The 138,095-nt window shown below is 41.5% G+C and overlaps 4 protein-coding genes and 1 pseudogene across 6 annotated transcripts; 3 read left to right on the forward strand and 2 right to left on the reverse strand.

Annotated features, from left to right (window-relative positions):
• Positions 1–12,090: 12,090 nt before the first annotated feature.
• Positions 12,091–13,044, reverse strand: LOC100480206 (olfactory receptor 5B21). The gene has a single exon (XM_034645094.1). The coding sequence runs from the start codon at positions 13,039–13,041 to the stop codon at positions 12,091–12,093; it is 951 nt and encodes a 316-aa protein (XP_034500985.1). The 5' UTR covers positions 13,042–13,044.
• An 11,315-nt stretch (positions 13,045–24,359) lies between these two features.
• On the forward strand, positions 24,360–25,019 carry LOC105241595 (annotated as a pseudogene).
• A 5,674-nt stretch (positions 25,020–30,693) lies between these two features.
• LPXN (leupaxin) lies at positions 30,694–63,405 on the reverse strand. Of its 2 annotated transcripts, XM_002928224.4 has the most exons (9): positions 63,260–63,405; positions 58,658–58,815; positions 53,697–53,743; positions 45,275–45,374; positions 42,250–42,417; positions 41,218–41,391; positions 41,045–41,126; positions 31,782–31,930; positions 30,698–31,484 (listed from the first exon to the last, which is right to left on the reverse strand). In XM_002928224.4, exons 1-9 carry the CDS (start codon positions 63,270–63,272, stop codon positions 31,215–31,217), a joined length of 1,161 nt encoding a protein of 386 aa, XP_002928270.1. In that variant the 5' UTR covers positions 63,273–63,405; the 3' UTR covers positions 30,698–31,214. The 2 variants fall into 2 exon arrangements, with proteins under 2 accessions (XP_034501605.1, XP_002928270.1); XM_034645714.1 differs by lacking the exons at positions 53,697–53,743; positions 63,260–63,405 and having other exon boundaries at positions 30,694–31,484.
• Positions 63,406–66,459: 3,054 nt separating this feature from the next.
• On the forward strand, positions 66,460–113,376 carry ZFP91 (ZFP91 zinc finger protein, atypical E3 ubiquitin ligase). 2 transcript variants are annotated; one of them, XM_034645712.1, is made up of 11 exons: positions 66,460–66,946; positions 72,187–72,215; positions 102,195–102,407; positions 102,555–102,591; positions 103,659–103,763; positions 104,272–104,406; positions 105,181–105,231; positions 105,651–105,729; positions 106,883–106,997; positions 109,802–109,901; positions 110,342–113,376. In XM_034645712.1, exons 1-11 carry the CDS (start codon positions 66,600–66,602, stop codon positions 110,850–110,852), a joined length of 1,722 nt encoding a protein of 573 aa, XP_034501603.1. In that variant the 5' UTR covers positions 66,460–66,599; the 3' UTR covers positions 110,853–113,376. The 2 variants fall into 2 exon arrangements, with proteins under 2 accessions (XP_034501603.1, XP_034501604.1); XM_034645713.1 differs by having other exon boundaries at positions 103,662–103,763.
• Positions 113,377–114,546: 1,170 nt separating this feature from the next.
• CNTF (ciliary neurotrophic factor) lies at positions 114,547–121,589 on the forward strand. Its single transcript, XM_002928223.4, has 2 exons — positions 114,547–116,014; positions 117,269–121,589. Exons 1-2 carry the CDS (start codon positions 115,901–115,903, stop codon positions 117,755–117,757), a joined length of 603 nt encoding a protein of 200 aa, XP_002928269.1. The 5' UTR covers positions 114,547–115,900; the 3' UTR covers positions 117,758–121,589.
• Positions 121,590–138,095: the final 16,506 nt, after the last annotated feature.

A 138,095-nucleotide genomic window follows, 5' to 3' on the forward strand; every position in this document is an offset into this window, starting at 1 on the left:
CGAGGGCATTTATTGCCAAACGGAAAGACAGAAAAAAAAATCTCCACCTGACTTATGGGAGTAACATTGTCAGAAGTCTCTGTGACTGGTTGAAACGCCCCCAGCCTGTGTTTCTTTTTCTGCTCTCATGTCCACATCGTTTGCTGCCAAGAATGTTGGTAACCTCTTTTTCTTTATTTTTGAGAACAGACGGGTAGACTAGAGAAGGAATAACAGCTCACACACCCATGACTTTCCTTAGCAAGTTGGTCCCTACAGGCAAGATTTTAATTAAAATAGTCGGTCCATGAGGCATGGAGCTGTGGATATTCTCACAGGAGAACCTGTTCCCTAAGGGCTCCACGACAGTGTCGTCCCCTCCAAGACATCAGTTGCTAGACCCGTAAGTCTCAATCTGGCTTTATTCAAGCTCGCTAGAGTTGGGAACCACCTGGCGCCCAGAGCAACCTTATTTATTTTATTTCATTTTAAGAAGGTCTCTGGGTCTCGCTGCTAGAGCCCTTTTCCATCACGGCGATACTATGAGATGTTAGAACGACCTGGGATAGGACTCTCTGATAACAAGGGTCAGTTTTTATACAGGTGGAGTGATTATAAACATTTCACATCCTCTGTCATGTTTCATCCCCAAACCACTCTGAAAACCATCAAGGGTGGGTATTACTAATTCCATTAAAAGGATATAGAAAGTGAGCCTGAGTGAGGTGAAGGAATTCATTTTTTTCCTATCTGAAGCATGAAATCTGGAATTTAGGATTTTTGTGGCTTCACATGTAGTGCCAAGTAATCCACTCATGGCCAGAAAGGTGTCTTCAAAGAGTTGACATGAGATAATTCAGAAGGTATGAACTTCCAGGTATCAAGCACGTAAGTACTGAGGATGTAACGTACAGCCTGGTGACTGTAGCTAATACCACTCTCCCGCCTAGTTGGAAGTCGCTGAGAGAGTAGATTCCAAGAGTCTTCTTCACAAGAAAAAAATTTTTGTAACTACGTATAGGGACAGATATTTACTAGACTTCTGGTGGTGATCATTGCAATACATACAAATATTGAATCATTTTAGCGTTCGCCTGAAACATATAATGTTATATGTCAATTATACCTAAATAATAATAATAATAATAATAGTTCTGGACTCAGCACAAAGAGGGAGTCATAATCTGTATCTCCTGCTAAATCATTATCCAATCTCACCTCATAAGGATGTTGATGATTTTGATGCTCTGACGGGAGGAGAGAAAATCTGTAGAAAGGGATTGGGACTGCGTCCTCTTAAGGCAGCCTTAGGGAAGGTTGAAGCTTCATTAGCATAATTTAAGGTATAGCAGAAGCCGTGTAGTCGGGTTTTTTTAAAATTAGAAAATGAGTGTTTTATACAATCAAATAGATAATACCTAAAAAGGAATATACATAATGTATATTAATTTATGAAGCATAAAAAAATAACACTCATGAGTCAAGCTGAAGAACTAGAACATTACCAATGATACTATGGACAAGGCAGAGAAAAAAAAGAGCCAGCGGTCATAAAAGCCTCTGGATTTGTGGAAAACTGTATGAAGTTAGATTTGGGGCTCAAAAGAGGCCATTTCTAGGAAGTTTGTATGTGGAATAGTGAATGCGCTCTCTCCCCACCCCCCTAGTGTATGTGCAAAATCCTGGGAACATTCTTTCTGTCCCCAAACTGTAAACACAGATTCTGCTTAAGTGGATATTTGGCATAGTTTTTCTAGGCCACAAAAATGAGTAGCAATTGACGGCTCTGAGGTATGATCAGGAAGCCTGTTTCTAGCGCCTTCTCTTCTTTAGAACCAGGGTGATACGTCTCATCCCTTTACTCATAGGTAGTCTGATGCCTCAGTGGGCCAAAAGAGGGGATATTTCCTCACTTTATCATTGGACTTCCAGAACTTTGATTGATTGGTTGATTTTAGAGAGAAATTGAGAGAGAGAGAGAAAGAGAGCATGCTATGGGGGAAGGGTAGAGGGGTAATCTCAAGCAGACTCCCCACTCAGCAGGGAGCCTGACTCGGGGCTGGGTCCCAGGACCCTGGGATCATGACCTGAGCCAAAGGCAGATGCTTAACCAACTGAGCCACCCAGGTGCCCCAGAACTTTGACTTTTAAAAAATCCTTTCCTAAAACATTATTTCAGATATTATTAATGTTTCATTTTAATTTTAATTTATTTATTTTTATTATGTTCAGTTAGCCCCTGTATAGTTCATCATTAGTTTTTGATGTAGTGTCCAGTGATTCGTTCGCTACGTATAACACTCAGTGCTCATCACAGCACATGCCCTCCTTAATACCCATCACCCAGCTACCCCCTTTCCTCACTCCCCTCCCCTCTGAGAGTAACCAAGCATCCCAACCTGCCCAGGACTACGAAGTCTCTGGCACATGGGACTCTCAGAGCTAAATGCAGAAAGTCCCAGGCAAACTGGGACATACTGGTCATGCCAGGCGGTGGTGATTTTTTGTTTTGTGGGTTTTTGTTTCTAGGTATCTTATTCGCACACTCTCTGTGTGTGTTGGAAATGGAGTCAAACACTGGCCATGAATTAATTTGTTTAATCCTCAAAACGATCCTAGGAAATAGGTATTATTTTGTCTTCATTTCACTGAAGAGGAAACTAAGGCAAAGTTTGCACACCTTGCCAAGAATGTATGGCCTTCACCCCCACCGGGCTCTAGAGCCCGTGCCCTTCACCATCTTGCTCTTCCGCCTTCAGAAGTGACTTCTGCACATACATCAAGGAGAATAAGGCCATGAAATTCATCTTTGAAAATAAATGCTTAGTAATTCATGTGGAAAATAACATGGACAAGCGTAAGCCACTCCCTGCTGGATGAGATAGAGGCAGGGAGAGAGAGAAACCTGGAAAGCCATAATCTTGACATTAATCCAGGAGGCGAGTGAATTTGAATATGAGCTTTTAATATCTTATAAACAGGCCAAGCAAGCCAAGAGCTATTTTTAGCTCTGAGTTATGAGATACAATCACATGGGCAGGTGGCCTACATTTTCAGTTTTATATTTGGTGAGGAGTTTTGCTGTCTAAGTGACAATGACATCCTACCAACCATGTTTGGGAAAGGCAGCCACAGTCCTACAGATTCCGAGCCTGTTGAGCAAGAGAGCTGGTTGGTAGAGTGCAGGCGGGGACAGGAAATCTGGGTCAAGTGTTGACCCAGCCACTCCAGCAACATGACTTAGGTAAAGTTACTCAAGGCTTCTGTACCTGTTTCCTTATCTGAGAAATAGGAGACAGAGCAGAGGTCCAGGTACAGTAGAAGGCACATAGAATCCCCCCCAAATAGACTGGATGAAATCCTGGTTCTACCACTTAGCACCTATGTAGCTGAGCCTTGGTTTTGCCATCTGACAAATGGGAAATTTAATTCACCGCTCACATATTTGTTGTGAATTTTAAGGAGATACTGTATATTGAATTATAGAACACAAATCTAGTGTGATAAAGGTGCTCGATAACATTTTAATTGCCTTTCCTCGAAGGTCCAATCATCCATCCTTTCAGTAAGAATCATCGAACACCTGCTATGTGCCAGGTACTGAGCTAGGTACTGGGGACACAAAGGTGAAGATGACAGAGTGCCTGTCCTCCAGTGGCTTATCATTTAGCAGAACATGCTCTTCCCTGCTGGATGACCTTTAGGAAGTCACCTCACATCTCCGAGGCTTGGTTTTACCAACCGTAAAATTAGGATAATGTACTCAATGCTAACAGAGTAAGTGTGAGGAACAAAGGTGAGCATGCCCAGCAGAGCTCCTAGCACACAGGAAGCCATCAGGGGATACTTGGTGGAGGGAGGTGATGGCCCCCAAGGCTCTTTACATGTCCAGGAAATGTGAAAGTTCTGTGCACTCAACTCATGGCTATTATTTTCTGCTTGTTCAGAAAACAAGTGTGCCTCACACCAGTCAGAAGGGCTAAAATTAACCACTCAGGAAATGGCAGATGTTCCGAGGACATGGAGAAAGGGGAACCATCTTACGCTGTTGGTGGGAATGCAAGCTGGTGCAGCCACTCTGGAAAACAGCATGGAGGTTCCTCAAAGTTGAAAATAGAGCTACCCTATGACCCAGCAATTGCACTACTGGGTATTTACCCCAAAGATATGAATATAGTGATCCGAAGAGACACCTTCACCCCAATGTTTACAGCAGCAATGTCCATAATAGCCAAACTATGGAAAGAGCCCAGATGTCCATCAACAGATGGATGGATAAAGAAGATGTGGTTCATATATACAATGGAGTACTACTCAGCCATCAGAAAGGATGAAATCTTGCCATTTGTAATGACATGGATGGAACTAGAGGGTATTACACTAAGCGAAGTAAGTTGATTAGAGAAAGACAATTATCACATGATCTCACTCATATGTGGAATTTAAGAAACAAAACAGAGGATCATAGGGGAAGAGAGGAAAAAATAAAACGATGGAATCAGAGAGGGAGGTAAACCTTCAGAGACTCTTAACTCTAGGGAACAAACGGAGGGTTGCTGGAGGGGAGGGGGATGAGGGGATGGAGTAACTGGGTGATGGACTTTAGGGAGGGCATGTGATGTGATGAGCACTGGATGTTATATAAGATTGATGAATCACAGACCTGTACCTCTGAAACCAATAATACATTATATGTTAATTAAGTGAATTTTAGAAATAAAATAAAATAAAGTTCACTGAGAAATAAAAAGAAAACAAGTCTGGAGATTGAGGATTTTATCTCTGAAATTGTGAGCAACACAAAACATGATCCCAAAGAAGGTAAAACAATATTATCTGGCCATCAGAAGTTTGCAGAATTAAGAACAGGTGAGGGGACCTCTTAGATCATACTTCCTGGGAAGCAGGCTCTGAGACAGATTCGCGTGCAGGTGGCTCACCAAGGGGTTGCTCTGGGGAACGGCACACCTGTGAGAAAGAGAGGGGGGCAGGACCAGACGTGAGGGCTTCAGCCTATCCTTTGGAAACTCGAGCTGGGAGAGATCTCAGGAACCATCTCGAAGAGACAAGACAGGCGGCCAGGGCTTTGTATCCTTCACTGGCCAGTCTTGATTACAGGTCACCTTGGGAGAGGGGGCTCCCTGAGGACCGTGTGCAGGGTCCACGTGTCACTCAGGTATAAAGCGACCATGATCGGAAGAGAGAACCAGTAACGTGTTCACAAGGACAATGATCCTCTCCACCCCAGGAAGAAGCCGAAGCGGTGTTGGCAAGCGCTGTGGGTACCGGCCAGCGGCCAGGGCGGCTGCGGTGTGCGTGAGGGTGTGCAGCGTGGTCATGGCTCAGGATCCGGCTCAGCCACTTCTTGGACACAAGACCCCTTCCCCTCCCCGGGCCTCCACTTCCTCGTCTGAAACATGTGATAATGGAACAAAAATAGCCCGGAGGTCCCTTTCATCTCTAATATCAATAATTCAGTCAGTTAAACATCGGACTTGGGCTCAGGGCAGGGTGTCTGCTAACAGATTTTCTCTCCCTCTCTCTCTCCCTCTGTTCCTCCCCTGCGCAACCTCTCTGTCTCTCTAAATAATAAATAAATAAATCTTTTTTAAAAAGAAGGAAAATGTGTTCTGGGTATTTCAAAAATGACCAATGTCTGCTACAACAAGAGCTAAAATAACGTTTTAGGGGCGCCTGGGTGGCACAGCGGTTAGGCGTCTGCCTTCGGCTCAGGGAGTGATCCCGGCAATCTGGGATCGAGCCCCACATCAGGCTCCTCCGCTATGAGCCTGCTTCTTCCTCTCCCACTCCCCCGCTTGTGTTCCCTCTCTCGCTGGCTGTCTCTATCTCTGTCAAATAAATAAATAAAATCTTTAAAAATAAAATAAAATAACGTTTCAGGCGGATGTGTCCTTACACATAAAATGTTGAACAATTTGCGTGAAGTAGACACACGCTTGTCTCGACATAGGTGCGCGAGGAAGACCAGCCTCCCCGAGCTGGGACTCCGCCTCTGCTGTTATTCGCACGATAGCTAGACTTTCCACGGTTGAGTTTGAATCTAGTTTACATTGGGAAATCTCAACTTGAAAGAGAATGTTCTCCACAGTTCGGCTCCTGCCTACAGCATTCCAAACTTATTTTCCATTACTTCTCTTCATGAATATTACATTCCAGACAAGCAGAACACTTTGCTGCATACATCTGCATAGCTTCATTCTCATTTCACTGCAAGTGTCTTGTCCAGGACAAATGTCCTCATCTTTAGTGCCCTTCCACCCGCCCCACCCCCCACCCCGACCAGAGGTCTCTTCTTTCCGCAATCTACCATAACAGTTTATCTCCATCTCTTATTGGTTTTCATAATTTGCTACATAGAGTTAGAGTCATTCATATGTAGGTGCTGTCCCCACTTTAGTTTATGCTATAAAGTTCTTAAATATAGGAGTTCTGTTGGATGTATCTTTTTTAACATTTGCATTATGAAATACATCTTATACAGAATAGTAACATAACAGGACACATAATGGAAAAGTACATAAAGTTCTGTGATGAAATATAGGGATGAATATAGGAACTATGTTTCATTTTCCTTTTTTAACATTTTTACGATGATTACATACATATGTGTCTATACATATAGATATATATATATATATACTCAAGTGCATAAAACATCTAGGTGGAGTTTAATAATAGTTATAAAGCAAATGTCCATATAGACACCATCCAAGTCAGGAATAAAGCAGAAGTATTCATTCCATAATTCTGTTTGGATCTGTTTGTGATTCGCTTTATTTTTCCATAGCAATAGAAAAATGGCTGAAAGGATTGGAAAAAAAAAAAAACCACAAAAGTGTGTTTGACTTCATCAGTAGTCAAGAAATACAATTAAAACAACAATGAAAAATATCAACCTCTCTTCAGATTGGCATAATTGAAAAGCCCACTGATACCAAGTGTTGGCAGTGGGACCTCACACAGTGTTGGTGGGAGTACAAATCGGTACAACTACTTTACAGACTAGTACCACGTTATTTACCTGTGCTTCAGCAGTTCACATGCAGATGCATATACCCCAGAGAACTGAATGCCTCTGTGCACCGGGACACGAGACAAAAGGTCCACATCAGCATTGTTCATCATTACCCCAAACTGGAGATAAGTCAAATCAACATGAACAATAGACTGAGTGATTCAATTTTGTGTTTTTCTATTGGGCTGTCTTTTTCCCACTGATTTGTAGGAAGTTTAACATATAATATATATAAATCTGTATATATATTTAATATTTAATATATATATACACACATACATACACACACATGTGTAGCCACTTTTGGCTCTTTAAATATACTACAAAACTAACTCCCCTCTCCCCACCCCATCCCCCACCACACACATACACATACCTTATGAAATAATCACAGACCAACGACAGAAAAATCTCATGTGATAAATAGGAGGTGAAGTTCTTGGACTTGGATCTGAGTAGTTGAGTGGTGGGATCCTACAGAAGTTTTGCAAGGAAAGTGATTTGTCTACAGGGACACGGTTGCTCTCATAGGCCCAGGCCCTTCATCCAGCTGGACGGGAACAAGTCCCAACTGCCTGCAGAAGTAATGGACTGAGGTGTAGGTGGTCCATTGACTTGATGTCTGAGTGGTTTACTTTTCCTACAAGCCTCTGCCAACAGAAGCTCCTGACAGGTGCAATCCCATCTTCATTCCTGGGTGCAGGTGGGTCCCTGTTGGTCAGAAACTCCCCGTTCAGCTCTGCTAATAATTTCACTGTCAGTAGCAATACTATCACCAGCGAGAGGGTAGCAACTTTGAAAGTGTTTTCCTGTCCATTATCTCCTTTGACCCTATAGCATCCTTGAGGAAGGTGATGAGGAGGAAGTTGGCTCAGAGATAAGTGACTTCTGCCAGTCTCACAGTGAGTAAGTGGTAGGGTTTTGACTAGAAGCTAAGTCTCCTCTGTTGGAAGTCTGGGCTCTTTCTACAGCATCCCTTCACAGTTTGGCTCAGTTTTCACTTCTTCCAAGGAGGCTTCCCTGCTCACAGGATTCTATCTCATCTCTGAAGAGTTCTAATTATTATTTTCCATACTGCTCACTTGACCATGACTACAAATGCCTCAAATTGCCATCCATCTGGAAGCACGTGCCTTGTTTTACTGCCGTGTTTGCAAGCTGTTTCTGAAGCAAGACTGGCGTTGACTATGGCCTGGCTCCTTCACAGACCTCACGCCATGCCGTCCTTGCAGCTTGTGCTCAGTGCCCAGTAAACATTGGCTGAGGTTTGCTCTCTCTGTGGGCTGCAGACCCAACTCCCACTCTCAAGGCTGAACACAAATGGGCTCTGATCCGTTCATGTTCCGTAGCATCCAGGAAGAATTCCTGCTGACAAAGTCATTGAATACCGAGTCATTAATCTCAAAGTTGCATTGCATCGGTCACCATATATGCGGGAGGATTTGCTCTGTTGGAGCAGGAATTATATCTTGTAGTCTTATATTTGTATTCTCCACAGTGCCTTTCCACACTGCAGGGACTTACCATGAAAGACTGTCTGTAAATGATTTATACATGAAATAAGTCCTGTGTCGAAACTTCCTAAAATATAAGGCTACTTGTTCTTTCTCAGAGAATTGGGCCGGGGAGGCAAGACTAACGTTCAAATCCCGGCTCCTCTTGTTAATAGTAGGCAGGTAAGGGGCGCCTGGGTGACACAGCGGTTAAGTATCTGCCTTTGGCTCAGGGCGTGATCCTGGCATTGTGGGATTGAGCCCCACATCAGGCTCCTCCGCTATGAACCTGCTTCTTCTTCTCCCACCCGCCCCCCGCTTGTGTTCCCTCTCTCACTGGCTGTCTCTATCTCTGTCGAATAAATAAATAAAATCTTTAAAAAAAAAATAGTAGGCAGGTAAGCTGACGTCTCAAAGCTCTGGTTTCCTTGCTTGCAAAACTGAAGCACAAAAATCTTCCTCGTGGTGAACAATGAAAGTAAAAACGTCAAAATGTCTTGACACATCGAGAGCTTTAGACAATGTAAAGGATGAATAAGATTCTAACAAGACTTGGTTCTCTGTGTTGAAACAAGTTACACTGTGGGAATCAGGGCTGTCGACTGTAAAATGAGAGGGTTGGTCGAGATTATTTTGAAAGGCTCTTTGAAGGCTAAAGAGTTAGGACTCTGTAATGTTAGCTTCAATTGTCAAAGACTCCTAATATTTTCGTTTTCCTTTCCTCACGCATAAAGCTAAACCAATCATCTAATGCACAAAGGGAGCCTCGTATTTAGAATAATTCAATCATGAATCCTTTTTTCAAAGGGGTAATCTATCCCGATATAAATAATTGTCCTGATGGATGCGTTTTCATTCTCTTTTTGGCCATTTCAGGAAGGAAGTCTTCCCGTGCCGTCACTCTCCCGAGCCACGAGCCTTACTCACTGCCTCCCATTCATCAGGCCATCCCCGCAGGGAGAGGGTGGGTATTGTTAATAACCAAATGGGCATTTAGTCTCCATTTGACAGATTCCCCATGTGGAAGTGAAAAGCTCCCCACAGGAATGTGGATTCTGAAAATTAATGTCTTGCTGGCGACCAGCCGTCTCCTTCTGAACAGCTTCTGTAAATGAATACTCATGTAATATCAGCTTGAAATGTGTCTGATGCAGAACCCGGAGCTTGGAAGAAAGGAAGTTAAGCAATGGTTAGAAATAAAAATTTGGACGGGGATGGGGTGGAGAGAGGGAGGGCATTCAGAAGCCAAAAGTGGGGAGCACAAGGACAGCCAAGTGAGAGCCAGCACAAGTGTCTTTGCTGTATTGGATACGCATTCGTTATGCCGGGCACATTCAAATACTTTATTTTGTCGTCTTCACAGTTCAACCTTGATGTTGAGGTCAAAGAGATTAAATGGCTTTCTTGAGGTCATACACCTGATAAGAAGAGAAAGGATTTTCATCCCACTCTTGACACCAGAACTAATACTCTCTTATACCCATTGGCAGTCAACTGTCACACTAGTTGGGGAGGGCTTCAACAGGAAGGGGAAATATATAGGCATCAGGCCTTTAACTCTTAGAAGAGCCGCACTTCTGCCGAGCTGGGGTGTGGAGGCACAAAGAGACACACCCAGAAACACACCGTACTAAGTACAGTAACAGCTATGACACACAAACTGTAAAATCTGATTTTTCATAGGGACCTAATGGCTTAGTTAAGGTGAGGAAAGTTCTCACTTGGGCTGAAGATAGAAAGGAATTGAGAAGAAAAGAAAGGGGAAGAAGAGGAGAAGGGAAAGGGGCAAGTGGAAAAGGAGGAACAGAAAAGAAAGAAGTCAATTACATGGATTGAGTAGGGAAAGAAGTCAATTACATGGATTGAGTAGGAAAAGAAGCTGAGCTCAGACCAAAATGTCCTCCCTGCTGGGATAGCTGCTCCCAGACACGCTTCCAAGTGTGGGCGCCCACGAGCTCTGTGACTTCTGTAACTCCCTGAAAGGGCTCCCATGTGAAGTGGATGCTGGCCTCTAATGACTATTCTTCTATGTGTGTGACTCAGGAGGCCAGGCTGCTAAGGGTGGTGGCAGGAGGTCCAGGTAGTCAAGGCCTCAGATCCAGGAGAAGCTCCCCATCTCGCTACGTGGCAGTGGCCATGTACCAGAGGAAGCTTCTCCTGTAGGTCAGCCTCCCTTCCCAAACTCCCTCTTTGCTCTTCTCTCCGCAAGCCCCATGATCCACTCTCCTCAGACAGAGGCTGCCCTGTGCCTAACGAGTTTGGTAATCTCAAAACCAATTTGACTTTCTGAGCTCCCTGATTTAGCCCGCCAAGATTTTTGGGTTTCGCATTTAAAATATAAATTCTTGTTTTGTTGTCTTTGAGCTTGATATCATGAAATATGTAGTGACTTAGACTAATTGTGGCTACAAACACCACCAACCCATTGATGTGTGAGAAGTAAAATTAATCAACACCACCCGCCCCGCCACACACACACACACACACACATTCACAGATACCATCCAGTACACGAAACGAGACCGGAAGGTGGACATGGGCTGTGCATCATTGTGCCGTTCCTGTTCAGGAAGTCAGTTTCTATAGACTTTCTTATTCTTGCAGCATCTATTTACAGAACATCGCAATGCGACAGGGATCCAGAGGTGAACTGAATTATTGAAAAAACAGAAGCCAAGAGGGCACAGAAAGCTATTATGTGAACTCATAATAGATTCACCAAACTCAAGGGTGATAAGAAATGCAAGCATTTAATTCAGAAGACAAATATCCCCTTTCATAGCCCATGGAAAAAATGCTTTTCCCCCCAAACCTTCCGCAAGCTTTGGTAATTATGTTAGACAAAGGCCAAAAGCATGGAACAGAGTGCAAGCTCTCTAAAGAAAGATATGTTTATTTGGGTTAAAGTTTAAACAATTTATCCACTGAAACTGTCCCATACAAAGGTGGCTTATTGTTTTCTACCAAAGTTGTCCCAACACATTAACAGAAGGAGCTGGAAAATACAAAGGTATTCAACCAATGGGTGAGCAGGAATGTGGGTGGGGGTTTGGAAGCATTGAAGGCTGGGTCATCTGACTCTGGGTCCAGTGTCCTGTCCTTTGAGGTAAAACCTTCTAGAGGCATTATTAAAAATATTAAAACATCTTTTGTCTGCGTTAGAAATTTTAACTTTCAAACACATGGACTAAAGATGGGAAGCATAATGCTGTGTTGTGCATTTTAACTGATAAGTATTATACAATGAAGATGTGATCCTTACACAAATTTTAATAGTGAGTGGAAATTTCTTAAAGTTAAAAATAGGGAGGGGAAATTCAGTGGATTCAGTTTATGCTTTGATCTTCTGCTTTGAATCATATCAAGAAACTAGTGCGAGAAGGGTTTAAAGGTCCAATGTTGTTATTCACTAAATATAAGATCATCTCCCTGAGCGAGACATTTCCAAGTGCTTCTTTCATAATTTCTCCAAGTAGCAGAGGTAACCACTGTTCTTGGAGAAGAAAGCTCTGAAATTTGCCAAACCTCAGAAGTCGCGATGGCATCGAGATCTGGGGGAAGGTTTATCCCTCAGTTACCTGCCTACTTCCTACTCACACTTACAGACTGGGGATAAAGTTTGTTGAGGACTTTCCAGAGAGCATTTTTTACTTCTTTGTTTCTAAGACTATAGATCAAGGGGTTCAGCATGGGACTCACCACCGAGTAAAACACAGAAGCAATTTTGTCGATGTCCATGGACTGGCTGGAGCTGGGCTGTAGGTACATGAAGATGATAGTCCCATAGAAGATGGTTACGGCAGTGAGGTGGGAGGCACAGGTGGAGAAGGCTTTCTTCCGTCCTTCAGCAGAACGCATCCTTTGAATGGCGATGCATATGGAGAGGTAAGAGATGAGGACGACCAGGAGGGTGAAGAAGACGTTGAAGCCTACGACATAGAAGACAGCCAAGTTGCTGATGCGTGTGTCGGAACATGAGAGAGCCAAGAGTGGAGGACTGTCGCAGAAAAAATGATTAATCTCATGAGAAGCACAGAACGAGAGTCTAAAGGTGTTCGCTGTGTGAATGGAAGCATTGAGGAAGCCACAGACGTAGGAGCCAACAGTCAGGAGGGCACACACACCTGCTGTCATGGTGGTGGTGTAATGAAGAGGCCGGCATATGGCTGCATGGCGGTCATAGGCCATGGAGGCCAGGAAGTAGCACTCGACAGTGGCAAAACCCACAAAGAAGAAGAACTGGGCAGCACAGCCGTTGTAGGAGATGACTTTGTTCCCTGACTGCAGGGTGGCCACTGTCTTGGGGGCTACCGCTGATGAGTAACCCAGGTCTACGAAGGAGAGGTTACCAAGGAAGAAATACATTGGAGTGTGGAGATGGGGGTCTGAGCAAATGATCACCATCATCCCCCCATTCCCAACCAGAGTGATGAGGTAGATGAACAAAAATACCAGGAGGAGGGGGACCTGAAGATCGGGGTCATCTGTTAATCCCAGGAGGATGAACTCTGTGGCTTCTGTGCTATTCTCCATTGAGGTCAACTTGAATTTCGTCTGGTGATTAAAGAAGAGTCAGTGAAAGAAAGTGTAGGAGGGATTACGGGATGGTATGAAAATAGTAAACCAGTATGTGTCAACAATGCATAAGGCACATGCAAGACCCTTCCGTTATATCAGAGCATTGAATCCCACGAGGGAGGTGCTATGGTACCCATTTTACAGATGAGAAAGTTTAGGCTCAAGGAGCTTAACATTGGCTAAAATAACCTAGTCAGTAGGGGTCAGAATCAAAGTTCACACCTTTATATTCCTGAATCCAAAGTCCCATACATTCAGAGTTTGAATTATCCTGCCTGTTTACATCATATAAAATAAATTATGAAAATTCTAGTAGCATAGTTTTTAAAATTTTATTTATGCCATTTTTAAAAATCAAAAACAGAAGGGTGCCTCAGTGGCTCAGTCAGATAAGCGTCTGACTCTTGGTTTTGGCTCAGGTCATGATCTCAGGGTCCTGGGACTGAGTCAAATCCTGTGGTTGGGCTTCCCAGCTCAGAGGGGAGTCTGTCTTCCCTCTTCCTCTCCCTTTGCCCCTACCCCCTCTTGCACACACACTCTCTCTCTAAAATAAATCAATAAAAATCTTTTTTTAAAAAAATCAAAAAGAGAATAGTAAGAAGTAAAAAGTATAAATCCCTTATTTCTTGTCTTCTTATTCCATTTCCAAGAATATAGCCTCCAAGGAGATTTCCTAACATTTTCCATGCACATATAACTAAATGGTAGTAATCACAGAAGTCATAACAACAGCTCACTATATGCTAGGCTTTACTCATAGTTAACTCATTTAACTCTTTGGGTTTGACCCTGTTATTTTCCTCCCTTCACACAAGGAGAAACTGCATAATGATACCCCACTCCCTCAATTCCAGTTTTTCACCTTTACGAACAGTGCTCCATGATAGAGCATTTTGCTCTCTTCCTTAGATTATTTCCAGTTGACAGTATATTTTATGCTTGCTCTCCCTTTTCTGGCTACTATCTGTTCTTGATATCTAGTAGCTTTTAGATGACTGGAAAGCTGTAATAATAATGATAATGATAATAATAATAACGATAGTAACTATTGTCCAAAGTCCCATAACTAAGAAGTCCTGGAAGTGGAATGAAAACCTTGGTCTGTCTGATGTTAAGTCCAGAGGTATTAATCACAACCCTTAATGTCTTTGTTAGTTTATTCTTCAACAGCAATTCAATCAACTTTTATGTATTTATGTGCAGATATAGATGTCCTCACCTCCTATCAGAAATCAGAAATCTTTATTATTAACTCAGGAAACAACAGATGTTAGTGAGGATGTGGAGAAAGGGGAACCCTCTTACACTACTAGTGGGAATGCAAACTGGTAGAGTCACTCTGGAAAACAGTACGGAGGTTCCTCAAAAAGTTAAAAATAGAGCTACCCTCTGACCCAGCGATTGCACTACTAGGTATTTATCCAAAAGATACAAAAATAATAATTCAAAGGGACACACACACCCCACCCCAATGTTTACAGCAGCAATGCCCACAAGAACCAAACTATGGAAAAAGTCTCGATGTCCACTGACAGATGAATGGATAAAGAAGATGTGGTGTATATACACAATGGAATATTATGCAACCATCGAAAGGAATGAAATCTTGCCATTTGCAATGATGTGGATGGAACTAGAGGGTAATATGTTAAAGTAAAATAAGTCAGAGAAAGACTAATACCATATGATTTCATTCATATGTGGAAAGAAACAAAACAGATGAACATAGGGGACGAGAAGGAAAAATAAAATAAGATAAAAACAGAAAGGGAGGCAAAGCATTAGGGACTTTTAACTCTAGGGAACAAACTGAGGGTGGCTGGAGGGGAGATGGGTGGGGGATGGGCTAAATGGGGAATGGGCACTAAGCAGGGCACTTGCGATGAGCACTGGGTGTCATATGGAAGTGACAAATCACTAGATGTTAACTGTCTTTGTGATCGATGCTGGTTACTATTAAGTCCTCCCTTCTCTGCTCTCTCGAAGCACTTTAGTCCAGCTTGATTACCACACAATTAGCTGGGCAACCACCCAGCTCCGTAACTAGCTCTGAGCCTCTTGGGACCTTTGTCTTCACCGGCTCTGGCCCACCCAGCCTACTGTGGCCCCTTGGCACTCATAGATAAATACTTGATGAATGGAACAGAACATCAACAGCAATGTGTTTAAACATTTTTCATGCTACCTAACTCCACAACAAATGGCTTATTGTTCTCTCGTCTAGCTCACCCATGCCTCCTGCCAAAATATTAGCTTAGATTTGTGGTATGAAAAATATTCAGAAACAACAGTGAGAATGGAGCCAGCAGACCTGGAGAAGGGCTTGTGTCCCGATTGGAGTGCTTGGTCTCTCTTGCTGTTGTTTTCCCTCAGCCTGAGGCAATTTGGGCTTTTCCTGTCCCTGGAAGCAGAGCAGGAGGAGGGCACAGACAAGGGAGACTGAGAAAGTGTGGAGGAAGGACAGGAAGGGACAAACAGGGATAAGAAGGGGAAAATGCCTCAGCTTTGCTTGACCTTGGCTTACCTTGGAAAGCAGCTGCGATCTCCAGATTAAGGAGCCTTTTTTTTGTTTTGTTTTGTTTTTGAGTATAGTTAATACACCACGTAACATTAGTTTCAGGTAGCCGCCATAGTGATTCAACAATTCTATACAATACGCTATGCTCACCACTAGGAGCCTTTCTTACAGCACCAAACAAGGAGATTGCCAAACCTGTCCTGTCTGGGTGAGGGCGACACACCCCAGTGCTGTGCTCGGGTCACAAAGACAGGCTCAGCCAGCCTGTGAAACGCTACTGGACTGGAACCAGCATCACCACCCCACTCCTTGTTTTCCAGTGTTTCCCCTTTACAATGTTCCAGTGAATACTCCTGCACACGACTCCTCCTTCTTTTCTTTTTCCTTAGGATAAATCCTACGATTGTATATTTTTCATCCGCTCTTGCTTATTGATAGATTCCCATCCCATAATGTCCCAACTAACTTTCCAAACTGTAGCACTTTCCATTACGTTGATCCAGATCTCTGATTTTTTTTTTCCTTTTGACTTTTGGCATGTGCTTGTTCTCTATAACTTCGCCATTACAATTTCTCATCATCTGGGATAGGCAATGTCCTGATCTTACATATTAAACACTGAGGTATGTGGTACCCCTTGAGATCACACAATTACTAAGTTGCAATATCTATGCAAGGTCCCAAAGCAGGATTTCCCAACCTGCCTGTTACTGACCTTATGGGCTGAACAGTTCTTTGGTTGCAGGTGAGAGAAGGGGGTGGGGGTGGGGGTGGGGGGCTGTCCTGTGAAGTGCAGGATGTTGAGCAACATCTCTGGCCTCCACCCACCGGTTGTGACAACCAACAATGCCTCCAGACACTCCCAAGTGCTTCAAATGTTCCCGGGGGCGGGGCCATTGTCCCCAGTTGAGGACACACTTCTAGAGCTTATAAAACTCTGTGTTCAGTTGTTCTATATTTAATCACAGTTCCATGAGTCACATATATTATACATCTTACAGCGCATGCACATACACATAAAAAACACCTATATTCATGTGTAAATATATACATGAAGAAACTAAGACTTAACGAGATATAGCGGTTAGGTCAAGGTTTGGAGCTCCACCCAAATATCACCGTTCATTGGTGGAGGGAGACCAGGAAGGGAAAACCACTTATTACGCACTGTGATCCTTTGACGAACAAGAACTTCACCCTCCTAGCTCACAAACCAACCTCTTTCACAACCCAAGAGAGGATAAACAACCTGGAAAAACTCCAAGAATGAAAGGCCGGTGACAGCATGGATTCTGAATTCTATTCCAAAGCACCTTCTCAAAACATGTGCTTGATCAATTTCCTTGGTCAGAACTGACCACTCGATTACATTCACCTAAGCTGTAGTTATCACACACTCCCTCTACTGAACTGCCCCAGACAGACATCTTCATATGTTAGCAATTAATATGCAAGGCATTTTCTATGTTCTCATGATGGACAACCCTTTCCATTATGCATTGCAGTCACTGTTGATTAATGTGTCTGGACCCAGAGCAGCAAAGAAAAATCTGGAGGCTTCTTTTCCCCAGCGCCATCCCTGAAGGTTTTCAAGGCCAGAACCCAAACCTCATGGTGCTCCTGCCACTGTATTTCTCTCACCCAAGTCCTCAAAAGGCCTAAAATAAATGTCAGAAGGAACCTTGAAAGATTAAAAATGTTTTTAAATATTTGAAGATAATATGGGATAGACCACTTTCTTTAAGAAATAAGAAAGTGTGTTGAAACCTGAAAAACATTCAAACTTGAGGAATTTTAGAAGCTTAAACCACCAAGATAGAGAGTCTGGAAATAAAAGTTTCATCACAGTTGTTTCTAAAGGGGTTTGAAGACTCAGCCCTGGGCATCACATCCATTTTGGGGAGTTCCAAAGAAAGCTCTTGATGGAAAAGGACTGGACTGAATTTCACGAAGAAAGAGACAAGGTCTGTCACTGTTTTGCACATCATTATTCACCATCTACACTGGTGCCAGGCACATGCTACACTCGTCTATATTTGTTGAATGAATGAATGAATGAATGGACTAGAAGCTCAACAGTTGAGTTAGAATAATAGTTTTAACATTTACTAGCTGGGCAACTGTGGGCAAGTCAATTTCCCTCTACCAATAGAGGATTCAGTAAGATAAAATATGGAAAAATCCAGCCACTCTGTGGTCTGTGGTAGGTGTTCAGTACAAACCAATTTCTTTCTTTTTCTGTTAAACTGTTGATCAATCGACAAACATGGCTTCTGGGTTTTATTAACACCTACTGGTATCAGTATTCTATCTGGCCATGACTATGTCAGTTTCTGTTTAAGACAAGGTGTGCCAAATAACTAAATTGTGGAAGGAGCCGAGATGCCCTTCAACAGATGACTGGATTAAGAAGATGTGGTCCATATATACAATGGCATATTACTCAGCCATCAGAAAGAACGATTACCCAACATTTGCAGCAACATGGACGGGACTGGTGGAGATTATGTTAAGTGAAATAAGTCAAGCAGAGAAAGACAATTATTGTATGGTTTCACTCTTTTATGGAACATAAGAAATAGCAGGGAGATCGGTAGGAGAAAGAAGGGAAGAATGAAGGGGGGGCGGTAAACAGAAGGGAGAATGAACCATGAGAGACTGTGGACTCTGGGAAACAAACTGAGGGCTTCAAAGTGGGGGGTGGTGGTGAATGGGATAGGCCGGTGATGGGTATTAAGGACGGCACGTATTGCATGGTGCACTGGGTGTTATACGCAAGTAATGAATCATGGAACTTAACGTCAAAAACTAAGGATGTACTGTATGGTGACTAACATAACATAATAAAAAAATATTATTAAAAAAAAAAAAAGACAAGGTGAGCCAAAATCACCTATGGGAGGCTCACTCCGTCTCCATGTTTTATGAGCTGTGGCAGAGGAGAATGAAGAAAATAGAATTGAGTCATTTTTTATACCTACTCCTGAGCCCCTTTCTCCTAGACAAACCCGTTATTTTCACCGGCCTGTGAAGAATGCTGCTTTAGAAAAGGTCAGGGAAAACATACCTGGTTCCTGGGGAATTATGAGATCTCAATTCAGAACTAACTGCCTTCAAGCACCAGACTTTCTGAATCTGAAAAAGCAAAGCAAAGCTGTTTAGTCTCTGAGAACCTCAGATTTCAAATCGTGGAAGATTTCCTCAGGCTATGTAGCAAAAGTGTGAAGGCAGTCGGGCTGGGTTTACAGTTTATTTCAGAGCCCAAGTGAACCACAGCAAACTGTGGGGGGGCTGGGGCCAACCAGGAGCTGGCAGCCAGGCAGATGTGGAATCCTCTGGAGAGACATTCCCCCAACGTCCCAACCCCAACCCAGGGCTCAGGCAAACAAGCCATCAAAACTCCACTTTCCTGAGGGAATGAAACAGTAGTGTGATATGGAAGAGGCTTCAGGCCCCGGGGGAGCCCCAGTTCTTCAAGCACAGGCAAAAATTCTTGATCTCAAGTTCCGTCAAAAATATCTTCAAAGGGGGGCGCCTGGGTGGCTCAGTCGTTGAGCGTCTGCCTTCGGCTCAGGGCATGATCCCGGCGTTATGGGATCGAGCCCCACATCAGGCTCCTCCGCTAGGAGCCTGCTTCTTCCTCTCCCACTCCCCGCTTGTGTTCCCTCTCTCGCTGGCTGTCTCTATCTCTGTCAAATAAATAAATAAATAAATAAATAAATAAATCTTTAAAAAAATATATCTTCAAAGGAGATGGACGGTCCAACTGTCCTTCCTCCGCCCACAGATTTCTTGTGGGTACTGGGATTTGGCTCTTTCTCTAAGACTAAATGGGGAGAACTTTTTAAATGCCAAATATATGATAAACACCAGAATCTCCACGTTACCTCAACTCAGCTCGGACTGAAGAGCTCCAAGGTCCGAGGAGCTCTGTGGATCAAAACACTTGCAGGGAGTTTTTCTTCCCCAATCAATCTGGTTTTCAATGAGCGCTAACATGGAGCTTACAGGAAGCGGATTCTATTTCAGCCCCTCCTGAATTGTCAGATAGTAGGTGCTTCCTCTGGGTCAGGCCCTCGTTACGTAAGTGTGTTAGTCCACTTAAAGTTCACACAACTCTACAAGAAATGCATTTCCTTTCCAATTTCACAGATATGAAAACTTCAGTATATACCTGCAGCCCAGGTCTTGTTTTCTAATAATGTTTTCCAAGAGAAGGAACAAGGGCTCCTTGGAGAAATGACTGGTTTTAGAACCAGAATATACCAGACAAACCTGGGGCACCTTGTGGTTCCAGCGAGGACAAGTTCAAGTCTGTCTGACTCAGGGTCCATGTACTTTTACACCATGCTGTACGGCTCCTGTGGGAGCCACTGTGGAAGAGCAGGGATGCTCTCAGAATCTAGAAAAGCGTCCTATTTCTCATAGGGTCTCACAAATGCCTGTTCCTGTCAAGTTGGCTACACCAGCGAAGCTTATTTACTTTTTTTTTCATGAAAAATTTTTAATGGAAAAATTTCCTGTTAGAACAAATTAAAAAAATTTTTTTTTGATAAAAAAAAAAAGAAAGAAAGAAGAAATGGCCAAATAGGTGACAAGTTAGGTCAAATGATACCAAGGAGTTTTTGCACCGCTCTTGGAATTTTGTAGCATCTAATCCCCTGACCCACACATCCAACTCTGAAGACTAGATTCCTCCTTATTATTTTATTTGATCAACACAGCAACCAAGGGGAAAATAGAGAGAGAAAGAGGGAGAGATGAAGAAAGTAAAGAGAGAAGAAGAGCAAGAAGGAGGAAGAGGAGGAGAAGGAGGACGAGAAGGGGGAGGAGGGGGAGAAAGAGAGGAAGAGGAGGAAGAGGGGAAAGAGGGGGAAGAAGGGAAAGAGGGGGAAGGAGAGGAAGAAGAGGAAAGAGGAGAAGGGAAAAAAAAGGAGGGGAAGGAAGGGGAAAGGGAGGAGGAGGAGAAGAAGAAGAGGAGAAAGAAGAGAAAGAGGAGGAGGAAAGGAGGGAGAAGAAGAAAAGGAAGAGAAGGGGAGAGAAGACAGAAGGGTGGAGGAGGAAAGCAGAGAAAACTTCACTTCTGGACCAATATTAACAACTAAGATAATCTAGCCAAAACACCTGGCTCTATAAAATATTTTAATACTCTCCTTTATCAGTGTTTAATATTTTAAAAATTACACAGCTGAAAATGAAGACTATTATCATGATGGAGTGGAATGGTCCTGGGTAGTGGTGAGTGAGAGACCTGCTTACCGAATGGATACCTCAGGTACATGGTCACTTCAAGCCTCATCAGTTTCCCACGGCACTGAACGTGTCTTCTTCATTTTCCCTCTGGAACACCCTTGAGTCCCCCAGGGAATATGTCTGCTTTGACTTCTCTGCCTCCTTCAGCAGTTATTCCCCTCACAAGATTAAAGAGTGGCTTCACATCCAAATAGTTAGACCTTGGGATTTCAGAAAAATGAAGGGCAAGGAAGGGGCCAGTCTGACTTGGGGCTAGCTAGTTCAAGCCCAGCCAGCCTTGTCTCCCATCCATCTCTGAGTTAATGCCGCCACCTTGCGGCCATCTCATTTCTTCCGTGTGATGAGCCGTTCCCAGGGGTGCTGGCTGGGAAGGAGGGCTGGTCTCCGTTAAGTTAGGATCAGGAAGCTGCTAGCCTGTCTAAAAAGTTAATTTCATGGACACAGCGTATGTCAGCACCTTTTATGAACTAAGAGATCACTGGGTGTATGGCACACAAAACACCAAAGCCCAGAGGGGACAAGCGCAGCCCCCCCAGGCACCTGCGTGAGTTCAAATCCCAGCTCTCCCCACTAATGCCTGGAAGGCTCATAGAGTCCGTTAGCCTCTCCATTCCTAGATTTCTCATTACAGGGTCGTTGTGAGAATTAATTAAGTTAATGGATGCAAAGTACTCGGAATACTAAGCACTGTATAAATGTGTGTTATTTTATAAATATCTAATTTTCTCCAGGAGTAAACAGACTCATAGAGGTGACGTGATCTGCCTAAAGCCAGGCCACTGATCAGCAGCGTAATGGAAACCCAGGGCTCTAAGACTCCCAGCTTGTGTCTATCCACTGACTCCCCAGAATTTTCTGAGCTTCTGTCGACTCCTGAGCCCCACTCAGGTACCTGCATGCTCTGAGGGTGATATCTCTCCCCTCCTCTGTTGAGAGGAGGCCATCTGATGTTAGCTTCTCCTCAGCCATGCCTTGAATCCATCCTGCCTCCTTCCACCTTCCTATCTTAGAGCGTCTTTCCTCTTTTCTGGGGTGGTCCCCTCCATTCACATACTGTTGATCCTGCCTCAACTTACTTTTATGAGATCTCACTACAACAATTACTGCCCATTCTCTATGCCCTCGCTTCCTCACTCCTACCCCATTTGTCCACAAACATGCCTAAGCCAGCCATCCCTTCCCCCAAAACTCTGAAAAGGCTTTCTCCCACCCTAACAGACCCTCGTGCTACCCCAGGGCCTCTACCATCAGAATTTGTGGAGGGTGGTTTCCCTCATCTGCCATTCTATCCTCCTTCCATTGTAGTTTCAACTACCCCTCTGCTTCCACAGAAACAATATTCTTATAGGTCACTCCAGAGCTGGCTTCACAGACACACATCCAGTGTAGTCATGCGGGGCTCTGTGTTAAGAAGGCCCCATTCTTGGGGTTTAATGCTCTGCAGTTCACATCGTCAAATTATTAATAATCTTATCTTCGATTCTGTGCTTTGTAACTAAAATCCAGTGGGACGATGGAGCTGAGCTTGGAACCTCCGCTCGGGCATGGCCCTCCCCCACTGCCTCCCACTCTCTTCAGTCCACCATGTTCAAAATCATGATGGTGCTTGCTGCCAACAGGATAATGTGCAGCCTCAGCCATCTGATGTTCAAAGCAAACTAGTCCCCACCAACCTTTTCAGCTTGACTTCTCTTCGTAACCACGGTGCATTCTACCTTTTATCCTCACAAACCCCAAAATGGCTACCACAAGCGTGTGGCCCAAAGGAGATCAACAGACAAGCTCCTTTCTCCACCTCCCACACCATGCACACTTCCCCCTTCGCCTTACTTCATGCTTTCCCCTCTGGTTGGAATGCTCAGTTTTATCTCTTTCAGTTACAGGTTCAAATGAAAGCCGTCTCCACCCTGAAGTTTTTCTCTGGGGTTATGGAAAACCAGTGTGGCCTTCTATGTACAACACGTTCCCAAAGTGCCTTATAATATTTAGTTCTGAATATTTTCTGTCTCCTTTTGTTTCCTTTCTCAGAAGTTAATGCAGGTAGTCCCCAACTTACGATGGCTCAATTCATGACTTTTCGACTTTATGATGGTGTGAAAGTGATATGCGTTCAGCTGAAAGCATACTTCGAATTTTCAATGGTAATCTTTTCCCGGGCCAGTGACATGTGGTACAATCCTCTCTCGGGATGCGGGGCTGGGGCAGGGATCCGCAGCCCCCGTTAGCCCCGCCATCACAAGTGTCAACCACTGATACACCCACAACCATTCTCTACCCACACAACTATCTGGTCACTCTCAGTACAGAATTTAATAAATTGCATGAGACAGGCAACACTTGATTATAATGTAGGACTTGTGTGAGATGCTTTTGCCCAACTGGGGCTAATGTCATTGAGCACAGTTAAGGTAGGCTAGGCTAAGCGGTGATCTTCGGTAGGTTACATGTACTACTTACATCTACAATATTTTCCACTTAAGTTGGGTTTATCCAGACGTAGCCCCATTGGAAGTCAAGAAAGATTTCTACTTTCTCTTCTGCCACCCCACATCCCTATATCTTTCAAGACCGTGTTGTCAGGGAAGAAATCATCCTGCGTGGACAAGTTCATATTAGGACTGAACGTGTGACCATTCCTACACTGTATGCCCCTTGAGGAGAGAGACTGTGTCTTACTCCTCTTAGGCTACCTCCTGGAACCTGGAACAGTGCCTGTAGACGGTGGGGGCCTACTGAATTATATAAACCCTGCTGGATTCTCTATTTAGTAAATTGGATGAGGCACAGAGATCTAGGCATAGAAATGTCACCTGAGGAGCTCACTTATGAAAAATGTATTTGTCCTTAACTCACCAGACATGGTAGTTTTAAAAAAGCACTGTGTGATTCTCATTAAGAATAAAAATGGAAGTGGGCACCTGGCTGGCTCAGTAGGTAGAGAATACTTGACTCTTTATCTCAGTCACAAGTTCAAGCCCATGTTAAGCATGGAGCCTACTTAAAAAGGGGGCGGGGGAATAAAAATGGCAAATTATCTCTTTGTAAGTTGGTAAACCTTGAAGGTTTATTTGTTGGTGAAAAATAAAAAGGAACTGTTTAAACTGGTGCCTTGAAATACATCTCCCACCGTTGAAAAGGAAACCAACATCCATCCTATCACAACACATTTCCATATATAAACACATAGAAGATGAACTTTCCTCATTCCTAAGGCTAACACTCTCATCTGGGCTCTTGCCCCCACCTCATCTGTCTCCTGCAGAATGTGGTTTAATCAAATTTTCATCTTAAATCTTCATATTCATCTTAATCTTTACCTCAACCTCCAGCATCCCCATTGCTGTGACCCTCGTCCTCTCAGCACAGAAACATCCAGAAAATACTTCTCCACTCGGCTTACTCTTAAAGCAACCTCTCTCACTCACCTTTCCTTTCCACAAAACATCTCAAAAGAGATGTTTGTGTTCATGGAATGAATGAATAAATGATCAAAATTCAAGGGATGTTACACAAAATAACAGAACAAGCGACCAGCAGAGTTGGATGGAAACCCACACCCGAAGGCAAGACCCCCATCCCAAAGTTGTCTCAAGTGAACCATGACTTCTTGTGTTACCTCAAAGAAAATGGGATTTCCACACAACAAGTGGAACTATATATACATTCGTCAAGACCATGGAGGCCATCAGGAATATCACTTCAAAGGTTGGTTACCAACATGAAGCCGAGATCACTCTTCAGCAAATAATGTCTCGGGGTGCTAATGTGGAAAAGGGAGTAGTTGTTTTGGGGAAGAATGAACTTTCATCTTCAGAGCGGAAAGTGAGAAAATAAAATGGGAACTGCATCTGTTAAAAGAATTAGTGGATGAAGTAATAAAAATCTGAACAGAGAGTAAGTTTGATTTCAACTTAGAAAGAAGCAGAGTAAAAGAATTGTGTTCATTGAATGAAAGGAAGCTTCTGGAAGTGAAGACAGACATGGTGGTATTTCATGCCAAGCAAGATCCCACCCTCATCCAGACAGACAGGAAGATAGACTCTGTGGTTGCCAGCCTCAAAACCACACTCCAGTCACACAAGCCTGGTAATATTAAATATTTAGCGGGTCTGTATTTACCTGCATATTGGTGGCTCTGGGATTTTATCGCCTGTGGATATAATAAGGTGTCTATTTTTAAAAAAAGATCAAAAGTTGCCCATTGGTGAGTTTGGGATTAGCTAACAGAGTGGCATCACCGATCTGGTCATCAGAAAGCATGTAGAATTGTATCTTTGCCACTGTATTCTTTGAAGTAATGTTTTGGACTGAGTTATGTCCCCATAAAATTCCTATGTCAAAGCCCTAATCTCCAATGTGTCTGTGTTTGGAGAAGGAGCCTTTAAAGAGGTAATTAAGGTTAAATAAAGTCAGAGAGTGGGGACCCAATGCAATAGGACTGGTGTCCTCACAAGAAGAGGAAGAGATACCAGGGAGGCACGTGGCAAAAGGGCCATGTGAGGACACAGTGAGAAGGTGACCATCTGAAAGCCAGAGAGAGAGGCCTCGGGAGAAACCAAAGCTACTGACCCCTTGAGCTTGGACTTCCCACATCCAGAACTGTGAGAAAACACGTTTCTATTGTTTAAGTCACCTCGTCTGATGTTTTGTCATGGTAGCCCCAGCAGACTGATCGAAGTAATGATGATAAGGATTTTCCTGGGTATTTCCCTTGAATTATGATTAGGCCACAGACAGGCAGTGAAAATCATAACACTGGATGGTTCCTGAACTTCCTCCCTGTGGCTCTGCTTCCTTAACCCAGGTTCGCTGTTTTCTATCTGTGGCGAGCAGCTAACTGGATGGATTTCCTGTGCCGTGGAAATCACTCACTTGCGAGCATTGCTGTGTCAATATGTTGCTGCAGAGGAAGATTATGGGCTCAAATTCAAGCTCTTCTAATCTCCCAGCATTTTCAATTCCATCAGCTTTCATCCTGAGCCTTAAAAAAGATTTCTAAAATCATACAGAAACAACGAAAAGCCTGCCATGGTTTCACAGTCTCCATGGCAATGCCAGAGATGGAAGTGATGTTGACTTCACATCGTTCTTGGGCTCTTTTGTCAAAGCCTTTTATGTATGGTTTTGGGTGGTTTACAAAGCCCTTTTTCCACTCATTATCTTGCTTAATCCTCATGGCAGACCCGTGTGGGAGGTATTATTCCCTACATTTAGCCTATTATGAAACAGGTTTGGAGAAGAAAAGTGGCTTCACCAAGGTTTACATAGTTTGCTAAGTGGAAGAATCAACATTTGAACTTTGATTTGTCTGGTGCCAAAGCTACCGTTCTTGATACTATAACCAAAAACAGCCCAGGCTATGGCAGTGGATCACTTTCCTGCCCTGGTGCCCTCACTTGTCTCCTGAAAATGTACCGCCCCGGCCATGTTTCTGAGATGGGCTTTCCATCGTTCATGTAGATCCTCAGTCTAAGAGCCAGTGTCCCAAGCAAAGACGAGGCAAACTTTGGTCTGGTTCTAGTGTTACCATAAAAATGGAGTGATCTCAGCCTATTCATGTAATTGATCATTTTTTCCATAGGTAAACTGGAAATAATAATCCTTGCCCCCTCTCCTCCTGAATCCCCTCTACCATTTACTACACTAGATGAAATTCATTAAGCTTCCCAGACCTGGCAATATTTTAGAGCTTTGCAAACAAAGGTGTTCTTTCAAAGTATTATGATGATCAGTGATTGGAAGAACTTTCTAATGAGTTTACATGCTGACACCTTCGTAACTTCCTCAACGGACACTGTGAGTTCCCCACCCATATCTGTTGGCACTGGCTGCTAGGTGCGCACTGATGCTCTTTGAAAGCTTTCAAGCACCTGTGACTTAGATGAAGGGCTTTCTTTGGCCACAGAAACAAGTCCAGCTTGCAAAGTGGGGCAGCCTAGAGGATTCAGAGGTGAGGTAGTGGCATTGGTTGACATCCCATGGGTCCTACAATAGATTCTAGAGATCCTCGAGAACACTGAGCTCCACCTTCCTGCTCATAGCTCTCACCTGTTCATCAGTGCACACTGAACTGGCCTGCTTCCCTTTGCTGTCTCATTTTCCCTTCTATCCTACCTATATACCCAGAGATCCCCTCCTCAACAGATCATTGCACACAAGTCCCAGCCTTAGGGTCCACTTCTAGGAAAACCCAAACTCAGAGACACTCCAAATTAAGTAATAGATACCCCTCGCAGTTTGTATAAGGGGATTAAGTGAGTGACAGACAACCCACTCCCCCCATCCCCACTGCCTTTCTTTACCTCACAGAGAGTGTGTTGTATGTCACCTTCTTCTTACCCATGTTTCTTCCCTTGCTGGGAGCTCTGGAAATTTCACCTTGCCTAACTCACAAGTTCCCTTACATATCCTATAATTTTCTCCCCTCCCACTTTCCCTGCCTTTCAAATTTTTCAGATTATTTTAGGAAGATGTCTCTCCTTCCAAGCTCCTCACTTTATTTTTGAGCCTCTAATATTTCTTAACTCATGTCTGAAAATGCAAGAGCACCTGGAGAGGGAAAAGCATATTTTCCAAGTGTCATTGAACATAATGAAAATCACCAGCCTCAACCTCCAAAGCACTGAAAAGTGTCCTAAGATCCTCTCTCAGAACCACCATAAATGTCTTCTTTCTCTTCCTCAACCTCTTGTAAACCCAATTTTTGTCAAGTACCAAACTTTCAGGATAAAGGGAAATCCAATTCTCTAAAAATTTTCTAAATTTTCTTCCTTTTTTTTTTGTTTGCAAGTAAAACAAGATTTTTCTAAAACTATTTTCCTTATGAATACACAGCATTACAGTAACATTAAAGCTGTAATCGCTTTCTCTGGGTGAGCACTAGATAAAGCAGCACATTTAACATGAGTTCCAACACGTTTTTGCATAGAGAATGACAGCACCCTCTCCTCCCTTCTTCCTCTTAGAGATACTGATACACATTACTCAGCTTTACTAACAACTTGGACGGGAATAAGAAGTTTGTATGTTAAGTATACAGCTATCCACAGGATGCCTCAGACCTAAAATACGAAGTGTTTCCTTGTGCTCTCACGTAAGAAGCATTGGGGAGATCAGATATTTGTCTGCAAGGTTTGCATGTGACGTGCATTGTACATACAGTGCCACTGTGGGGTTTGTCCATTTATCCATTCTTTCACAAGTCTTCGGTCTATAAAGGAGAGAATATGTCTGTTCTGCTTACACAATTCTTTGACGACAGTATTCCAACTCAAATCAGTTTAGCAAAAAAGAGGATTTATTTGATCATATAACTTCCCAGTCTGGGGTTAAGGGGTCGATATGGTAGGATTGAGTGGCTCCAGAAAAGAAGGCATGGCTTATTTATTTATTTATTTTTAGAATTTACTTATTTATTTAAGAGAGAGAATGGGGCGGGGAGAGGGAGAGAGAATCCCAAGCAGACTCCCTGACTAAGCGTGGAGCCTGACTCGGGGCTCGATTTTACAGCACTCAGATCATGACCTGAGCCCAAATCCAGAGTCCGACGCTCAACCAACTGAGCTACTCACGTGCTCCAAGACATGGCCTCTTCATGACTCAGCAATTCTTTCCTCTATGTTGGCTTCTCTCTCTTAGGTAGACTCCCCATAAGTGACCATAAAGATATATCTCAGCAGCAATGGGTTTTTATTATGGTCACAGCTAGAATCTCAACCAAATGCGAATACCTCTTTCCCAATAAACCCAGCAAAGGTCCTGGGGGAAATCTGCTTGGCTTTGTTTGGGCCAGGTGACTATTCTTGATCCAATCACCTTGCAGAAGAACAAAACACACACTGGTCAGGCCTGAGATGTGTGTCTGTCCCGGGAGCTAAGGGATGGACAGCCCCACCTAACCATCTGGGCCAAAGATGGGAGCAATATGGTACTCCCATTCAATTTCACATCCCCAATTACGTCCATTCATAGGACATAACTTAGGTTTAATTAAGTTGACATACTTTAAGTCAAGTTCAAAGGAAGTAAAGTCCTCTTTGAGTTCTTGGTCTGTTCGTGCTGAGCTATAGGAGTTCTTCCATCAGCACCTGTGACCTGAGACATCTTCTCAGTGGAACTGGAGAAGTTATCCCAGGCCAAAGGGTTCCTGCTAGAATACAGTCTTTGTTGAGATGTGGTGATATTCAAAATAGGAGGGAAGAAGAATCGCTCAGCAGGATGCCAGCAGGTCTGTTCAACTGTCCAGAATCCACGATCCATGAACCTAAATGCAGTTAGGACATATCTTCCCACAGAAAATTAATTTAGCTACCATGCGTTTGCCATACCCAGGAAGGAGAAATCTCTTACATAAACTGTCTCATTTCTTACAGAATAAATTCGAGACGTTGCTGCCTCCTGGCAAAGTTATAAATTTGCAACAAGCACAACTAAGCCCCAGCTCTCATCTGAGATTTCTTTCTTTCTCATCCAGTGGATCCCAGCATATTTCCATCTCTCCTTTGAGCTCTGGGTTCTCAGCACCTAGGTGCTGCCCTAATAGTGAGTTCCACCTGGTAACACAGCCTCCACAGTATTTAGGGGGTAGGTGGTCACTTTTTCAGCCCCGTGTGTGAGTGGCTGCCACCACTGCCCTTCGTAGGCACCTGCTCACGCCCAAGACACTTGCCCCTAAAGAAAGTTGTCACTCCTAGTCTTTATTTCAGCTGGAAGAGCTCCCTCTTCAGATTCCTAGACTGAAGCTGCTTTTGATGCTTCTTAATGCTGTATCTCTAGGCCAGTATCTCTGGCCCTGGTCTTCATGACACCATCATTCCTGGCTCTTTTCTGCTTCGGACTTCTGTTAAGTTCTCAGACATGTTCCCTTGCGGCACTAGGAATATCTGCTTGCTTACCTTCTGTATTACCTTGAAACTCAGAAATGCTTTAATATTTTTGTTTTTGAATATACAGTCCTACAAATTTGAGATTCATGACCCCCTCCTTACCAGTACCCAGATTTTTAAAGTAGGCACATCTCCTCCGTACAGCCCTTGTGTTTTCAGGAACTTAGCCCTGCCCCTAACTCTAGGAATGGTCTGGTTTGTCTTAAGCCAAGCTGCATAACCCATTCTCCCAGTAAAGATTACTGGTGACTAATGACCTAAGCTGCTCCAAGTGAGGATGAATCTCAGGACTTTCACTTGCAAAGCTGGGGAAGAGGGCTCTTCCTCCCTCTACTGGTCGTGAAAGTGACAGCATGTGGCTGGTAGCCATCCTTCCACCGCAGAAGTACCTGCTGGAACTTGTATGGAAAAGTAATTGTTGTCCTCCACCTTGGAGGACTCTATACTTATTCCAAAGAATAACCGGCCAAACGAATTGGGAAATTTCTCTTTGAGAAACAGATATAGAGATACAGATATAGGTATAATGCTCACTGGTGGGAAAGCCCCATTCCTTCAAGGTGGATTTTATTTCTTCAAAGCTAGAAGTTACTCGGAACCAAGAGTAAACAAGTAGATAATCAGATTGAGCAAGAGTATTTCTCGTGTGTGTGTGTGTGTTTTAAGGAAACTTCTTGTGAATGGTTTCCTTGCTGCTAAAATGCCCTGAATGCAGCCCCCCCTTCTTGAGCAAATATTACCACTTACATTCGTTGTAAGGAGAAAAAGTCTTCACTTCTTAGTTGCACCTGGTCAACACTGCCTTTTCTCTGACTTTTTAAATATATAGATTCTATCGATATCTCAAAATAGCCAATCCTCAAAAAAAAAAAAAGATTTTATATGGATTTAACTGCACACAGTGCCTAGTATATAACATAGGAAGCAGTTTCTCTCCAAACACGACAGTAAGACATGAAAACTGAAAGCCGTTTTATTTATCAGTGATGTCAGTACTCAAAGTATTCCAGTTAAAATCTACTTCCTCTTGAAAAAGAGAAGTACACCAAAGAGAGATGCAGAGAGCCTCAGGATTCCTGACAGTGAGGGTAATGCATTGGTCATGTGAAAGTGAGTCACAGGGAAACAAGGGAGGCGTGAAAAGGCCCAGGGACGAGGGCCATCACAGGAGTGAAAATGGGAGAAATCTGAGAAAACCAGCGGTGGAATGAATGTGCGCATGTGGTAGATGCATCTGCGGAGGCATGAGTGGCAGGACCCAGACCTAAATCCAAGAACCTGATCAAGAAAAACAGTAAGACTAGAAATCTAAAACCTAAGACTACGAGCCTAGCCATGCAGCAACTAGGAGTTCATCACCTTTACTTTCTCTATACGCCCACTGAGCTGAAGTGCAGTAACGACAAAATACTCCTTCCCCTCCTGGTTGAAGTTCTGTAGGGCATCTGCGGACACTGTGGGTTCAGCTGAGATTACAGCGGGAAGAGTTTCACGAAGCAGGGTTGACAATAGGTCTTGCCATCCTGCTCCCTGAAGATGCCCTTTGACAACTGTGTCAGGCAGAAAGCGCAGACGAAGTGCTCGGGATGGAACTTGTGGCCCATGGCACTGATGCAGCGGCCGGTGATGGGCTGCTCGCACCCGTGGCACAGTGTTCCCCGGCGCTGGTGGTAATGGAGCTCACAGTACGGACGTCCGTCCAGCTCAAAGAAGGAGCCGGAGGAAAAACTGCTGAAGCAGTCCTGGGGGATAGAGCAAAGGGAAAGGAAAGGATGTCAAGAAGTAGAACATCAGCAAAGTAAAACTTGCAGCCTTGAAATTCCAGCCAGTTACCTGACCAGTGGCGGCGAGAATATCACCCACTTGCAAAAGAGATGAGCAAATGCCCACACTGGGTGCTGTGTTTTGGGCCTCCTTTATTGGGCCCACATCAGTCCCTCACCCCAAGCTGTGAACCCTCTTCCCAGCTGCTGTGCTGCCCCTCAGAAAGGAAGACCCTGGACTTTCCCTACGTCCAAAAGAGAAGCGAGTGTACAGACCCCACACACAAAGCATTCCGGGTGCCAGACGGTGTCCATAGCTGAAAGGTAGTTTTCCAACACCGGGCGGTTGCAGCCGCCACACTTGGGCGAGAACATGGCTAAGAAATCCTTCCGGCAGTACGGCTTCTTGTCCTTCTCGTGAAAGCCTGCAGAGGTAAAAGCAATAGTTCACGGTGCAGGGTGACACCTTCCAGCCCGTTGCAGGCTGAGAAGAGGCCAATGATTTCAACTCTCCCAAACTCAGTGCCTTCATATTCAGTACCGACCTCAGCAGCTCAGCATAGGAAATACGTGAGAAATAAACAAACAAATACAGGAGTTAATGGGGGGCAGGTGTGTTAGTGCTGGGCCTGGCTCGTACCCAGCATTTAGTATCAGGGTCTCTTCCTGTTCGACACCTCTGTGCTAAGTACTGCGCTGGCCTGCACAGCTTTGCCCCAGGCTTCGGCGTGGCTAATCCTACCTTATGATTCAGAAATCGGTTCAAATATCACCTTATCAGAGGCGCCTCTTAGAGCCCGTATCTATCATCTCGTCTTTTTTTAAATCATCTTTCTAGCATTTACCATGATCTGAAACCATCTTTGTGGTCTGTCTTCCCACACAGGAGCAACAGCCTTGAAACTAGATATTGTTGGCCTTGTCACGTTGTAACTCTTGTACCTAAAACAGCACCTGGAGAAGAGCGCTTAATCTTTAAAAAGAACGTGCTATGAAATAATTCCCAAATGGATACAAGACTCTAAATGTAACAATTCAAACCATACAGAGACTTGAATCAAAAATGAATGGGCTCCTCTTGAATGAGAAAACCGTGATAAACATGGCTCAAATTTCAAAATCAAGCTAAAAATCAATAAATTCAGCTCCATTAAAAATATAGATGGATGACTTATGCATGACCGAAAGCACCATAAGCAAAGCCAAGACAAGGGACAAACCGAAGAAAATATTTGCCACTTTTATCTCAGAAAAATAGGGGGTGGGCTGATAAAGCAAATAAGTTAAACATCGTGAGGAAGGAGCCAGTCAAATCAAGAATATGGACCATTTTACAGGACATAGGTACCAGTTTCTTAACAAATTAATGATGTAAAAAAAATTGGAAAGAGAGAATTGTTACAGGATTTTTAAATTTTGAGAGGTAAAACAGTCAAATGCAAGGCATACACTTTGCCTGGATCCAACTGATTCAAACAAACCAAGCAAATGATGTGTTTTAGAAATTTGAGAAGTTTAGATGTGGGTTTTATATGATAATGAGGAATTAATAATTTTATTAGGTGTGAAGGTAGTCATGTTAAAAAAAAAGTCCCGATTAATCAGTTAAAGATGATGCATGTTGAAGTATTTAATTGTGACATAAGATTTGTATGATTTGCTTTTAAATATTCCAGCAAGAAAAAGGGGTAGAAAAAAGTGGGTGGAAGTTAGAGGAAATTAGTTTGGTAAAACACAGATACTTGGTGAAGCCAGGCAGGAAGCAATTTCCATAAGAAAAAAAATTTATCAATTTGTTACTGTGTAAGGGCTTTCTCTTAAATACTGTAATACTGGATATTTTCACAGTAGGACTAATGTTAGAAAAGCCCCTGGCTTGAGTCTTACACATCCTATGCCCGGTTAAGAAGGATGAGAAACCCAAGGTGATTATTTTTTTAAACCCCCTAAAATAAGTCGTCCTGGGGCACCTGGGTGGCTCAGTTGGTTAAAAGTCTGCCTTCCTGGATCAGGTCATGATTCCAGGGTCCTGGGATGGAGCCCTGCGTGGGGCTCTCTGATCAGCAGGGAGTCTGCTTCTCCCTCTGCCTCTCCCCCTGGCTAGTGCTCTCTCTTGCTCACTCTCTCAAATAAATAAATAAAATCTTTAAAAATAAATAAATATATAAATAAAATAAGTCGTCCTCACAAAAAGACAAATAACACAAGATGAAATACTTTTAGTCATAATATGTTCAACATGAGTAAATCATGAAACTCAAAAGAAAAAAGTAAAGTTCTAATTTTTGCTAATTAGAAGGTTTAATTTTAATTTTATCTAAGTAGTAAAAACAGTGTTAAATCAGTCTACATATTACTGGATTTTATATTACTTATTTATTATTCCCGGTGATAAAGTTAAATGTTACTATTCTTTTGGAAAATCATTTGGTAATGTGTATCAAGAATTAAAAAAAAAAAAAGATGTAGATATCTTTCTCCTGGGAATTAATCCATACAAATAATTGAAAGAAAATCTTATGTTTAAAGATTTTCACTGCAGTGCTACTAACACACAAGAAGTAATCTAAATATACTCTTACAAACACAGTTGCTTACAATATTTGGAACTGTAAATAAAGCTTCAATGAACATCTTTGAGCACATATTTTTTTATAATTTGTTTACAAAAAGCCCTAATGGAATCATTGACATTATTAAAATTATTATTATAAAATTATGAAGCCACATGAGGAAATGCTTAAGTGATAAAAAGGAATTTTAGGTACGCTTAACTAAGATACGCGTAAATATTAACAAATGTAGAAAAATATTATTAGGGAAATTTTTTTTGTTCCATTAGGTTAACAAGGGTAACAGGTTATAAGTGAAAATTTCTGCAAGGTTTTTTTTTTATCATCTTTACATTTTAAAAAAGAAACACATAATAAATCAATTCATCTTTAAGCACCTATTTAAGTAATATGTGCCCTCTGCTTTGAAAATCACTTCTCCAAGATTCCCAGACAGTCTGGTCCTTCACATCACTGAGGGGTCTGCTTAAGAGAACAGACCCAACCACCCTATCTCAAAGAGCACCTTATCCATCACCCCATCTCCTAACATGTAGAGTAACTTGTAAGTGAGTTATAAGCATAGAGTAAGTTAGTTAATGAGTTGGCTAGTTTTGATTTTATCTGTCTCTCTCACTAGAACATATGCACCATAAGGGCGGGAACTTTATTTTTTGTCACTGTATCCCTAGTACCTAGAACAGTACCTGACACATAGATAGTAGTTGCTCAATAAACATTTATTGAATGAGCAGACATGTGAACAATACTACAGTTGCACGATTGAGACCATCGTCTCCAGAAGTACACTGTAGTTTAGAGTATCTCCAGAACTAACTAGAATATGTGTAAACAGGTGAACTCTTCCGTAAGGAACTCTCCTTAGCATTTATCAGGAGAGGCTGTCTAACATGAAGATGACTATTAGTAATACCATTTATGCAGCACTGGCTTTAACCAGTTCCAACTGAGGGCTCTACCTGCGGTACTAAATTGAAATTAAATTCTGCGCGCCAACGTTCCCATCTTACAAATGAGGAAAGGGAGGCTGACAGAAATTACAAATAACGAACTAGTCAGCAAGGGACCTGACGTTCAACTCTAGGCCTAACCTCAAAGCCTAACGTCAATGTCATGCTTCTAATTTAAATGCATCCTGGTAGTGACCTCTCTGTGGGGACTGATAGCATCAGCTGAGCCCAAATATCACAGCCCAAAAGCTCTGTAAATATGAGAGCTCTATCCGTACCCCCACTAAAGGAGCATGTAAGCAAAGGGTGCACAGTGGACTGAAAAGCAGCCCACCTACAAAACATTACTTCTAGGAACCCATTTTGACAGTAGCAGCCAGATCCAAAAAGGCAACAGGAGCAGCCAGGATTGGGACCCAAATCATATAACTACAGGTTTTCTGTTCTCTCCGGGCATTTTTTTTTTTTTTTGATAATTCCCTTGCTTTGCTCAACTATGCTGTCTTTGAAGACCAGACAACTGAATAGACTTCTGAGGCCTATAGATGCAAGAATCTAAACTAATAATTTTATAAGCTGTCCTGTGTTCTTCTAAAGCCCCTAGACACAGAAGAACTCACTTTACTTTTTCTACTTTATCAAACTATGTCTAGAGTCTGATCGAGGACAAAAGAATGCAGGAAGGCCTACCATTTAAGAAAAACAAACCAGCACCCACAACCATCCTCCTTGCTTTTGTGTGGCACTGTTTCTCAAACTGAACATGCATCCAGCACCTGGAGAGCCTGTCAATATGCAGATTGCTTGGCCCTACCCCCAGAGTTTCTGATTCAGTTGGTCTGGGGTGGGGCCCAAGACTTTACATGTATGCTCCATAAAGCAAGTGACGTAAAACTGAACTTGCCCGTAAGTAGGTGTTACTTGAGAAAATTGTAAGACATGCCCACTGACCTAGGAATGACCCTCATCTAGGCATTTGCAGGGTAGCTGGTCTCCAGAATGACAAAGTAAGGAAGGAACAGCCTCTGTTTCAGCTAGGGTGAGTCTCGGGAGAGGAATCAAAAGCAATCAGCCGAACTTGCTGTGATGACCCTGCACTTAGTGATCCAATAAACTGAGAAAGTTTCAGCAGTTACGTTCCTGGAGGCTCTCTCTGGGGCCAATTACCTCTGGAGAACAGATGAGAAACACTAACAATTAAAAGTGCCACAGAGAGGGGGGGGGTGTTTATACTCTGGTGAGGCTTCTAGCCACCAGGGAAATTAGGGAGCACCTGCACGGCCTGGATAATGAACAACTGCAAAAGAAAGACACAGGCACCGAGGACCTGGTCCCTATGGGAGGATGCTAAGGCCTGAAATGCTTAGAAACTTGAGCCTTAAAGAGGAATTCTCTGAACTGAAACAAAAATGCAGATGAATTTAATTTCCCAGAAGGCTCAGTGGTTAAGCTGTCATTATAGAAACTCTGTGTGTGACTATGTGACTTGGGGTGAAGCCAGATGCCACCCAATTAACGGACCAATGATATGGCAGGAGACCCACTTACAGAAAGCAAAGGACAAAAACAAAAAAATAATCTAGGAGGAGCTTTCTGATTAACAAATGGCCTTCTTTTGTCAGGTGTCTCAATAAATGTTTTAAGTGTGGCCTGATGAGGATGTAAAGTCATAAAAGACTTGTCTGTTTAGAGGAGGTCGAAGTCAAGAACGATGATATTAGCTACCTTCATGGTACTTCCTGGTCATCTTATTGATAGGATACTTTTCTTTTGTACCTAACTTATGTCTCTTCTTGAAATATGCCCGTATTCTATTGCTCTGCTCTCCCACAACTTCCTCATCACAATCGTCTGTGGGCAGTATTCACCCGCTGACTGTTCGACTCAACTGACTCTCACACTTCTATGGCAACCAGTATAATATAAATTTACCATGACACCCTTCAATATGATTTAGATTAAATCTCAATAAAAAATCCTGCTTAACTAAAGCACAATCTAGAAATGAAATACCTAATGATTTGTGAAAAGCATTGAACAAACTTCAGTGAACAAGGAAATTACTACAAAGCACTTTGCTAGCGGATTATGTCAGTGCTACTGTATCTGGATCTATTGTCAAATAAAGTGGACCATGGTGGTGCCAAGAAAGTAAAAGGATCCAACAGCAGAAGAAGAACTGAGTCTCTGTCAGGGAGCAGTTGTGATGATGTAGAAACAAGACGGAACTTGCAGAAAGGGGACCTGAGTTTCAGTTCTAACTCTTAGACTTTCTGTCTGTATAACTTTAAGAAAAATATGTTATCTCCCTGAGGCTCAGTGTTTCCAGCTATAACTAGGTAAAATGTGGGACAAAAATACCCTCACAAGACTGTGGTGGGGATTAAATGAATAATCGTTAGGAATATACATAATAACATGCCTGACATTTAGGTGAGTCTCTGTGCTGATGAAGGGCAGGATATATGGAATTATTTTCACTCCCTCTTGAAATACCACCAACACGATAGTTAAAGAATTATTTAAAATAGAAACACCCAGGAGGAATAAGAGAAAAGGAGAGGAGATGCCACAGATGAGATATCAATAAAATTTTCTGAAATTTTAAGTAGGTATAAGAGTGGCAACTAGCTTGGCAAACAAGAAAACTGAAGCCTGCATTTCTTTAGAGGGGAGGGGCCAAGACAATTCAAGTTGGGGTTTTCCATAGCATCAGAGGGGCTCAGAGAGGGAATGTACAACATAGTCTTCAAGGCTGGAAACAGATTGGCTGAAAGTCTGAAGAGCAGTGATTAATTCTGGAAATATCAAACCAGAGAGTCTCAGGCACTAAAAGACCTAACAAATTAATAGTCAGGTGTCTCCCAGCGAAATGGCCAGAACATGCTACTTGAGTACCACACAGTTGAGTCTACCAGTCGACAAGTTCTTATACCCACAGAGCTTCCAATTCACATTTTAGTGTCCCATTCTTACACAGGAAATGGGCAACCAAAGATCAGTAGGAAATGGGCAACCAAAGATCAGCAGCATTTGGCCAAGACCAGCGTAACAAGGTGTAAGACACAAGATGTAACAGACGTCAAATTTCAAATTGAGCTTTAAGACATCCCTCAAGGTAGGGAGCCAAGGACTGTTTACATGATTCTTGAACTCTTCACTCACTGCGAGGATATAAAACGGGGAGAGAGCAAGGGAAATCGAGAAGGGGGTTCTTTGAAGAAACCCATGGGTACTCTACCACCATCGCACAACCAAGAGGGACGAGGCATGGAATGGTTCCAGCTAACCTCAAGTCCAGAGAGGGACTTCGAAAGGGCCACTCAGAGAGCTGCATACCTGTCCTGAGCCACCAGTGGGATACAGCTGATGGTATTTGACTCACTCCTGGAAAAAGTCCACTAGTGAGTCTGACTGAATAGGAAGACCCAGTTGTTAACTGACTACAATCCCACTGAGCGTAAGAAAAAGGTGCCAGTTTTCTCATATAGAAAAGTGTGAAAGAGATATCTGGGACCACAGTAATCATTTCTAAGAGATCATCAGGAGGGAACAATGAAAACCCTGCAAAACTAATCTGTGTGGAATGGGTCCTTAAATGGGCCAAGCAGAAAACAGCCAGCTAAGACAAATGAAGGGTAAGCAAGAGTTTGAAGTTGGACCGGTATGAAATCCACAAAAGCATCTGAGAAAAAAAAAAAAAAAAGTTAGTTAAATATCTGCCAGGTCCAGACAGCATGAAGCAAATTTATGACAGTGCTAGGCAAGTTAGGACTTTCCTGACTTCCAGGCTCATCTTCCTCCCTCCGACACCCCGTTTCAACCCTGAAGGGGTCAGATATCAAGATTAGCAACAGGGGTGAGGGTGGTGGATGGTAAAGGCCTCAAAGGACAGATGAAGGGCCATAACACCCTTTCCTGGCCTCCAGAAGCTTAAAGGCCTGACCAGGGGAAAGTAGTGGTCACTTTATTATTTAATTTATTTATTTATTTATTTATTTATTTATTTATTTATTTATTTATTTATTTAGTGGCGGTGACTTTAAGTAAGTTGGATCCTTTAGCTATTACACAGATGGAATTACCCAAGGACTTAGTTTTGTGTTTTGTGTCTGAAACTGATTTTCTATTTAGAACTGTTTATTAAGAGTCATTAGAAAAGACGTGGGACTGCCCAAGTTTTTATTTAGGAAAGAGGTGAATAGTTTCCCCACTGAGTTAATTCAAAAAGGACAGGAAAAAAAACAAACGAAATAAAGAAGCTTTCTGATTCCAAGCATGAGTCATACTTGTTCCAAACAAACACAAAAAGAAGTCAGAAAAAAAAAATCAAGGTAATTCAAAAGAAAGAAGGAAAAAGAAACTTGCAAAGAGAGAAAAACCGATCACACAGAAAGGATCAGGAATAAGAACAAAATCTAAGGGGCGCCTGGGTGGCTCGGTCGATTAAGCGTCCACCTTCGGTTCAGGTCACGATCCCAGGGTCCTGGGATTGAGCCCCGCATCAAGCCCCACATCAGGCTCCTTGGTCAGCCGGGAGCCTGCTTCTCCCTCTGCCTGCCGTTCCCCTTGCTTGTGCTCTCTCTCTCCCTCTCTCTCTCTCTCTGTGTCAAATAAATAAATAAAATCTAAAAAAATAAAGAACAAAATCTTAACTTCTCACCCATAGAAGCTGGAAGACAGTGAGACAATGTCTTCAGAATTACAGAGGAAAACAGTTTTGCCTAGAATTCTAAGCCCAGGCAATGTAAGGTAGACAAGAGAATTATAGTATTTTCAGATATTTCAAGGTCTCAAAAGTTTTACCTCCTATTCATTCTTTCCTAGGAGCTGCTCCACCGAAATAAAGGTAGTAACATGTATTAAAAGGGAACCCAGGAAACAGAGGATCCAAAGAAAAAAGCAGTCAAGCAGTAAAAGGAATTCCCAAGAGAATGGCCGGAATATTTGCTTCACGGCAGGGCCTGAGGAGAAACCATGTCAGGCAGGGGCGGGAGGATGGAAGTCTCCTGGACGGACATCTCCAAGACAAAACACATGGAACTGACCTACTACCAGATCTGGCTGACCATTCTGAGAATGCTTTCCCAGTTCTGTCACATAAATTACAGCTAGGTACAATGAAAATTAAGCTTGTGAAAAAAGAAACCTAAATTCTAACTTCAGGAAAAAATTTATATGAAAAGGATGCCATGATAGTCATACCGATTTTTTCTGCCTCCATGTGCTGGGCACTGTTCTAAACACTATCCTGCCACCATCTCTTAAAATGCTCATAGTTACCCTGTAAGGTAAGATTACGGGGTAGGAATTACAAGTAGGCCCATTTCACCAATGAGGAAAGGAAGGTATGGAGGCGTTAAATGACTTGAATGATATCATACAGCTAATAAATACCGCAGCACAGATTGGAACCATGTAGTCTAAACTCCTAAAATCTGTGTTCTGTTGTAACCATGGTTTGCTACAAGGCTCGACAGTGAACAATATTTTCACGGTTGTCAATCTGTGCACATCGAATACTGGTCTGACCTACAATTATGACCTGATTATATACATTGAGAGAATGGGGGGAGAGGAAGTATGTTGGGGTAAGGTGGGGTAGGAAATCCTCATCTTCCCTGGTAGAAAGTTAATACATAATGGTTAAAATTAGAAGGAAAAAAAATCAACCTATAGTAATAGAAGTATACTCCTTAAAATACACAAGTAAATAACAGAAGAAAAAGCTGAAAAAATTTGGAGAGGATAACTGGATTTGGGGGTAGAGAAAGGAAAAGCCAGGGACTGATCCTTTTCACTATTACCGTTAACATAATATTTCAGCTTTTAAACTACGCATTCGCATTTCTTTAAGAAACCAAGTTAAACAAAATTTGTAAATATTGGGAAAAGGTAAGGAGGGCTGGCATCTAGTACTCAAATGGGCCCTTGGACGCTAGCGGCAGGAACCAGGACTACCGCGGCAGACCACGGAAAAGCTCGGGCTGGTCTTCTTGTAACTATCCGGGCGTACCTTCTGCACCAAACACCTCTCCACAGTGAAAGCAGAAGAAATGCTCTGGGTGCCAGGTTTGGTTCATTGCCGTCAGCACTTTCTGGAAAAGGAACACATGCAGCGATATTAGAAAGCCACAGAGCTATAAACCAGGACCGCGGTGCGGAAGCAGGAGAAAGGGGCTGACTTACGTCCAGGATGGGAGCCGCACAGTAAGCACAGCGTGGAGAAAAGAGGTGGTGGTAGTCCTTGGGGCAGTAGGCCAGGCCACTCCGCTCAAAGAAGGGACGGGAGCCAATCTCCTCTTTGCAGTGAGTGCAGACAAAGTGCTCCGGGTGCCACGCTTGCCCGAGAGCATGGATCACCTGGGGAGGAAATAAAGCATGGCAGGCGACGGCAGCTGGAGGCTGGAGTGCCTACAGGTCGCACAATTCTGGACAGCACTTTTCACACAGTATTCCACACAAACGGCGCCCCCTGGGGTTACACAACACGGAGGCCTAGACCCAGGTTCCACCTCTGTGGTCTGTTTTCCATGCTTTATGGAGAGTAAAAGGGTGCCCAGTTTCCTGACTAATCATGCTGATAAAAGTCTGTAAATGTTCGTTACCGCGACACGCTCTGGAGGGTGGGGGAATCCAAACCAAGCACAGTAGCAATAGACAGGGATAACTACAGTCTGGCCTGGAAGGGATCCCTGGAAGAGGAAGAGGCCAAATGAGAGTCTTTCTTCCTCTGGTCCGAACACCTCATCTCCTGCCCCACGCTGAGTCAGGTCTCAGCCCTTTGTTGTGATTTTGGTGACGGATGATGCACAGCCCGAGTCTGTGGCCATGATGTGGAGCTGAGTCAGCTGAAAGTGACCAGGACCGGAAGTATAGAAAAGCAGTTAAGAGTCACACTCAGGAATCAGGCTCTCCCAGCTCAAATCTTCCCTCTACCTCTTTCTAGATTGGACGTGTCAGTTAACATCCCAGAGCCCTTGGTTCCCTCCTCTTTACGAAGGAACAATAAGAGAGTCTCCCTTGAAGGGCTGATGTGACCGTTAAATGAGAGTACTTGCAAAGTGCTTTGCTCAGTGCCTGGAGCACTGTAAGGGATGAGTGATTATTAACTATTATGAAAATGTCAGGATAGAAGGCGATAGAGCAATCCTTGGTGGGACAGAGATAGATATACATGCAGACAGCTGGCTACAGGACCAACATCTTGGCCCATCGCACCTTCCCAGCAATCGGTTTCTGACAGGAAGCACAGTGGCCCTTGGGCACTGTGGCAACTCCCAGGTCCTGCAGATCCTGCTCCAACCCCCCCAGCATTGAGTCCAGGGAGGCCTTGGGATCCTGCTTATTTGCTGTGGGTTTCTTGCTGGCATCTGCTTTCACTGCGACCTGGCACAAGGGAAAGAACCATGAAAAAAAATCAGTCTCATGTATACTTCCCCTCATGGGCATCCTCTACATGACCCCATAAGCTCACCTCTACTGACTGATGCTTTCTTCTGTACCTACCCTCCGTCCAAGGCAGTGGAAGAGTCCAACATTGTAACACCAATAAAAATGCTTCCACCTCCCTTTTATCCTAAATTCCTCAGGCCAGATGAAATAGGAGTAATCTTCTCCATTTGTAAATCTTTTCTGACCATGGGAAATTGAGTGTATGAAGATGATACCTTTCCTCACTCTTACAATGACCACAGGTCAACAATTAATCAGATCTTCTTTTTACCCATTTATTCTGCAATGTTTATTGAGTACCTGTTTTGTGCTGGTCATAGCTCCAGGCTCTTGGTATAGTGCAATGTACATGGAGACAGAGGGTGTGCCCTCATGGAGTTTACTTTCTCTGGGTGACAGACAATAAACGATTAAATAAATGTATGATGCAATGTCAGGTAGAGATAAGACTTAAGTTATAAATGAAGACAGAAGTCCCAGAGGGTGGGACAGTGAGAGAGAATTGATTTAGAAGAGGGTGCTCAGAGAAGGCCCTCTAAGGAGATGGCATTTGCACAGATATCCCATGATGTATTCAGGGGCCCAGAAATATTGATATTGGTGGGAAAACATTCCAGAGGGAAGGAAGGCCCAGAGGAAGGGAACAGTTTGGTATGTTAGGAGAAGAGTCAGAAAGGTCGGGGCAGAGGGGTGCTGGAGCAGAAAGAGTGAAAGTGTGGCAGGAGAAGACAATGGAGAGAGAGAGGCAAAGATCATGTGGGGCCCTCATGGTAAACTCAGGTTTTATTCCAAGGGTGATGGAGCCTCTGGGGGAGTTCAAGCATGAGAGCAAATGAATCGGATCCATGAGATCCCTGTGGTAGCTGAGTGAGGAATCAGTGTAGGCAAGCAAGAGTAGAATCAGAGACACTAGTCTGGAAGGAGATTATTGTTAACAGTTCAAACCAGAAATAATGACTTGGTCCAGTGTTAGGGGAGAAGGTGATGAGAAGCTGTCAGATAAGACTAACTGATGGATTGGGTTGATTTAAGCAGGCCCCCCAAAATAGTTATTATAATCCATTCAAAGGCAAAGCCTCAAATTACAAAAAAAAAATGTGATGCCCAGCTTGTCCTTCATCACTTGATGTCTTGATTCTCTCTCTCAACTCCTTTCCGACTGGGCTACTACTGCCACCGACCTAATACTTCCTGATCAGGAAACAGGTGCTCTCTGCGGCCTCCACAGCATCAGATTTGCACGCACTGGACAGACTTCAGAGTCTCCCATCTGCTGCCCTCACTTTACCCTTCCAATCTCATCTTTCATTACTCACTAAAAGCCTCCATTGTTTGAGGCCAGCCAGGCTCCCTGCAGTCTCCTGAATGTGATTTGTTACTGTCTGCCGTCAGGCCTCTACGTATCCTATTTTTACTGCCAGGAATAACCTCCCATTATCTCACTAATCCAAAATGCTCATTTCCCTTCAAGAAACTTATCAACTGACAGATTTCCTTCCTCCTCTATTATATAATGTTACTTAATGTTGAAGAGATTAGTGTTCCAAAGGTTACTGTCTGGAAAGCCCAAAAGGGTCATCAATACAAAGTAGGTAAAAACACAATTTTGCACATATATATACATATACACACACTTATATCTATCCATATCTCCATCTGCTTGCTTACATATTTCAGAATACTTCTGAACGAATATGTAAGAAACGGGCAGAACTGGATGGCTGGGGACAGGGCTGATAGGGAAACAGCTCACTGCCAACTTTTATACTTTTGATTTTTGTACACCATGAATGTATGGCTCATTCAAAAAATAAATGGATATTTTAAAAATGTAAATAAACCATGACACACGCTAAATCAATTAGGAAACACAATTAAAACTCCTAATGTAGATTTTTTTCCCAGTATTTTCAGATATACAATACAATGAGGAAATGTACCCAGCTCTATTGTAGGCACTGAAGAAAATTCTTCTGATGTTCATTCATTTGTTCCTCTAATATGTCAGGAATCGTGCAGGCATTGGGAGTCCAAAGGTGAGTCACAAAGATCAGGTTCCTGACCTCCCCAGTCATGCAACTTTATATATACTGCACCTTGCAATTATTTCATAGCCACTCGTGTGTGCATATCCAATCCTCCAATCAATTTAGCGTGGTTGAATTCTCCACCTTAAGAATTCTAGATGATTTCCCTTAATAAATTATTAAGCCCACTTCTCTGATTTCCATCCCCTGCCAGGCCACGTGAGCTCACCACTCATGCTCTAGAGACTAGAACGAGGAGGCAGATTTATCTCAGTACGGGGCTCAGGACTCCTCATCCTCCCTACTTTCAGAGCCACTGTCTGATCTCCCTGGCTCTGCCTCAGTTTGCCCTCCTCTGCCCCACTCAGGCAGGTCTCTCACGGTCCTGCCTGTGCCCTCGGGGCTCATGCCAACTGGAAGGGCCTCTTCTCTCATCTCTGTGTCCAAACCCTTTCCACTCGTCAGAGTCCATCCCACATCCCACCCCCGCCTCTGATAAAGTCTCCACATTCCTAATGTTAGCTGCACATATTCTCATAAACCATCTGTGTTTTAGTCTACAAGTGTTACATGGGCTTCTGCTGCATTTTACCAAGTACATTCCACACTCCTTGAGATCAGAGCCTGCATCATATTATCTTTTGTGTCCAGATAACACATAACACAAAGTTGAGTTCATCCGCTGAATTAAATTTAGTCTGGGAAAACTAATGACAACCAAGTGTTCTGAGCTCCGCAGAGACACACCCTGCAAATGTGCTCACCTGGGTCTGCATGTCACACAGGTGGGCCATGAGCTCATCCAGCTGAGCAGCCGCGGACGTTTTCGGGGGATGTGGTGCTCCCTTTGGCTCTTGGATCTTACTACAGGAGAGAAAAAAATCCTAACACCTCAAAACTCAGATAAATGTTAAGCCACACATAAAATACCAGAAAATGAAGTTTTAACTATTAACCCCTTCGATGTGAGTATTTAAAAACAGGTAGTGGACTAAAAATCTGGACAAGGTCTCCCTGCCTTTTGTCTCTATATATCCATTCTGGTCATCTCACAAACTGACCATTGTTCTCAAGTACATGAAGAAAAGCACTGGAGGGGTAGCTGACAGGCCATTTTCCCCCAATGGCCAGGTACAAAGCAGCCTCTAAAAGGACCTTTAAGGAGACAATGGCCTGATATACATTTTTTTTTATTTTCAAAGCGTTCTTTTTGAAATTATAAAGTATTACACTTTCTCTCACTGTCAGGCGAAAGATAAAAACTAAGTAAGAAAAAAGAGCAAGCATCAGCAAACTAAGGTCCATGGGCCAAATTTGGCCATGCCCATTCATTTACATACTGCTGCTTTCTTACAGAGTTGGATGGTTCCAACAGAGCCCTTGTGGTCCAAGGTCTAAATATTTACTGTTTGCCCTTTAACAGAAAAAGACCACTGATATAGTTTAGACAATGTACATAATGTTGGTTTCACATCCATATAATTGTGAATAAATTGATTAAAATTTGGACCCAAGAAACAGAATACAGAGTCTATTCAAATACAGTGTCAGTAAATTTTTTTTAAAGATTTGTCCGAGAGAGAAAGAAAGAGAGAGAGAGCACACAAGCAGGGGGAGCAGCAGGCAGAGGGAGAAGCAGACTCCCCACCGAACGGGGAGCCAGACTCGAGGCTCAATCCCAGGACCCGGAGATCATGACCTGAGCTGAAGGCAGATGCTTAACCAACTGAGCCACCCAGGTGTCCCACCAATATGTTATTAACAGGAAAAAATACAAGTGGACTCAGGTGCAATATTGAAAAATAAGAGACTAGAAGCAAATAAACAAAACATTCAACTCAAGCATCTCAAAAAAACACAAAACCCTAAAATAATTAAACAGAAGACTAAAAGCATAAATTATTGAAACAGAAAACAAACAGAAACTGAGGTTTTGGGGAGCATTGTATAAATTTCAAGTACACAGAAAAATATGGAAAATCACCAAATAAGTTCTATAAATATCACAGAAACTCAATACTAAAACCAGACAAAAAGAGCACAGTGTATGTGTGTACGTGCGTGTGCGCGCGTGTGGTGGGGGGATGTGGGGGGAAGGGAGGGAAGTTTAATAAAAACAGCAGAAATGAGTTTTAAAAACATCCTGGCTAGATAGTGTTATGACAGTCTTTCAAGCGTGGTTCAACATTAGAAAAAAACTATAATTCCTTATACTCAAGAACAGAGAAAAGCTTTATAAACGTATTGATAGGTGCTGAAGAGCACTAGAAAACAAATTCCACCACCATTCGTACTGTTGGAAGACCGAGGAAAAGAAGTTTCATAACCTGATAAAATAAAATCTATAATGAACCTCATATTTAATGGTCACATTTCTAATTACGAGCTTGGTGCTCAGCAGGGAATCTGCTTAAGATTCTCTCCCTCTCCCTCTGCCCCTCCCCCACCTCTCTAAAATAAAACAAATAAGGGGCGCCTGGGTGGCACAGCGGTTAAGCGTCTGCCTTCGGCTCAGGGCGTGATCCCGACGTTATGGGATCAAGCCCCACATCAAGATCTTCTGCTATGAGCCTGCTTCTTCCTCTCCCACTTCCCCTGCTTGTGTTCCCTCTCTCGCTGGCTGTCTGTATCTCTGTCGAATGAATAAATAAATAAAATCTTTAAAAAAATAAAATAAAATAAAATAAAATAAAACAAAACAAATAAATAAAATCTTAAAAAAAGAGAGAGAGAAGAGAAGGACAAGGATCCTACTATCATTGCTGGTGTGCAATTTTATTGCAGACTGCATTACCGGATGCATTTAAGAATACAAATAAGAGATTGATACATTGGAAAGAAAAAGGCAAAGTAATTCTCATTTCTCTTTTCTCTTTTAAATAGATGGTATGATCACTTACCTGGAAAATATAAGATAAATGACTGGATAATTATTAGAATGTAGAGAAAATACCAGGATGGTTACTAGATACAAGAATAAAATGAGGAGGCACCTGGCTGGCTCAGTGGGTAGAGCACGTGACTCTTTTTTTTTTTTTAAAGAAAGAGTACGTGTGTGGGAACGTGAGCTGGGGGGTTGGGGGGAGCAGGGAGGGGCAGAAGGACAGAGAGAATCTTAAGCAGACTCCATGCTCAGCCTGCAGCCCTGTGGTCATGACCCTGAGATCATAACCTGAGCAAAATCAAGAGCCAGACGCTTACTCTACTGAGCCACATAGGGGCCCCAGGGCATGTGACTCTTGATCCTGGGGTTGTGAGTTCAAGTTCCACACTGGGCATGGAGCCTACTTAAAATAAAAAAAATTTAAAAATAAAATTAAAAATAAAAAAAGAATAAAATGAAATAATTAGTATCTTTCCTATAGGTCAGTAGTAGCTGATTTGAAAATCCATTGGGAAAAAAGAACATGTTCACAATACCAACAAAAAAAATTATAGAACATTAAAGAATCACTCTAACAAGAAATGCGTAAGACTTCAATGAAGAAAAACCCGCTGGCTGACATACAAGACACACATAAATGATGATACGTAACATGATGTCAGTTTCTCTCATTAAACTATAAATTCAATGTAACTCATACAGAAATCGTAATAGAATTATTCAAGTTTATTAATAAGCTGATGCTAAAATTCATGGGTTAGAACACTCAAGATAATCTTGGGGAAAAAAGAGATGAAGAGGGAAGACCTATCCAATAGTGTGCTCTCCTATAAAGTGACAACAAAATTTGTGTGATGTTGGTTAAGAAACAGACAAATAGATCAAAGGAATGGAACAGAGAGAGAGCCCAGAAATAGACTCCTGAACCATGAGAATTTTGCATATGCTAAATGTGGCATTTCAAGTCAACAGAAACAGATTATTAGACACAAAATGCATGACAACCTATTTGAAACATAATAAATTTAGATCTTTAACAAACTCTACAAATGGGTAAGTTTTAAATGAATTAAAGACTGAAATACGCTTAAATATAAAAGTACTAAAAGAAAATGAAGAACATTTTTTATAATTTGGGGTGATGAAGACTTTCTTAAGAAAGGCATAAAACTCTGAAGTGAAGGCGAAAAACAAAAAATATCAATAGGGCTAATCTCAAAAAAATTAAAACATACATAAATATTTAAAACATAAGTAATAGCCAAATAATAAAAAGTCTACAAATCAAAAAGGCAAGCTAATCAAAACATGGGCTAAGGATTAAAACGAAAAAAGCAAGTTTCAGAAAAAGAAATTTGAATGTTTATTACTATATGAAAATATGCTCAATCTCAATCTTTAATATGCAAATTAAACAGTGAGACACCACTTTTTACCCATTAGTCAAAAATCTGAAAGACTGATAACATGCAGTGGTGGCAAAAGTCAGGATTATTTTACTCATATGCATTTACATATATCCTAGGTAGCAAGGTAAATTTATTAAATGCTTTGCAACGCAGTATCTACCAACATTTCATATGCATATATCCTCGGATTCAGCAATTTCACTTCCAAGATTCCATCCAAAAAAAAAAAAAATAGAGATATACAAAGGCATATGTATAAGTATGTTCCTTAAAACATAAAAAGTACAATCTTTATGAATAAATTAAAAAAATAAATGGATATATGGTTAAATAAATTTTAGATACATGCTACAGAATACCATGCAGCTGCTAAAAGGAATGCAGGCGCAGATTTCTTTGAACTAAGGAAGACTTTTTCTTTTTAAGATTTTATTTATTTATAACACAGAGAAAGAGAGAGAGCACAAGTAGAGGTAGTGGCAGGCAGAGGGAGAGGGAGAAGCAGGCTCCTCACTGAACAAGGAGCCCAATGTGGAACTCGATCCCAGGACCCTGGGATCATCACCGGAGCCGAACGCAGACACTTACCCAACTGAGCTACCTAGCTGCCCAAACTAAGGAAGACTTCTAAGACACACTGTTAACTTAAAAAAGCAAAGCCCACAACAATATGAAATCTATTCTTCCATTCATGTAAATGGATGGAATAGATTTATAAGCACATATACATAAGTGTGACTTTGTATACGCAAAGGTCTGCAAGGAGACATATCTGACAGCAGTTACCTATAGGGATAGCAATTAGGAGGTAGGAGGATACGTTCGAAGGGAGGTGGTCTAACTTTTTACTCTGTATATTTCTGAATCATTAAAGTTATTTTTACTATTAAAAGGTTAAATATAAAGTTAATGCAAGTATACAAATTTTAAAACTTCAGAGAAATATAAAGAAAAATTAAAATCACACATAACCCTCCTTTTGAGAGGCAATTAATTACTCTGGACATGTTGGCTTACACCATTATGCCCTTCTATGATTGTGCCTAATTTTGGAAAATTAGAATGACCTTTTTTTCATGTTTTAAAGTGAACATTTTTCCTTATCTTTATGCATTTTCTTATCCAACTTTATGTTCATAGCTAGCACTTACTGTCCACCCTATGCCAGGCCCTCCATAAAGGGTTTTACACATATTCTCCTTAAATCCTTATTAACAACCTTAAAAGCTAGGTATTCTCACCCCCAGAAGAAAAAACTGGGGCGTAGAGAAGCAAAAAGCTTTGCTCTATATAATACAGCTGGTAAATAACAGTTTGGGACCACAGACTGCAAAACTTATGTTCTCCAGCACCATGCTAAACTATCCTCCAAAATGAGGTTTAAAGTCTATCCAGCTTTCGGGGCGCCTGGGTGGCACAGCGGTTAAGCGTCTGCCTTCGGCTCAGGGCGTGATCCCGGCATTCTGGGATCGAACCCCACATCAGGCTCTTCCGCTATGAGCCTGCTTCTTCCTCTCCCACTCCCCCTGCTTGTGTTCCCTCTCTCGCTGGCTGTCTCTATCTCTGTCGAATAAATAAATAAAATCTTTAAAAATAAATAAATAAATAAAAAATAAAGTCTATCCAGCTTTCAAATGCAGAATGTACCATAACTTATTAAACCAATCATTTATCATTAGACACTTAGATTGTTTCTGATTTTCACTGTTATAATACAGTAAGTAAATATTTGCACCCACATTTGATTATTTCTATAGAGTAAATTTTGAGAAGTGGAATCACTGAATCATATAGGTAACTGACTCTGGAGTAATGTTGTAATCAACATAAACTAAGCTTAGCTAACAACCCACCAAACTGACTCTGACATTCTCTCTCTCTCTCTCACACACACACACACAAAGCCATAAATAAAACCAAATATTGTAAGTCTTCTACTAAATACATTATCAAAAATGAAAACAAAGCTGTACTACTTTACTTATTTTTGTGTATTTACCAACCACCAAAAAGGCAGAAGGAAAATATCTTCCTCTCTTAAGGAAAAAAGACTGTCTTTTGGGTACCACATGTCTCACTACTGACTTACTTATGTTTAAATATTTAACTATAAGAAAAAAGTAGGAGGAAGTGGATATTTCCCCTCTGAAGATAAAAGATTTTGTCTTTAAGGTACAACATGGCCTCCTGCCAAGCATATTTTTTTTTGTTTGATCTAGGAACAAAAATGGTCAGGTATGCAAGTGCTTGATTTAGTTCTTGGAGGCTTCCAAGAAAGTGCAGGGGAGCTCCTCACAACACTTTTGGATCATAATACCTTAGTCATTGCTGCCACAGGCACGTGTCTTGAAAGTACAAAAGGAAGCAGGACTGTCCGCACATTCTCTGCTCTGTTTCCCAGTATAGAATAAATGTAGCTTCTTATATGGATGGGTCTGTATTATCCTAAAAACCGGTTCATCTCACAGTTGGGGCATCCTTGTGCTTATTCAAAAAAAATTCTTACTGGTTTTTAGCAAGACTCCTAGAGCAGTATGGAAAGAGAAATAGATCACTTTTGTGACACCCAAATACTAACTCAGTCAACAATATAATATTCTAAATAAGAATGGAAAGGCCTTTAAGAGTTGGTGATTACATCACTACAGGAAGTGTTCCTAAAAAGAGAGGAACCTCAAAATCAGAGCTCCTTTGATTTGTCCCCTCACGTCTTGAAGATGGTAGAAGTGCTTTGCTATGTCATGAACAACAGTGTAATTCACGAGTCAGAGATTTTAATAATATCCAAACGCAAGAGATGTGTTTAAAACAACACAGGTGCCTCACGTCAGGGGCGTCACCATGCTGGAGTTTCCCCTTATTTACTCCTCTGCAATGTTTTCATGAATTTTTTCTCCTTATTCTTACCAAAATTATTTTTGTTCATGTGTACATTTCTAAATTATTGTTCATATTGCTACTGATATACAACTACATTAGAAATATTATCACATCTCTATACTCGCAACTAGTACTGAACACAGTTTCAAGGTTGAGAGCAACATTCAGTTCATTTAAGCAAGCCAGAGGAAATGGTGGAAGCGAAATGACGGAATCTCACTTCTGGGTCTCAAGCTCTATCTACACTGCAAGCCTTATCCTCCCTGAGCTACGCCAGCCCAGGGATTTGTATTAGTCTATAACGTATTGACGAGGCCACCTGGATTTCCTATCAATCTCTCCCACAGGTCTTCAGGGCAAGTATCACTCTGTACTTGGCGGAGGTTTATCACTCAAGGCCCACTCAGGAAAATGCAAACATACTGGGAGTAAGCAGAAGGAATTTAATCCAGAAATTTGATTACACAGGTGATGGCAGAACTAAAGAAGCAAACAGAAGATATTGAGGGAACTCAGAGGTTAGCCACAGCAGGTAGCCATTAGGCCAAAGGGACAAAAAAAGAAAGGCAAAGTTACTAAAAGCCAGGGGCCAAAGTGGATAGGCACAAGCTGGAACCACAGCAGATCTATCTTGCTCCAGCTAAAGCCATAAAGAAGGTGGAGCTGCTGACCCGGATGACGACCTGTGGAGAGACTGGGGGAGGAAATGTCCTGACTTGCCCTGCCTTTCGCCCTCCAGCTGCCTGCACAGTGCCTCCCATTGGTCGAAGCCAGCAAAAGCCAACTGATCCTGGAACCTGGAAAACCCAACTGACAGGGGTCAGCTCCCCTGGAATACAGAGCAGAGCAAGAAAAGAGAAAGAAATGGGTCCGATGGGAAAAAGATCAAAGACTTCTATGTTGGCATGCCATCAATTGATCACAATGCCAGATATACAGGAAAATCGCTGAAGGGCGTGCTGGTTTTTATGTGCTGGGTGCCTGTGTTGACTAATATTTCTATTGAAGGCTTGGTTTCCTAGTTTTAAAAAATTAATATTTACTGAAAGCCTATGTACGCCAGGCACTGTTTTGCTGTTGTTTTGCTTGCTTTGATATTTTTTTTTTTTTTTTTACAAGAAGGGTGGACAGTGTGGTCTAGGTGACATCCCACCAGGCAGTCTCCTGGAACTGGAATAAACTGGCAATTATATTAGTAAACTGGCCTTACCCCCATCAAAGTAGACAGTGTCCTCAGGTGGGAAGTTATAAAAAGACTTCATATAACACAGGTCCTTCCCTTATTTGGCATCATTTGTGGCTGCAATTCTAGAACCAAATAAGGTGTGGTGTGGCACTCTTCACCAAGCATGAGCCTTTGCTATCTTGTTTCCCTTTCAATTTGTTAAGTCCTTCCATTTGTTTCCCAGAAAGCTGTCTGATTTTTTTAAATTACAACCACTACCTGAAGAGAGAACAAGAAAAGCAGCCTTGGCCAGCAGAAATGATTTAGTAAGTGGATCCGTTTCAATATGTAATGTTTTTAAAAGGAAATCCCCTCCCCTGGCTAAATAAATCTTGAGCAAATATAGAAAGAAGAAGTACGGATTCATTAGAAGTACATATTCATTAGTCTGCTGCAGAGACCCTCTTGTCTCGGTTTGGCCCTGATCCTAGCTCTGGTTTTGTTGGCATCCTGCTGAAATTTCATTTTCCTCTTCCATGACCTGGAACATGCTATTTAGAGTAGCCCGGCCAAAACACGTGTGGTGACTCGAACTATTGACACTTTTTTCAGGTGATGAAGGAAATAGCAGAGCCCACCAGCCTGGACAGCCCATCTAGAAGCCACGTACCCTGAGAAACTGCCAAGTGAGCTTGGCAGATTTCCACCTCTGCTCAAACATTGTGGAAGAGGAGGAGGGACTTTACAGGAGTTCTCTAATAATGAACACACGCAAAAGTGTCCAAACATGGATTGATAACAATTATCTAATAACGTTAAGTTTTTTAAGTATTTAATAAAAAACATACCTGTAGACATTTTGCTCCTGGATCTGGGTAGTATACACGAGCTGCACCTGAGACATATGAGTGACAGAGAAGAGCAGAGAATGAGTGTCTGTTAGGAGAATGTTGGCACTCACCTACACCCAGAATTAGAGGATGGTTTTAGCTTCTAAATGGGACTGATTAGTGTATCTCTGAGATCTTTCACAAGGCAGAGGAATACCAGCCATCCCACAGCAAAAGGCCACATTCTAAGCAGAGTAGTCAACAATGGGAACAAATAATAATGTCCCTCTCCCAGCGCTGAAAGCACTGAAATAGAGAAGTTGATCGTACTCACATAGGAACCACAAAACAAACAAAACGAATCAGAATGAAGCCCTTTAACTAGATAGGATGGCATCTAGGGGAAGACTATAACACGACTAAATTTAACATACAAAAAATAATAATAATAATGTGTGTCTCTAAAGGGTAGTTGACCAGCAACTCACTCATTTATTGAACAAATATTGATTGAGTGCCTGTAATGTGCCAGGGCCAGGGATGCAGCAGTAGAAAAACAAAACTAAATGAACAAACAAAAATTGTCTACCCCCACCTTACATTATGGTGGTGAGAAACAGGTAATAAAAAAAGGTAATAAGAAAAAGAATAAATCCATTAGTATGTAAAACTCATCAGGAAGTGGGAGATGAGAAATGGGGGAGATGGCAATTAAAAATATATTGATCAGGGAAGGACTCACTGAGAAAGGGACACGTGAGTGAGGATTCATAGAAGGTAAGGGAAATAAGCAGATATCAGGGGGAACGTGGTCCATGGGGCCAGCACCCTGGAGCATCTGTGGAACAGAAAGGAGGCCAGGGTAGTCTGCACAGTGAACTGGTAAGACAGGGATGGGAGTAAAAGGGGCCTGATCAAGCAGGTAGGGTGACTATATAATTTATTGTTCAAACTGGGATGTTTCTGAAAGTGAACGAGGGGAAGGTACCAAAAATAATTAATACTCCAGAATTTTTAAAATATATATTTATTGACCAAAAATTTGGTTTTATTGCATTGATGGATCTACAAAATAATTCTGTTGAAAACTTAGTTTCCAAATAAAAATTTCTAGAATATTTTTAAATGACACATAGCTATAAACATTAATTTCTTTTAAGATTTATTCATTTATTTATTTATTTGAGAGAGAGAGAGTGTACACACGGGAGGGGCAGAGGGAGAAGGAGAGAGAATCTCAAACAGACTCCCCACTGAATGCCAGTCACCCCAAACATTAATTAAAAAAACCTTTTATATTAATTGTTTGAATATTTTTAAACAGCACAGTAAATAATTATTCTTGATATAGATTCATATACCTTAATTGGTTACCTAGCCATTGTTGTCTCTAACATTGTGATTTGGAAATTTTTCTGAAAGATGTCTTTTTTAATATGATCTTATTATTTTCATATTTTTTAATAAAATTGCAAACTTCTGCAGAGCTGCATTTTATGGTTAATACATTTTGAAGTTGTTGACACTTTTAATTCATGCTTCTCTGTAAACCATAATTTTTTTAATTGAGAAAATACTCCCACTCGGCTGCTGCTAATTCTCTAAGTTCAGGGCATATTCTGCTAAATGGAGGATATCCTCAATTGTTTCTCCTATTAAAACGTAGAACTATTTCTGCCCCAATATTTTCACAGGCGCTGTATTTCTGCCACCATCCAGAGCACCTTTCTTCAATAATGTTTTTACAAGATGAGCTCTTAAGTTGTCTCTATTCATGATTCTTTTTAACATTTTGCCAAATGTAGATACTGGAAATCATAGGCCTTCACAATTCCATCCCATTCTGGTGGAGAATATAAATTTATCCAATTAAAATTAGAAACTCCATCAAAGGCAAGATTTTTCCAAAGCACAATTTTCAAATTAGGTAATTAAACCATTTGAGCTCTCATCTTTTAACTTGTTCAATTCCTCCCCAGCTTTTGTCAAGAGACATTTGAGCTCCTTCTTTTTTGCAAGCTTTGTTTTACATAATTGCAACTTGCTAAAAGCTTCAAAAGCTGAATTTTCATGCTACATTCACTGAATAATTTGATTAAATATTTCTGACTGATTTTGCACATAATGCAACCTATATTTAAGTTGCTTTACAAGGCGATTTTTCAAAGGCTCAGGCATTTCTAAAATCTGATGGATGACAGGCAACACAGAAAAAGCATATGCAGCCAATGCTGAAATGTTTCTGTATTCAACATCAGCTTCTGTCACAAGAGCTGTGTAGATGAGTCAGAGAACTGTACTGTGACTGCGTAAGCATATATTTGTAAATTTTGACGTTTGCAGTTTCGATTCTGATTGGTGGAAGTCTGCAGCTTCTTTGGATGCAGTCATGAACTTTATGTATATCAAAACCAATTCCAAGCACATCTCTGCTTCATAGGCTTTTAAATCTGTAAAGAACATTTTTTTATCATAATTCTATGCTCCACCAAAATTTGTATTCATATTTTTTTTAACGATTTTATTTATTTATTTGACAGAGAGAGACAGCCAGCGAGAGAGGGAACACAGGCAGGGGGAGTGGGAGAGGAAGAAGCAGGCTTCCAGCAGAGGAGCCTGATGTGGGGCTCGATCCCAGGACTCTGGGATCACGCCCTGAGCCAAAGGCAGATGCTTAACGAATGAGCCACCCAGGCGCCCCTTTGTATTCATATTACCACCAAAAAAACAAAAAAATACACCCACTTTGTCTTCAGTGTTGAACTTTTCAACTAAATTTACAACGGCATTGACAATGTCGGATGTTTCAATTCTTTTTGACAGAAGAATGAATTTCCAAGTACTTTATTTCGATCTTTTGGATTGGATGAAAAAATGAAAGCTTCTGGAATTAACAAATGTTCTGACTGAGGCGGCACTGATATAAAGCTGACGTTATTTGGGAGTCAACTCAATCATCACATTTACTTTAGTTACAAGCACAAGGTACCTTGAAACTGACAATGAGCACAACCAATGTAGAGGCGTCACTTGATCCAAATGGAAAGGTGTGCTTCCCCACGACATGTAGACACACATCCTGCAGCTGTACCTGTTAAATCATCGGGCACGCTCTTCTTAAACTGTTAACTTCTGAAGTAGGGGCTGATGTTTCTTGCCCATAGCTGAGTCTTCCTGTCTTCCAAGGGGGCAGTAACATCTCTACTTGCCTCCAGGGTGGCCAGGAAATGTTGGCAAATATTTTGGGCAAATTACACATTCCTCATCAATTTCTTGAGAAAATTAAACATGTAATTTTGGACTTGGTTTTGGTTTGAGCCAAAGGCTGCTAAAAGCATCTACCACAAAAATAAAAGCATTGCCAAATTATAAAAATAAATACCTATAGCTTTACATATACAATTAAAGCCAAAACTGCTTACTCGAGAACACTTAGATTATGCTACACTCAATGGCAAGAATGCTTATTAGCCTCTATTTCCTAAAAATAATTTTTATGACATTAAGCCACAGTTTCCCATATTTTTTCCTGACCCTGAGGAGCCTCCATGTACCTCATGAGCGTGAGTGGTGGTATACCGAGTGGCCGGCTGGGAAAAAAGCCTCAGAAGTTTTCCTGCCACCACCTAACACCAGAGGAGCCGGCCATTCCTGACTGACTGCACTTAAGCTCTTAGCTTTAACAACCATCACCCTGCGTATCATCCTGGAAGGGTGCTTACCCGTTAGGATTCAGCCGAACAGAGTCAGGGAAAGAAGAGATGAGTTATGGAAATGTAATATGAATAAATATATAAATATAAATAAAATATGAGAAATCTAGGGTAAATGGCAAAGCCAATAATAGATGTTGAGAAAACAAGCAAAAACCCAGGGCTCTCAAAGTGAACAAAGACATACCCCACTAAGGTCAGGGTAAAGACCACCGGGGCTTTTACTTCAAATGGAGATGGAAATTCACAGTGGGGCTCTGAGTAGAGGAATGACATGATCTGATTTAAGCTTTATGGGATCACTCTGACTGCTATTCTGAAAATAAAATGCAGGGGGCAAGTGTAGCAAACCAGCTAAGAGCCTGTGGCTATGATCTCGCATTGAGGAGAAAAGACAATAGCTTCCTAGGAGACAAATAAATGTGCATCCTTAAAACTGCATATATGTAGTTGGACGGAAGAACAGTTAAAGGGGGAACAAAACACAGGCTCAAATTTCATGTCCATGAAACCCATGATTTCATACCAAGTGTACAAGGATAAATCAGAATATTGTAGTTAACACCGCATATGAAGAGTATCTAACTGAATTCCTCTTAAACTAATTCCACTCTCATCGAGCAACTTCCTAATTATAAAATAGATTCACATAGACAGGAAGGGAATATTTGTATCAGCAAATACTATTCTCTGTTCTACTTGGTTTTGACTCTAGCCAGAAATTAATAAATTGGATTTCTGGGTTTTTCTTTTATACCACCTCTTATGAGTTTAGCTTGTTTGTGTTGGTTCCCTAGAGCACCATCATCTGTAGGTAAACTAATTGAGTTTCCTAATACATTCAACAGAAAAAAAGACCTGGAAAGCTGTGACCTTAGAAAAGTCACCCTGAAAAGACTTGTCTGAGCTGCCACTTGGCCTCGCCCAGGTGACCCCTGGTCTTGGTGAGTGCCATTCCCGTCAAACTGCGACATGCAGCTCTGATGCCCAGGCATACTAGAATATTCCAAGTAAACTAGGGAACACCGTGTTACCGTGCCCTCATCAGAAAAAATTCAGGTCTCAAAGGCTTATTCTTCTATGATGATTTTCTCAATTATCATCCTTTCCAAACACAACCACCTTCAAGTTATCATAGAAGGATTTTTCTTTCTCTTTTCTGGATACATGATTCTCCTTTCACACCATTTTATGTAAGATATAATCAATTTTCAGAAAGGACTCCAACTATGTATATTCAAGGTACTCCAATAAATGAAAAGTTACCGGCAAGGGACTTGTATCATTCTGAAGAGAAAGGGTCTCTGAAGTCTCAGCAAGGTTACTCTCCTTTCTGGAGTGCTGATCCAGGGGAAGAGGAGCTGAGCTGGAGGATTCATCACTTTCCTGGAGGGTGGAGCGCTCCAGTTCCTCCAATAAGGCATCTATATCATAAGATATGAGAGAATCACAATACAGAACACGGGATGATTTCTCTTTTGGGATGATTTCCCCCTTAACTATCACCCCTGTGCCTCCATTCACCTCCTTCTTCTCTTGGGTTAAGGCTACCTTCAAATATCTTCCCTTACTCCTTATTTTACTTCAAGAATATGGTCTATTCTCCCAGAGGATGTTTAATGCCTCCACATACTGTGACCTATTTCCTATGGTTGCATCCAATTTCACAGCATCGCTCAAGCATTTGACTTCTTATATTGCAAGGTATTAATTTTATCATTCATTTAGGGTGGGTTGCCCACAAAGACCCCCAATTAGGAAAAAAAGTAAATCCTATACATTTTTCCTATCAGAAAAGTACAAGTAATTACACTACAATTTTTGTAAATGTACCAAGACAATAATGCTTATTCTTAACCCTGATTGTTTTTTTCTTATATCCCAAGCACGTAACAAAATTTTCAAAACAAAGTAGAAGTATTCTGTCTTTTAGGATATATAGGGTAAAAAAAGGGGGGGGGGATCAAGGAGAAAAGAGATATTGCAAAATCAAGCAAGATGATGTTGCAATCCAAATCTTGACATTTGTTTCTCCTGTAGTTTTCTTGAAAAAAACCAATGCACTTTACAAGTATCACACTACCACTTTTCTGTTATGATGAAATTAATAATAATTTTAAAAATTTACACATTACAGGTACTGTGCTCAGGAATTTATATATTTCATTTAGTCATCTTAATGCTTTAAGGCAGGCGATATTATTGTCCGTATCTTGTAGATCAAGAAAGAGACTGGGGCGCCTGGATGTTTCAGTCAGCGAACCATCCAACTCTTGATTTCGGCTCAGATCGTGATTTCAGGGTTGTGAGATTGAGCCCCGCGGAGCCTGCTTAAGATTCTCTCTCTCCGGGGCGCCTGGGTAGCACAGTCGTTAAGCGTCTGCCTTTGGCTCAGGGCGTGATCCCGGCGTTCCGGGATCGAGTCCCACATCGGGCTCCTCGGCTGGGAGCCTGCTTCTTCCTCTCCCTCTACCCTGCTGTGTTCCCTCTCACGCTGGCTGTCTCTCTGTCACATAAATAAATAAAATCTTGAAAAAAAAAAAAAAAGATTCTCTCTCTCCTTCTTCCTCTGCCCCTACCCACCCTCTCCCTCTAAAAAAAAAGAAAAGGAAAAAAGAAAGAAAAAACTAGTGTCACACTGCCACTGACGCAGGTCCTGTCTGATCCTGGGCTATCTGATCCCAGCCCCTGCACTAACTTCGTGTCAAAAATTCCGGTCACCATACTCATGTGGATTTTCAGGGTCATCTTGGCATGACATGCTCTTCTCCGAAGCCGTTTCCTCATCTACATAATGAAGCAATTCTACTACAAATTTTTTCAAATTGTGGGTTGAGACCCATTAGTGGATCTCTAGTGGATTTTTTTTTTACCACAGGTCATGGTTTTTAGAAGTTTGCAAAGCAGTGGATTATATTATTAGACATTATTTGATTTCTGCAGATGAAAGGCTATAGGGAAATATTTATCAATGAATATGACATAATCCAGGAGTGAAAGGAATGGGTGGGTGTATTAATGAAATAAGATTGGCCATGAGTTGATGACTGTTTAAGCTGGTTGATGGGTATATTAGATTTCATTAAACTATTTTCTTTACTTTTGTATATTTTAAAATTCCTCAAAATAAAAGGTTTTTTAAAAGAAAGAAAAGAGAAAACTAACGTAGAAAGAGGAAGAAAAACTTGTTTTCTCATAACTTTACTAGCCAAGATTGAATGCCAAACTTCCGGGTTCCAAATTTTTGTTCTGTACCCCTTTATTAAGATATAGACATTTTCTATTTTCTAAGCTTTGCTTCAACCAGAAGTCATGGATCTTCTTGGATTCAAAATAAAAAGACATTTACAGCAGAGGTTAGGGGAGAGGGGTGACCCCCTGTAAGAGAAGCAAACCATATCTCTAAGAGGAGAAGGCTACCCTTAGAAGCACCAGTGAACCAAAGTTAGTGAAACTCTCCCCTCTGGGTCATGAGTTAACAGGCCTTCTTTCTCTTCCTGTTTCCTAGGAGTGTACATAACACCAACACCCAAGATTATCTTGCCTCTGCCAGATTCCGTAATTTGCAGATGACTAATTTCAGTATGACAAATGTGGGATTATGAGGGGTGTGGGGCGGTATGAGATGGAAAACTCTGTAGTCCTTCTCTATAGCCCTTCATCTGCAGAAATCCAATAATGTCAACAGTAGCATGAAAGCAATAAAGTGAGGTTGCTTGGGGGATCTCACTGGATTGGAATGATTTCATTCAGAGCCAGAGTCTGCTCCTGGTTCTCCTTTACCTAGCATTCCCGAGTAATGAAGGTTTAGGTAAAATCTGCTGGGTGGAAACAAACCATCAACGTTGGAGGAAGTACTGCAAAAAGGAAATATCCGCCTGCCTTTGCTGACTTGTCTTGCGCCCTCTTTCTCTGCATCAGGGAAGAAAGACCCACCCTAAGTCTTTTGGGTAGTTACTGAGCTGCTGACAAACTGAAGAAACAGCGGAGGTTTAGACACCCAGATAGATTACATGAACGTTACCTCCTGGGCGGCTTGGCACTTCTTACATTTCTGGACCAGATTTCTCTACCGTTCATCCTGCTCAAGTAGATTTGCAAAACTGTGCAAATCTAATTTTTAATTATTTAATTATCTGGGTTGTTATTTAATTATTGGTTGGAACACCTGAGCCAACGCCCTGCTAAAATAGGAGACTGCCTTGTAGCTTAACCAGTTTTGGTGTCAGGGACTCCTGAGAGAGATGTTGAACACATTTATTGTCTTTCTTAGTTTTCTCCTTGGGAAAAACAAAAGGAGGAGGATAATACTTATTTCAAAGAGTTGTTTCAGACACTAACATGATTAATATATGTAAAAATGTCAAGTTTTAGTTTAAGTCACTAAATATGTATTACTTCCCTTTTGAATTACCTGCATGAAAGCCATTAGGTATTCCTAAAATAAGAAAAAAAGTCTAGATGCTAGTGAGCTGGACTTTGAACTCAAGCAGAAATGTGAACTTCCCCGACTCTCACACAGAGTAAGAATCTGGATTCTAGGGGCGCCTGGGTGGCTCAGTCATTAAGTGTCTGCCTTCAGCTCAGGGCATGATCCCAGGGTCCTGGGATGGAGTCCCACATCAGGCTCCTCTGCTGGGAGCCTGCTTGTTCCTCTCCCACTCCCCCTGCTTGTGTTCCCTCTTTCGCAGGCTGTCTGTCAAATAAATGAATAAAATCTTTAAAAAAAAAAAAAAAAACCAAAACACACACACACACACACACACACGAATCTGGATTCTATTCCAAGTCCTAAACACGTTGTACCCCAAGCATCGAAACAGACTTTACCTCCAAAACAGTTCAATATTTATTAAATACCACCTTTCCCTCTTCATTAACATCTCTTCCCTCCCGTAATTTGCCTATCTCCCTTTCTCTACTCCTCTAGGTCTCAAATTACACTCCAAGCAATTAACAACACAAAGACAATATGCAAGATACGTTTTTTTCCTTGTTGTTCACACTTTTGGCATACCCAAAACATACAAAAACCCAGAACATTGTGGAATTAATACAGCTTGGAAATTGAGTAAAAGGTTAGTGACTCAGTGTTAGTGAGGATGCCAGCAACTAATGTCAGCCAAGGATAAGGAATGAATCCCAAGAATGACAAACCTTCCACTACTCCAAAAATTGGAAATCTGGGATCTCTTTGAGCAATGTGGCCAATGGTTTCACTGCTGGTTTTAATTGTTTCAAATGGAAAGAGTATCATATTTGCAGTCCACAGTAATCTGTTCCTTCAGAATGCCTCTGAATAAAAAGCTTAGCAACAGAATCACTGGAGTTTTAGCACTAATTCTCCTTGGAACAATACTAAATACTAAACCAAGGAACAAATGAAACCACCCTGGCCTTTCTCCAACATTTACAGATGCCTCATTCTTGTTCCTCTATTCCATTTCTTCTCCTTATAACACCCCCTATATCCCTCTCCCTTTTCTTCCTTTTTCTTCCTAAATCTCAAATCTGCAGGTGCCAACTGTGTGACCGCCCTATGACCTTCAACAGCCCCCAAGGGCCAAATACTCATAATAAAATGGCAATCTCAATCACAATTCAGTCCAAAGGTATTTGTGCATAGTTTACCCTGGTAAGCACCAAACTCTCAGCCTATTTGTGCCACTGAAAAGAGTGAACCTATGGTTCCCCAAAACAATCATAGTTCCTCATGCTTCACTCTTGGTTGGGCTGAGGTCATGAGAGAAGTGGAAACAAAATCTTCCAGCACCACCCTCCCTCTGGCTAGAAGTACACCCCACCACAGAGATGGCAGCCAAGTCTTCATTCCCTCAGAGTTTCTCCTCCAAGAAGGTCCTCACTCACCCAACTCTTCCATTGTCACACACCCAAGATGCTCTGGTCCCACAGGTTGTGAGGAACTGCTTTGGCATGTGCTGAAGAAGAGGACCGCAAAGGAACTGAATGAGACAGCGTGAAGCAGCCTCTATAACCCTTTTTGGTTCCTGTATTTGCTTAGCACTTCCTCTCTTTTGATTTGGTGAGTTTCTTTTTTTTTTTTTTTCTCTATTTCCTTCTTTCTTTCTTTCTTTTTGATAAGTTAGAGTTTGAAAATGGGACATAGAAAGGTGGGTAGTAGGATTTGAGTTCTGTTAGTGCATTGGTGAGGGTGAGAAAGATTCAAAATTAACTTTGAAAAAATTGAGTACCTACTATGTGCCAGGATTCACCTTGAATTCATGGGATGGCAGGCTTGCACTTGTGTTTTTCCCCAGTGTGGGTATCCCACTGTGACTGTGATCAGAAAACCTGTTGTATGTGTACGAATGTGAGTGTGTGTGTGTGTGTGTTTGTGTGTGTAAAGCTGATGACCATGGAAATGGTTTCCTTCATAAAATTTCCATCAGAGTTAGCCAGCACCCAATTCATTTTGCTGTCTTTATTTACTTAATGATCCAGAAATTATGCTTACCTGCTTTCCTGAATAGACTGTAAATCCATTAAAAGCAGGGCAGAGTAGCAGTCATATTTGGATTTTCAGGGCTTGGTTATTTCTGTGGTCTAAAACGCAACTATAACGATCATGAAAGATGAAACTGGAAGACAAGACACAAGGTGTTAAGCTGCAGATGTCTCAGGGAAGCACAATTTCTGCCTAGTTATATTGCCCAATAGCAGTTCCTCTGAAAAGGGACTCTGAGATTAACTTTCACCTTTTTTACCGCTTACCATTTCATTCACCTCTAATGAAATAAAACAATTACAAAAGGCCTACTATAAGAAAGCAGTATGTAAAGAACTGTAATTATGGCTCTGTGAAACATAATATCTCCATTTTCACCAGTGGCGAAATAGATTCAAGGAATAGTACTAACTAAAGATAACAGAATTATAGGTAGCTTTACTATTTACTATAATCCAGAGTTAGTTTCAGTCCTGTGATCTTTCCTCTGCAATACCTGGTCTTTTTTCAGGGTGAAGTAAAGGAATCATTCATTCTCCCACTCCATTGTGATACTAAGATTTTTTTTTTTTTAATAAAAAGGAGATTCCCACTCTGCATTACTTTGAGCAACCATTGGATGTCAGTGCTGTTCCAAAAGTCTGTTCCAAAAGTCCAAATGGGTTTGAAAAGATTCCCATCCACACTAATCCACAGTTTTTACAACTGAAATGCCACTAGTCCTATGAAAGTGAACACTCAATGACAAATATAAAACATTTGCCTAATCTGTGGTGGTAACTGAGCCAAAACTTTGAAAGGAAATAAGCACTTCAGTACTTGGCTTGCAAATATTAGACTCTATCTGCAGTTTAAATGAATGATTAATGTGAAATTTAAAATTGGATCCCTAGATCTTGTTTCCATCCGCTTTCTGTTGGGGGGGGGGTTAACCCCAGATGCTTTATTTTCCAGGGGTAAAAACGGTTCTTTCAAATCTCTCCCTTATTATATAATGCATGAAAGGAAAAAAAGAAGGAATGCTGGAGGCCCACCGCTGTCAATGAACGCAACTTGGAAAATAAATGGAAATTCCCATTTGACGCATTAGGATAATTCAGTTGCACGCGCTAGTGGACAGAAAAGTAATTTCTGACAAAGTTGCTAGTCTGTGCTTCCTGTGCATCAGAAACATTCAAAACCACAGAAGCCAAGTGGTTTTGAGGCAGGGAGTAGGAAGGCGGCCTTCGGTTTCTGTGAGTAGGTCACAGAATCACGCTAACAACCCTTCCCCCTTCCCTGCAGCCCAGGGACCACAGTCAAGTTAAGCAGCCGACGCCAGCTCCTTGGCACCGAAAACATCTAGTAGAATAGCAACTCTACAATTCTTTCCAGACTTTTATTAGGAACCAAATGAGTGGTGGGCATTGTGCTACGCCCCGAGCACCCGACGGATCCAGATTCAGTCCCGACCTCCAGAAGCTCACAGGTTAGTGAGTCACACACAGGATGACGAAGCGAATACTGCAGGCATGAACGCTAGGAGGTGCGAAGTAACCAATACAAACTAAGGGCTACGAACGTGGCCACCCACGTAATGTTTAGCCAACACCAACTGAAAAAGTCGGGGAAACTATCCCAAGGTATCCCGACCAGCAACTGGCTCGCCATTTCTGCTCGGATCTGTGAGGGAGTCGCGGCCTAACCCGGAAACACTACCTCCCTGAAAGAGCAAACGCTGATTACAGAAAGAATAAACTACCTTTCCCATCGTGCATCAGTCAAAAACCTCCCAGCATCCTCTCCGCCTCTGGTTCCTCATCTTTTTTTCCCCTAAAGCTTAGGATATTTAGGACTTCATTTCCCAAGATGCCTTTTAACAAGTTAACTCTGCGCATGCGCCAAGAGGCGGGCCCTCCTTGCCCTCACGACCCCGCCTCTGTTCTACCGCCGCCATTTTTTCAGAGACTTTCATCCGGCAGTCGACGGGGTTTTTTTTCTTAAAGGAGAAGCGACAACTCAAAAAATTTCCCCCTTCTTCCCGCAAGACCTGGCGGCGCTGGGGACAGAAAGGCCACAGACAGGAAAGTGGGATCGGGGTGGAGGCAGAAGAACGCCAAGGCTACTTCCGCGGCTTAAGGAAGAAGGATAGAAAGAGCCCTGTGGCATTAGCGGCTCCTTAGGGAGGCAGGTGCGCGCGCAGCCAGTTTAGGGTGCGAGCGAGGCGGGGGAAAAAGGTGCGTTTTCCTCCCACCAATCTCCTCGCGGGACCTGCTCCTCCCACTACCCCTAGCGCGCGTTGAGCTCGTGGCGCGGGGGGTGGGGGTGGAGGAAGGTCACTTTAGGATTGTCGCGAGACGCAGCCGTTTAACGGTGAGAACGGGTGCGCGGGGAAGGAAACCTCGCGCGCTCCCTTAGAGCCGTTTCCTGATTGGTTGAAGGAAGGGGTGGGGGAGGGAACCCGGACGTCGCTGCGTGAGAGACCACGAGGGGCAGGGCGAAGAAGCCGTCCCTCCTCTCCGATTGGTCCGCTGAACGTCTGTGGCGGGCGCGCGCGCGCCGCCAGCGGTAGAGGGCCTTTGAGTGGCAGGGGGCGGGGGGGGCGCCCTCGGAGCCGGGCGGAGGGGAGGGGGGAAAGAGGAGCGCAGAGTGAGATTGCCGGACGCTCCGGGAGGCGAAGGGGGCGGGGGGAGCAGCGCCGCGGCCGCCGCCGTCTCCGCCTCCGCCGCCTGGGACGAGGGGGTGGGGGACGGACGAGCCCCGATGCCGGGGGAGACGGAAGAGCCGAGACCCCCGGAGCAGCAGGACCAGGAAGGGGGAGAGGCGGCGGCGGCCAAGGCGGCTCCAGAGGAGCCCCAACAACAGCCCCCTGAGGCGGCGGCGGCGGCGCCTGCGGGGACCACTAGCAGCCGCGTGCTGAGGGGAGGTCGGGACCGGGGCCGGGCCGCTGCGGCCGCCGCCGCCGCCGCTGTGTCTCGCCGGAGGAAGGCCGAGTATCCCCGTCGTCGTCGGAGCAGCCCCAGCGCCAGGCCTCCCGACGCTTCAGGGCAGCAGTCCCAGGCCGCGAAGCCCCCGTCTCCAGCTCAGGCCAAGAAGAGTCCGCGACTCCTGTGAGTAACGCAGTCTTTCTGGCGGTGGGAAAGACCCCCCTCTGTCCGCACGCAACCCTCTCGGCTCCCGTAGCGCCCACTCCACGTGACATCCTGCCTGCTCTGCCCCCTGCCGGCTCGCACGCCAGATGTCACACCGCTCCCCTGCTAGCTGTCTTATCGCTGCTCTTTGGCCCTCCCCCCCCCCCGTGTCCTCTGTCTGTGGGGCCACTTCCCCTCTCCCTGAAGTTGTCCTTTGTGAGATACACCTCTTCTGCTCCTTAGTGACCCTCCCCTTCCCTGCCGCCGCAGGCTTCGCCAGCACTCTGGCGTCTGCACTCCCTTTGTCAGCCTGTCCCTTCCCCTCGTACAGCGGCTCTCCAGTATTACATCACATCCTCATTAGGAAATCAACAGTACAGTCTTAGCCTTCAAAAGTGTGTGTGCCCCCCCCCCATTAATTAGCTCAAGAGCCAGTTGTACTAGTAGCTTCATATATCTTTTTCCGCTCTGCTAAATTTTCACATCACGTTTCACTTGTTTTAGAAATCTGGTACTTCGGTTAAAACGTGGCTCTGCCAATTTTAAGTGTCGTCTTTCATACAACAGAATTAACTGGGTATTTTTTTTAGTGTTTTTTTGCTTTTTTAGTTTTTGCTTGTCTGCTTGTGCTTATGTTTTAATATAGGAACTTCGTCCTTAAAAATTAGACTACTCTGAAAGGAGTTACTCTATACCTAGAGATAATGGAGGGACCAGGAACATACATATTTTAAATTGTTAGTATTAAAATGTTCCTATGTTAAAAATACTGAAGTGCATGTTTTTGTAAATTGTAAAAATTAATCATATTAGGACATTGCATTCGTTACTGAAAACATCATTTGTGACTTGAGTTTAAAGTGCCCCTATCATAGAGATTATGGCAAGATTTGGCGTATATCACATTTAAAACTTGAAACATACCTGTTCCAAAATTAAGAATTAAGTCAGTGACTTGCTTGCCTTAGAAGCTTCTCAGAAAATTCAAAGGTATCATATTGAGGTATTAGTTGTGCTTCAAATTTTTGAGTGTTATCTAAGTTAACATAATTTAGAGAATTTATTTTGTAAAGTACACTTCTGTGGACAACAAAGATCTGTACTTACAAATCACTTGGCTGCAGTTAGGATTCTAATTGCTATAGATGAATTTCACAGTCACAAAAATTTTAAGTTTCTGTATATTTCATCTCACCTTGAAAGGAGCTGTCATTACCCTTACTCGGATTAAATTCCTTGAACAAATTCGTTAAACTGCACGTGCCTTATTTTCATTATCTGTAGGAAATAATGTTAATCCTTATGAGATGAATTGGGGAGAAGTATAGCATGTGAAGCACTTAACACAAAGCCTGGAACATAATACATACAATATTCGTTAAAAATTACTGTTTTGAGTGGTGGTAGAATGATAGAGATATAAGTGGTGTGTAGTGATTTTCACGTAAACGCTGCAGCATTGGAATTTTTCTTTATTGATTTCTGTTGCCATACCTGGGAAGTTTAATAATACATTTTTTTAAATGCCCTTCCATCCTCACTTACCCATTTGAGAGTAAAATATGCCTAGATTTCCTTGCCACATTTTCCTCCCACTCTTCTACTAGTTTTACCTATAGAAATGATACCTTAGGGTAATGACACCTAATGCAGTAGTTTTTTTCCATTTTATTGTTTGTTTGTAACTTGGGAAAAAAGTACTCAGGAGTCTTTTTATTTCTACATTATAAATGTTAAAGCAGTTGAACTTGGATGAAGATGACTCAATTAAATCCCTTTAGTTTTTTTTTTTTTAAAGATTTTATTTATTTATTCGACAGAGATAGAGACAGCCAGCGAGAGAGGGAACACAAGCAGGGGGAGTGGGAGAGGAAGAAGCAGGCTCATAGCGGAGGAGCCTGATGTGGGGTTCAATCGCATAACGCTGGGATCATGCCCTGAGCCGAAGGCAGACGCTTAACCGCTGTGCCACCCAGGCGCCCCCCTTCAGTTTTTTTCTCCATGTTATACCCCGTGGGGGGAGAGAGAGAGTCTTAATTCTTAATGTCCCTCCTTCTCACATCCAATATAAAAGATAGTAGTGTTCTTTTACCTTCTCTTAGCCTTAAAACTGTCTCTTGATTATGTATTTTAAGTTACACAGTTTTGACAGATTGTTAAAATAAATTTTCATAGTGATAATTTATTTTTTACACGTTTTCAGTTTACTGCTTGCCCTGGAAATCAAAAGAGTTCTAAAGCATTTCAGCTAGGTAAATCATGATTGAGCAGTAACTGGGCCTGGTACTGTGCTTGATGGGCTTTATAAAGGTAAATGAGACATTGCCCTTATCTTCAAGGACCTTGTAGTATGAGGGGAAGATGCATTAGATTAGTGGAGGTTTGTCAAACGTACGCAGGGTTTACAGATTTTCAAAAGTGATAAACTTTAAAACTAAAAGACATTTAGTTTAATCCTTGAAGACATTACATGAGATTTTGAGTATCAGTTTACTGAATCCTGGTCAAGTACCTTCTGACCTTCTCTATTTTCCTAACAACATGTGACCCTTTTTAAAAAGGAAGTAAGAGATTTATCTCTATCTTAAGTACTTGTTCTGTTCAGGTTCTTTTACCATATCCCACTATTTCCTCCTATAAATTCTCAGTAATAGCTGTTTCACCTACATTTGTTTCTCTTGATTGAAGAGACAGCAAAATGTACAGTAGTTTAAAAGGTCAGTAAATACAGAGGTTTGGATTGACTGAAACTTCTTTTTCTGCTAGAAGGCAAAGTAGTGCAGTGGAAAAAACATTGGACTATATAGTCAGAAAGTTTCTGGTCTCAGCCTTCTACTCAGTGAGTGACCTCAGGCAAGTCACTTCAGCTATTTATTTATTTGTTTATATTTATTTATTTATTAATTAAGTTATGTCAGTCACCATACAGTACATCATTAGTATTTGATGTAGTGTTCTGTGATTCATTGTTTGTGTGTAACACCCAGTGCTCCATGCAATACAGACTTCAGCTCTTTAAATCTGTGGCTTCATCTCTAACTGGTAATTTGATTTGTTACAAACATAAATGTGTGTAAATGATAAAGTTAGTTTTTATACACACTTATGTTTATCACAATGTTTTCATTTGCATTGAAACATTCAAAAGTTAATGAAAAGAGCAGGAAATCCTTGTGAAAGGAAATAATTTTTTTAGTGAATTTGCTCAAGAGAAAGGCATAAAGTTAAATGCTAAAATCATTTTTAAATTACACTTAAAGCCAATTATGAGGAAATATAAACCAAATTTGAAGAAAGGTTATGTATGTCAGTACTGCTAAAGAATTAGGCTCATCATTTGCTGTATTTTGGTCCATCAACTCCGGAGTTCAGATTCTTATATTTTAAATGCAGATGTTTATATGCATGCCCAATTTTAAATGTATATAGTACCAATTTTTTCTCATTCATAAAGCTAAAACACCCATGCCTTCTACTAATATGGAAACTAATTGTTAAACTAAGACTAGGTTAAATTGCAAAAAGGCTTCTTTTCATTCTACCATGATAATCCTCTGCATTTCATATCCAATGCATTTCATATAAAACTTCAATAAATACTTTTTTAAACTTCCAATTTAGCTATTGAGTAACCTCATTGGCTAAAACTGTATTCTTAGAGGTACTCCTACAGGTTCAGGTAGGTTCCAAATGAAGGAAACAAATATTGCTCTATTTTCTGGGATATGGAATTCCGTTTTTGCTTATTTTCTTGCTTAAGGTAAAATGGAAGTAAACCTTCGGGTGACAATTCCTTGCTATATCCTTTTGTAAGGAAAAGGTGAATGTCATGGGTAGTGAGAATGAAAAGGAAGTAATACTCTGAATTGAAACAGCTTTTGTGGCTCTTTGGAGAAAATTCCAGTTGTATAAGTTTAAAATTCTGAGTTTTCCTCCCAGGGCAATCAGTGTGGTAATAGAAAACATCTTCCCATTCCAAAAGGTTTTTGGAGGGAAGTTTATTGTGTAATGTTTCAAAATTTAGGTATTATATCTGTACTTCTCTTTATAAGATGATTGGTTGTTTTGTGTTAATTATTAATTGGGACATTAATGATATAATTTAAAATAAAGTAATACCCAGCTTTTAAAAAAGTGGGATGAGAAAATGACAGCTGTTCTTTCTAAAGAGAACAGAATTTGTATCGGCTTTGGTTCTCTATTTGTTTGGGTATTCTTCTTTAACATAGCAGTCCTCGTTTACATCAGGTTTACTTTCAAAAAATAAAACAACAACAACAAAAACCCAAAACTTTGTACCAGCTCAGAGGTAGCATGTGACATCTTTATAATAAAGATCCAAGACCTGTGGACTTCTGCATTTGGGTAATGGCTCTAGGGTAGAGGTTCATTATGCTGTGCTCAACAGTTATGAATGAAGTGTTACCAAATTTAAAACATGAGAATAACATTTTTTAACAGTTTATAACATGTTAGACTCTTTACTGTTGCTTATTTGTGAAGTACAAGTTACATTAAATTCTGAGGTCCAGTCTTTTGCCTTTGTAGAAATAGATTTTGACTTGGGTATAACAATGAATAATTTGGGGTTTTCTGTTAGGTTCATTAAATTTTTATTCTGAAAATTGTCAAGTATACACAAAGTAGAAAAAATAGTATAATGAAATGCCCAGTATTTACCCTAGATTTAGCAGTTATCAAGATTTTGCCATGCTTATTACCTTTATCTCCCTGTCCCCCCCCACCTTTTTTTTTGCTGAAGTATTTTAGAGGAAATCTCAAACATTATTTCACCCCTAGCTACTGCGTTTGGTAAAACAAGGACATTTTCATATATAACCACTTAATATAACAAAATCAGCAATATTTTCTTTCTATTTTTTTTTACACTTAGAAACTTTTTGAATGATACTGTAGCTGTATGCTGTCAGATATGATAGCTACATGATATCTATTTAAATTTACATTAATTAAAATTAAAAATTCACTTCCTCAATTACAAATAGGCTGTTTCAAGCACTAGTAGCCAGCCACATGTGACTATCATATTGGACAGTGCAGACATAGAATATTTTCATCACTGCAGAAAGTTCTGTTGACCACACCACTCTAGATGCTTTCTGCATCACTCTGAAGACAAACCTGAAAGAGATAAATACCTGTGTTTTAGGAAAGTATGCAAGATTGTTCATTTAATATTTGGTTCTCATTTCTTTCAGATGTGTAGACAAAGTTACAACTGACAAAGGTAAGACTTGGTCATTCTTAATCTATCATGTATATTAACACTGATTATTTTATGATCTGATAGGAAATAGAATGAGCTTCAGCCTGATAATTCAGATCATTTCCATTTAAAAGTGACCTTCGTTTAGTTAAAAAATAATAATAATTGGAGTAGTTAGACCCTGTTTAGCTAATAGGTTTGGGCTGGTGAAACATTTTGGCATTATTTGGAAACCTAATAATGGGAAATCAGATTATTTAATGTCAGTTTATTACAATTTGTTTTTAGCTATTTGCGTTTTTAGTAAAGTAATGAGAGGAGTGATACACAACACAGAGAGTAGAGCGTAGACAGAATCTTGGTACTGGTAGACACTCCAGTTATAAAAGCAGTTTGAAGAATGCAGAAAGAAGTGTTCTAAGATTGCAGCCTGGTGAACAATTAAATGGGATCATTTGGTTGTTTCTCTAGAGTTTTACCAAACTAGATGTGTGTATTAAATATAGTCTTCTGTTTATCTGGATTACAAAGGAAAGCTAATGTCCACCTTTTTCTTTTTAAATACTTCTTTAAAAAGATTACATTCTGGCTTTGCAGATTGGGTTATTAAAATTGCCCCTAATATGCTGGGCCGGTTGCTCATTCATTATTCGTATAAAATATATTTGTATTAAAAATGCTATATTTTTTCTAGTTATTGGCTGCATTTCTTGATGCTAAATTCAAATATGCAGCATCCTTCTTAAAACTTGAACAGATATACTCCTAAGCATATTTCATTTATTATGTCTAACAGAAATCTACTTAATAACTGGGGGTTGGCCAATTTATTATATATGTGGATGTGTTTATATATAAAAAAATTAAGATTTTTTTTCCCTTCACAAAGAATGCTTTGAGAATATGTAACATATATAACATGCATAAGGCAAGTTTAAAACCTGGATTTTAGGGGCGCCTGGGTGGCTTAGTCATTAAGCGTCTGCCTTCAGCTCAGGGCGTGATCCCGGAGTTCTGGGATTGAGCCCCACGTCAGGCTCTTCCACTGGGAGCCTGCTTCTTCCTCTCCCACTCCCCCTGCTTGTGTTCCCTCTCTCGCTGGCTCTCTCTCTGTCAAATAAATAAAATCTTAAAAAAAAAAAAAAAAACCTGGATTTTATGCTACCTAGAAGAATGGTACTGTGGTTGGGAACCAGTAACTTGAATTGGTGGCTGCTTTGTAAATAATTAGCTATCGGTGATCAGGTTTTTTTTTTTCCTCTGAATTTTAGAATCTGAGGCTAGTATTTCATAGTTTACTAGGCAGGAGTATTCTAGGCAAATTTTTTGTGTAGAAAACTTTGCATGACTAATTTGTCTAACAAATTTTCAGTTTTGTTGCTGCTGTTACTTGAAAAATAGGGTATCTTTGCCAAGAATGGAAGGTCTTGTGCTCCTTATGCAGAGGTCATTTTGAAATGTTATGATGTGATGAAAATGTAGAGACAGGTGGCAGTCAAGTACCAGAGCTTTTATTAAAACAAGACAAAACCCCCAACCTGCCTTTATCAAACTAAAATTACTTCATGTGTCTAAAGAGTATGTATAAAGAAATTATTTGGGTTGCCTTGAGGAGAACTGGGAGGATGTGTTGGAAATTTTGAATCCCCATTGGAGATAAATTAATTGCTCTTTGTGTAGATGCCTTAAACCAGAAAAGTTGGCTTGTTACGTAGTTGTGCAGCTGTGGCGAGATTAAAACTGCATTCTGGGTAACTTCAATCTCAAAATCAGTCCTGCTCTGATTCACTCGTTAAATGCTCCGGATCTAGGGTTAGAGCTCAGGGTTTGAATTCAAGTTCTGCCTTCTACTGCAAATAATTCAATACCTGGAATCCAATGAACACGCAGTAAAAGGTAGCTGTAAACTGTTGAAAAAATACTCTCCAACTCTCATCTTCATCTCTTTTGGTTTATCTATTATGGTAGCTGTTCAACTTTGACTAGTATATAGGTACATAAGAACTGATTGATTCTTAGATACATTTAAACAACTGGATCAGGGAATAAAGAAATGGAAGCTGTGGTGGTCACTTTTTCTTGTGCTCTCTTAGAATTCACCTCAATTCTTTCCCTTTTTCTTGTCACTTTTCAGAAAGTTGTTCTGTTAGGAAGAGTTTTCATGTTCAGTCTACTGAATTTTAACTGAAGTAACTTGTACTTTTTTCAGAGGTTGGTTTTTTCAAAACTTTGAACAGATTTTGATATTTTCTAGAGATAGTGACTAGCTCTCTGTTTCATAAATATGGACAGCATGTTTTCAGGTTTGTTTTTTTTCTTACTTACTCCAAATAACTTGAAATCATATACTTTCCTTCAGTCAAAAATAAGAACCTTTGACATGTTTGAACAAATAATTTTGCTCACACAAAAAAAGCAACTTGCTGTTGTTTTAAAATTATTAAGTTGCCAAGTGCCACGTTCATTCTTCACACTGAAGTAATAGTGGTCCCTGTTCTTGCTATATTTAATCCTGATGGGTATATATAAAAACAAATGGAAATTTGCAAAAATAGTGTTTATTCATTGAACAAGTAATTGTTGAGCATCCCATTATGTGTCCAGCACCATTCTAGATAATAGATTGTGCTGATAATCAAATCAGTGCCATTAAACACTTACTTGATTAAAATAATGTGATATAGTGTTTGATGAAGTTAAGATGTCAAGGGGAGATGTCTTTTGAGAAGATGATCTTTTTTTTTTTTTTTTAAAGATTTTTATTTGTTTATTTGACAGAGATAGAGACAGCCAGTGAGAGAGGTAACACAAGCAGGGGGAGTGGGAGAGGAAGAAGCAGGCTCACAGTGGAGGAGCCCGATGTGGGGCTCGATCCCACAACACCAGGATCACGCCCTGAGCCGAAGGCAGACGCCCAACCGCTATGCCACCCAGGCGCCCCTTGAGAAGGTGATCTTTGAGCTGAGACCTGAATATGCAAATAGATAGCCAGATGAAAAGCATCCCACGCAGAAAAAGCAAAAAGGGGAAAACTTGAAACATGAAAGCTTAGTTTACCACTGCCGGAGGACTATCATAATCACAGTGGAGTTTCCAAGAATGTTAGCAGAAATTTTGAGGGATGGAGCCTGGCAGGGTCCTTTTTAACTTGGCTTTATCTTTTCATTCTGTTTTCTGTTTTCAACCAATATTAGTCTTATGGTAATGAAGTATAGCGATAGTTTGCCTCAGTGTAGTTTATTAGTAATTCTAGTGTTACTTTATCCACTAATTTTCTTTCACTTTCAAATCTCCAACTAAAACTGTGCAAGATAAAGCCTTATTAAAAAAAGGAGTCTATAGCTAAAACTGTGCAAGATAAAGCCTTATTTAAAAAAGGAGACTATAATATCTTAATGTTTACTAAAGTGAGTTTCATGTGTTTCATGGAATAATGAGTATTAGAGTCAAATGTGGTAGGTGCTTGAGTCATCAGTGTGCTAGTTTATTATTGCAGGACCTCTCAAGAGATTTCAATTGTGAGAAATAAGCACTATAAATACCAGGACGCCTGGGTGGCTCAGTTGGTTAAACGTCTATCTTCAGCTCAGGTCGTGATCCCGGGGTCCTGGGATCGAGTCCCACATTGGGCTCCTTGCTCAGTGGGAAGCCTGCTTCTCCCTCTGCCTCTGCCTGCCACTCCCCCTGCTTGTGCACACTTGCTCTGTCTCTGACAAATAAATAAAATCTTAAAAAAAAAAAAAGCAATATAAGTACCAAAATATGCAGTAACTACCTAACTTAATTGACTAAGATAGCCCCCCCCCCCACTTTTTAATGGATAGTTCATAAAATTAGAATTTGTGGAAAACATATTTTGAATCACGGGGTGCTTGAAAATTTGTATGAAACTCTGGGTCTCACCTTTTATTCAAAATAATTTTACTGTTTTTAGTTATTCTTGTTATGGATGGGATAGTAATATTTAGAAAAGTTTGCCTAGACAGAGTCATCAAATAAGTTCATAACAGATCTGGGAACTTACTTACATTGTTCAGAGCTTTGACTATTTGACTGACTTAGTTTGTAATCAACATAATTTCTGAAATATTAGCTTGTTTTGATATTTCCTTCCTGGATCAAATCCTCAGTTTTTGTTTTCATTGATCTAATTTATAGATAATAGCTCTGTGTTCCTTTTTTTTTTTTTAAGATTCTATTTATTTATTAATTTGAAAGAGAGAGACAGCATGAGCAGGGGGAGGGGCAGAAGGAGAGGGAGAAGCAGACCGTTTGCTGAGCAGGGAGCCTGCCATGGGGCTCAATCCCAAGACCCGGAGATCATGACCTCAGCCGAAGGCGGACACCCAACTGACCGAGCCACCCAGGCGCCCCTCTTTCTTAGAAAAAATAGCATTTATTTACTTTTAATAGTTTTTATAGTTTTGATTTCATCAGAATATTTTGTTTTTCCTTTGTTGGAATACCTTGGATTATTTCTTATTCTGTCATTTCCAGTACCCTTAAACAATATTTGTGTTATTCTTAAATACATAGAAGAGTCATTTCCACCTGTTTTTCCCACTCCATTGAGAAAAATCTAACTTTAATTTTTACCATTTAGTTTTTGTACAAAAGGACGATGGGAGAAGTTACTCAGGGCTTCATTTTCACAATTCTTTCTTGAAAGATTTTGAGTCTGCTTGCCGATAACCTGGTTTCCCTAGTTAAAATAAAATCCTACTGGTTTTGAATAGAAGTGTTCTGGAAGGAGATTCACTAGGTTAAAAAAGGCATATACTTAGTTTCAGTCTTAACTCTCAATTCACTTTCAACTGAAGCATTCTTCACAAATTAAATGATACGCTTCTGAAGTTGGCTTAAATAGAAGTTAAAAAAGAGCCTCACTTTTCTTGACTTAATACTGCTATTGTTGGAATATTTCAAAATGGACTTTACTAATTATTTATGGGAAACAAAGCAGAGCTAATTATAGAAATACACCTGATCAGGTTTCAGAAACTGGAGTTTCTGACTGTTAGGATAATGTTTGTATCCAAATGGCTGACAGTACATAGCATTTTATCTATCCTCCTTTCTTTCTAGGCCTTTATCTTAAGGTAGCCCGAACTATATTATTTCTCTCAGTATGAGAAGGATCTACTCAGACATCTGGTTCCTTGTTGGGAATGCCCCATGTCCTTTAAACCGTTTTTAGTTCAGGTATCTAGACCTCCTGTCATTCTTCCTCTCTCTTCTAGTTTTCTAAGAAGTAGAGACGTGCGTCACATATATGTGGATTGTGACATGGGCTTAGAGAGCGCGTGGGTTTATCAGCTCACTTTAGTTATGGGATGTTTTGTCATTGAGATAAATGAGTCTTTCTGTCCCTTACATAAAAAGAAATAACTTTGTAAAATTTGCCTATTTTGATTTAACTTATATAGAAACCATCTCAGACAACAGTTGTAAGTTTATTTTGTACTTCATAGTAATTATTTTATATTGAGATCCAGTTCCTGCCATAACCACTTGAGAGGCGCAGCAGAATGCCCTGGGGGAAGAAGACTGAAACAGGAGTAGACAAGAAGCTCAGATAAAAAGGAATTAGCTCTGGTATCATGCCCCTTGACCTTTTCAATCCAAGAAGGATCAAGCTCCTCTGAATTAAAACTAGCCAGATTGATCTAACTACATCAGGGCAAAGGCAAAGACCCATTTAAACTTCAGTGCAAGTAATTGTCTTAGAGGTAACTGTGGTTGTGTCTTCTGCCTATACACCTCATTCTGCTTTGGTCCTAGTTAAGCTCCCAGCTTGTCTCCTAGCTTCCTATTGGCTGATTTCTGTTTGTGACTTTGCCTGTTTGAGAATTTCTAAACCCTATTTTCTTTACTGTGACTCTTCCTAAACTCTTCTGTCAGGTATCTGTTGCTTTATAACAAACCATCCAAAAACTCAGTGGTTTAAAATACAAAAATTTGTTATTTCTCCATTGAGCTGTTCCCCCTCTTGTTGGTCTTTCATTCTAGACATTTTCATGTCATGGTGGTCTCAAAGCAGTGTTCCAAAAAGATTGAAGGCAAAAGCCACAAGGTGTCTTAATGCCGCCTCACGTGATGCAAGATCAACATACAAAAATCAATTGTATTTCTGTATATTAGCAACAAAAACGCTGAAATTAAAAATGAAAAAATTACACCATTTACAGTAGCATCAAAAAATATGAACTACTTAAGGATAAATCTTACAAGACCTGAAGTACGAAACACTGTTGAATGAAATTAAAGACTTAAGTAAATGGAACAAATGATGTTCCACATTCGTGGGTTTGAAGGCTTGATATTGTTAAGATGACATTTCTCCCCATTTTGATCTACTGATGAAATCTAATCCAAATCAGAATTCCAGTACAGGTTTCGTTGGTTGGTTGGTTGGTTGGTTGGTTGGTTGGTTGGTTGGTTGGTTGGTTTTTGGAGAATTTTGCCCTGGCAGACTTCTCAAAGGGTCTTGGTAACCTTTGGGAGTTCACAGACTCTACTTTGAAAGCCTTAAGCTCGCACTGATCAGGAACCCCACCATGTTTCTAAGAGTGAAATTGATTCTTTAAGGAGAGAGGAAGGTGGATATCCAATCCTGCTTACTACACATGTATATTCTATAATTTAACCTGAGTAAAAGACACTTGATAATTCTCAGGTTTTTTTCTAGCATTTCAGGTCATCTTTTTGAAAGTCTGTTTAGATATATGATATCCATGCAGAAGTGCAATTATCATAAATGTACAGCTTTGTGAATTTTCACAAGGCAAGCTCAGTCATGTAGTCATCACCCAGCTCAAGAAATAGAACCTGATCGACCACCCCCAAGTATTACCACCGTTCTGACTTTGAACAGCACAAATCTGTTTTCCCATTTTTTGGATTCTTTATAAATGGAATAAGAGTGTATACTCTTTTTTTTTTTTTAAGATTTTATTTATTTATTTGACAGAGATAGCCAGTGAGAGAGGGAACACAAGCAGGGGGAGTGGGAGAGGAAGAAGCAGGCTCCCAGCAGAGGAGCTTGATGTGGGGCTCGATCCCAAAACGCTGGAATCACGCCCTGAGCCGAAGGCAGAAGCTTAACGACTGCGCCACCCAGGTGCCCCAAGAGTGTATACTCTTGGGTAGGACTTCTTTGCTCACCATTACGTGAGGTTTCTCTAGGTTGTGTTTGTTAGAGATTGTTTATTTTCATTGTTGTATAGTATTCCATTGTGGAAGTATGATTTACTCATTTTACTGTTGGTATTTGGGTAGCTTTTAGTTTTTGGCTTTTGTGACCAGTGCTGTGATGCATATATTATTAATATGATTTTATTGGGACATAATTTACATGTTACAAAATACACCCATTTCAAGTGTACAATTCTATCCATATAGGTTTTCCTTCTCTGGGCATTTTATAAATGAATTTGTACATAGAATATGTGTTTTTTGTTTTTATGTTTGGCTTCTTTCACTTTGCATAATTTTGAGGTTAATTCATGTTGTGGCATGTATCAATATTTTCATTCCTTTGTGTGGTATTTCTTTGTATGGAAATATCCATTTGATTTTTCCATTTATCAGTTAATCTACTTTTTAGCTATCATGAATAATGATAGTGTGAATATTCATGGGCAAGCTTTTGTGTGGATGGATGTTTTTATTTCTTTTGGGTAGGTATCTACGAGTGAAATTTCTAGATTGTATATGGTAAATATATATTAAAGAGTCTGGCAAAGAGTTTTCCACAGTGGCTGTGACATTTATGTTCCCTAGTGATAGGTGAGGATTTCTGTTTCTCCACAACCTCACCAATGTTTGTTATTGTCATTCCACTATTCTGTCAAGCCAGCTACTTCAGGATGATGGGGCACCTGGTAAGACCAGTGAATTCCATGAGCATGGATCCATTGCTGCATTTCATTTGCTGAGAAGTGAGTTCCTTGTTCAGAAGAAATTACTGTGTGGAAAACTGTAACTGGGATAAGGCATTCTATATGTCCATAAGCGGTATTTTTTTAACAGAAGCACTGTATGCAGGGAAGGCAAATCCATATTCAGAGTGTTGATTCAATTAAGACCAAAACATTGCCACTTCCATAATGGAAGTGGTCCATTTTAATGAACCTGCCATGAGGTAGCTGGCTGATGATCCTGGGGAATGGTACCATATCAGGGACTTACTGCTGGTCTCTGCTGCTTGCAGATGGCACTTAGCAGTGCCTATACCCAGGTTGGCCTTGGTGAGACTCTGGTTTGGTTTCTAGCAGTCATAGAAACTTTCAGGTCATTTATGTGATGCTTGAGCTAGGAATTTGAATCCCTAAGCACATCCCTGTTTCTCAACTTCATCCAGTGCAGTTAGAAGCAGCTAGCCAATTCCATGTTCATTAGCTTGAAATATTCAAAGGTATCGAATACATGAGAACCAGAACCTTGTCTCTTATTTAATAAGTATTTGATCAGGAGTATGCATTGGTGATTTTTGTTATCTATTTCTGTTGTCGTATCATGCCATAGACTTTCAGTGTTCTCCTTACTACTGAAAATAGACATTAGTGCCTTTAAATCTAATCACAGAAACAATTCCAGAAATCCCAGAACCAATTCAGAAAACTCATCCTTAAGATTCTCTTCTAGGAAGTTTATAGCAATACAGGCCTGCTTCAAGAAGCAAGAAAAATTTCAAATCAACAACCTAACCTTACGCCTAAAGGAGTTAGAAAAACAACAAGCAAAACCCAAACCCAGCAGTAGGAAGGAGATAATAGAGTAGAGTAGAAATAGACAGAACAGAAACCGAAAAAAAATACAACATATCAATGAAACCAGAAGCTGGTTCTTTGAAAAATCAACAGAATTAGGGGTGTCTGTGTGGCTCATTTGGCTAAGTGTATGACTCATGATTTCGGCTCAGGTCATGATCTTAGGGTCATGAGATCGAGCCCCGCATTGGGCTTCAGGCTCTGCACTCAGTGGGATGTCTGCTTGAGATTCTCTCTTTCTCCTTCTACTCTTCCCCTGCTCACGCATGTGTGCATGCACGTTGTCTCTAAATAAATAAATAAAACAAATCAACAAAATTGGTAAACCTTTAACTGGACTCATTTAAAAAAAGAGAGTGAGGACTCAAAATCAGAAATGAAAGAGGAGAAATAAAAGCTGACACAACAGAAATAACGAAGGACCGGGGCACCTGGGTGGCTTAGTCAGTTAAGCATCTGACTCGATCTTAGCTCAGGTCTTGATTTCAGGGTTGTGGGTTCAGGCCCCACGTTGGGCTCCACACTGGGCGTAGAGCCTACTTTAAAAAAAAAAAGATTAATAAGAATATTATGAAAAACTAAATGCAAAAAAAATTGGACAATGTATAAGAAATGGATAAATTCACAGAAACACATAACCTCCCAAAAGCGAATCAAGAAGAAATAGAACATTTGAACAGACTGATTACTAGCAATGAAATTGAATCCATAATCAAACAAACTCCCAACAAGCTAAAGTCCAGGACCAGAAGGCCTCACAGGTGAATTCTACCAAACATTTAAAAGAAGAGTTAATACCTACTCCTCTCAAACTATTCCAAAAACTAAGAGAGGAGGGAAAGCTTCCAAATTCATTCTGTGAGGCCAGCATTACCTTGATACCAATACCAGATAAAGACAGTACAAAAAAAGAAGTATAGGCCAGGATGTCTGGTGAACATAGATGCAGAATTCCTCAACAAAATATCAACACACTGAATCCATCGATATATTTAAAAAATCATTGACCACAATCAAGTGGGATTTTTTTTTCTTGGGACATAAGGGTGGCTCAGTATTTGCAAAGCAATCAGCATGATACATCACATTAGTAAGAGAAAGGATAAAAACATGACTATTTCAATAGATGCAGGAAAAGCATGTGACAAAGTACAATATCTATTCATGAGAAAAATCCTCAACAAAGAAAGTTTAGAGGGAACAAACCTCAACAGAATAAAGACCATATGTGAAAAACCCACAGCTAACATCATACTCATTTATGATAAACTGAGCACTTTTCTGCTAAGATCAGGAACAAGACAAGCATGTCTACCCTTAGCACTTTTTTTCAACGTACTACTGGAAATCCTAACCACAGCACAGCACTCAGACAAGAAAAAGAAATAAAAGGCATCCAAATCAGTAAGGAAGAAGTAAAACTTTTACTATTTGCAGTTACAGAAAGCCTAAAGACTCTACCAAAAAGCAGCTAGAACTGATAAATGAATTCAGTAAGGTCCCATGATATAAAATCAATGTAGAGAAATCCGTTGCATTTCTATACACTAATAATAAAGTTGTAGAAAGAAATTAAGCAAACAGTCCCATTTACAGTTGCACCAAAAATAATAAAATACCAGGAGTAAACTTAACCAAGGAAGTGAAGGACCTGTACTCTGAAAACTGTAACACATTGATGAAATAAATTGAAATGACACAAATGGAAAGATATTTCATGCTTATGGTTTGGGAGAGAAAATATTGTTAAAATGTTTCCTACGACCCAAAGCAATCTACAAATTTAATGCCGTTCCTATCAGAATACCAACAGCATTTTTTATGAAACTAGAAAAAATAATCCTAAAATTTATAGGGAACCACAAAAGACCCTGAGTAGCCAAAACAATCTTGAAGAAGAACAAAACTGGAGGTATCACAATCCCTGATTTCAAGCTATTACAAAGCTGTAATAAAACAGTATGGTACTGGCACAAAAATAGACGCATATATCAATGGAACAGAATAGAGAGCTCAGAAATAAACCCATAATTTTCTGGCCAATTTGTCTTTGATAAAGGAGGCAAGAATATACAATGGGAAAAAGACAGTCTCTTTAATAAATGATGTTGGGAAAACTGGATAGCTAAACACAAAAGAATGAAACTGGACTTTATTGTACCATATACAAAAATAAAATTGAAATGAATTAAAGACCTAAATGTGAGACCTGAAACCATAAAAATCCTAAAAGAGAGCATAGGCAGTAATTTTTCTGTTATTGGCCATAGCAGCTTTTTTCTGTCTCCTGAGGCAGGGGAAACAAAAGCAAAAATAAACTTTTGGAACTATATCAAAATAAATACTTCTGTGAAGCAAAGAAACAATCAACAAAACAATCTGAATGGGAAAAGATATTTGCAAATGACATACCCAGTAAAGTTTGAGTATCCAAAATATATAAAAAACTACAACTCAACACCAAAAAAAATCCAATTTAAAAAAAACAGGCAGAAGACATGAATAGACCTTTCTCCAGAGAAGACTTCCACATGGCTAACAGACCCATGAAAGATGCTCAGCATCACTCATCATCAGGAAAATGCAAGTCAAACCACAATGGGGGGGAAAAAAAAGCAAGAGCTACCACCTCACACCTGTTAGAGTGGCTAAAATCAAAAATATAAGAAACAAGTGTTGGTGAGGATGTGGAGGAAAAACCCTCTTGCACTGTAGGCAGGAATGCAAACTGGTGCAGCACTGTGGAAGACAGCATGGAGGTTCCTTGAAAAATTGAAAACAACTACTGTATAATACAGTAATTCCACTAGTGGGTATTTACCCAAAGAATATGAAAACACCAATTTGAAAAGATACATGCATCCCTGTGTTTATTGCAGCAGTATTTATAATAGCTGAATTATGGAAGCAACGCAAGTGTCTATCGACAGATGAATGGGTAAAGAAGTGGCTATATATACACATGTATAATGGGATATTACTCAGCCATAAAAAAAGAGTGAAATTTTGCCATTTTCAACAACATGGATCTAGAGGGTGTAACGCTAAGTGAAATAAATGAGAGAAAGATAGCTATCCTATGATTTCACTCAATGTGGAATTTAAGAAATAAAGGAACAAAGAAAAATAAAAAACCCAGATTCTTAAATAGAAAAAAACTGATGGTTACCAGAGGTGAGGTGGGTCTGGGGGGATGGGTAAACTAGGTGAAGGGGGGATTAAGATATACTTATTATGAATGAGCACTGAGTAATGTATAGAATTGCTATATTGCATACCTGAGACTAATATCACACTGTATGTTAATTATACTGGATTCAAAAATTTAAAAATGTTTATGAAATTTAAAAAAAGGATTCTCTTCCTCTAGAACCACTTTCAGTACCAGAGTCTGTGTTAGTTGGGGGGTCCTTGAGTGAAGCAGAACCAGTAGGATATATACAGAGAGAGGTTTATTTTAAGGAATTAGCTTATGTCATTGTGGCAGCTATCCAAATCCACCAGGGCAAATCAGCCAACTGGAAATTCAGATAAGCGGTGGTCTTGCCATCTTGAAGCTACTCATAAAATCTCTTTGCTCTTAGGCCTTCAACTGATTGGATAAGGCCCACCCACTTTATAGAGGGTAGTTCTCTCAAAGTCTGCTGATTTTTTTTTTTAAAGATTTTTTTATTTATTTATGTGAGAGACAGCCAGCGAGAGAGGGAACACAGCAGGGGAGTGGGAGAGGAAGAAGCAGGCTCCCAGCGGAGGAGCCCGATGTGGGACTCGATGCCGGAACACCGGGATCACGCCCTGAGCCGAAGGCAGACTCTTAACGACTGTGCTACCCAGGCAGCCCCAAAGTCTGCTGATTTAAATGTTAATTATCACATCAATTTTTAGGCTGGTGTTTGACCAAACAGCTAGGCACCCTAGTGGGGTTGGAGAGGAGAGGGTTTCTCACACAGCAGCCAAGCAATTCTCAGACACCAGCAGGATGTCCAAGAATGCAACTCAGTGTCTGTCACTGTTAAAAGGAAATAGCGTCAGATTCCATAGGTTAAGGGCTCAGGCCTACAAGACTGCTCCCCCAACCCCCATTCAGATGCCAGTAGCAGGTCCAGGTCGTTACCTGTTCTGAACAGTTGGCTGTAAATCACAAGTTCCCATGACCCCCTCCTTGTGTTCAGTTAATTTGCTAGAGCTGCTTACAGAACTCAGAAACATTTAACTTACCAGATACTGGTTTATTATAAAAGGATATAACTAACTCAGGAACAGCCAGGTGAAAGACATGTATAGGGCCAGGTAAAGGGCGAGAAGCTTCTTCACGGAACCAACATGAGTTCGCTGCTTGGTGAGTCACAGATAGAAACTGTACCAGGTAAGTTGTTGCACAAAGGAAACTTACATTTGCAGCAAATAAGGTGATCTCGGAGAATGCTGTGACTCTCCTAGTAAGGGTGAATGGGTCGTTTTATTTAGGATTAGTATGAATATTTAGATAGAAAAACCTTATCATATGTAGAGGCTGGTATAAGGCTCTGTGTGTGCCTTAAGGAAACATGCCTGTACATACATTATATGTTATGTAAATGAGGCTTGTGCTCCTGCTTGGGCAGAGGTTTTAGTATTATAATGAGGTAACAGTAGTTGGTCATGCTAGGGGTTACTCCATGGTTCATCTGGGCAGGCGCATATCAGGAGTTACACTCAAACTGATTTGGGTGGCCTGAGCTGGCTAGAGGTCTTGTCTGGACAGTCACCATTGCCTGAGGGGTGGTTACGGTTTCGATTTGCCTCAGTTAAGAGATAAACTAGAAAGAAGAGCTTAAGGAAAAAATGTGAGACAAAGGTCGGTGAGTACAAGCACGTCTAGCTGGTATCCTTTCCCTTCCCTCCCCCATCAGCGCATGCCATTCGCCCCAAACCTCCATGTGTTTACCAACGTGGAAGCTCTTTGAACCCTGTCTTGGGTTTTTATAGAGGCTTCATTGTGGTCATGATTGATTAAGTCATTGGCTGTTGGTGTTCCATTCATTCTCCAGGCCCTTGTCTCGTCTCTCTGGAAGTGGGGGGTGGGGGAGATAAAAGTTTAACCTTCTGACAACCAACTACCTTCTTTAGGTGGAGTCCAAAAGTCGTGTTATTAACATGACAGGAAACACCTTTCTCACTCTTAACAGGAAATTCCAAGGGTTTGGGAAGCTCCAAGTTAGAACTTGTGGATGAAGACGTAATATATATATATTTTTATAGATTACAGCTTCACACTAGCCAAGTTGACACATAAAATTAACACATAAATGACATTAAATTAAAATTCATGTCTTCAATTTATAGCAGATTTTATGTTCTTATTAACTGTCACTTTTGCTTTCTCTGTTTAATTTGATCTTTTATCCCATTGCCTAACCTTTTTCTACTTTTGTTCTATTTTCTCAGCTTAACACTTTTTCTTCAAGGTTTTAATTCTTGCTATCATATTTTTAATTTCCAAGAGGTTTTTTTGAGTGAATTACTTTTTTTTTAAAGATACATTTATTTTAGAGAGCAAGTGTGAGTTGGGAGAGAGGTAGAGGGAGTTGGGGAGAGAGAATCTTAAGACTCCCCGCCCAGCACAGAGCCCAGGGCAGGGCTTGATCTCATGATCCTAAGATCGCCACCCAATCCACCATAACCAAGAGTCAGATGTTTGAGCCACCCTGGTGCCTATATTCTTAAACAATATAGTTGCCTCCCATCCTAGGATATATTTCTATGTATTTATGTTTTTAAATGTTCCTGAATTGCCCATTTGTTTCTAGTTGTTTGTCCCATTTGTTTCTTTAGCTTCTCAGAAATTTTCATCAAGTTTTGGGTGTTCCCTAACTTTCTCCTGATTTGTAGAGTAAAGTACTAAAATGCTGATTGGGAGGTCTGTGTGCACAGATAGACTTCTGTCCGCTGTAAAGGGATGATGTGGGCCTAGTCTTTCTATAGGCCATGTCTGTTTCTTCAGAGAGAAATTCTGGTATCTCTGGTTACATGAAGTGGGTGGGAAATCAGTGAGGAGGGTCCTCAGCATTTATTATTTTTGCTTCCATTTAATTACCTCTATTCTCTGGTAATACTTCACCTCTGCCCTTACCTAAAACTGTTGATGCCAGAGCCTGTCTAGTTCAGCCTTTCCTAAATAGTAAACCTCTGCTTAGAAGGAGGAATAGTTGCTGGCAGCATGGGATGAAAGGGTCTGGGTGTTCAAACTAGTTTTAAAACCTTCCACCTGCTCTTTTCTCTTTTCAGAAGAGTCACCTTATGACTCTCATTCCTCTTCCTTTCTGAAGTGGCTAAAAGTGTGTGTGTGTGTCTGTGTGTGTGTGCTTGCTTGCTACTTATTTCCCCACCTTCTCGTGTAAGTTTAAACTCTCTTTGATGTATAAAGTCTTTATTACTATCCTGTTTTTGGTCTTCTAAAATTTCGTTGAAATGAAATCATAGGACTGTTGTCTCCTTTTTAGTTCCTTTGACTTTCTGTTTCTTAGTCATTTTTAGTTCTTTTCTGTCATTTTAGTGACCTTTTAGAAGGGAACAGACAAAAGTATATTTCAGTCTGTTTCTGTTTAATAGAAGTCCCCCTGCACACTATTTAAAACTTAAAACCTTGATTAATTCTAATATTCCTTTTATTCCATCTAATCTATGTAACATCCCACCAAATCTATTTTTGTTGTTTTGTTTCTTACATCTGCGAATGTGAAGAGTGAAAGAGTGAATCATAATGTTTATGCTGGAGATGCTCTAAGAGATCATCTCTAATTCTTCATTTTATAGATGAGAAAATTGAGACTATCAGTTATATCTTTTGCTTTAGAACACATCATCCTAAATTGGCGTCTTAATACAGCTTATTATTTCTCATTGTTCTTTGGTTGGCTGGATGGTTCTCCTGTTCTCCTGGGCGTATTGGGCAGCTGCAGTCACATAACAGCTGAAAGGGCTTGATGGGGCAAGATAGCTATGCTGGCATGTGTGGCAGTTGGTGCTGGCTGTGGGCCAGCACATGGTTTTCCTCATGGTTTCTCATCGTCCACTAAGCTAGTCTAGCTTCTTAGTAACATGGCAGTCTCTGGGCAGCTTTCCAAAAGGGCAAGCCTCACTTGCAAAAGTGCCTCTCAAACCTCTGCTTATGTCATGTTTGCATCTTACATTCCATCACTGGAACTGTTTATATTCTGTTGTTTTGGACCTTTCTGTATAACTAAAAATCTTGGGCTTTGCCGTAAAACCAAAGGATTAGAAGGTTGCTTGGTGGGGCGCCTGGGTAGCGCAGTCGTTAAGCGTCTGCCTTCGGCTCGGCGTGATCCCGGTGTTCCGGCATCGAGTCCCACATCGGGCTCCTCCGCTGGGAGCCTGCTTCTTCCTCTCCCACTCCCCTGCTGTGTTCCCTCCTCTCGTTGGCTGTCTCTCTGTCACATAAATAAATAAAATCTTTAAAAAAAAAAAAAAAGGTTGCTTGGTGACATGATGTTAGAAAAAAAGATGCAGGAGAAGGAGAATTATGTGATTCCAGCATATCCTAGCATCAAGTTACTTGGTAACTCATACATCCTTTTTTTCAAGGTGTTGCCAGAACCACAATGTTTGACCACTGGATTAGTTTTCTTTTGCTGTGTAATAAATTACCACAAACTGAAAACAACACCCGTTTATCATCTCTTAGTTCCTCTCGGTTGAGAATCTGGACCCAGCTTAGCTATGTCCTCCACTTTGGGTCTTACAAGTCTTGAAATTAAAGAGGAGATGACGAGTAGATAGTTGGTTATAAAAGTTTGGGCTTTTACATAGTACTTGAGCTTGGAGTGGCTGAGATTGTGCAGGTGTTTTTGGTAAGAAGAGAAGCAGGCCTGTAAACACCAACATTTCAAGTAGAGTTGGAGAGCCCAAATGAGACCGAGAAGGATGAAAGGTCCAAGAAGAACAAATGGTAGAGTGAAGGAAAGGCAAAGCATTTTAATTTTTCGGAGGGGGTAGCTGGGACAGTAGTGGCAAATGCTACCAAAAGATTATGCATGATTAAGAACAAAAAAGTATCTGTTGGCTTTAGTCCAGGGATCTGTGGATTAACCATATTCCGTTATAGTTTTCTTTGTAAGTCTTCAAATCCTATTTTATTTTGTACAATTAAAAGTAATAATCCTGAGAAGGAGTATATAAGCTTTACAGCATCCCCCAGAGGAGTCCATGACACACAAAGGTAAGAGCTCCTGCTCAACACTGGTTGACCTTGACAAAAGCATTTTTAAAGGAACCGTAGGATCAGCCAAAGTGCAAGGTCTAGAGATGATGATGCATAATCCTGAGATAAAGAAAGTACCTGCAGAGGACAGAAGTGAGTTCAGGGTTTCTTTACTGGAGAGTATACCCGTTAAAGAGCATAGTCTTCAAAATCAGACAACCTGGATTTGCATCTGCTTTGCCCAAACTTACCATGTGACCTTGGGACGTTTCCTTAACTTTTCCATGTCTCAGTTTGCCTGCCTGTAATATTAGGAAAGTATGTAATAAGTGCTTATTGGGAGTATTTTGAGAATTCAATGTAAGATGATTCACATGAACTACTTAGAACAGTGACAGTCACATGATAATATTCCTTATTATTGGTCATTAACTAATTAGCTCATGTGCTAGATCCACTTTTAGGTGATTTTGCATATGTGCTGTATTTTCATAATATATTGATTTGTACTTGAATTATTAAAAGGCAACTCTTTATAGTGCGTGGCACGTGCTTCCCTATTAAAGCACTACCATTGTCTCTCACCCACTGTACTGAGTATATATTGAAACCCCTAGGAAGGTGGCTTTTGTGATGGGTACTATTTGACAGGCAAAAGTAGATTACAGAGAGAATGATACAGAAAAGAGGAGACTCTAGGACTGAGCTGTGGCATTTAAATCTAAAGGACAGAGGAGGAGGAGAAGCTACCAAGGAAGACTGAAAAGGGGAAACCAGGCAAGTAGGAAAAAGACCAAGAAAGTGTGATACCGTGAAAGCCAACTGTCAACAGATAAGTAGGATGGGAACTGAAGAATGTCAATTAGATTTAACTGCGTGGAAGACATTGGGAACCTGACAGCAGCTGTTCTGGTGGAATAGCAGGGGCAGAGGCCACAGAGCCATGATGCCTCTTTCTTCCTTACCTCTACGTCTCACTATGGTCAGGATCTTCTCGTTTTGTGTACGCCCCTCCCCCCAAACCTGACTTCAAGTCTGTCAGCCTTTTATCCATTAGAAATTTTAAGTAAGGTCCTTAGTAAAATTAGATATACTATAGTTGCATCCCAATTGATTTTCTTAATTGCAACTCTCAAGCTACCACTCCTTTATTATGAATTCACCATGTGCCAGATTGATCTCCATGCAAGTCCTGTAACTCTTACCGTGTAACCTTCAGAGATTCTCTAGTACCTATCTAACTTCAAATTTCTTAGGCTTGGATCCAGAGCCTCTACAGTGTAGATGAATTATATTTCCTCAGCCTTCTTGCTCACAATTCTCCTTGGGTGGACTCCCAAATTTCTCCCTATAGTATTTCGTAGACCCCGTTATCTCTGAGCTTTTCTGTTTTTGCAGCACTGTTGTGCTCTTTCCTTTTCCTAAATTTATCCTCTTTGTCAGTGTCACACCCATACTTCAGTACAACTATCTTTACGTGCCCAGGTACTCTGCTAACCTACGTTTTACCATCAAAATAGGATAGAGTACTTAGGAGATAATGGATTGAAAGACCTGAACAAAGCAAAACTGTAGTATGGTTAATTTTTTAAAGTAGATTTTATAATACAAAACTACTTCTGGAATGGAGGAACCAGTGAATAAGCAAATGTTGGGAATAGCTAAAAACATATTTCATGAAAGTTGAAAGTGATCATTCTATGTATATGATGCTGAATCTAGATGATAGCGCTATAATCGAACATGATAATGCCAGTTCCCAGTTGTAGGTAGGTAACCCAGACCCCTTCCTCTGAACTTCAGATCCACTGATTTACTCAGCAGACCTCTCAAATTGAACTTGTCCACAGTGGAATACATATTCTCCCTAATGTTTCTTCAAAACAACAAAGACACCTAATATTTTTCTGTGACTACTTTCACCATTTATCCAGTTATCCAGGTCATAAATCTAAAAACTAAATCCATGATCTCTTTCTCTCCCCCTTTATGCTTTTATGAAGTCATTTAGTCCTCTCTGGTCTGTCTCCTAAGTATTTTGCAAATCTCCAGTTCTTTTCACCTCTTAATGCTATTACTCTTTTTCGAACACTTACTTTTGCCTGGTCTATTGCAGTAGACTTTTAGCTAGGTCTCTTTGAATCCATTCTTGCCCCACATAGGTCGCTCTCTAGCCTGCAACTAGAGTGAACATTAAAACTGCAAATGTCATCATGCCACATTCCTACTTAAATTCTTCCTCTGCCTTTCTGTGGCTATTAGGATAAAATCTAAAATCCTTCAAGGATCTTTGATCTTTTTTTTTTTTTTTTTTTTTTTTTTTTAAGTTTTATTTTAGAGCACTTGAGCGGGGCCGGTGGGAGGTGGGAGAGCAGGGGGAGAGAGAATTGAGCCCAGAGCCCCAGGCACGGTTCGACACGGGGCTCCATCTCACGACCCTGAGATCACGACTTGAGCCATAATCAAGAGTTGGGCCCTTAACTGACTGTGAGTCATACAGGCTCCCCAAGGACCTTCTTTATTAGACATTTTCCTGCCTTTTCAGCACCAGTATAAATGATGGCAGTTTCTGTCCTGTTTTCTCTGCTCCAGTCATATTAGTCTTTTTACTTTCCGCATCTCATGACGTTTGCCCGCGCTCTTCCTTCCTACTTCCCGTCTATCACCTCGCTAGCACTTACTCATCCTTCAGAGTCCAACCATATCTATTCAAATTTAAATATTAAGTTTTGAGCTATGAGGACTGTTCAGTTAATGAACACTAGTTTTCAAAGCAACAATGTCAAGAACACATCTCACTTTCTCAAACCTGTGTCTAAGCAAAGTCTCTTAATGTTTTTAAGAGACAGAACTAATTCACCTAATGCCTGTACTTTGAAAATTAATAGCTTAGTTTATGATTCTCATTTTTTGACCTAAAATTTTAAGATCCATGGAAATTTTATAAACGCTTATAAGTATTTTTTTATCCTTTATATTCTCTCTCTCAAGTGTTCAGTGGCTGATAGCTGCCCTGGAATAGGTAAGAAAGAAAATAAAAGCATAGATATAGTGAGTTGTGAAGAAAATGACTGGAACAAGAAAGAAAAATCCTAAGTATTAGCACATATGTACACACAAACAGTCTTGTTGATTTAAAAATGAGTAAACCAGATTGAAATGTGCAAATCATTTAATTTCTTAATTGAAGTTTGAAAATCTCAGCTTTGTTGTGGTTTTTAATCATAAAATATTCTTTCCATTTTTCTGTTTTGAAACAAATATCATGTGCAGTTTTAGATTAAAAATTCACTTACATCGAATAATTCTTGTGGTCTCTAAGTCAGCATATTGCATAAATGAGACCCTCTCTTGGCACCTTGAGCCTTCAGCTGAGTGGAAATGAGCCATATCTGAATTAAGCCCTTCACTGTTGCTTTTCCCATTTCTCTTCTATATGGTTAGGAGTGGTATAATAGAAAGAATACAGATGTTGGACTTAGATATACCTAGGTTCAAATCCCAAATCGCTTAATTTGTGAGGGTGGGAAAGTTAGTTACTTGCTTTCCTTATCTATACAAACAAGAATAAAAATTACTTGACAAAGTAATGACTAAATCTGAAAAAAAAATAGCATCATACTGTCAGGCACTTAATACTTTGTCAAGTGTTTTTTAGTTTTCCAGGAAAAAAATATAAATATATTTAAATAGAAATGAGAAGACCATTACTGTGGTTTCTTCCCAGCTTACCAACAAACCATTCCCTGTTTCACCCCACAATCAGTGTTAGCTTTGTAATCTTGAACAAGTCATTTAATTTCTCTAAGCTTCAGTTAGAAAAGTAGGGCAACCTGAAGGAGAACCACATCATACTAGGATAGCCTTTCTGACATGAAGTGTTTTATCATGAAGTGGCTCTCATCTTTTGGAATTTGATTAGGTTGTTTTGAAAGAATTATCTGTTGCTATAGGATTGAGTAAATTACTGTTATGTTTCATCTTTTGTTACCTAAAAGAATTAGTCATTTTCCTGCCATTAATGCCAGTATCTTTTTGTTTCAATTATAGTACCAACCATTCTTTCTTTGTCCCTTCTTCCTCATTCAAAGAATGTGGTTGTAGTCTCTGTGCCTACATGTTATGTTGCTCAGATAGTAGTTTCCATTTGTGTATCTTCTTTGGAGAAATGTCTTAAAGTTCTTTGCTCATTTTTTAGTTGACGTTTGTCTTTTTGTTGAACTGAGAATGATTTATATGTTCTGAATATTAGACTCTTATTAGATATAATGCCTGTAAATAATTTTCTCCCATTCTGTGGGTTTTTCTTCTAAGAGTTTTTTAGCATTAGCTCTTAAGTCTTTGATTCATTTTTAGTTAATTTTTATATATGGCATAAAGTAAGGCTTCGGCTTCGTTCTTTGCGTGTGAATATGTAGTTGTCCTAGCACTCTTTTTGAGGAGACTAATCTTTCCCCATTAATGGTCTCAGCAAACCTGTTGAAAGTCAGTTGACCATGGATGTATGGGTTTATATCGAGACTCTGAATTTAATTCCTTTGGTCATTCTGTCTCTCCTTAGGTCAGTACCACACTGTGGTACTGATTGATTACTGCAGCTTTGTTTTTTTTGTTTTTTTGTTTGTGTGGGGGGGGTTGGTGTTTTAAGATTTTATTCATTAGAGAGAGAAAGAGCACAGGTAGGGGGAGCCACAGAGGAAGAGGGAGAAGCAGGCTCCCCGCTGAGCAGGGAGCCTGATGTGGGGCTAGATCCCAGGACCCTGAGATCATGACCTGAGCTGAAGGCAGCCAGTTAACGGACTGAGCCACCCAGACACCCTGTTTACTGCCACTTTGTTGTGGGTTGTAAATTGTGAGACTGGGAAGAATAAAGTGAGTCTTTTTTAAGATTGTTTTGGATAATCTAGGTCCCTTACATTTTTCTATGAATTTTAGGATCAGATTGTCAATTTCTGCAAAAAAGGAAGTTGGGATTTTAATAGGGATTATATTTAATCTGTAGATCAATTTGGGGACTACTGACATCTTAACTATATTTAAGTATTTTATTGTTTTTAATTGAATTGTAAATGGAATTGTTTTCTTATTTCCCTTTTTGGATTACTCATTGCTGGTATATTTAAAACAATATTTTTGCGTATTGCTCTTGTATTCTGCAACTTTGCTAAATTTGTCTGTTACCTTTAATAATTTTGCAGAATCTTCAGAATTTTCTTTAGAAATAGGGTCATTTCATCTGCAAATAGAGGTAGATTTACCTCTTTCTTTCCAATTTGGGTGGCTTCCCCCCCACCCCCTTGGCTAATTGCTCTGGCTAGAACTTCCTGTACAGGTTTGAAAAGAAATGGAAAAAGAGGTCATCCTTGTCCTGTTCCTGATCCTAGGGAAGAGAGCTTTCAGTCTTTTGCCATTACCATTGAGTCTGTTAGTTCTGGGGTTTTGGTAAGTACCCTCTATCGGGTTGAGGAAGTTTCATTCCGTTCCTAGTTTGCTGTGTGTTCTTACCATGAAAGTGTGCTGAATTTTGTGAAATGCTTTTTCTATATCATTTGGGATGATTGTGTGGGGTTTTTTCCTTTATTCTATTGTGGTACATTATAACAATTGATTTTTTTATATTGAACCACCCTCAATCCTAGGATACATCCCATTTGATCTTTGTGTTAAAATGCTGCAGTCTTAATGTGGTGCTGCCTTTGGTTTGCAAGGGAAGTTGGTCAGTAGTTTTCTTGTGGTGTCTTTGTCTTTGGTATCAGAGTAATGATGGCCTTACAGAATGAATCGAGAAGTGTTCCCTCTTTTATTTTTTTGGAAGAATTTGAGAAAGGTTAGTGTTAATTCTTCAAATGATAAGTAGAATTCACTAGTGAAACCATCTGCTCATGGGGGTTTTTTTCCCCATTGGGAGGCATTTGTTTTTGGAAATCATCATTTTATTTTTTTGTTTGCTTCAAATTTTTATTTGAATTCTAGTTAGTTGACATATACTGTAATGTTGGTTCAGATGTAGAATTCAGTGATTCATCATTTACATACGCCACTCAGTGCTCATTACATCAAGTGCCCTCCTTAAAATCCATCACCCATTTAGCCCATCCCTCACCCACCTCCTTCCATCGACCTCAGTTTGTTCTCTATAGTTGAGTCTCTTATGGTTTGCTTCCCTCTCTCTTTTTTTTTTTTTACCTCTTCCCATATGTTCATCTGTTTTGTTTCTTAAATTCCACATGAGTGAAATCATGAGGTATTTGTCCTTCTCTAACTTATTTCCCTTAACATAATACACTCTAGCTCCATCCATGTCATTGCAAATGGCAAGATTTCATTCTTTTTGATGGCTGAGTTAACTCCATTGTGTGTGTGTGTTTGTGTGTGTGTGCACACGTGCAGAGATGTACATACCACATCTTCTTTGTCCATTCATCAGTTAATGGACATTTAGGCTCTTTCCATGGTTTGGCTATGATTGATAATGTTCTTTGGGAGGTTTTGATTACTGGTTCTTTGTCTTCACTTGTGTGTTGAGGTTTCTGTTTCTTCTTGAGTTAGTTTTAGCATGTGTCTGGGTGTTTGTTTAATTTCATGCAGGTTATCTAATTTGTTTGCATACAGTTGTTGTGTTCTCAATCCTTTTTATTTCTGTAAGGTCAGTAATAATGTCTTCACTTTAATTTCCAGTTTTAGTAATTTGAGTCTCTTTCTTTCTTTCTTTCTTTTTTTTTCAAGTTTAGCTAAAGGTCTCAATTTCACAGACCTTTCCAGAGAACCAACTTTTAGTTTTATGGATTTTTCTCTTGGTTTCTGTTTTATTTATCTCTGCTCTAATCTTTATTTCCTTCCTTCCTCTACCTTTGGCTTCCTTTTTTCCCTTTTTTTTCTTTAAGGTGTAGATTATTGATTAGACGTGTGGGGTTGTTTTTTCTATTTTAATGAAAGCACAGCTGTCAATTTCTCCCCAAGCACAGCTTTTGCTGCAACCTGTAAGTTATGCTATCTTGCATTTTCCTTTTCACTCATCCTTTTTTTTAATAATAATTTTTTATTATGTTAGTCACCATACAGTACATCCCTAGTTTTTGATGTAATGTTCCATGATTCATTACTTGCGTATAACACCCAGTGCACCATGCAATACGTGCCCTCCTTAATACCCATCACCAGCGTATCCCATTCCCCCACCCCCTCCCCTCTGAAGCCCTCAGGTTGTTTCCCAGAGTCCATAGTCTCTCATGGTTCATTCCCCCTTCTGTTTAACCCCCTTTCTTCTTCCCTTCCTTCTCCTACCGATCTTCCTACTTCTTATGTTCCATAAATGAGTGAAGCTATATGATAAATGTCTTTCTTTGCATGGGTTCAAGTCCCACCTTTGTTGGTTGTGTGCTTTTGTGTGAAAGACCATGAATATTTCAGAGAAAGACAATTATCATATGGTTTCACTCCTTTTCACTCACCTTTTAAGTGTTTTCTGTAACCTGTTTGAAGAGTGGGTTGTTTAATTTCATATATTTCTAGTTTCATTCCATTGTGATCAGAGAACATTCTTTATATGATCTTTTTAAATTTCTTGAGACTTGTTTTGTGGCCTAGCATATGGTCTTCCCTGGAGACTCTTCTGTGTGCACTTGAGAAGACTGTGTATTCTGGTTTTCTGTGAAGTATTTTTTATATATCTGTTAGGTCTAATTTTTTCATAGGATTGCTCAAGCCCTCTGTTTCCTAACTGGCTTCTGACTATAGTTACTCTGTCCATTACTGAAAGTAAGGTAGGGTAGTCTCTCTCTTATTTTAGTACTGGCTATTTCTCCCTTTAATTCTGTCGTTTATTGCTACATACATTACGTGTGTATATGTTTATAATCCGTATATCTTCTCGATTGACCCTTTTATCAATATACAGTGTCCTTTTTTGTCTCAACAGTTTTTGACTTGAAGTCTAGTTTGTCTTCTATTAGTAGGGCCACTTGCTGTGGGTTGAATAGTTTCCCCAGAAAAAGATGTTGAATACCTGTGAATGTAATGTATTTGGAAATAGGCTCTTTGCAGATAATAGGTCTTTGTGGTAAGTTGTTGTGGAAGCCCTAGGAAACAAATACAGCATTTGGTACTGGAAGTGATGTGTTGCTGCAAAAAAATACCTGAAAATGTAGAAATGGTTTTGGTTGATGTCTAGTACCTAGGGGAATTCTGAGGCAGTTAATCAGAAAGCAGCCTGGATTGCCTTTAAAAAGGTTGGCAGAAATACAGATGTTAAAGGTAATCTGGGGAGGCCTTAGAAGGAAATGATGAACGTGTTGATGGACAGTGGAGGCAAGGTGATCCTTGCTATCAAGTGGCAGATAGTTTAGCTGAATTATGTTCTCTTGGTGGGAAGTAGAATTTCTATAAGTGAGGAACTTGTATATTTAGCTGAGAAGATTTCCAAGCAAAGTGTGGAAAGTGCAGTCTGGTTTGTTCTTACCACTCCATACTAAAAATGAGAGGAATTAGATAAATTAAGGAATGAATTGTTAAGCAAAAAGATAACTACTTGGAATCTTTCTATATTGTGTGCCCATTAACATAGGTTTTTAATTATTGTTTTATACACCTGACTTTTAGGTCATGTAGGGGAAAAATGAGGAGTTACAAACCAAAAATACAATAATACTGTTTTATATTTACTTATATAATTACAGTGTTTTTATTTCCTCATATGGCTTTGAGTTACATACATCCTAGTGTCCTCTCAGCCTGGAGAACTCCCTATAGCATTTCTTGTAGGGCATGTCTACTAACAACAAATTCTGCTTTTGTATATCTGAGAATGTCTCCATTTTGAAAGGATATTTTGCCAGATATAGAATTCTTGCTTGACATTACCACTTTATATATGGAATCCCTCTACTTTCTGGTCTCTGTAGTTTCTGATAAGCAATAGGCTATTAATCATATTGAGTATTTCTTATACCTGATGAGTCACTTCTCTTACACTGTTTTCAAGATTGTCTTTGGCTTTTGACAGTTTTGATTGTAATGTGTCTTGGTGTGGAGCTCTTGAGTCGTTGACCCTAAAAGTAAAACAGCCAGTTATTTTACCAGCAAATGGGTTTATTCAGGAATAGCAGAGGAATTAGAATTCTGGATAAGCAAGCAGTAACAAAAGCCATAGGCAAGTACCATGAACAAAGAAGAGGAACTTTTGGGCGGGGGTGGGTCATAAGGGGGCTGTTGTAAACACAGAGTCCACTGGAGTAAACTAGGAGTTTGAAATATAATAGATTTTCATTGGCTGAATTGTGATTGTCTCATTGGCTGGGCTGCTTCCAGGCAAGGAAAAAAATCTTACTTCCTCCTGCTGGGATAGTAGATGGGGCTTCTTTCTTTCTCTTGGGTCTGCAAAGGATTGCAGCAAGTGGCATGGCATGAGAGCTCCCCTTTCTGGCCAGCCAACTCCACTGTAAATATGTTTCCTTTATTCAGTTTCACAGAATTTGCCCTACTGGATGGAGTTCGTGGAGCTTGTGGAGCTTCTTGTTTGTGTAGATTCATGTCTTAGTAATTTTGAGAAACTTTTGGCCTTTATTTTTTCTCTTTTCTTTTTTTTTTTTTTCTTAAGATTTTATTTATTTATTTGACAGCGATAGAGACAGCCAGTGAGAGAGGGAACACAAGCAGGGGAAGTGGGAGAGGAAGAAGCAGGCTCATAGCGGAAGAGCCTGATGTGGGGCTCGATCCCATAACGTCGGGATCACGCCGTGAGCCAAAGGCAGATGCTTAACCGCTGTGTCACCCAGGCGCCCCTGGCCTTTATTTTTTCAAATAGTCTTTCTGCTCCATTCTCTGCCCTCTTCTGGGACTCTCGTGTATATGTCAGTACGTTTAATGGTCCCATGGGTGTCTTAGGCTCTTGTTTTCTTTCTGTTCTATGGACTGGATACTCTTATTTGACCTGTCTTAATGTTTGCCAATTCATCTATTTTCCTAGATTTGTTAAATGAAATCCTCTAGTGAATTTTTCATTTCATTTGTTACACTTTTCAGCTCCAGAATTTGTTCTTTATAAATACCACCTCTTTATTGACATTCTCTATTTGTTGAGACATTCTCATGATTGCTGTTAGTTATTTGTCAGTGTTTTAAACCCTTTAGCTTTTTTGAACGTATTTTTAAAAACCATATTCTTTGTCTTGTGTCATCTCTAAAGGCTTTTTTTCCTTTAGCTTGTGTTCAGTAAGGGATTTGATCAAGATTTTCTTAAATGTCTTGTTTAACCTGTCTTATTTTTTTAATTTTTTTAGTGCTCGCTTGGTTGCTATAAACCTCTGAGTATTTTTTTACAAAGTTGATTCTGGGGTGTGTGTGTGCGCGCGCGCATGCCATGCGTGTGCATACAAACGCATGTGTGTTTCTCTTGAGGGACATTTTTACTGACATCAGTCTCTGATGATGCTGCTTTCTTTTTAAGATTAGAGTTTTGGGGGAGTGGGATGATATTCATAAAATAGGCTGTTAACACTTTGTTTATAGGAAAAAGCAATTCTCATCAAATTGCCACCATTTGATCAACAGCGTGAAAAGGTGTGGCCATATAATCCTTTTCGTCATAAAGAAAAAAACCTTTACAGGAAGTTCTGGAGTGGGTTTAAAAGTCCAAATTAGTGTAGTTGGGTTGAGTAAAAAAGAAGACTTTCTCTGCATTATTTATTCTTCTTTATAGAGGATGTTGAATTGCTCCCTCTGAAGAAATTACCTTAAAAGCGGCCATGACCTAGATGGAGAAGTCCTTGATTACTAGTCTCAAGACATGATTTTTATATCTGGGTCTGCTTAGCTAGCTTTGTGATCTTGAACAAGTTGTCTGTGGCCTTCCAGTTAGTTTATGGGTAAAACTCCTTGGATTGTATATAGTTGAAGATATTTTCAATTCTAACCTTTTTATTATTACTACTACTAGTACTACTATTACATTATTTTGATACTTAAAGTAGCTCAGATATGAGAGAATGAGAAAGGCACTAATGAGTGGGAAGGAAAACTGAAGGGAAATGCGTATCTGATTTAATAATTATGTCAGGTTATTAGAGTTCCCACTGCTGTTCTCTGCATTTCAAACTAGTTTTATTTCATTACTTCAGAATATTCTCATAAAACTTTCAAAGAGTATAGTTAAAGCTGGAGTAGCCCCCCATTCACCACCTTGTTCCCCAGTGGAGGAAACTATATTTTTCAGATCCTAAAAAAAAAAATGTTATATATAGTTTTGTGCCATATTTTTTGCTTAATTTCTGTTTAACAATATTTTTGGCAGCAATTCCATGTCATTCTTTACAGATACCTCTATATAATATTCCATTTCTGTAATATGCCATGGTTTATTTGAACATTTTCTTGTTGGAGGGAGAGATAGGTCATTTCCATTCTTTAGCTGTTATAAACATGAATCTCCATGTGCCAGTTTATTTTCCTAGGGTAGATACTGAGGAATTGGCATATTTTTGGACCTTCTCTGAAAGTGACCAGTATTTATCAATTTATTGTATATCCTTCCAGAGGTATTATTATCATATAAAAGATAAATGTCTTACATATGTAACATTTAAGTCTATATCTATATATAAAACAAATGTATACCGATATTATATTTGGATATTATATGGCTGTGGGGGTTTTTTTGCACAATAAAGTGTCATGGAGTTACTTCCATGCAGTCGTCTACTGACTAGATGTATCATAATTCATGTAACCAGGCCCCTCCTGATGTTTAGTTTTCTGCTCTTTCACTACTAGAAACTGCTATAATGACTACCTCTATACATAAGTCATTTCATAAGCATGATTGTAATTCTGTAGGATAAATTCCTAGCGGTTGAAATTAATGTGAAAAGATGTGCATTTATAATTTTGATAGATACTGCCAAGTTGTCCTTCATAGAGGTTTTGCCAGTGCACGTGCTATCATCTGTGTTACTGTCTCTTTCCTCTAGCCTTCCCAATACACACTTGTCAAACATTCGGATCATTGCCAGTATGATAAGGGAACAGTGGTATCACACTAATCGTTTTCATGTGAGTTTCTCCTGTTATGAGAGGATTGACCTTTTTGTTTGTGTGAAAGCCACATGTTTTTACTGAACTGCTCTTTTTCTGTTGGGCTGTTAGACTTCGCTTATAGTGGAATTTGCTGTGCAGAAAATTGTTTTTATGTTTATATAGTTAAAGATAATCAGTATTAGGACCTAAAATTTTGTGTTATTCTTAGAAAGGCCTTTTCCATCCTGAGATGATTAAAAGAATTGTCATTAGTCAAAATATACTTTTAATATATAACATATATATATAAAATTAGTTACTCTAGGGATGAAAGTTATATTAAACTTTTTATTATTTATTTCTTGCTCAGGAGTGAATGGCCCTACCTCACTTCATTCACCCTTCAAAGCATGAAGAAAATATAGGATAACAGGGATAGGTTGTGTACCTTTGCACAGCATCTCATAGGATGACTGAAGCAGAGCTTGTCATGGTTGCCCTACAGATTGATTCAAATTCTTGGTGTGGTTCTAAGAACTATTGGATAGAGTCAAGGGAAGGCATTTTTAGTATGGGACTCTTTAGCAGTTTCTGTCAGCGTTGTTCGGTTGTTAAAACATCCCAACCTGGAATTCTTTCTTTCTTGTGCTTTTATAAGAAGTTCTGGCCATCTTTCTGGGACCACTCACTTAATTTAGTTTCTTTTGTCTTGGATATAAAGGTTATAATCTCATGAATTGAATTAGGTGTATTTTGCATACTTCTCTTAGCAGTCCATTTTTTAGTAGATAAGATGATATAAAACCTACTGCTTGACAACATGGAAGTTTTTAGAGTGATGACAATAAGGGTGAATTTTCTCTCATCTTGTTTCTGTTACCTCAGTATAAAAAACTGAGAGGCTTTTCTTCTGAAAAAAATTAATATACCTTCTTTTTTATTAACTTTTTATTTACAATAGTAGGTATACTGAGATGGTTATTGGTTAACTGTAAGCCAATGCTGTATGTTTTCATCTAGATCCTAAGGAAGAGAAAGAGGAAGATGATGATTCTACCCTCCCTCAGGAAGTTTCCATTGCTGCAACTAGGCCTAGCCGGGGCTGGCGCAGCAGTAGCAGGACGTCAGTTTCTCGGCATCATGACACAGAGAACACTCGAAGTTCTAGGTCAAAGACTGGTTCATTGCAGCTCATCTGCAAGTCAGAACCAAATACAGATCAGCTTGATTATGGTACAGTATAAGTGGAGTATGGTTATTTAATAACCGGTTGCCTGCTGATTTTAAATGTAATGTTGAACAGTATACCTTTCAGGGGCAAGTGTGGTAATACAGGGTTCCTTTATAAAGATAAGGTTTTGTTCTGCTTTCTTTTTCCAGATGGGGCAGAAGAACATCAGTCACCAGGTGGCATTAGGTAAGAAACTTCATATTTCATATTTAAACCTTTGGGGACATAGAGCACATACAAAAGTTGTTTTCTGCTTGAAAGAGCGTTGAGCCTTTACAAAAAAAAAATTCAGTTTTGGTATTTAGTTTAGATGTCATTTTGTTCTTGATTTAGAGCTTTAACCATGTAATCTTTAGTTACATTAGTTCAGAAAGCAAGTCTTTTTTTTTTTTTTTTTAAAGACTTTATTTATTTATTCGACAGAGAGACAGCCAGTGAGAGAGGGAACACAAGCAGGGGGAGTGGGAGAGGAAGAAGCAGGCTCCTAGCAGAGGAGCCTGATGTGGGGCTCGATTCCGGAACGCCGGGATCACGCCCTGAGCCGAAGGCAGACGCTCAACCGCTGTGCCACCCAGGCGCCCCCAGAAAGCAAGTCTTGAGTACTTTTGTATTCTGGCTTAGTCCATGCCACTAATGGGAAGTGTGGATGTTTTGACTAGGATTTTTGAAATTTGTATTCCATGGTAAGTCATGTGAATTTTTTTTTTTTTTGGCTTCTTGATCTTTTTGAAAAGTAAAACGGATCATCGGATTACTAGACACAGGATTATAAAGTCTTTGTTTTTGTTTGTGTTTTAAGACAGGGAGAGGGAGGTTGGGAGGGGGAGTTGGAGAGAAGGAGAGAGAATCTTGACGTGCGGCTCCATCTCACGACCCTGAAATCATGACCTGAGCCAAAATCAAGGGTCAAATGCTTAACCAACTGAACCACTCAGGCACCGCATAAAGTCCGTTGGCGTGGGGGTTTTTTTTTGTTTTGGTTTGGTTTGGTTTTAGCTCTTAGTACCATTGAGCAGTCATCACCTTACTTTTATTTAATGAAGTAATAGTATTTCTAGGATTTATGTATTTTTTGGTTGCAGTTATCATTAAAAAAAAAGCTTAGATTGCAGTCCAATTAGACCATAAGGATGAAAATTATAGATAACTTACTGTGAATCTTTGGCAACCTCTAAATTAATTAGCAAATAAAATCCAGTCAGATATAATCCTTACAACTAGAATTTCTAATCTAGAAATTTGCTTCTTTTTAGTAGTGATGAGGAGGAGGAAGAGGAAGAAGAGATGTTAATCAGTGAAGAGGAAATACCATTCAAAGACGACCCAAGAGACGAGACCTACAAACCCCACTTAGAGAGGCACGTCTCAGATTTTACTGCAGACATGTCAATGAAAAATAAGTTAGGAAAGCACTGTTGTGTGCTTTTATTTCACCTTGTTACTAAACTAATGGGTATAGACTTAATTTTAAATGAGTAATTACGCACTTGTTTTGCCAATTTAACATCTTATAACTCCTTCACACAGCCCTCTCTTCTAGTTATAGAACTTTATTTTGATCATATCCACATTATTGGATTTCTGCATGTTTTATCTTGATACAGGGTATCATCAATTGCCTGAATACTTAGAATGTTTTACTTTTGTCTTTCTCTTTACAACTGTAGTGTGTTCTGATTCCCAGGTATTGTTAGCTTTTACTGTGCATGTGAGGAACAATTGACTGAAAATCACATTTCATGAGCTCTAAGGATCATAATTTTACAAATAAATCGATGATAACCTTGGGTTTTACCCTTTGTCACAGTTCCCTTTGCAAAAGATCCTTTGCTGGATACCAATGTTGAAATGTGTTTGTGTTTTCAGGGAAACCCCCAAACCACGGAGAAAATCGGGGAAGGTGAAAGAAGAGAAGGAGAAGAAAGAAATTAAAGTGGAAGTAGAAGTAGAGGTGAAAGAAGAAGAGAATGAAATTAGGGAGGATGAGGAACCTCCTAGGAAGTGAGTAGGCAATTACTACTAAAAATGGAACACTAACAGATTTTGAAGCCACTGGTGGGGAAAAAGAGTGGGAGTGTGAGGAGGCCTATTGACAGGTGCATATTGCTGCCTCAAGCAGCTGACAATTTCATTGCAGAGGCTCTCTCAGAAGCTTGAAAAGTTTTAAATTTAATCCAAAGCAATACTTAAAGACGCCTAAATGAGTGGGCAAGACAGTGGCTAATGGGATGTAGAGGGGATGAGATAGCGAGAAAAAGTATGGCAAATGTGAATCCTCAAAAGAAGGGCAGATGAGGGCTACTGATGGAAGAATCTTGACTTCCTGTCCAGCAGTCATTGCCTGTTGCAGAAATAAGATTTGTTCTAAGTGTTTAGGCTTTTGGGTTCTATTAAAAGGAGAGTATAATTTATATTCTTAGGGTTTTTAGATAATAGACTCTTTTATTCTTTTTAAATTGATTAAATTTAAGTGATAGATTTTTTACTAGAACGACTCTTCAAGTAGTAACCTTGAGGTTTATCCAAATCTTCCATTGTAATGTATAGTTTATGATAGTTATGTATTTAACTTGTAGTGCAGATTTATCTAAGTGAAATTACTTCAGAATAACATCTTTGTTCAGCTTGTCAGATATGTTTTTGGATGTCTGTATCCTGCATTATCCTTTGTTTCTGCCACTGCTCTTTGGTTTTGAGTATATGTCTTTAGTCATCCTTCAGTCTGTAAGCTTCAATCTGGGAGATATGGACAGTTACTCTGTTCTTTAATTATAGGAGAGGAAGAAGGCGAAAAGATGACAAAAGTCCACGATTACCCAAAAGGAGGTAATTTATACTTTAACTATGTTCCTTATTCCTGGTGGTAAGCACTTTGCTCACATAATTACTCATAATTACCCTGCAGGAATGGCTGTTTAAAAATTTCTCAAATGCAGCTTTATTAATGTCCTTGATGCAGAGTTCCTGTGTTATTTCCATTGTAGGGTCTTAAAGTTCCTAAAAATCTTAACACTTCTTTACTATTTGGAGGGTTACTAGTTTATTTTATGCTATTTTTTAAAACTCTTATCAAACATTTGGTTATTTCTGGTTATTTCTAACATAAATTCTGTGCAAGCTATATGCTAGTAAAGAGATTTTAATTCTGCATGCTGTAAAATTGCTGTTCCCTTTAGTGCATTGAGTTAAGCCACTGTGCAGAGTGCCTCTTCCGTTTGCTAACTTTTCTCACATATTGATAATAGAAAAAAGCCTCCAATCCAATATGTCCGTTGTGAGATGGAAGGATGTGGAACTGTTCTTGCTCACCCTCGCTATTTGCAGGTCAGTAAATTGTTATGTAAGGCAGCCTTTCAGGTTATGTTCCATTACTGGTTCTTCTATTTCATGAGATGCTATAATTTGTGAACTTGAGTAGGCTTTATCATTGATATACAATGTCAAGAAAAACCTTCAAAAAGGCATAAAATTACTTCAGTCATTGTGTTAAAAGAAAAATGTCTAACAACATGAGGTCAAATAAAGGATTTCCTTGGAGTAGTCCAGTGTTTCCCATTGCAGTGTAAGTACTTCCGCTATAAGAGGTGATTGTACCAACACATCAAAGACACAGATGAAGAGACTTTATTTTAATGTGTATTTTTAAAAAATAAAATTAGCTTCTCTGACCTGTTATTTCTTGGCTAAAGTTTAAATAAATTTTTAGGGTTTTTGTTTTTTCTGTTTTGTTTTGTTTTTAGTAGATTATCTTTTTAATGAATTAAAAATACTGCTTATATTTAGGTCTGGCAGAAAACATGAAAGTGAAATGTTTATCACTAAAGCTTAAGAAATGCCTGTTTGATTTTTAGTTTAGCAGCAAGGATAACACGAGACTAAGGCCCTACTCTCTGATTCTGTCTCTGTGATAATAGTGATTGCTTCTGTTTTTCCACTGTATGCCATGTGCTGCACTAAGCACCATACAACACGTGATCCCTATATCCTCGCAGTAACACTGTGAGACACTTACAGTTATCTCCATTTTACAAATGAGAACTGTAGCTCACGATATTTAAGCACATTTCCTGAGGTCACACTGCTCGTGAATGATAGACCCAGATTGGAATCCAGGTCTGTCTATTTCCATAGCCTGTGTTCTTAACTATTTTATTATACTGCACCCCCCTTCCATATTCAGAGTATTTGGTTTTCCTTTAGCACTTTTTTGGGGGGGAGGATGGGGGCAGGGGGAGAGAGAGAGAGAATCAAGCCGACTCCACCCAGCATGGAACCTGACCCGGGTAGGTGGGGGGGTGGGAGGGGGCTCCATCTCAGGACCCTGATATCATGACCTGCCTGAGCCAAAATCAAGAGTTGGACACTTAACTGACTGAGCCACCCAGGTGCCCCTCTTTAGCACTTTTGACTTAGCAAAGGAACAAGCTTTCAGGAAGCCTTCATTTTTACCCCTCTTTATTTTCTCTTACTGTTTTAGCACCACATTAAGTATCAGCATTTGCTGAAGAAGAAATACGTGTGTCCTCATCCCTCCTGTGGGCGACTCTTCAGGCTCCAGAAGCAACTTCTACGACATGCCAAACATCATACAGGTACTTTTTGAAGTAATATGTTTTATCAAGTGTTAATTGCATTCTACTTTTAAATGTGTAGATTGGTAATGGTATTTTTTTCTAACGTAAATCTTAAGAGTCTACAGTCAAGTGTGAGAAAAAGGTATGAAAATAAAATGTAATAAAACAAATTTTACAAAGGATGAACAAACTGGGGCTTTTTACTTTTATCCTTTGACTTTTGAAAGAACTTTTATGACCAGGATAATTGTTTATTGAGCACATATCCTATATCAGCTGTTATTGCTTATCCATCTGTTCAACATCACCAAGTTTCCTTGTTTTACAGCTAAGAAGCCAGAGGCTTTGCACATTAAGTAACCTGCCTTTGGTCACACTGCTAGTTTTTAGCAGAATCAGTGTTTTTTAATTCCATTTCTGGTCAATAGTTCAGTAGCTCTTACCGACTAGAAGTGAGGAGTATGAAGAGAGAGCCTCGATGGTAAAAAGGCTTGCCTCTTGGTTTATGGTAACTACTAAGTAGCTCCTGGCACTTCTGCTGCAATCATGAAGGCTAGCTACTGAATTCACATGTCATCTACATCACATGTCATGTAGGAGGTATTGACTCAAAAAGAGAAACCGAATGTCTTCATTATACATAATGCAGAATGATTTCAGATTCCATTCACTTTTAGCCACTGACAGTCTCCATGAAGTTCAGTTAATGGGAACAAATGAAGCTGGGTATTAGAGCTAATTCAGTAGGTCCCAGATACTGGATTATACATGTCATCTTCTCAACAGTCATAGAGGGTAAGAGTAGGAATTCTAGTTGTCTCCTACCCAGGGTTATACTGATACGTGTACCCTTCCCATCTTTTATTTTATGTGTGACTTAGACAAGTTACTTCTCACTTTCTTTCATCTGAAAAAAAGGGATAATAATGTCACCGATATTGTGGAGTTAGTGTAAGGATGAAATGAGATGACATATAAAGTGCTGTTTACTGCACGGGGCCTGGCGCACAGTAGATGTTTCAGAGCACCAGGACTTGAGCGCAGGCCTGAATCACTGCAGAGTCTAAGGTCTGCGCATCATACCATGCTGCTTCAGGGAGAGGGCTGTCTCCACTCTGTTCCTTGCTACCTGCTGCCTTTTCTCCACCCCTTTTCCCTGTTAATTCTGTTTTATTCTCTCCAAAAGTAGTCTTTTGACAACCAGCTGAGACTACTTTAGGTAAATATTATAGGCCTACTATGACAAACTGCTTTAGAAATTCAGTCCATTCCAAATATTTACATCTGCTTAGTACCGTTTTATGATGTTATTGTAGTTCTCTTTTTCCAAATTAGTGCAGACAGACTCCCTTTGAAGATGTGATTTATTTAAGCAAGTGGATGCCCCGCCCAGATTTGCCATGCGACTATGAAGCTGGAAAGGTGGACGAGACCTGGGAGACACTAAGAGTTGTCCCTGGGTTAAAAGTGCATTTTTAGACCTTGCCTGCTTAGCATGTAGAAGATAGCCCCACAGACATTGGCGTCATTTGAGCCACGTTAGAGATACAGCATCTCAGACTCTGCCTCACACCTGTTCAACTAGCATCTGCATTTACTAAGATCCCCCAGTGATTCCTGATTCCTGAGTGTCTTCAAGCTTGATACAAACTTGGCTCTTCTACCCTCGGCTTTAGAACTGTTTGGGGTGGAATATGGAATTAAATTGGTTACTGTTTGCCTTTTAATTTATCCTCATGTTTTCACTGTGACTTTTTGTAGCAATTTTAAGTGAAAGGCATAGAAAACAATAGTGGTCATTTATTCAAGAGATACAGAGCATCTCCTTATCTGCTTCTCTCCCAAACCAAGTGATAAAGAAATAATTAAGTGCAGTGCTCCTTTGGCCCATAGATTGGACACCATGTTGCCAAATTCATCAAAAATCCTGTGAAATTTGGGGGGATTGTGAAATGACGGGGGGGAGGTAGTTGAATGGTGCAGAAGATGTGGGGGAGAAGAATAAGGTAAAGAATACAAGTACTGTTTGCATATGTTTGATAGCAGCAACTTGAACCTTTTGAGAGAAATTTAAATTGTTTATTTTGGGTAACAGTTTTAAAACCTGAAACAGAAGATATGATTACCACTTTAATCGTGGATCACTTTTCTTCTAGGGAATGCCAAATTCTGTTGTGGTGGTGGTTTGAGTGCCAAATTCTTTATATGTAAGCTTTCAGCTTTCACAATCTGAAAAAACTGTTCTATAGAATAAAATCCAGGGAAAATGTTCTTCTTTACTTACTAAGCAATTTATCCAAGATCTGGATTACTGGGATTGAGATTGGGGTTCTAATTCTCATATTTCCATTAGGTTGTTTTTGTTTTGCTTTGTTTAGTTTTGTTTGTTTTTTTTTTTTAAAGATTTTATTTATTTATTTGACAGAGATAGAGACAGCCAGTGAGAGAGGGAACACGGGCAGGGGGAGTGGGAGAGGAAGAAGCAGGCTCATAGCGGAAGAGCCTGATGTGGGGCTCGATCCCAGAACGCCGGGATCACGCCCTGAGCCGAAGGCAGACGCTTAACCGCTGTGCCACCCAGGCGCCCCTAGTTTTTTTTTTTTTTTTTTTAAAACAAGTCCTTAAGCTACTGAATGTATGGACTTTTAAAGAAAAATTGAAAATGGTATATTTCTTATCCCAGGTGTTTTATACATTGAAAACAGTATTGCTCTTACTGTAACTGACCTGACTAATCATCTGCTTACTTATTGTGAACTGGGAAAGTCAAATACTTAGAGGGATTCTAAATGGAACACTAACCACATTATTTTTCTTTTTAGATCAAAGGGATTATATCTGTGAATATTGTGCTAGGGCCTTCAAGAGTTCTCACAATCTGGCAGTGCACCGGATGATTCATACTGGCGAGAAGCCATTACAGTGAGTGTTTGTTTACTGGTGGACATGTGGGTGAGAAGCGCGTATCTGCCCTTCTTGCTGGTTAGCCCCTGTGCAAACATTTCAGTCGCCACTGCTCTTGACTTTTACCAAATTAGAGTATTAGGGATGCTACTTAGTGAACTTCTTCTTTCCTTGTTTTTTTTAAACAAACGAAACATTAATTTTCCATCTAGTTTGCTTTTCCTAATTTTTCCCAAGAAGTGTGTTACTGAAAAAAACTTTTAAAGAATGAAATCCAGGGAAAATGTTCTTTACTTACTAAGCGATTTAGCCAAGATCTGGAATATTGGGATTGAGATTGGTGTATATAGGCAATAGCCTATATATGTGACCTCTAAATTCTTGCCCTGACCCTGAAGAAGAGCTCTCATCCTTCCTTTCTCTGTTTGATCAGCCATGTCCTCTTCCACCCTTCCTAGATGCGAGATCTGTGGATTTACGTGTCGGCAGAAGGCATCCCTTAATTGGCACATGAAGAAGCATGATGCAGATTCCTTCTACCAGTTCTCTTGCAATATCTGTGGCAAAAAATTTGAGAAGAAGGACAGCGTAGTGGCACACAAAGCAAAAAGCCACCCTGAGGTGCTGATTGCCGAAGCTCTGGCTGCCAATGCAGGCGCCCTCATCACCAGCACAGATATCTTGGGCACTAACCCAGAGTCCCTGACACAACCTGCAGATGGGCAGGGTCTTCCTCTTCTTTCTGAGCCATTGGGAAACTCCACCTCTGGAGAGTGCCTCCTGCTAGAAGCTGAAGGGATGTCAAAGTCATACTGTAGTGGGACAGAACGGGTGAGCCTGATGGCTGATGGGAAGATCTTTGTGGGAAGTGGCAGCAGTGGGGGCACTGAAGGGCTGGTCATGAACTCGGATATACTCGGTGCTACCACAGAGGTTCTGATTGAAGATTCAGACTCTACTGGACCTTAGTGGAAGGGAAGACTTTGGGCACTGGGACAGCTCAGACTTTGTATTTAAAAGATAAAAAGGACAAAAAAAAAAATTTAAAGCATTTAAAATCTAGTAAAATAACTGAAGGGCCTGCTCTTTCCATTGTGGATCACAGCACACACACCTACACCCACCCTCTTCTCCCTCTATTGTCCCCTTCATAAAATTGATGTTGCCTTTACCAAAAAGGTAGGCAAAAAAGAAGCAGCTCTTAAAGTGAGGGTTATCCTCCTACTCAGTTCTAGCCAGGCAGACTTCCTGCTCGCCGGCAGATCCCTTCTTAAACCTATAACTCTGATGTGCTCTGGATCAGCTTTTAACTCTTGATAGTATATTACTGTCCTCGAAACCCCTTCTCCTTCACTGCTGCCCTATGGTTCTGGCTTCTACCCACTGCAGCACACTTATCCCCAAAGTATCTTACAGTTCTAATCTCTGGAGGCTGGCAGCTTGACTTGGCACTTTAGGCCCCTTAGCAGGGTGAGCTGTTAAAACAGCACACCTGTCTCACTCAACCCCATTTCCTCCATTCCCCGCTGGGTTTCAGAAAGGAAGGATTCACGGGGACCACCTCCCTCCTGTGACCCCAGCACTTCAGCCCCCTTCCAACACCTCCATCTGGTTCTCAGTGGTGCTCACTAGCTTGGAAGCAGGCTCCCAACAGGGAGGGGGCTGCCCACTACGTGGTTTCTCTGAGCGTAAGACAGGGCTCTGTATCAGTGAGAAAAGTCCCAGACTAATGGCAGAAATTTGCACTTTGAACATGTGTGTTTTTGTGTTGTGGAACCTGAGATTCCTTATTTATTAACAAAGTCTGATTTTTTTGGGGGGGTGGGGTCCTCGTTGCTATATTTTGTGGGGCTGGGAGAGATTAGGTTATTCTGACATGGGGTCCTTTCCATAAAAGGTACTTTTGAAGGCAAGATATAGGGTTGAAGAAGCACAGCCAGCCTCTAAAATCATAGCTCTCCAGTGGCCTTTAAAGAAAGCTGGTCCTCAGCACTAACAAAATCACTACAGTAGCCTAGTGCTTTTTCGGAAGCCTTCTTAGGGAAGGATATTAGGTTTTTGGTAATTAGTGCTCTTTGAGTTTTTTAGAGCATTGCGATTTAGGAATTTTGAGGGAATGAGAAGGATTGTTCAGGGTCTGAATTACAGATAAAAGATTTTCTCTTGTGAATTTATTTTCTTTTTTTGTCCCCATCATCTCTTTCTGTACACCTTCCTATTGGCCCAGTTCTGGCCCCTTGCTTTGTTTTTGGTTTTGCTTTGCTTTATCATTGTTTCATTCCAGCTCCCAATTAGTGAAGGACACTGCCATTAGTGAAGAGATAGTCTATGACTCATACAGTTTGAAGTCAAAGAAAATTATTCTGTTCTGTTTCCCTTTTACAAAAATAACACTTCAGAAGAGGAAAGGCTTCCATAGACAAAGTTAATAATCTGTATGGCTTTGGCTTTCACCTAAAATTCTGGGAATTACCACTTCCATTGAGATAGGGATTTTCTTGGGGTGAATTGCTTATTACTGGCCATGGGAGAGGCAGGTGGTGTTTTTGTACAAGTTTATAACTCCCAGAAGACTAAAAACCTATTTTGGCTCATTTTTAGAGAATTAGAAGGGCAGTTTCCATCCTTCTGTGTACCTCACAAGCTGGAATTAAAGGCTTGCCCTATTCATTGTTTGTCAGAAATGTGTGATGGCTGTTGGAAAGAATGAAGTTTTGCTGAGAGCAAAATAAGGAACAGCTTGTTTTTCACAAACACTAAAACTACAAAGTTTATCAATTTTCTCTTTGATTTATTTTTTCCCAAAAAGAAGGGTAACAAAATGTCATCTTTGAAAGAGGCTTACTTTACACCCACTAGTATCAGTGGTTGGGATGCCAGGGGATAGGGAGTCAGACACCTACAGTGAATAGACTTAAATGCGCTATTGTTTCTTTTCAGAGTGTTGCAGATTTGCCATCCCTCCAGTGTGGGGGTAGAAAATGGAGTAAGGATAGAAGGGATGTAGAATATGCTTTCCTGCCCACAGTAAGGATTGGAATTGACTTGGTATGTTGAGTACATTTGAAAATACTATCAGGTTGATTGGGTGGGTTTACAACAAAGTTGTTCCACTCCCATTATACATCCATTTTGTACTCTTCACTAGCTCACATCTGTGCCCCACACTTGCCTTTGTCTTTGTCACATTTATCTTCTCCTTTGTCTCTGTAAGTTGTATTTGCAGTGGTTAGTCATCAGATATTTTAACCACCTACACAAAAGCAAACTGCATAAAAAAACTTGATGAGATTGAGGGAAAACATGTTCTTCCCTAGATCACACTCCCCACCAAAGCAACAAGTTAGTTCTCATAATTAGAAACTTTCTGTTCTTCCTCCTTTTGTTTTTTGACCTCTTTATAGGTACCATTTGCTTACAGTTGGCTTCAATAAATTATTATAGCAGTTTGCCATCAATCTTAAAATATTCTGTATGGACTTTATTTTTTTTCCTTTTGAAAAAGGGATGCTAGCACAATAAAGAGTGGTGTAAGTAAGCCATCTTATACTAGGCCCTCTTCCCTTTCCCTGTCTGCTTCTCATGCTCTGTACTTCTGTGTCCTTCCAAGGAGCCCTTTTAGTCTTAAAATTCTGCATTTTCTAAGTCAAATTGGGTTACCTTTTTAATAACTCTTCCACTGCATATTCTCCAATTTGAATTGGCAGTTGAAAATTCTGAAAATGTAATTGAGATACAAGTATTATTTCTGGAAGATGCGCTTTTCCCTAATCTCTGGTTGCCCAGGGTTATTCTGCATAATTGAGACTTACTATGCTCCAGAGAGTTCGGATAAACACTGGCCAGGATTACTGGGAGTTAAAAAGACTTCAGGTATGGAAAAGCATCTACATAGAGCACTTGCACCTCCTTTGTACCTGTTGGAAAAAATACAAAGAGTGTACTAAACCCAGCTAAGGTTATTACAGTCTGGTTGTTTGAAGTACCATTTTTCCCTCCTCCTTTTTCCCACTTTCCAATGTACTCAAGAAAATTGAAAAATTGTAATGGATCAATTTAAAATATTTTTTATTTCCTAAAAGCCTTTTTTGCCTGTTGTAATGTGCAGGACCCTTCTCCTTTGATGGGAGAGACAGGTAGTTACCTGAATCTAGGTTGAAAAGGTTATGTAAAAAGAAATTATAATAAAAGGGATACTTTGCTTTTCAAATCCTTGTTTTCTCTTAATCTAGGTAAGGCATATCCAAAATAAATATGTAAAGAAGAAAAATAAAAGTCTTCATGGAAGCAACTTGTCTTCCTTGATTGTACTGAATTACAGTTATCCTAAGGGTGAAAACAGTTGATGCCGTTAACTGAGAACCCAGTGTCCCCAGTGCAGGGTTTATGTGGCAGGTACTGTTGCTTCTCTCGGGCAGAGTCGGTTCACTTCAGACTCTCGTTCTTGATCTCTAATGCCATAGGATTCTTTGATCATCTGGCCAGCATGGAAACCCCTCCTCTGTTTTGATAGACTTCTAGAAAAAGTGGCCTTATTAATCTGATAGAACGTTAAGGATGCTATGAGGTCTATGTTAGTCTGATAATGACAAAACCTTGATAGCATTTAATACCAGTGCTTTTTCACAAAACTCAGTGTCCACAGCAAGTACTAACTTAAAAAAATAGAATCCTCCTACCTTCTTAAAAGGCCTACTGTGAGCTGCCAGTCCCACTTTTCCCCCCTCCGCCCCTTGCTTATTGTTTCCCTATGGAAGTTTACACCTGAGAAGGCATGTGTTTCAATTCAGAAGCAATGTCTGTGGTATGAAATCATGAAAGCTAATTGATTTGGGGATGACACTTGCAGCTCTTGCTCAGGGAGCATCATCTTCTAACCTACAGAGTTAAGTTAGATGCAATAGAAGAGAACTCTGCACATGCTATTAAGCTCTTTTGCCCTCATTTCAAAGCTCAGCTCATTCTCGTATTTTGTTAAGAAGCAATGTGGTATGACTGGGATAAGAAAGAAAAAGAAAAGCATGTTGTCACTTGAGACTGCCTTAGAAATGTTTCCCAGTCAGGGTTGGGTGTTTCCTGTCCTTTGGAAGAGAACAGGCCTAAACAGTACCTTCCTTATCCTATAGCTGCGAGGAAGGCACCATGATCGAGGTTAGAGATGTCTGACTGCTGATTTCTAATTGAGTGTAAACGAAACTAACTTTAAATATGTAACAAAACGATAGAAGTGAAAAAATGCTGTATTTTTTAAAAAACCTATTTGACATAAATTGTGTTTCTTGAACAAAATGTAAAAAACCTAGAGAACGAAATTGCAAAGTCAACAGGAGAATCAGAGACCTATATTTAAATTTTGTGCCTGCTTCCTGGATTTTGTGCGTATTATTTAGTTTCTTTAAGCCTCAGTTTCTTCATGTAAAATGGGGAAAATAATATGTATTTCATAGAATTATTCTAAAGATCAAATAAAGGCTTTAAAGCCTTTAGCACCGTGTCTGGACCAGAGTAGCCGCTTAATCAATGGCAGCTATACTGATAATAATAACTTAATATTACTGAATACTTTATCAGGCCAAAAAAGGAAAGAAAGAAGAAGACATGGGGAGTGCAAGGGAGGGTGATAACAAAATGAACTGATTATGTGTATATAAAGTAGATTACATTAGGCAGGGGTGTCATGAGGATTAGTGTGATAGTGACCTTGTTGCTAAGTGCAAAAGCAAAACAATGACATAAAAACAAGTAGGCTCAGCACTGAGTGGAGGAGAGAGATGGAGGCAGACACTGCAGGAAAAAAAGCTGATTAGAAAGGGGCCTTTGATTCCACAGGCACAAAAATCCACAGCCAGGAATTTGCTGCCACCTCTGAGTCAGGCAGGGGGGTGGGGGTGGGGTGCACAATCCCATTAGTAGAGAATGCCCAGTGGATTTAGTCTGAGAGTCACATTTCTTATTTGGACCAGTGTAGACAGAAGCAAACCCAGCTCACTTGTTTCCTGGGACAGTTGAGTTAGGGGATGGCTTTTGCAGAGCACTCAACGCTGACCCCTCACCGCCGGGACCTCTGTAGCCGCTCTATCTGGCTAGCGAGGAAGATTCGTTCAGACCTGACTGCTCTTTTGGAATCTTATGTAAGTTGCCTAATTTGCTGTTGTCTATTTTCACTTCATCTCTTCTGATGCAGCCCCTTACCATCATGTTCCAGCTCCCATTACCAATCATAAAGGCCCTAATCATATGGTCATTCATAGATTGGGCACCTATCATTTGACATGGTTTCTTTTCTTAAGGAAACTCCTATGACCTTATTTTCTTGGCTAGGCTGTTTAGGAGACCTGTTCTTTGAGTAAGAAAATAGACATAGGCTTCTGGGTGGGATTTGCTACATGTGGAAGCTAGTCCTAATTTGCCTACAGTCTGAATTCTACCAGAATAGATTAACTATGGGCCCTCTGAGTGTGGGTTCTTCGTACACGTTGTTCTGAATTTTTGAGCTATGTAAATGAAAGAATGAGGTTTATAGGCTTGGGAGAAGAGCAGCATAAACCCAAAGAATTTCTCCTGTACAGTATTAGCCACCCACTTTTTCATTACATAGATCAAGTGTCTGTGTGTCTGAATAGAATGGTCACCTACACTATCAAAAGGATCCCCTAGAAGATTCATTGGGCACTTAGGGAAGTGTCCAATCAAGCTAATCATGGAGTTCCAGATTGGTTTTCTGATAGAGGGAGATTCTCATCAGTCTCCGCCTCAGGCCTACTATTATAGAAACACTGAAGGAGAGTTCTAAATTTAAGTTCTCTGACAATTGGTTTGTCTTTGCACAGCCTCACCAGTTAGAAATCAGACTCTTGGAAGTGCCTTTTATTATTTTTTAATTTTTATTTTTTCAGCTGACTCCCACTGAATTCTCTAAAGGATTGTCCTCACCACTGAGAGTGGATAATGAAGGAGAGGGGGTTAGAAAAATTCTGCAATGGGTTAATTCTAGGGCTTCGTAATAGGTCTGGCCAGTGTCTTCAAGTATGTTTAAATACTTAAAATTCCGGTATGATTCAAGTACTCCAGTTTTCAGGAGGGAGTTCGAAGTGGGAAGGAGAAATTGTAGACCGGTAGTTTTCAACCTTAGGAATCTAACGAAAGCTGCAGATTCTCCCACAAAAAGTGAATCAAAGCAGTATGTATCATTTCAGGGAGAATAAGGTCTTCCTAAGTCCAGTCATTGGATCCCAAATGAAGAGTTCCTTTTCTAGAATTTTTATTTTCTTTACAATTTGGATCCTTGACTAAGAAGGTGAATAAGACTACATGAGATTTAGGGATTAAATGAGAATTTTGGGATAATTACAGAAGATGTGATGTTTTTATGTATCCTTGGCCAGATGAAGCATCAGGGCCTGAACGAGAACATAAACCTGGACTCTGTGGATGGTGTGCCAGTGGCAAGCACTGATCGATGGAGTGAGCTGACTGAGGCAGAGCGACTCCAAGAGAACCTCCAAGCTTATCGTGCCTTCCATGTTATGTTGGCTAGGCTTTTAGAAGACCAACAGGTGCATTTTACTCCAGCTGAAGGGGATTTCCATCAAGCAATACATACCCTTCTACTCCAAGTTGCTGCCTTTGCTTACCAGCTGGAGGAATTAATGATGCTTCTGGAACACAAGATCCCCCCCAACGAGGCTGATGGGATGCCAATCATTGGTGGAGATGGTGGTCTCTTCGAGAAGAAGCTGTGGGGCCTAAAGGTGTTGCGAGAGCTTTCACAGTGGACAGTGAGGTCCATCCATGACCTTCGAGTCATTTCTTCTCATCAGACTGGGATTCCAGCACATGGGAGCCATTATATTGCTAATGACAAGAAAATATAGCAGTTATCCCTCCTCTCTCTCCCTCCTTCCTTTTCTAATGGAATATACACAGCTCTGAGGCCTCACTTTCCCATTCTTAAGTTTTAAAAGGTTGGAAGTTTTCTAACCTTTGAGACTATTGGCATTTTCATCAAGTAGGGTTGGAGACATGGATAGTTGGGCATACAGGTTTAATCGGGTGTGCGTGTGTGTGTTGGGACCATAAGGGAGTGGGGGCAAAGGCACCATCCTTCCACATTAGTGCTCTAACCTTTTCTACCCACTAAGTTAACTTTACAAGGATTTAACAGCCTTGCAGGATAAATACATGTTTAACTTTAGTCCTAGATGACTTTTCTGGGAAGATTGAAACAGTGAATTAAAAAATCCTGGACTCTAGCCAATTCAAACTCTCGGATAATAAAAATAATAACTAATATTTATTGAGTATCTATTGTAGCGATATGCCAGGGGCTCTGTGTATATTACAGTTTTCACAACAACCCTGTTGAGGGAGGTAGTGTTATTCCCATCTGGTAGATGAGAAAACAGAACTTATAACTTGGTCAAGGTTACCCAGCTAGCAAATGGCACATTTAAGTTTGAACCCAGATATTTCTCATTCCAAAGCCTATGTGCCCTTCACTTTAGAGGCCTGATTATGACCTTCTATCACTGCACCTGTTTGCCACAGAAGGTTGGAAAATACATCCATGTAGTCTACTCCCAGCACTGGAAAACAATCCCCACTATATATCCTGATAGGTCAATGACACGATTTTAGTGTGAAAGGCAATATTTGTTGCCCACGCTTGGCAAAGATGAGAGCAATGGAGATGTTAAGATTCTGTTTGGGGAAAAGAGTAGGCCCACCAGACTTCTGAAATTAGGAAATTGAGGATGTGCAGTAATACAGCCTGCTTTATAAAGTGTCCACAAATGGGTTGGGTTGGGCACACCCCATAGCAACTTACCTCGCATTTATTGTGATCAGCAGTGTAGCACTATAGGCCCTGTAAGCAAGCATTCATGGACAATGGTTGGAATAGTTCTCAGGTTAAAATGTCACAAAACTCCTTTACCACACATTCTCTAGACTTAGTCATGAGGAGAGTGTGAGGCCCACTCTGTTTCCAGTGGGAATGCCAGTGATTCTGAAACAATATATAGCACAGCCTCCATGCTTCACAACAAAGGGGCAGTAGGGTTCTGTGTTTAATGTTCTTGAGAGACACAGTGTGAAAGACACCAACTGGTAAATGTGGGCATTAATGGAAAGGTCATTTGTGGTCAGGTCTGTGAACTAGTGGTGCGGTGTAAATCCAAAAGTTCTCGGGTGTCACATTATTTCATGCTACCAATTACACTCACCATCTTGATGCAGAACCCAAATCAATTTAGTTTACTTGTTTGACCTTCTGCGCTCTTAAGTGAACCATGAGTCAGAGAGGGCTAGCACGCATAGGTTGCATGAGATGGGATGGGGTGACCTAGCTCGTGTCTTTTTCCCACAAGGGTTCATGTCCAAAACTCCACGAGATCAGTGTTATGAGGACTCTGCGTTGGGCACTGTGGTAATACAGGGGACATAAGGCCCTGCTCTGTAGTCTGCATTTGTGGAAATGAGCTTATGTGCATAGAAGACATCAATACTGGTTGGAATTGTGAGGCAAAGGTTTAAGTGTTAGGGATTTAAAGGAAGGAGCTCAGTGAGGGCCCGAAATCCCTTTCTGGAGGAGGGGGCAGTTCAGTTGTGTCTCAGAGGTTGGCTGAGTACCAAATGAGAAATGAGAGAGAGGAAAGAGTTGCCTGGTTAGAAGAAAGTGAAGCAACTAATAAACATTCGGGTCCTGCTGCCACTAGAGGTCTGTCGTTTGGCTTTATTTCGTTTGTAATTTTGGTGAATCGGTCGATACTTACTCAGTAAATGCATAGAGGCTTATTTCATTCAAGCTTTTTCTACAACTGGTTGTTCTGCTTCAAGAGCAGGATTTCTCATTGATAAAGTACCTGCTTATTAATGTGAAGCTCCTAGGTTTATCTGTGCAATATTTTAGAGTCTTTAATGGATAAAGATGTGACTACAAATTCTTAGTGGGGAATAACTGATTACAAACTTGCAGAATCTGAAAGGAGTGACTCCTCTCCGAGGGTTTGTCTTAATATTGAGCAGATGTGGCAGACCAGGTGTCGGCAGAAGTTTCAAAAGTCAGTGGAACATGGCTTAAACTCTGAGTTACATGTGAAGGAATATTTATATATAAGAGGCACATTTGAAGTGGCAGAGGGTCCAGAAAAGGTACAAGTACCAACTATTGAGTGGGAGGAAATACGAAGCTATAGGAGTCTCAATTAGGTCACAAGCAACAAGTCTCCAGAGTGTACTCCCACATTGTGGTAAGAGTTCTGTACCAGTTTCTTCCTCAAAAAACTTGCAGTATCCTCAAAAGAAGTATGAAGAAAATCCTTAGAAAAGTGTAGATAAAATAAGGGAGAAGTGAGCACTTAGCTTTAAAAACAAAGTCATAAACATGAATGGATCTGAATGTGTAGACTGCATCGTGCTTATCTGAAATGGACAAGACACTGAAGAAGGGACCAACAATAGGTCCATGTTCTAGGTGTGTGTCTTAAATACAGATAGGAATAATGGCAACACTGTGGAAGTACGTTCTCTTTAAGGATCCTGAACCCAAAAGAGACATTTGGTCTTAAGATTTCAGTTTCCTTGTTCCTTAGATCTATATGTGGGTCAGATCTCTGGGGAATCATATTTTTATATACGTGTCAACTATATATATTATATAATATGTAACTATAAAATTCATATATAATGTATAACGTAACTATATAGTGATATATGTGTGTGTATATTGTGTGTGTGTGTGTGTGTGTGTGTGTGTATAACTGAAAGGCATGGATGTAGTTCCTAACCCCTTACTCCAATTTTGTAAAGAGTATTCCTTTTATACCACAGCATGTAGAAAAGTCCTCTGTGGGAGAGAGATTCTGTTTTCCTGAATCTGTTAAGAAACTGCGTATATGAAAGAAGATAAACTCTTTTTAGTTGATTTAACAAGGTGATTTGGAAAAAAAAAAAAACAACTTGCAAATTGGCACAAACTCACAGGTCAAGCATTGAATAAAATTAGCTTTGAAATAATCAGGTTTGAGGGAAGTGAGAGCTTTAATAAAGTCATAGCCTTGGTATTGCTGTCATTCCAGCCTGCTGTGGATTAAAGCCCAATGGATGACTCATTCTTGTGACCACTGTCAAACAGGCAGAGGACAAGTAAATATTTCAGGGAGACCTATCTCAGAAGTGGTTTAGAATGACTGTGAATCCTCAGCTCCTCAAGTAGCCGAACACCTTCTCTATATTAACACTAAGGAGTAAAATAGAAACGCAGGAAGCGAAGGGGCTTGCACCACGATGAGAAAGTGATTGGGGAAGGGGGAAAAAAAGGAGTTTGGACATCGCTTCGATTGACTTACAATGTGTGCATGTGGGTTAGTCTCTAGACAATGTTTAGGCCAGGGCATTTAAAAAGAATGGTTTCGCCTCCTGCTTCATCCCACCCAAGAATGAATGAACCCTCTGAATGTTGGTACACTGAAAAAGTGAAAGTGATAAAAATTTCGTCTCTCCACTCAAAAGCTTCTATACAAGCTCTAAAGCCTACAGATAAAGACAATAAAAATATAATTTGATCTTTTGGTGAAATGTGTGTGGGGTGTGAGGTATCATCCATGTGCATGTGATTCTTAAAATTACTGGATCCATCTGTTTTTGGAAGATAGAAAAAAAAAGATGCAAGAACGGCTAACAATAAAGATCTTGCCTCAGCAGGACCATGAGTTGCTTCTTTTATTTCTGTATCTTTGGATGAGCAAGAGGAATTTCAAGTGATTTCAACATTGGATGAAATGCAATCCTCCCAGCCAGGGCCATGCTCAGTCCAGTGTGCTGGGTAAATCACCGTGATGCCAGGCCACTGGGAAAAACTCCCAAGGCCAATCAGCCCAGGAAAGGTAGATTGCCCCATACCTCTCAGCTAGCCTGCAGACGAGGCAGATTTCCTTTCATACAGTGTAATTGCAAGTATTTGAAACCCAGGCAAACTTGAAGGACAGAGAAGAACCCCAGTTAGCCCATTTGTAGTCTAGTTTGAAGGTAGAGACTAAGTTGGGAAAGATAAAAATTACCAAGAGATGCTATATTTTTATCCGTATGTTCAAGGTAGTATGAATACTGCATTTTCTTATGTCAGGTCGTGTCATTTATCCTCTGAGATACCATCCCACAAATGAGGGGAGTGAGAATGGGCGTTGACTTGCCCACGTCCCTCCCCTAGTACCTGACAGTTTGGAGTTTTAGTTCTGGCTCCAAGACTCACGACACCTCACTGCCATGGGCCACCTAGCAATTGAGGTCATTTTGCGTTGAAATCCATTCTCCCATCTCTGCAATTCCCTTTCCTTGGATAAAGCCCATATAAACATATGCCAAATCCTACTCTGTGACAAACCTGGTAAGTTTCCAAACTTTGAGACAAGTCACCTTTTCTGAGCTTCCTCATTTATGAAATGGAAATGACAACTTCACAGGTTGATCGCTGGTTTAGACGCATCTGAAAGTACTTGTGAACAACAAACAAAGTATACAAGTATATAGCGGCTCAGCTTGGATTCGTGTCCCGCCTTCAGCTGAGGAGAGAGCTCTGTAAAGTATCTCAGAGAAATAGCAGTTGCTCCCCAGGATCCCCTCTGGTCACAGCCTAGACGTCATCCTGTTGTGCCTATGTGCTTTCGGCCGCTAGAGGCCAACCCAGTGTCACAGGCAGCTGCCTGGAATCCTGCACCTCCCTGAGAGCTGAGACCTGCTGTTCTAGACCCAGAAGGCGCCCTTCACAGTAGGCGGGGCCTGACAAGGAGCGGCCTGGCAGACATGGCCCCGGGTGCGTTAAAGCATGCATTTAGATTCAGAGTCCCCTGCCATATTCCTGCACCCTCCAGGGCTAGAGAGGTTCGCTAATCTGCCCCGGGTGTCCCAGCTAGAAAGAAGAATTAGAACTGCGATTTAGGCTTCCTGCTTCCCCATTTGACCAACCTCATCCTAGCAGACATCTGGTGTTTCTGCATCCTTTTCACTCCCTCGCATCCAGCACCTTCTGGCAACCCCTCCTCTAATAAGCCTTCAGAAACTCTGGGAACAGGAACGCATCACCCAGACTCCTCTGGCCACCCCAGCGGCCACCTCTACTACCATCTGGTGGTCCTATAACGCCGTCTCTCCCCTGATGTGGGAAAAGTGGCACCCGGTCTGAAGTACTGGTTAAATATGCTATTCCTTCCGGGATAAGTATTATTTGAACAAGGGACCCAGGGAAGCTTTTTAAAAATACATTTCTGAGGCAGGTGTCCATCTTTCGCTCAGACCAGCCGTATGCCACACCGCTAGATAAACGTTTAGGACTGCTTTCTCTTCTCTCAATTATCCCTGGCTCTTATCCCCAAAGCTTGGGACGGAGGGAGTGCTTTAGGTTACACAGAGAACTTAGTAGGCTGCTAAAAAAAAATGACCAACTTGGTTCTAAGCTCCAAAGCTCAGGCTTTGAGCAGTTTCCTGCCCTGTTCCAACCAAATTCAACAGCAGTACATGTTGTTGCCTGCTTTGGACCAGTTAGTAAGGATACAGAAAAGAACGCTAATGATAGTAGCAAACATTCAGTGATCGTTTTACTCTGTGCCAGTCATCGTTCTAACTGCTTTACATGCATTAACTTCTTTATTCCTCACAAAAACTCTATGAGGTAGGTACTCCCCACTCCTTCTTCCATGATTGCTATGCTCCACATTCAACTCAACATATTTAAAAACCAGACCTGTGCTCTCCTATGCTACCCACCATATCTGTTCCCCCTTCCATGTTTCCTGCCTGATTTGTTCACTCTCCTTCTAATTGGGACAGGTACTCTTTGTTTCTTCCCTCTTTCTAAAGCTCAGTGTCCTTCTCCCCAGCTTCCCATGCTAACTCCTTTGCCGTGATTATCAGAGCTGTCCCGTTTTCTCCATCCCCTGTCACTTTTAGTTCAGGTTCTCCATCATCTGGATTTGGGGCTTCCACTCTTGCCCCCATAAACCCACAGGGGCTTGAGTCCTCATTTAAAAACTGTCTTATCATGTCACTTTCCTGCGTGAAAATTTCCAATGATTTCTCTTTGCAGTGTCAGTACTCTTTAGCCAGACTCCCAGGACAACACACCTGCAAAGTTGGGGTTATTGGCTTGTTGCAGTGAGGGAGAGAGCAGCATATCATGGGGAACTTCGGGGCACCTCAATAAGGAAAGGTTAGCGGGGATTCATTATAGGCTCCGGACTTGGGTTAGTTTGGGGAAGGATACGGTGAAGTATAGTTTTGCTCTGAACTGGGTGCTGTCAGAAAGCAGGGGTAATTCTACATTTTTATCTAAGAGATGCTTTTCGTTATCTACGTGGAAATGCCACACATTGGTTGCTGTCAGAGTTGGTTGTACACTTGTTGTCTGTGTTCAGCAGTTAAAACAAAATCCAGATCCCTTTCCACACATACTCTTGCTGCTCATGAGCGAGAAAACATGCAGCCCCGACGTGCAGTGTTGATCCGACGTGTGCAGCTCAATTGCAGCCGCATTACAAGCTAGGAAGGTACGGCGGGTAGCATAGGAGAGCACAGGTCTGGTTTTTAAATATGTTGAGTTGAATGTAGAGCATAGCAATCATGGAAGAAGGAGTGGGGAGGTGAGTACCGAGGAATGAAGCTGGATAGGAAGGACAGGGGCCTTGAACATCATGCTAAGGAATTTAGATTCATTCCACAGGAGATGAGGAAGCATTCAAGGTTTTATATTAGTGAACTTCTTATTAAAGTCAGCGTAAACAACACCAAGACCAGAAGGAAGGGAAGATAAGGAAAAATCACCAGGGGTCAGGGCAGTACTTCTGCCTTAGTTTCAGAGGGAACTGCAAGGGTCCCCTTGTCCAAATTCAAATATGGAGCCCCCTGTGATTCTGACAGTCACCAGAGCTTTAGTTGTCCTAAGGCATCTCAGGAAATCGCCCTACCCTCCACCTCCGGAACTGGGCAAATTTGCATCTCCCAGGAAGGTTTTCATTATAGTCAGGTTGGATTTAGCAACAAAAATATACAGAAAGGGCCACAATTTGGTTCTAAGCTTTCCAGAAGCCAAAATAAGGACACAGACCTCTTTATTTTATGTGACCTGCGGTGTCCATCAGATAGCAACAACTCAGTTGTCCAAGGAGACGATGTCGCGTGCTGTCCAAGGAATGACTCCCGGACAGTAGCCAGCGGCCTCCATTCTGTCAGTGGCTGGGATAGGACTGTAGCAGCCTCTCTACGGTTTCCCAGAGTCCTAAAAGGGACTTGGATGCTGGATGCTTGCACCATGCTGCCACCTCCCCTTCACCCATTCCTTTATTTATTTTTGTCTACTTGCTTAGAATATTTTGAGACAGTGAAAACTTCAATTTCGTGTTTGTATTTATTCAAGCACTTATAATGGGCAAAATGGGGCTTCAAACTGGTTTATTAATGAAATAATACATTTAATAATCTAAGAGGAGCAGGTAACCTAAAAGGATTTGATAGATGGCTCGTATTACCTGGGACCCCAGCAAGAGCGCTTCTGGTTTTCTTTCATTCAGCAAACTTGTAGAGTACTCACTAGGTGTTCTCCCTGATGCTGAGCTCTGGAAGTAACTACAGTGAGCACACTATCCCTCCCCCCATCCAAAGAGCTCATAGTCAATTTGGGTCAAGAACTTATGCCAAGTGACAAGCTCACAGTGACACGCTACTAAAGAGGTTGAGAGGGGTTAGAGAGAATTCTTCCTGGGAGACTGAAGGAGTGTGTGAGGTAGGGGAGAAGAGGCAAGCAGAAATGTACTGTCAGGGGAAAATCGAGAATCTGTTGAAAGAATCCTCCCAGGCCAGCAGAACTGAACACATCTGAAAACGTGCCTGCCGGAGATGGAGTCCTGTCCCAATCAGGAAGGCTTGCCAGACCCTTCCCACTTACCATGTGTGCCCCTCATTCACTTTCTCATCATGTTTTGTTGGAAGCACTATGACATTTCCACAATGAGTAATTTCTATTTTGTGGGTGTCTGACCCACTCAACTGTGAGTCTCGATGATACATCTCTGTGTATCCAGTGCACCGCTGCTCACCTCCGCACATCACCAACAGAATTATCTGCACATTGTGGGGTGCCTGGATGGCTCAGTTGGTTAAGCATCTGCCTTCAGCTCAGGTCATGATCCTGGGGTCCTGGGATCGAGCTCCACGTTGGACTCGCTGCTCAGTGTGGAGTCTGCTTCTCCCTCGGTGCCTCCCCTTCCACCCCCTCATGCTCTCTCTCAAATAAATAAAATCTTTAAAAAAAAAACCCCAAAACAAAAAAACCGAATTATCTGCACATTGTGAGAGCTCAGGGTGACATGCCAGGCACTGTACTAAGGGATTTCCTTGCATTATATTGTTTAATCCTTGTAACAATTTATGACATCAGTCTCATGATTATATCCATCTTGTAGATGAGATTAGTTCTCAGAGAGGTGAGACGATTTGCCCCTGTAGACAAGCAGGTGTGCTGGGACTAGGACGTGAGCTCAGGTCTGTCTGATTTGGTTCTGGGATCCCACTCTTAAAGCGGTGGCAAATCAGATCTCATAGATTTAAATTTAAATTTAGAAAATTAGTTAAATTTTAAAAATCTGGGCTGTTCCAAATGCTTTGTATCTATTAGCTCATTTAGTCTTCTCAGGTAATGAAGGAATTTAACATGCTACCTCCATTTTATGGAGAACCAAACTGAGACGCAAGGAATTATCAGAGGCTGGTATTTGACTCGGACCAAAGCCATAGATTTACAGCTATGCTCAGCTGCAGTTTCTTGCTTCTCTGAGCCTCAGTTTCCTCTCTGGTAAAATAGGGATATTCCCAGTGCCTAACAAAAATCATTTTTCAAAGAATTAAATGAAACAATGTTGGGGCGCTTGGGTGGCTCAGTCGGTTAAGTGTCTGACTCTTGATCTCAGCTCAGGTCTTGGTCTCAGGGTCATGAGTTTGAGCCCCACTCTGGACTCCACTCTGGGCGTGGAGCTTACAAATCAATCAATCAGTCAATCAATCAATCAATAAACCAACGTTTGCAAAGGACAAAGTCTAAAACTCAGTAGGTACCAGGCATCAGTATTGGTAGTATTGGATGCATGTGACTTTGGGCAAGTCACTTAAGCTCTCTGAGCCCCAGTCCCCTCATATGAGAATTACTTAGGGTTTGTGAAGACATAGTGAGATGCTTTTAGAAAGGTACTTCTCACACAGAGAAAGTCTCTATAAATGGTAATGATCACAAGTCCAGAGAAGGCACATGAGAGGCAAGAGTAAGTCAGTCCTTTGCTGACTGTCAGCTCCAATGTGCATACATCGACCAGCAGGAAAGCTGATCTCAAATAACCCAGTGTTACTTGGATTTCAAATGCCTCTTCCTCTCAGGATTTGGAGTTTGCACCAACACTGTCTCATCAGTATCTTGATATCTTCCCATCTGTAGCTTGAGCAGTTGAAATACCCAGAAGTAAAACCCAAGTTAGGAAAGTGGGGTCTTGTCAACCCTGAGGTCATGCTTCGTGACTTCCAGAACCTGGAGTCTCTCCATGTGCCTTCAGAATTGGCTCTAACAATTCACACCCCAAGGGGCCATTTGAACCAGGTTCTGCATGCCCTGTGGTTCTGAGGTTTAGGGTTTAACGGGACATCCTCAATTTGCTCTTGTAACAACCAGAGACCCACTCTGGGGTTAAATTGTGATGAAGCCTGTGTTTCCAGAACATTACAAAACTGAACTGGCTCCCCAAGAGATTGCCGTCTTGGGTTAGGGAATGGCAATTCAGTCTGGCATACCCGAGCTAAACAGCACCTCCAAAGGGAAGGCTCTCTGATAGAGGTGTTTGGGAGTGAGGCAGATTCCGGGGACACACATAAGTTTTCCAAAGCTTAGCTTCATGGAATGTCCATCCAAAACAGTGGCCCTGTTGATTCCTTCCTACAAAGACCATCAGGAATACACCTCTATTTGAACAAAGTTGGGCTTATTGGCTCCTTACGAAAAGGAGTCAGAGCAACCTGGAACCGGCAGTGGAGAGGGTGGGGCTTCTCAGCAAGAGGGTGTCAGGGCACAAGACAGGACTTGCGTGTTCTGTGATTTGGAGGAGGGTCTGAGCAAACATGTTTAGTTCTACAATGGTGGCTTCCCAAAGGGCAGCCAGTTCTGTGTTTGGGTATCTGACTTTTTAACTAGGTGGTAGAAGGAAGAGAATAGGCTAAAGCCTTCATGAGTAATGATGCAGCAGTCCTGTTCGGTTATTTTTAAGTTTGGACAGAATTCTTGTCACTATCTATGCTTGCAGACCGAGCTGGGCTCTGCAGTCACTTGGGTGGCCCGGAAGACCCTCAGCTCCTCTGTCAGGATGCCTCCCTACAGTCTCCTGTCGCCCCCCCCCTTTCTTGCAGCAACTGCTGCCAGAGCTTATGCCCAGAGCAAGAGCCACCACAGCCACAATGGTGCCCACGCAGGTGCCAGCAATGGCCCACCTTCTGGGCCCCCAGCCAGCCTCGCTCAAGAGCTGGGCCGGCAGCGACGGGTCATGGATGCCGGCCTGTTACCAGTCCTGCAGCCTCACCGATTGCTGACCACGGGACTCGATGAGGACAGAGAGCCTGTGGGCGCGGCTGCTGTGAAGCAAGGGGGGCCTGGTTAAGAAATGGGGGCATCCAGTCAGCTGTCTGCGGCTGGTCCGAGACTGGCCCAGTCCTGGTGTTGGCTGAACCCTGTGGGGCACTTAGCGGGGTGGTCCGTGGGGCTGTCCTGATAGAACATCTCCCTCAGGGGCCCAGGACTCTCTGGTCCTTCGCAAGGCCCACCACGGGGTGTTCCACTTGGCAGCTGAAGACACCCTCAAAGGGGACGGCCTGGGCCGCACCCAGCTCTGAGTCACGGCTGACACACACCTTACGGTGCACTTGTGGGTGGAAGTAGGAGGGGACCTGGGCCCCTTAAGCGGGCTTGGGTTGCGGACTGGAGGGGCCTGCGAAGAGGACGCCCGAAGCGGCAGCCAGGGAGGCCTGCGAGGCGCACCGCACACCGGGTTGGGCTGCTCGCCGTGGGGGTGGGGGGAGAGCAGGCCCTCAGGGCCAGGCGGGCCTGTCTTGGGCTCTACAGCCCGCCGGGCAGGAGGCGTTGTGGGGAGAGCGGGGGCGGGGGTGCGTCCTTCCCACACGCCGCCTAGTCTTCGTGGACGACGCCCGCAGGAGTCCGTGGGCGCTGCGACCGCCCACGCGCGAGCCCCGTTTCCGGTGGCCTGGGGGTTGAAGGCGGCCCGGGAGCGCGGAGACGGCACAGCGGTGGCGGATGGCGCGGCGCGCGGAGGCCGCCCACGTGTGGCGTGGCGGGCGCCGGGAGCTCGGGCCGCGGCTGGGCAGGAGCAGCGCGGGCGCGGCCGGCCCGACTGCCGCCGGCCTCCCTCAGCTTCTGCGGGGTGACGCCTGCCGGGACCGCGTGGGGAAGCGCGGCGGAGGCGGGCATGTGACGTCGCTCTTCCCGCCGGCTGCTAGCGGCTCTCGCCTCGTAGGGTCCTCGCGGGTGAGTACGCGCGCGCAACCTCGGCATGGCGTCTCTGCCGGGGCTCGGCCTCGCGGCCAGCCTGGTCTCCTGCGCTCGCAGGGTCCGCGGATGTTGCCGAAAGGCGGGCTGCACGTCTGGGGTGCAGGGCCCGGGGCCTTCCCCGAATCGGTGCTGTGGCGGCCCTGCACGCTGGCCGTGCCCGCCTGGGACGCCGGGCTGTGTATGTCGACGTCGGGGCAGCGGACGGAGCGCGCGCCGCGGAGGCTCGGGCGGAAGGAGAGCCGACCGTGGATGGAGGCCGGCCAGGTGTGGGTGCAGCCACGCCGGTGGGCCGTGAGCTCGGCGCGGGTCTCCCCGCGCCCTTCCGCCACGCCCCACGTGCACGTGGTCTGGGGTGTGGTTGTCGCTGCTTCGGTGGTGGGGCACGGCGAGTAGTAGCGCCGCAGCCCTAGCTCCACGCTGCGCAGGATGTCCCGCACCCCGGCCCCCATAGAGCCTCCAGCACATCCACGGACGGGGCCTGTTTGCAGCCCTGTGCGCTGTTCCCCCCGGCCGCTGAGCCCGGCCCCGGGCAGGGCCAGCAGGGGCTCAAGGCATGGGCGGAGGCTGGAGGAGAGCTTCAACTTGGTGCCTGGGAGCGGAAATAAGTGCAACCACAGGGCAGTCATTCGGAAAGACTTAGGTCCTTCCCCAAGGAGTAGTCCTGTCCCAGGCTGCCCCCCTTTGGAGTCTTCAGGGGAAAGAACAAGCATGGCCCTGATCAGAATCACCAAGGGGAGTGATTGTGCTGCGCGGGGTGGGGGACAGGAACTTGGCTGCTGAAGAGCAGGCTGCCCGAGGGTCCTCACGGTTGAATCTCTGTGAAGAAAATCACATCTCCTCTATTGATCATCTAGTATTTTAGTCTCTCACAGGCTCCTGGCCACAGGAAGCAGGTAGGGCCCTGCTATTGCTATTGCCCTGAATGAGGAAGTGGCCCAGGGGCACAGCCTGGAAAACTGGGTCTTTCCCCCCCTTGACCAGGCAGCTTGTGTGTGAGGCACTGTGGCTGGGAGGTCACATTTACTGCAGGCTGATTTCCTTATAGGCCTTCGGTGGATGTTCCAGAAAGGAGCGTCTTGCTGGCTGGGGCAGGCGCAAAGCAGCTCTAAGGTGTCTGTGTCAATGCTCCAGAGCCCGGGTGCATGGGCTGAGCTTCTGAAGGGGGCTTAGCACACCCATAGCTAGTCCAGGGTCCAAGAACTGTCATCCTCCTTTCCTGGCTTGGAGCTCTCAAGGGGTGCCCTGTTCGTGAGATCAGCAGCTCCTCTAAATGTGACTCTGGGCAAGATGCTTTATAATCCTATTTTAAATCTCTCACCAGTTGCCTTTTACATTTTAGGAATCTGGGGCCAGAGAAGTGAGGTGAAGTACCAAGGTCACAGTTAGGTACAGGGTGGAGCCAGCATTTGAATCTAGGTTCATTGAGTGCCAAAGCACAGTTTCCATCCACTGATCTGTGCCTGTCCTTTCTAAGCAGTGTCAGGGTCTGGATTTGGGATCACTTAACCCAGTGGGATCATTCCCAGGTAGACCTGGTTTCTGAAGCGTGCTTGGAGCGTCTTCTCCCCACCATGTGTGGGAGAGGGGGCACCATCCAGAGGAATGGGTGCTGGCCTTGATGTCTTGATATGAGTTGGAATCTGGGCCTTAGCAGTTTCATCAGCTGAGCCCTCCCACATTGTGGCTTTCTTCCCAGAGTCCCACTTCTCTCATCTGTTATACATTGAGAACAATACAAACCTCTTCAGGCTTGAGCTGTTCGTGTAAAATGCCCAGCAGAGTGCCTGGCACAAAATAAGTTGTCCATTTAGTAAAGTGGGTTAAGTAACTTGTTCAAGGTTTGGATTTGAACCCAGGTTGGTCTGAATCCAAAGCTACATGTGGTTCCTTCCAGTCTTTCTTTTTGCATTCGTTTATTTAAAAGTGTAATTGGTTTCTCATAAGGTAATTTGGGGTGGATTATTTGCTAGAGAAAAGGCTGTTCTCTGGGGAGACAGTAAAACCTTTTCCCCCTGCTGGTGCATCTTCCTATGACAAGGACAAGCAATCATGCTGTTTCCCCACATCCTGGTCAGTCCCTTGGGCTTGTGGCTTAAGAACAAACACCTCATGTCACTGTAAATCCAAAGGAGTCTGGAAATTCATCGTGTTTGGTGACAGCTCTTTCCTGGGACCTGGGGCAGGTTTGGGCATTTTATAGCCGTGGACATGGGAGAAGATAAACGTGCTTTGGCTGAGCACTGGCTAAGCATTTGCTGGTGTGTATCAGATGTAAGTAGGAGGAGGGCAAGGAGCATTCTGAAGATGTTTGGTTACCAGCCCTGGGTAGCACTGCTGAGGCCTGGGGACCAGGGGGTCAGGTGGTGCGCAGCACTCACATTCCCTGATTGTTCAGAGGCAGCATAAGGAACCTACAGGCAGGACAGCCTTGAATTAGGTGCTGAGGCTCTGTGACCTCAGATAAGTGTGACTTCCTGCAAAAGAGGAACAAATAGGACTTTCTTCGCTATTAATTTGAAAAAAATTACAACAAATGCTTGCTTTGGAAAATTAAAAGAGTAAAGAGGTTAGATAATGTGAAAAAGACCTCCTTCAGCCCGTTCCTCTCTCCATAGATTGCTGCGTGAACAGATGGGTGTATCTCTGTTCACACGTGTGAAAGGCACATATACACACACTGTTTTCTTTTACAAAAATGGTACAAGGCCATACACACTTTCATTTTACCCACAGAAAAATTGATTTCCAGAGAAAGTGATGTGCACAAGGTCACACAAAAGAGATCGTAGCAGAACTGGATCTGAGTCCCTGCCTCCTCACTCCATGTCCCAGGCTCAGTCCACGCCCCAGCCTGCCTCACGGCCTCCGGGTCATCCTTATTCCAGTTGAGCTCTCCAGCAGACACACATACAATTACTCTTGCGGATAAGCAGAGGAAGTAGTCCAAATATTTAATACCGCGGATGTTGCAGTCCCAGCCAATCAGAATCTGCACTGGCTGGAAATGGCCTTGAGGTTACTGGCTAAATATTGGCCCTGCATGTGTGTGTGTGTGTGGGGGGGTCTCATTTCATACCTTACCTGTCTCTCAGTGCATAGTTGGGAGGGGAATACAGGGAAGGAGGGAGAGAGGAAGGGCTCAAGGGTCTGAAATAAAACGACAGAGAAAGAAAGAAAATGCTTTCATTAGAATCACAACATTATTAACTATAGCATTATCTATCATTTTTAAAAATAAGGACAAAGACAAGGGAAACAAAAGCAAAAATGAACTATTGGGACTTCATCAAGATAAAAAACTTTTGGGATGCCTGGGTAGCTCAGTCGGTTAAGCATCTGCCTTCGACTTAGGTCAGGTACCCAGAGTGCCAGGATCAAGTCCCACATTGGACTCCCTGCTCAACGGGAAGTCTGCTTCTCCCTCTGCCCCTCACCCTGCTCCCATGCTCTGTCTCACTCTCTCTCTCTCAAATAAATAAATAAATAAGATCTTTAAAAAAAATAAAAAACTTTAGCACAGCAGAGGAGACAGTTGACAAAACCAAAAACAACCCACAGAATGGGAGAAGATATTCACAAATGACATATCTGATAACGGGCTAGTATCCAAAATCTGTAAAGAACTTATCACCCCAGTCACCCCAAAAACAAATAACCCAGTCAAGAAATGGGCAGAAAACATGAACAGACATTTCTGCAAAGAAGACATACAAATGTCCAAAAGACATGTGAAAAAAATGTTCCACATCACTCGGCATCAGGGAAATATAAATCAAAACCACAATGAGATAGCACCTCACACCAGTCAGAATGGCTAAAATTAACAAGACAGGAAACAACAAATGTTGGCAAGGATGCAGAGAAAAGGGAACCCTCTTACACTTGTTGGGAATGCAAGCTGATGCAGCCACTCTGGAAAACAGTATGGAGGTTCCTCAAAAAGTTACAAATAGAGCTACCCTGTGACCCAGCAGTTGCACTACTAGGTATTTACCCCAAAGATACAAATGTAGTGAAAAGAAGGGACACCTGTGCCCCAATATTTATACCAGCAATGTTCACAATAGCCAAAACATGGAAAGAGCCCAGATTTCCATGGACAGATGAATGGATAAAGAAGATGTGGTATATTTATAGACAATAGAATATTACTCAGCCATCAAAAAAGGAAATCTTACCATTTGCAACAACAGGGATGGAACTAGAGGGTATTATGCTAAATGAAATAATCAGAGAAATATAGTTATGATATGATTTCATTCATATGTGGAATTTAAGGAACAAAACAGAGGATCATAGGGGAAGGGAGGGAAAAAAATAAGATGAAATCAGAGAGGGAGACAAACCATAAGAGGGGCGCCTGGGTGGCACAGCTGTTAGGCGTCTGCCTTCGGCTCAGGGCGTGATCCCGGCGTTATGGGATTGAGCCCCACATCAGGCTCCTCCGCTATGAGCCTGCTTCTTCCTCTCCCACTCCCCCTGCTTGTGTTCCCTCTCTCGCTGGCTGTCTCTATCTCTGTCGAATAAATAAATAAAATCTTTAAAAAAAAAACACAAGAGACTCTTAACTGTAGGAAACAAACTGAAGGTTGCTGGAGGGGAGGTGGTGGTGGGATGGGGTAACTAGGTGATGGGCATTAAGGAGGGCGCGTGATGTGATGGGCGCTGGGTGTTATATGCAACTGATGAATCACTGAACTCTACCCCTGAAACTAATAATATGCTATATGTTAATTAATTGAATGAAATAAAATTAAAAAAATAAAGGTGAGGGAAATTGTTCTGCTTGAGAGAGGGGAAGAGGCAACAATGAAAAATGAAATAAATAGGAAGAGTTTGGCTGACCTGGATTTGGGATGCAGCTTTGCACTCAGTGGCTCTGTAACCTTGGACAACAGACTTAATCTCCTTGAACTTCCTTTCTGTAAATGTCTGTGAACGTGAAGGGGGAGGAGAGGAACAAAGAGGAATTGAACCAAGATTATACCAGTTAAGACTGGGGTCTGGGAGACTTTTCGTCTGGTGGACTTATATGTAGTTCAAGTCAGGGCTGGTCCAGGGAGCCAAAATTCCAAATGGGGGTCTTAAGGCCTTTCTCATCCTGAGTTCAAGCTGATGGGGATTCTGGATTACACCTGTAAATAAGTGTCATTCTTTAAAGTCATATGGTTTATCTGGTAGAGGCTGGGATAACTGTTGAGAGGATATGGCGGTATAGTCACAGGGGCAGGTATAAGGGGAAAACGTGAAGGATGGGGTGGCTTTCAACCTCCTTGGTTTATGGGGCAGGCTTTTGACTGAGTTATTACCCTCACGAGCATAGTTTCTGCCTGCTTTAAAAGCCATGAGTGACCATAAAATACAAGGCTCGTGGGACGGGGAACTTACTCTGGAAGCCAGGCACGCTCCTCACCGCATCAGCTTCACTGACCAGCAGAGGGCAGTGCAGACAACGGCATCAAGGCAGATGGTCCTGCGCTGGAGCGACTTCTTCAAATTTTTTATCCCAATTGTAGTAAAACAAAAACAAAACAGCCACATAACATAAAATTTACCATTGTAACCATTTCTAATTGTATAGTTCATTAGTGTTAAGTCTATTCACATTGTTGTGCCAACCACTTCCAGAACCTTTTCATCTTCTAGAACAGAGGCTGCACACCCCTCAAACCACCACTCCCCATTCTCTCCTCTCCTGGCAAACCACCACACAGCTTCCTGTTTCTGGGAATCTGACTGCTCTAGGTACCTCGGATAAGTGGAATCACCCAGTGCTTGCCTTTATTTGACCGGGTCATTTCACTTAGGATAATATCGTCAAGGTTCACCTGTGCTGTGGCGTGTGTCGGGCTTTCCTTCCTTTTTGGAACGGTTTGTTTTTGCCTTTTGCACAATATGCAGATGCCACAAATGCCCTCTTCCTTGATTTGAACCCTTCCTGGTATGTCATGTATCCGGAAGCGGGGACATCCGTGTCCCCCTTCAAGTCCTTGTGCCAGCCATGTACATGTTTTCACTGGAGAGCCTGCTGCTCCATGTGTGGGGTTGGTGGGAGGAGGGGGAAGCCTGGTGCTCCATGTATGGGGTTGACTGGAGGAGGGGGAAGGAGCAGGACACCAGTACATTCGCTGAGTGGGCTGTCCCTGCAAAGGGCTTCTTGGCTGTGTGTATAAGACAAGACATTGTGCATGCTCCCCTTCAACTCGGGGTTTCCATGTTTGGGGATCCATTTGAAAAAAATGATTCAAAGAAAGACAGATTCACATTCAGTACATTTAAAGTGTCATCAGTGGGGGTGCGCAGGGCACAGCTCCCTGCAAGAAGGAGTCTTCTGTGAAGCCTCCAGCTACTACCAACTTGGCGTCTGCTCCACATTTGGGCCAAGCATACACTCTTCTAGGGGATGGGAAGAGACATCTCTTAGCAAGTGGGCTTTAAGCTAAACCCTGAAGGACAATAGGACTTCCTCAGACAAAGAATAGATAGAAGAGTGTTTAGCGGCAAAGTTATTTGTAGGCCAGCCTAATCACAGAATTTCGCCCCTCCACCTTGGTTGCCAAGGTCTGTGCTCCCACTGGACCCATCTTGTTCCCACAAATGGCCCCAAACATGCCCTCAGCTTGAATCTGCACATGCTGCTTGTCTACTTAATGATGCATGGCCAGCGAGGGACCTCTTAAAAATCCCCTGGATGTTTAAAGATTTATTTATTTGAGAGAGAGTGGGGGGGGGCAGCAGTGGAGGCAGAGGGAGAATCTCAAACAGACTCCTTGAGCGCAGAGTCTGACATGAGGCTGGATCCCACGACCCCGATATCATGACCCAAGCCAAAATCAAGAGTCAGACACTCAATGCACTGAGCCACCCGGGTGCCCCAATCCCCTGGATGTTTAAAATAGACTTGCTAAGTGTCGGTGTAGTGATCAAGGTCATGTGTCATCTCCCAGATGGGTTAGAAAAAGAAACAGAAATAGAATGGACTTTGGAACAGTGGGGGAATCTATGCAAACACGAGATGTGTTCTTTTTAGCTCTGGCATAAATATCATAGAGAAATGAGCTCAGGTTCCAATAAAAGAACAGCCACTCCTACCTGCTCTGGTGGGCAGAGGATGACTGTGTTACCTAGGCCACCTGTCCACCAGCACCTGAAGCTCACATGAGTCCCTCTGGTTTACACGGAAGCTTGTACCGTAAACTTGCAGCAGCCCAAATAATAGGGAGAGTCAGACATGGGGAGCATCCCATGCCTGTGAATAAATCTTGAAATAAATTCCAACACAGCCTGCCAGGGTTGGAGTCTGTGTCCAGCATGTTCACCACTGGAGACCCTTTCCAGGTGGGCGAGGCTATCAAACTGCCTTGGCAGCGCGGCTTCTGGTATGTTGGCCCCAGTACATGCTTGGAGACAGATGTGCTTCGGGGCTGAGATAGAAGGCTGATTCCATGAGGTTCCCTCTCGTGGGCAGGCTGGGAGCATGTCACTCCACCCTAAGTCCCCCTCCTAGTCAGTGGCATTGTAGTCTGTCAGCCTGAGCCTGAAATCCGGCCACTGGACAAGCGCTGGGCAGCATGAGTTGTTAGCAAAAGAGTTGCAAGCATGTCCTTCCCAACTGATCGTATGTGCTACGGGCAGTGGGTAGGGAGTGTGAGCTTCTGGAAGGGGGGTTCTTTGATAACACATCTTGGAGTAGGCTGGGAACTTTGGTGTAAGATGCCTGTTTTCAGACACAGCAGGGGTGCAAGGAGAAGCCTCTCCTGCCCCCCCCCCGCCTTTCTCCCTTGTTTGAAACCATTTTTTATAATGTGAACAGCTCTCTGTTTACACTTCCTTATACTCCTATTCTGCCAACCATTCTAGAGACCAACCGCAAACAGAGCTAAAAAGGAACAACCAAGAGAACACAAGAGAGTATGCCAAGTTAGGGCAGGCATAAAACTAGAAATTGTAAAATAGAGAAGAATAAATTAAATCGATGATATTAAAACAGAAGTTGTAAGCATCCAAAAATAGGAAGAGAAAACATTTTTCATGAAAGCAAATTTTTTTTAAGGAGATTTACTTATTTGTTTCAGAGAGAGAGAGAACGAGTGAGAGAGTGAAAGCCCAGCAGGAGGGGCAGAGGGAGAGAGAGAGAGTCCCAAGCAGATTCTGTGCTGAGTGTGGAGCCCAATGCAGGGCTGGATCTCATGACCCTGAGATCACGACCTGAGCAGAACCAAGAGTCAGTTGATTAACCGACTGTACCAGCCAGGTGCCCCATGACGGCAAAATTTAAATCAAATTCATCAATAATAAGATTGAAAAAAAGGAGATCAAGAAAATAATATTTACTCATGGCAATAAGTAGCCCAAAATATCTCAGTAGTTATACGTGAGGTACTGTCTGAGCGCTTCACGGGGCCTCACACACCCCTCACAAGAACTCTGAGAGACTACAAGCAGTTATTCCTACTGGAAGGATGATGACCTGGAGGCCGGATGGATCAGGTCTGTTTCAGGTTCAGCTAAGCTAGTGAGTGGCGAAGACGGGTTTCCAACCCAGGGCGTCTCATTCTAAAACCTATACTCAAAATTGGATAAAAAGCTTCAGCTGTTTTTATTCACATTACTTTTTTTTTAAAAAA

Source organism: Ailuropoda melanoleuca, chromosome 16 (assembly GCF_002007445.2).
Source record: "Ailuropoda melanoleuca isolate Jingjing chromosome 16, ASM200744v2, whole genome shotgun sequence".
Lineage (NCBI taxonomy): Eukaryota > Metazoa > Chordata > Mammalia > Carnivora > Ursidae > Ailuropoda > Ailuropoda melanoleuca.

Coding starts and splice junctions, on each gene's coding strand:
- LOC100480206 (XM_034645094.1), bottom strand. CDS start 13,041: ATGGAGAATAGCACAGAAGCCACAGAGTTCATCCTCCTGGGATTAACA.
- LPXN (XM_002928224.4), bottom strand. Junction 53,744..58,657: donor ATGATACAAGTCCCTTGCCG/GTAACTTTTCAT, acceptor CATATGTCTCAG/GTGCAGCTCGTGTATACTAC. Junction 31,485..31,781: donor CGGAATGCTTTGTGTGTGGG/GTCTGTACACTC, acceptor TCTATCCCCCAG/GACTGCTTCAGCAGTTTTTC.
- ZFP91 (XM_034645712.1), top strand. CDS start 66,600: ATGCCGGGGGAGACGGAAGAGCCGAGACCCCCGGAGCAGCAGGACCAG. Junction 102,408..102,554: donor TACAGATCAGCTTGATTATG/GTACAGTATAAG, acceptor TTCTTTTTCCAG/ATGGGGCAGAAGAACATCAG. Junction 103,764..104,271: donor TACAAACCCCACTTAGAGAG/GCACGTCTCAGA, acceptor TTGTGTTTTCAG/GGAAACCCCCAAACCACGGA.
- CNTF (XM_002928223.4), top strand. CDS start 115,901: ATGGCTTTTGCAGAGCACTCAACGCTGACCCCTCACCGCCGGGACCTC. Junction 116,015..117,268: donor CTGCTCTTTTGGAATCTTAT/GTAAGTTGCCTA, acceptor ATCCTTGGCCAG/ATGAAGCATCAGGGCCTGAA.